The 133,073-nt window shown below is 41.5% G+C and overlaps 1 protein-coding gene across 1 annotated transcript; it reads right to left on the reverse strand.

Annotated features, from left to right (window-relative positions):
- Positions 1-43,283: 43,283 nt before the first annotated feature.
- Positions 43,284-118,085, reverse strand: hunk (hormonally up-regulated Neu-associated kinase). The gene is made up of 10 exons (XM_060833184.1): positions 117,316-118,085; positions 106,258-106,550; positions 98,494-98,549; positions 97,492-97,627; positions 96,059-96,186; positions 80,700-80,835; positions 64,264-64,432; positions 61,910-61,990; positions 50,334-50,472; positions 43,284-45,900 (listed from the first exon to the last, which is right to left on the reverse strand). Exons 1-10 carry the CDS (start codon positions 117,538-117,540, stop codon positions 45,233-45,235), a joined length of 2,031 nt encoding a protein of 676 aa, XP_060689167.1. The 5' UTR covers positions 117,541-118,085; the 3' UTR covers positions 43,284-45,232.
- Between the last annotated feature and the right edge of the window lie 14,988 nt (positions 118,086-133,073).

A 133,073-nucleotide genomic window follows, 5' to 3' on the forward strand; every position in this document is an offset into this window, starting at 1 on the left:
AGTGCGGATTAGAGTGGTGCTAGAAAAACACAAGTGGTCAGACAGCAACCGGGGAGCAAGAAAATTCCTGATGAGGGGCTTTTGTGCTTTGTGCTTTTCCAGCACCACCCTAATCTTGTCTCTGATCTCCAGCATCTGCAGTTTTCACTTTCACCTAGGGACAGGAAGTGACATAGTACATAAACATAGAAAAAATAGCAGTAAATATATTCAAAAGGGGAAAAGATGGTTAAAATGGTGAAATTAATAGCTCGTTCCTTGAATGCACATATTTGGAAAAATGAAGATGAATTAGCAGCACAAATTCAGGTCAGTGGATATGAACTTATAGCCGATACAGCAGGATGGTTACAATGCGATCAAAGCTGTGAACTAAGTATTCAGAGGTGTGTGACTTTTCAAAGGACAAACAGGAAGGAAAGAATGGTCAGGTATCTTTGTTGTTAGAGGATGGAATACGTACAATAACAAGAAATTAACTTGAACTGGGAAATGTAGAATCCATTTGGGTGGAGGTAAGAAAGAAAAAAGGAAAGGAGACACTAGTAGGAACAGTCTGTCGGCCTCCTAACAGTAGCAAAATGTGGGATGGGAAATAAATCAGTAGATAATGTGAGCATGTGACAAATGTGGTACCTTAATCACAGGTGATTTTAATCTTCATGTAGATTGGAATCATCAGATTGGCAGAGGAAGGCATGGAGACAAATTTGGAGTGTATTCTGGATAGCTTCCTGGAAGAATCCATTGTGGATCCAACCAAGGGTCAAGTTTTTTAGATTAGACTTACAGTGTGGAAACAGGCCCTTCGGCCCAACAAGTCCACACCGACCCGCCGAAGCGCAACCCACCCATACCCCTACATTTACCCCTTACCTAACACTACGGGCAATTTAGCTTGGCCAATTCACCTGACCTGCACATCTTTGGACTGTGGGAGGAAACCGGAGCACCCGGAGGAAACCCACGCAGACACGGGGAGAACGTGCAAACTCCACACAGTCAGTCACCTGAGTCGGGAATTGAACCCGGGTCTACAGGTGCTGTGAGGCAGCAGTGCTAACCACTGTGCCACCGTGCCGCCCACTGTGCCACCGTGCCGCCCACATGGATCTGGTGATGGTGATGGTGATGAGGAAGATTTAATAAATGATGTCGAAGTGAAAGATCCATTGGTGACATATCATAGAAGGTTTGAGCATTCAATTTGAGAGGGTGGAATTTGGATCAGAAACCACTGTGCTAAATTTCGATAAGAATAATTACAAATGAAAGAGAGCAGAGCTGGGTGGAGTAGACTGAGAAAGGAATTTAGTAGCAAAGGTGGTTAAGGAACAATAGTAGATGCTTAAGAAAATAGTTGATGGCTCACAGCAAAGATATATTCCAGTGGGGAAGAAGGATTCTAGGGAGGGGATAAATCAACAATGCTTATCCAGTAAAGTTAATAACAGCATCTAATTCAAATAAAAACCTACAGTTTGGCAAAATGTTGTGTTAAGCCAGAGGATTGGTACAGTTTCAATAACAAACAAATGATGACCAATAAAAATGAGGAAAATAACATTGGTGTGTAAATTTGGAAGTAGTATTAAGGTGAACAGTAAGAGATTCTTTAAATATGTAAAAATAATGAGAGGCGCCAAAGTGAGACCCCTTAGCGAATGAAGCTGGGGAAAAATAATGGAGAACCAGGAAATAGCAGAAGAGTTGAAATAAATACTTTGTATCACATTATTAATAAACATTCATGCAGCAAAAGAAGGAGAGAAAATTTGTCAGGGAAACTAATGGGGCTAACGGCCAATAAATCCCTGAGACCTGATATGATCCATTTTATGATATCGAAACAAGTAACTACAGAGATAGTGGAAGTACTGGTAGTAACCTTCCAGGATTCTGGAATGTTCCAGAGGACTGAAAAACTTTTACTTAAAATTGGGAGCCAAAAAACTAGTTAACAATAGGCCAGTTCATTTAACATCTGTTACTGAGAAAATGTGAGACGCACTATAAAAGATGTAATAGCAGATTATTTAGAAATACATCATTTGATCAGCAAAGCAAGTGTTAAGAAAGGGCACAAATGCAAACATATTAATGATGTTCAGAGTCAACCATGCAAAGAAAACCTTTGAAAGATAACCAAGATTTCCATGTAAGACCATAAGAAATAGGAACAGAATAGACCATTTGGTCCCTTGAGCTTGTTCCATCATTTGATAGGATCTTGGCTGATCCAACAGTCCTCACATCCACTTTCCTCATAATCCTTGATTTCCCTATTGATCAAGAATCTATCTAAACCTTAAATATGAACAAGGACTCTGCCCCACAAATCTCTGTGGCAAAGAATTCCAAAGACTCACAACCTCCTGACAGTAGGAATTCTCTTCATTTCAATCTTAAATTGGTCTCCCTTTAATCGGATACTATGTCCTCTCGTCCTACACTCTCTAGCAAGGGGAAATATCCTCTGCGCATTTACTTTGTCAAGTCCCTTAAGAATCCCATATGTTTCAATGAGATTACTTCTCATTCTTCTAAATTCCAATGAGTAGAGTCCAACTTGTTTAACTTTTGCTCATAAAACAATCTCTCCATTAAAGCGATTATCCTAGTGAACCTTCTCTGAACTGCCTCCAATAAAATAACATCTTTTCTTAAATAAGGAGACTAAAACTACTTACAGAACTCGAGATGTAGTCTCACCAGCAACTTGTACAGTTGGAAAAAGATTCTTATACTCCAACCCACTTGAAATAAGGGCCAACATTCTGTTGATCTTCTTGATTACCTGCTGCATCTGTCTGCTAGCTTTCTGTGCTTCATGCACATGTACCCCAAGTCCCTTTGCATTGCAAGTATCTGCAGGTTTTTTCCATTTAAATTCTATTCATTCTGTTCTTCTGTTTGCCCATTCAAAATCAACAACTTCACATTTTCCAACATTACTGTATACTCCATTTGCCAACTCTTTGCCCACTTAGTTAACTTCTCAATATCTCTCTGTAAACTGTTTGTACCCTTTTTGCAAACTGCCTTTCCATTTATTTTTGTGTTATCTGTAAATTTGGCTGCAATACATTTGCTTTCTTCTTCCAAGTAATGATGTGGAGGTGTTGGTGCTGGATTGGGGTGTACAAAGTTAAAAATCATACAACACCAGGCTATAGTCCAACAGGTTTAATTGGAAGCACTAGCTTTCATAGTGCTGCTCCTTCATCAGGTAACTAGTCGGACAGGATCATAAGACACAGAATTTGTAGTAAAAGATCAGTATCATGCAATTAAATATATTGAACAAACATAGATTGCTGTTAAGTCTTTCATCTTTTAGAATGGGTTGCAGGTTTCAGTTCATTAATATATGAATTTAGATGTTTTAATTGCATGACACTGTGATCTTTTAATGTAAATTCTGCATCTTATGATCCTGCCCCACTAGTTACCTGATGGAGCAGCACATCGAAAGCTTGTACTTCCAAATAAACCTGTTGGACTATAGCCTGGTGCTGTGTGATTTTTAACTTCTTCCAAGTCATTAGCATATGTTGTATACAGTTGCAGTTTCAGCAGTGTTGTCTATGGAACCCCACTAGTGTCAGGTCACCACCTTGATAACTCCTTATCCCTACTTGATGTTTCTTTCCTATTGGCTAATTCTCTGTCCCTGCCACAATACTGCTTCCAGCTTTTTAGGGACAAATCTTTTGACTTAAGCTTTGGTACCTTTATTAACCCCATACACTATGTGAACAATATAAGATGATCAGAATCTTTTACATCCATTAATGTAGTGATTGTAATGAGGTCAGCCAGCTGGACATCATAGAATACAAGTTCCCTGACTGGATTCCCTAGTCTAATCATGGAGCCCTGGCTGACAGATAAAAACAGAATGTCAGAGATTCAGGGACTCAGAGAACTGATTCTTTAGAGGCAGTACTAGAGTCATGGATTGTTCATGTGTAAATAAAGGGTGACTTGGTGATGGGATACTGGATATATCAGTGATCAGATAACCAGTTTTTAACAAAATTCACTCTGGACTCTAGCCCAAGTAAACCTTGGCTAGGCTGAGAGCCTATACTGGAGAACTTTTAGAGATTAAGGGTACAACATCAGTTCTGGTCTCTTATAGAAAGCAGTTAGTTCAGTTACCAGTGAGTGTAATAAAAGGCTCAGGCCCAAGCTTGATAGGGCAAAAGTGGTTATGAGAGGTTCAGCTTGATTGGCTCGATATTTTTCGATTAGCAAATGGCTGCCTGTGTGAAGTCCTAACTAAATACCCAGAAGTCTACCAGGAAGGTCTTGGAACTATCAAAAGAGCCAAGGCCACCCTGAATTTTGACCAGGAAGTAAGGCAAATGGCACTAGGTGGGCCTAGTTCTTCAAGGCCCACCTAGTGCCATTTCCCCCACGGGCAAAAGTAGAGGCAGAAATCAGAAGGCTGGAAAGTGAAAGAATCATTAATCCTGTCCAATTTACAGAATGGGCAGCACTAATCATACTGATTTTAAATCCCGATCGGTCGGTTTGCCTTTGTAGAGATTATAAACTAACAGTAAACTGCTTTTTGCAGCTGGATAAAATCCAATCCCTTGCATAGTGGATTTAAAAGCAAAGTTGGCAGTGGGGGCTATCCTTTGTGAAGCTGGATACTAGCCATGTTGACTTGCAATTTAGTTTAGATGAGGATTCACCGACGTATACAACAATTGTTAGCATAAGATCTTGTACCAATATATGAGACTACCATTTTGGGTAACATCAGCCTGTTCCATATTTCAGTGAACAATGGAGAACATTTTGCAAGATCTACCTCAGATCGGCATTTATTTAGATGACATCTAATAACAGGGAAAACTGATAAGGAACACTTGGAGAACTTGGACATTGTCGTGGGTGTTTTTTCAAGGCCAGTGTACACCTTAAAAGGGAAAAATATGTGTTCCAGGCCACTCAAGTGACCTACTTGGGCTACAGAGTCATCCATTGGAAGATAAAGTGAGGCCTATCAACGATGACTTGGCTCCCACGTCTGTCCAGGAGTTTAGGTAATTTCTTGGGCTGGTTAATTATTACAGAAAGTTCATACGTAACCTAGCCTCCAAACTGGCATTTTTCCATCAACTCCTAAAAAAGTGTCAGCCTTGGAAATAGTTGTATAGATAAGCGGTAGCTTTCAGTGAAGTAAAGAAACAGCTATCATCTTCTCAGGTGCTGGTACACATGACTCCAAGGAAGATCTAGTATTGACATGCAATGCCTTCCCATCTGGCACCGAGTGGTATTAGCTCATAGGTGCCCAAACGGTGAGAAATGCCAAATAGATTTGCATTTACCACTTGGCTAAAGGGGAGCAATGCAGATGGCAAGGCAATACCATCCATATCTTCGGATCGCATTCAGCGTTGGGCTTTAATACTAAGTGCTTATAATTACAAGTTACAACACTATCCAGGGCGCCGAGAATTGAATGTGGATGCATCGAGTTGACTCCCATTGCCAGATATACTGTCAGTAGTAGAACCAATGGAAAAGTTTGTAATGGTATTAAATTTTCTGGACACACTCCCAATCACAGCTGACAATATCAGACTTTGGATGCAGAAAGATCCAGTCATGTTAAAACTGAAACAACTGGTGACGATGGGGTAATGGGACAACTAGAATTGAAACCTCTTTGGACCTGGAGAGATCACATCACAGTCGAGGATGGCAGATTGTTATGGGGAACAAAGGTTGTTTCCAGATACTGGATGAACTCTACAAGGGCCATCCAGTGGTCTCCATTATGAAGATGTTGACACCAAGTTATGACGGGTGGCCAGGTGTGGCTGCAGTCATAGCCATGTTGGGGCAGTGCCCAAAGTGCCAACAAGGACAAGTATTACCACATGTGCGTCAACTATGCAAGCCCTTTCATGGACTCAAGTCATTGTGGATACCCACTCAAAGTGGGTGGACATGCATTTGTCAAACATGGGGATGACAATAGAAAAACTGTGCGCATCTTTTTCAATATGGAAAATTCTTGAAGAGTTGGTCACAAATAATTGACCATCATTTATTGTCGGGGAATTTGGGTATTTCCTAAAGTTGAATGGGATTTGACAATATGGACATGCTCCATACCAAACTTTGAAGGCTGGCATGAAGAAACAGCCTACATCCTTGCTAGACACCTAGCTGTCATTATTCTTATTTATTACAGGACTACAGGGATAGCATCAGCAGAGTTGCTAATAGGTAGAATTGCTACCAGGTTAAGTCTGATCTTCCCAGGCCTGGGGAGAGGGTGAAACAGCATCAGGAGTATCAATGTCCGACATAAGACTCCACCAAGCGACAGAGACAGTTTGATTAAGGGGACAAAGTTTGATGTAAGAATCACAGAAGTGGCCCTGCATGTAAGAGGCATGGTCGATGCAAGGTCAGGACCAATGACACATAAAGTGTATGTAGGTGCAACAGTCCGGAACAAGTATGTGGACCATGTAAAAGCCACGAATTCGCAAATAGTGCAGGAGCATAATGTACCCTGCAACCTTGGAACTTTCGGAAAGACTGCCAGAACCCATGGCTGCACCCTCTCCATCAAGCATTGATGATCACATTGCAGTGCCAACTCATCTTAACTTCCTGAAATCTTCCACTTGGGAGATAGCAACAGCCCAGCAGTGCAAGGCAACCAGTGAACATGGATCTTAGTAAAATCCCAATTCATGAGATTCAAACCACATCCACTGTGGTGGAAGAGACTGACTAAATCATTCAACATTCTCAAATATCTGAATCTACGTGGATTTGTTACCTATGGAAATTTTTAAGGTGTTGCAGAGTTCATCTTGTGATAATGCAACCCCATTTATTGATCCTTCAATGAAGTTTAGCATTCATATTCAAGACAAGCTTCAAACTGTCCAGATTGAGATGGAGTTAAATGGTAAAATCTGAAAATTGATCACTGCACAGATTGGTGCCGCTCCACCACGTGAATGTTCGTGGATGATGGCATCTTTAGACTATGTCTAGATCGAAGGAGCCTCAGGCTTCACTTAATAAGTATCCACAAAATGTATCATGCTGGAAAATTAAATCCTAAATTTTCCAGAGCCCAATTCTTTGCCATGCTAGATGCATGGATCTATCGATTTGGCAGAGGGATACTAAGAGCTCACAACATTTAGGATACCATCTGGATGGTACTGTTTCTCATTGCTACCATTTGGGTTCTCAGTCAAATAAGAAAGATTTCAGCACCATATGGATAGGATTATTGAGATTGTAACTGGTTGTGTTTGCATAGCTGATTATATAGCAGTCCTAAGTAAGACAAAGGTAGGCATGACCTTTACTGACTGAGGACAACCATGCATTAAAAAGGATTTATATGACACAGCACAAAGTAGCAAGTCAACATCAGATACATAAACCTATTTGGGTTCATTTAGTCTGTGCATAGAGTCTTGATTGGATTGGATTTTTAAATTTCCTTTTGCTGTAAATACCTAAGTTTACAGACAATGTATCTTTGCTGAAAGATTTACTCAAGCTGGATGGCCTCTATCTGTGGCAAGACAAGTATTAATGTCATCAATTCTCTCAAGGAGGTCTGTTGGCAAAATATTACCTCCTGCAATTCTACAAACCTAGGAAAGTCATGATTCTTAGAGTGAATGCATTACAAAAAGGCCTAGGTGTGTATCTTTGAAAAGTGGAAAGCCTATTGCATTTGATTTGAAAGTCCTGTTATCCGCACATTCCTGATGAAGGGCTTACACTGGAAAGTCAACTCTCCTGCTCCTTGGATGCTGCCTGACTTGCTTTGCTTTTCCAACACCACACTTCCAACTCTATCATTTGCACAAGCCAATGTAGTATGCAAAATGTTAGCTCTGGTGTTCAGCATTATGCGATTTCAGATATGCTTATTTAGCAAAATGTTAATCATTAGAACAGATCATAAACTACTCTAATTAATGTGGTGCAAATCACTGAATAGTTTACTATCACATTTGCAACGTCTACTTGTCAAACTCCAAGGCTATGACTTTGGAATGAGACATAAACCAAGATAGCAAAATAATTTGAAACATAAAATGAAGAAATAGGCTGGATTAGGCCATTCAATCCATTGGGCCAACTCCACTATTCAACTTGATCATGGCTGATCCTTTATCTCAACATCATACTCCTGCTCTCTCCCTATAACTCTTGACACATTTAATTTTGGTGAATCTATCTACAGTGTATTTATTTCTTAAATATATTTAGTGACTCAGACCTCACGGGTTTCTGTGATTGAAAATTCCACAGTTCACCACCGTCTGAGTGAAAACATTTCTCTTCATCTCAGTCCAAATAGCCTAAGCAGTATCATGAGATTATGACCTCCTATTCTGACTGCCAAGCCAAGGTAAAGATCATCCCTGCATCCAGTCTATCAAGGCCCATCAAAATTTAATGTTTCATTCTTCTAAACATTAGAGAAACCGACTTGGTCATCTCGGTCTCACTCAACAAACTTGTGAACCTGGGAATAAGTCTCGTGAGCATTTGTTGTTCTCCATCTATGGCAAATTTATATTTTCTTAATTAGGAGACCGAAACTGCTCGTAGTGTGGTCTCAACATGGTGCTATACAGCAGACGTGAAATACCATTGCTCTCATACTTTAACCTCTTGCAATGAAGTATAAGAACAATTTGGCTTTCTAACTGATAGTTGCACCTGCATGTTGCTTTCAATGACCAGAGTACAATGTCACCTAGATCACTTTATGCATTAACATTTCCCTATGACTGATGTTAGGCCAACTGATCTATAATTATCTGCTTTCTCCCTCCATCTATTTTAAAATAGTGGCCCTACATTTGCCAGAAGTAAGCTGGTTGTTTAATTTCTCTGCCATTTCCATGTTCTCCATTATCAATTCTCTTGTTTTGAACTGTAAGGAACCTTACATTTATCTTTGCGAGACATGTTCAAGATATCATCACAGTACCACAGCATGTGACTTGAGGTTATAAAGATCCTGTACTCCAGTTTATCCTGGGTCAATTGCAGCACGACTGCCTACAGGGTACACACTAGTGTTATGGGGGATAACATAAGCTTTACTGTATTGAGCAAGATACCCTATTATAGGCAAAATTCACACCAAAATATGCTAAGCAAAATTAACTAAATAGGTTAAAGTCATTAAGTGGAATATTATAGGGACTTAAACAATGGGAGTTATGTGTGATAGAATCACACGAAGTGCAATGAGGCCTTTCTCAACATCAGAAACAACTCACTGCATTTTTAAATTAAGTTTTAGGTGTTGAGGCGAGATTCTCATTAGGCAGAAGTGAGCTGTTGATTATGAGGGATTATTGTTTGTTAATGATCTTATCAACTGCAGGTGTCATATTATTAACATAAATATTTCTGTCGTACCACCGACTTTGAACAAACTGAATGCTGAGAATTCTGAACTTGGAAGTCAAAGTAGGTACCTGGCAACTTCATAGCATTGTATTCTTCAAAGAGACTCCATTTTGGAGACCTGGCACCCACATCTCAGGCTATGCACTATGTGTGCCGTCTACACATACCCCAGACATTGGATATTGGCATCCAATATATGTCAGCCTTTATGAATTCTCATGAAAATCCCAGTCCACATTCCGTACATTACTTTGATTTGATTTGATTTATTTGTTGTCATGTGTCTGCACTTCTATGCTCGGTTGTATTGGCAGCCATCATTATGATGCTGCAGCAAGGGTACTAGACATGCAGAGACACAAACACTCAGTTCATAAACTGGACCAGGCTGTATCACTGGCCTATTTGCTTGCTTTCTTAGCAATTGCTCACATTGAATCTACCTTGATGATGATAGTATCCTGGCATTGCATGACTTGTCTTTTTGGATCTTGTCCTCCAGTCAGAGTTACCATGCTCACAGTACTGTTGTACAGCCATATTGTTAGCACAAACACAAAGCCAGGAAACTTGTCATGGTTGTCAGTAGTTCTTCATCAACTCAAGGGAGGTAGCCTTCAGTCACAGTAAATCAAGAGTAACTTGAGATAGCAATCTAGGGTCTTGAATCAGAGTTAGCCACTTGGGGAGGTCAGAGACAGGATTGTCTCTTTATATGGGAAGAGGAATTGAATGTCAGGTGCTGACCACCCACCTTTTCTCCTCCTGCCCTGTTGGGGCAGAAAGGATGTCTCCTTCCATGAAACCATATGACACCTACAGTGTGGAAACAGGTCATTTGACCCAACAAGTCCATACTCACCCTCTGAATAGTATTCCATCTGGACACATACTCTTACTCTATATTTCCCATGACTAATGCACCTAACCAACACATCCCTGAAAACAATGGGCAATTTATCATGGCAAATTCACCTAATCTGTACATCATTGAACTGTGAGAGGAAACCATAGCACCCAGACACAGGGAGAACATGCAAATTCCACATAGTCATCTGAGGTTGGAATTGAACCTGGGACATTGGTGCTGTGAGGCAGCAGTGAGCCACAGTGCCACCGAAAAAAAGGAACTCAGCTTTAATTCATATCACTTTTGTGTTTCCATGCTTGTGGATGTTGCTTACAATTTCCACTATCTACTGTTGTTAGCAAATTTGATTATACTGCTTTTATCCTGTCAACCAAGTCACCAATGAACATACTGAATAGTTGACACCCCCAAACAGCCTACATCTTGCCAATTACAGCTGCTGCCTGTTTGTGTACTATCTGTCCTACCTTTCATCCATTTTCTTAACCAACTCAACTTTTGCCACAACTCTACAAGGTTGTACACAGGGTCTTATGACACAATAGTAGCGTTTTTTATTCATTTATGGGATGTGGGCACCATTGACTTGGGCAACATTCATTGTCATCCCTATTTGCCAGAGGGCAGTTAAAAGTCAACCACATTGCTGTGGGTATGGAGTCACAACTATGCCAGAGCAGGTAAGGATAGCAGGCTCCTCCTTCAGGGCATTGGTGAACCCAGTGGGTTTTTTCTGACAATTGACAATGATTTCATGGTTTTTATTAATTGCAGACTTCACTGTGTGCCAGGGTGTCCCTACATCGGAACCAGTACGTCTGGGTTCAAGTCTCACTTGCCCTGGAATCATATCACAGGATGTCCAAATAGGCTGATTAAAAACAAATACAAAATCGTATTGATAACTCAGCATCAATCTGTACAGAGGGCTGTACAAGTTAGAAACTAAAAGCATCTACCACACCCAAATGAATCTGTCACAGGAATCTTTTAAAGACCATATGTACTCAATTATTTATTCATTCAAGAAATCTGAGCAGCAAATGTGTTGCTGGTCAAAGCACAGCAGGTTAGGCAGCATCTCAGGAATAGAGAATTCGACGTTTCGAGCATAAGCCCTTCATCAGGATGAAACGTCGAATTCTCTATTCCTGAGATGCTGCCTAACCTGCTGTGCTTTGACCAGCAACACATTTGCAGCTGTGATCTCCAGCATCTGCAGACCTCATTTTTTACTCGAAGAAATCTGAGCATCACTGGCAAGGCCAGCACTTATTAATGGCCCTCGGGAAGATGAATTATCATTGACAGATTTGGAAAGTGATTAGAAAGATTGTGTGCCATCTTCAGTGCTGACCATTTTTTTGGGAGAGATTTTGACTGAGTAGTAACAGCAGGGTCTAGTTTAGTTGCACGGAGTCAAGAGTCATTAAGATTTATGTTCAGTATACCTATCAATATCAGCCTTCAAGATTTCAATTGACTCACCATCCAAGATCTCTTAGAGGGGAACAAGTTCCAGACTTCCACTAGCCTTTATCATCAGAAATTGCTTCCTGATTTTATTCCTAAATGTTGGTTTAAATTTTAAAATTGCATTCTCTCAATTAGGAAAATCTTCATCAGTGGGTGTAACTTATATGCATCTTCCGTATTCCAAGAATTAGAAGATAGTGAGGACGACAGATGCTGGAGAACTCAGAGTCGATAAAGTGTGGTGTTGGAAAAAGCACAGCAGGCCAGGTAGCATCCAAGGAGCAAGAGAGTCAATGCCTCGGGCCCAACACATCACCCTGATGAAGGGTCCAACCTGAAACATCAACTTTCCCACTCCCCAAATGAGCGGGACCTATCTACCTACCTGACCAACCTTCCATGCTCCCAGCCAGCACCACACTTCATCGACTCCTATTTCAAGAACTACCATTCCTTGCACCTCAACTAGATCACCCCTCAACCTTCTCAAGGTTTGGGAAGACAAGCCAAACCTATGAGACTTGTTGTCATAATTTAACCCATTAAATCCAAATAATATTTCAATGAATCTTGGTGAAGGTGTTGAGATATTCCAAGTGAGTGACTAGACAAAGCACTACCCATTCCATCAAGTGCCCACCTGCAAAGCGAGATAGAATTTTTACCTTGTCTATTATGTCCAGGCAAATGTCAGGAACCATAACTGGCATCTCCACATTGACAGCATTTGTCAGAATGCACAATGGAATTTTAAAGACAGGGCTGGCACCAGGGATGCCAGTTCATTCCAGGATATCCCCGCAGTGGTGAGTTGTACTGAATATAGTGAATGGTAGAATGAAGCTAGAATCAGACAAGGGGCACCATAGTTAATGAAGCATGTTTGGTGAGGTGTCGCAAGAAAACTCACAGTGCCAAAGCCTCTGTGAAACCTGATCAAAACGACTTAGCCAAAAAGTAAACAATCAATCATTGTTGTTGTTTTGAGTGTAGTGTGTGAGATTGTCTGGTGGTGATAGTCTCCCTACTTGTGAATTCATGTCATGTCACGCTCCAGGACTTATTGGTCCAGAAGCATTGTCTCTGTTATAAGTGAATGGGCTGGTAATCAGTCAGGGATCTTTCCACCACTTCCCCACTATTCTAAAAATAAAACAAAGTGTGTGCAAAATATTGAATGCAATAAATATAAATGTTTTTGGTTTTTATTATTTACTGTATTGCTAGAAGGTTTATTTTCTCAATTCATGCTAGAGGGACCCACACCCTTTGGCTGTATGTAACAGGATTGTGTGAGTAACACACCCACAATTTCATGAATAGTGCAGCAAACAGTCAGTTTTCCCACCAGGAACGTGAACTTGGAAACTGGACCTCAAATTGTGTATTTTAGTAAGTTTCCTGTAGAATAGTTCTTATCTTTCATATACACATTGAACATGATTTTATCCTGAGCTCTTGCCATGATATTTATTGCATTCCTCATGCCTGGCATAGCAAAGGGAGAGGCCCAAAGACAGGTTCAGTGCTGGAGTAAAAACTCACATCTTTTTTAAAAATTCCAGACTTTAAATGAATTAATTAACATGTGTTCCCTATAGTTAATTATATTTACTTATTTTTGGTAAGTGTTTTACAGTACAGTATTGCTCTAGCTTCTGAGGTAAATATTTATAAGTCATAAAATTTAAATACATACAATTGGCATGAGAGCAGTATACTTATGATTGCACTGATCTCATTTTATTGGGGCTCAATATACTAGGTTTTAGGGTCCATAGTGCATTTATTTACAAAGTATTTATTTGCTAAATTCATCTTACCTTTAACTGTTTTTGTTCATCATTAGTATATATTTCTCTCCTCTTAATGTTCTTTAGTTATCCCATCCTTCCAAATACACAGAATTCCTGATCCTCTGTTGCTGGCAGTATTGGAAAGCTCTGACAGTGGATGATTGGAGATAACCTCTCAACCCTGACATCTGTTTCCCTGTGGAATAGCTCTGCACTTTCTCATTTAGGGACATATCTCTCTGAGCTGTGAAAATAAGCACAGCTGCTCAGAACGAAAGGCACACTTTAGCATAGATTCCACACTTTTTAAATAGAATCTTGCTTTTGTCTTCAAATGTCAGATTTGTGTTTGTCAAGAAATGTGATTTTGTATTGTATGCAACTACACTTGCTATATAATTACCTTGTTTTTGTTTAGTAAGGAAACTTACCCAGCATAATTTGTGCTCATCCAAACTGCACATTCATATTCATCCACAATCCAACTGGAAAAATGGGCAGTGTATCTTGCAGGCACAATCCAATCCTGCCACTTTAACAGCATACAAAAATGTCAAATTTTAAAGTTCTGCTTTTTGATATGTTTTTCAAAAGGTCAAGTCCATAGATATAACCTTCATCTCTTTGTTGGGCTGCTCAGTGGCTCCCTCTATGCCCAAAAATGAAATCCATTATTGCTTGATTTCAGTCTTTTTAGTCCAAAGCAGAGGCCACGTTCTCGATAAAGACATGAATGGAAACAGGATGAGGATAATAGTCTAATCACGGAATGAGCTAATCTCCAACTGGTTATTTTAACATTCACAAAGGTAATTAATAGGACCTCAAAAAGAAAAACACAGAACATTTTACGCTCTGGTCTTTTCTCAATAGTAACATTAACATCCACTTCAATCTCTTTACAAAATCAGAATGCATCCAACGTGGAAAATGCGAGAAACATGGATCTGATTTGTTCTAGGAAGGAGCGCTACATTAATCTTGTAGTGCATTTTAGGAAAGCAGGAGAGGAAATGGTGATGTTGAAATGAAATTTTCCAAGAGCTTTCTGAAATTGCAGGGGTCATCTATCATCAGGAAATTGTTATCTGCAAACAAATCATGCCTCGTGGCACCAGACTTTGCATGTGTGTGTTTATTTTCAATTAATGAATTATGAAGACCTTATTTTCAGTAAATGTCATCAAGATGCATTACAGACTTTGTACACATGACATGAAAATGCCAAATCTAACCTGTCTTTTCTCTCTACAGATGCCAATTTTCTGTTTATTTCTGACCTTTTCTGTATTCACAACCATTTTCTTTCTTAGTTGATGTAAATGAATGGTACCTGTCTGTAATGATCCTACCAGAAGACACTTGGATCCGTCTGCTTTAAGCTTTTTTGTGTTTACAGGGTTCTACAAATTGTCTTTGATTTAGTTGTTTTTACTCAAATAATCAGAAACACTCAAAGTGGGAAAGTCCACTCAGGTTTGCAAAATGGACAGATGGTCACAGGGAAGTTAATGGCAAATGTGGAAAGTAAACATTTTACTGAAATGTCAGCATCACAGATAAGCATGTCTTTTCATTAGCTGCCATTTAGCTCAAATGTGAAGCAGGAGGCTAGACTTCAGACCAGATGGCTGTTTCATGTCTTAGCACTGCACAAGAGCATACTCAAGTAGCAATCTGGAGACTAATGATAGACAAATTCTGCAGCAGAACCACCATCTTTCAGATATTCAAAATAACTTGAAGTTTGAGATGAAGCCAAGACAAACATTAGAACATATTATTTTCATTGGATTTTTTTTTTCCTCGGTGTATGTAATTTTAATGATTCAAAAGAGGGAAAAAGAAAAGACTTGAAAGTTATGCAGCGGTTTAGCTGAGTTCATGAAACCATTATTCTTTCACATCTCTCTCTCCCTGTTTTTAAACAGGGACACATATATTCGAGTTTCCTATCTGTACTTTGTAATTCTACATTTAGGCTACAGAGAAAAGTGTTTTGTTTTTACATCCCTCATTTTACATCCTATCCCAACACTTGCACAATAGAGCCTTGGAAATAAAACAGCACAGAAGGGACCATTCAGCCCATCTTGTCCATGTCAACCCAAAGACCCCCAGATGCCATTTTTACTCCTATTGTTCTACACATGGCCTATAGCCCTAAAGCTTATGGCACTTATGGTGCCAATCCAGGTACTTTTTAAAAGAATTTGTGGTTTCTACCTCCGTACCCAGTCAGGCAGTGAATTTCAAAGACTTGCCACCCTCTGTGTAAAAACATTTTTCCTGACCTTCCCTCTAACCCTTCTGCCACTGACCTTGAATCTATGATCCCTGGTTTTTGAACTCTTTGCCTAGGGAACAGGTTCCTCTTGTCTACTCTATCTCTACCCCTCACAATTTTATATACCTCAATCATGTCACTCCTCAGCTTTCTCTGTTCCAAGGAAAACAGCCCCAACCTCTGCAAACTCGCCTCATAGCTACAATTCTCTAGCCCTGGCTCACAGGCCTATAATTTTTTGGCCTTTCCTTTTTAACTTTTTGAAACAATGGAACCACATTTGCATTCTTCCAGTCCTTTGGAATCTCGCCTGTATCTACTACGGATTGAAAAATAATCCTCAGATCATCTATTATTTCTTCCTTGACCTCCATCAACATCTTAGGAAACAATCTATCCAGCCCTGTGACCTTAATCACTTGCAATGATTCCAACTTCCTTAACACTTCCTCTCTCATGATGGTTACTTCACCCAATACTTTACACAGTTCCTCTTGTGATACTTCATCCACATCATCCATTTCCTTTGTGAATATGGGGATAAACATTCATTTAAAATTCTTCCAATATCCTCTGCATCGTCACACAAGTTCCCTTTTTTGCCTCTGATATGTCCCACTTTTTCCTTAAGTATCCTTTTGTTCTTTATATACTGGTAAAATATCTTTGAATTTTCCTTTATATTGCTTGCTAAACTTTTTCATGCCCTCGCTTTGGATTTTATTATTTCTTTACTTACTTGTTCCCTCTTCTTGCTTCACTCCTGTCTGTATTTTTCTAGACAACAACAGGGATCTAGGTTTGGCAGTACTGTACTTACTTTTGGAGGGGACATGTCTGCTTTGTGCCGTAAGGATCTCACATTTTAGTGCCTCCCATTAGTTTATATCCTTTAGCGTCCTGTCCAGTCCACCTCCGCCAAATCACTTCTCAGTTTTGTAAAATTTGCTTGCCCCTTGTTAAAAAAAATTTCTGATTTATCTTTGTGCTCACCCCACTGTCACTTGATGATCTTCATTCCCCAAAACTAAATCCAGAGTTGTGTCTCTTCTTGTTGGGCTGGTCGTGTATTGTTTAAAAAAAAAATCCTGGACACAATACATGAATTTTTCACCCTAAATGCTCCTTATATTGTTTGAAACCCCATTGATGTTGGGTAGTTAAAGTCTCCTCATATTATAAACCTTTGACCCTTACAAGCAGAGATTTGTCTACATATATATTCTTCTATCTCCCTCCCACTATTTGAGGGTCTGTAGTATACAGAAGTGTGACTGCCCTTTTTTATTCCTAAACTCAATCCATAAAATCTCATTTGTTAACCCATTTAGTACAGCGTCCTTTTTCACAACTGGAATTGATTCTCTAACCCATACTACTAGCCTCCCTTCTTTTTTGTCACCCACTCTATCCCTGCCTGAAAACTCTATACCCAGGGATATTGAGCTACCAATTCTGCTCCTCCTTTTAGCAGGTTTCCATTATAGCAATGACATTGTGCTGCCACGTAACCATCTGTGCCCTTTGTTCATCGACCAACTAATATTATACCTCCCATTTCCCGATCTGAGTTTACCCCATGTAAACCTTTTCTTTGTTTCCCATTGCCCTGTCATACTAATATAGAATCTCACCAATAGAAATAGCAAAAGCCTCCATGAGGATACTTGTCCCAGCTCTGCCCTGGTACAACCCAACAACTTGCACAGTGCCACCTTCCCCAGTAATGGTCCCAATGCCTCAAGAATCTAAACCCTGGTATACCACTTCTTCAGCCATGCATTCAGCTGGTCTATCCTCTTATTTCTGCTCTCGTTAGCACGAGGCACTGGGAGTAATCCTGAAGTTACTGCATTTAAGGTTCTGCATTTTAATTTATCTTTTCACTTCCTACATTCAGCTTTCAGATCCTCCTCCACTTGTTAACTTATGTTGTTGGTACCTATGTGTATCATGACTACTGGCTGTTCACCCACCCACTCCAGAATAGATTTAGATTTCCTATAGTGTGGAACTGCCCAACCAGTCCACACCAACCCTCTGAAGAGTAACCCATTCCAACCCATCTCCCTCTGACTAATCACCTAACACTATGGGCATTTTAGCACAGCCAATTCACCTAACCTGCACATCTTTAGATTGTGGGAGGAAATCGGAGCACCTGGAGGAAACCCATGCAGACATGGAGAATGTGCAAACTCCACACAGACAGTCACCCGAGGCTGGAATTGAAACTGGACCCTGGTGCTGTGAGGCAGCAGTGCTAACCACTGAGCCACCATGCCGCTCCTATCCTGCAGCCATTCCATGACAGGCTAGCACCAAGGAAGTAACATACCATCCTGGATTCATGTCTGCAGACACAAAAGTGCCTGCTGTACCCTTTAATATTGAATCGCCTATCACCATAGGCCCTGCCACTTGTTTAGTTACCCTTCTGTGCAGGAGGGTCACCTATGCTGCCCTGCCATGAACTTGGTTGATGTTGCTTTCCCCTGAGAGGTCAAGTCAGTACATCACTACCCCACCCCTCCAACAGTATCCAAAGTGGTATATCTGTTTGTGAGAGGGGATTGACCACAGGGAACTCCTGCATTTTCTTCTTGAACTTTCAACTCTGTCTGATGGTCACCCATTCCCTTTCTGCCTGTGTAATCCTCCCCTGTGGTGTGACCACCTTGCGAAACACGCTGTCTACGACATGCTCAACATTGTGGATTCTCCACAGTGAGTCCACCCACAGCTCGATCTCTGAAAAGCAGTTAGCCAGTGACCATGGATGGACACAATTCTTGCATTAATATTCGTCAGGGTCACTGGAAGCATCCCTTATTTCCCACTTTGCAGAAGAGGAGCACACCACAAGTCTGAAGTCTCCTGACATAATTTCTTTCTAACCTAAGCTAATTACTGCCTATAACAAAATTTAATTAAACTTGCTTGATTTCAAACACTTCTATTATAATCAAACGTTCCTACCTTTATTTCTGCAATATATTATGTTTTAAAACTGTACAAAAGTACTCTGCAGATGCCACTTACCAATTGCTATTTCCGTTGGACTGTCTAGACTGATGCTGAGCGTTACACTCCGTTTTCCAGCTTCAGCCACTCTCTGTCTCACCTAACTCCTTGTTTACATCCAATTCCAGAGCACTCGTGTGTAGCCGAGCTGCACTCACACACCAAATGGGCTTTTCCTGTGCTATGTGAGTTTATGGTTTGCATAAATATTTAGCTGGACATCATACTGCACAGAGGGAGAGTTGCATTGCCAGAGGAATTGTCCTTTGTACAAGATAAATGGAAGGCCTTCTCCTTGTTTGAGCGTACATTAAAGATTCCATGGGACTACCTATCATGGAGCAGGGAGTTATGGTATCATTACTAACATTCACTTGGGCCAGCAACCACCATTACCAGAAATTAGTAACCTCTTGCTATTTTTACAAGTTTTCTGTCTGAAAGTATTTGCTGCATTTGCTGTCTGAACATCAATTATCCACTTCAAAGCAAATTACAGTTCATGAAGTGCTCTGAGATTTTTTTGAAGGATATAATTAGGTATCATATAAATGTATCTTTCATTTTCCTTTTTAAATAAATCTTACACGCCCAATTGTTCAGTAGTTGGTTCAAGATTCCTGCCATTTGAACCCACTTTTGTAGCTTTCCAAAACCAGGAAGTAATTTACCCCTTTTGAATTTCCGAATCACTTTCAAAAAAATATATTGGCCTGAGCAAAAACTGCACACCACTCACATCACATCAGCAAATGGAACCAATGGTACTCTGCTATAGAACTCAGCATTATAAAAATATTTCTTTTTTAAGAAACAACTCCAGAGTCTGCTATAACTTTATGGGTGTGTACAAGCATTAGGCCCAGACTTTGAAGCAAGCCCCACACATAAACAGTTCTGAATATTGGGTAAACTCTATAAACAAGTAGCATATCAGTTTCTGCCTTGTAACTTTTATTCTGCAAGATGATCAGGCTGCTTCAAAATTCTTTAGGATAAAATATCATTGCAGACAAAAAAAACCACACATTAATTCTATGTTAATTAATGAAGCATCTACAGTATTTGCCATATTTATTCTCAGTTTGTTCTATGTATAACACATCAGTTAAACTGAAAAGTGCCTGTAGGTTACAGACTACTTTATTTTTCATTGTATCATTGATTGGTACAATGCTCATTCCTCAAATGATAAATTTCCAGTTGTTGCTGTGCTGGGGAAGAGGAGGAAAAGGCTGACTGATGATAAAATAATTTTTCTCTAAGGATGGAACAATGTGCTTGTCATTTGCAACCAGTAGCACATGAAATGGAATTTAATGAAGATATGATGTTGTCTGCATGTCCTTTTGAGCAGAAAGCAGTCTATTAGTGCAAGCAGATAACAAGGAAATAAATATCTCCAAAGAGGAAGAAGAAAATGACTTGAATAATGGAATACATTGTGATTTATCTTGCATCTTCCTGAACTTTCTTCCCATTTTCTCACATTATCTCCGAAGTCTAGCAATGATTATGCTTGGTCCCCTTCTACCTCACATTAACCTATATTAGTCAATAAACGTTTTAGTTTAAAGATTCTCATCCATATGTTCAACCCTCCCTTTCTCTGTAACTTCCTCCTTACTAATGAGCTTTCAAAAACCTTGTTTCCGCAAGTGATAACCTCTTGCACAAAACTTTCTTTGTCAGGGAATGCCTCCATCTGGAATTTAAATCTCTGCAATTCTGCCTCAGCAAACCTACCACCTGTTGTAAAGGTATAAACTTGCTTCTTCAAACCTTTGACAGAGTTTTTAATCGCTTATCCTAATACTTCTTTTTGTGACCTGGTGTCAAATTTTGTTTGATTAAAACCCTGCGAAGCTTTTGAAAAGACTTGTCATGTTAAAGTTGCAATATACAGATAAGTTGTTATTTTTGTAAGCACTAATCAATTGTCCGCAACTACTTTTATGTGGTTTGTTCATTATGTATCATTTTAGCTCCTTGTTCTTCACCCCATTTGCTTTCATTTGTTATGGTGCGATACTGATTTCACCAATGCTAATGACTGGGTAGAATCAGTGTGGATGAATTGATGCTGAAATGTGGGACAACTTGATGTGACAAATGGACAGTATTTACGATGAGGCATAAAATTACTGCATCGCCACCATTTTCTTAATATAGCTTAGTTATGAATTTTTAGTTCTCTATTAATTTTTCTGCACTGGGTGGAGGAATTTGCTTCAAAATTGAGTGAGGTGAAAGTGCATGGCGCAGTTGTTGGTGTTGGTGCAGATGGGGAAAGGGTGGTGAAGTTTTCCGAATGCGTGGTTAAATGACACAGAGGGTATACAGGGTTGTTTGAGGTGACAGTTACAAATACCAGAAGATGACGGATTAAGTCACAGCTAGAGCATTATGCACAACTCTGGAATCCACATTACAGCAAGGATGTGATTGCACTGGAGAAAGTGCAGAGGAGATTTACCTCGATGTTGCCAGGACTGGAGAGGGGGTGGAGGGGGGTGGGGGTGGGGCAAGGAAGGGAAGGTGAAGGAAGATTTGATAGTCTGTGTTATCTGCCTTGGAGCAGAATAGACTGAAGGAGAATAGAATTGAACAAAAACCATGTCAAAGACATGACAATCAGGTATAAGCTGTTTCCCCTGTTGGAGGGATCAATGAACATGGGGCATAGGTTTGAGGTAAATAGCAGGAGGTTTATAAAAGATGCAGGGTGTGCTCGTAGGTGTGTTTCAGTTTCAGTGTCTGTGTAATGTTGTTGTCCTTTGAAGGGCTTCACATTGCTCTTGAAATTAATGTTCTCTCTCTCTCACAAAATAAAGAACTTACCCTGCCCACTCTGGCTGTAGTCACAGCCATTTGCAGCTCCATTGTTGTTTTTGTTATTTACAGAATGAAGGAAAGCTGCAGCAGTCACTCCCCCACCCCTCATCAGCAAGTGTCAGGCTCAGCCTCTCTATCTCAGTGAAGCCCCCAAACATTACCATCCCCTTCCTGGTAGCCCTCCCTCTCATACGTATTGGTTTTGCACTTTCTAAGGTCCCCACCAAACCAGTATATTTGAGTGTTCATCTGCCCACTCAACCCCTCCACTCCCAACTTGCCCTGGTCAGATCAAATAAGCATGCCTGGTCTGGTAGTTCACATTCCTCTCAATGCTCGATAGTCTCCCCCACATATGTATGGAGGATCCCCCTCCTCAGCATTCTCACCCCCTCTGCATCTCAGCATTGTAACTCAAATACCCACATTTAAGTCACCAAACCTCCCTCACACAGTAGCTGATAAGTCCCCATACTTTTAGTGGATAGATCCCCAGGACTGACCATGGCCCAATTCTTTGAGTGACTTAACCCATATGATGCATGACCAAATCCTTTTCTGATACCTATTCAGTTCCCCAAACTTTGAGTCCTGGAGATCCACAGCACAGAAAAAGGTCCTTCAGCCTACCTTAGTCTGCATCAGTCAAAAACAGCTATCTAACTATTCTGATCCTTTTTTCCAACGGGGCGTCACCTTGTATGTCTTGGCCTTTATAATCTCTTACATATAACCTTGTTCCCATGACTCCCATGATTGGTTACACGTGACCTATAGGATTCATGTGGCCCAGTCCCCAGATTGTGGAGGTACAGACCCCTGACCATGATGACAGTGACAAAGCTCCTGGACGGATCCTAGCAGCTACCTCTGACTTTCTGTGCTGTGATTCCCTGCCTAAAGGCTTGCAACATGTGAAGTATGTTTGGCATGGCTGTCAAATAATGCGAGTCTCTGATTCATGTAGCACAGTGCCATTCAGTAACATGTCCACCCCTTTTCTGTTGACGAGTGCTACCCATCATGACAAGCTGCCTTCTTTTGAGTCTGACTAAAGACAGAAACACCGTGTGCATCTAAAGTGTGAATAAGAGAGCGAAGCAAAGCAGGGATGCTGTGAGTTAAGCATTAAGTGCATTAAAACTAAGACACAACCTCATCCATTCCCTGAGCTGGGTGCCCCTTCTCTCCCACAAAGTGTCCTTGCACAGCTTTCCAAAGAAAGGGTCACTGGACCTGAAATGTTAACTCTGAATTCTCTCCATAGATGCTGTCAGACCTGCTGAGGGCTTCCAGCAATTTCTGTTTTTGTTTCAAAAGTAAGGAACTGAGGGTCGGTGGTGGATTAACATAAAGTATAGCATAGCAGTTCCAGAATGCATTTTAAGTGGATCGGGGAAGTGACATGATAATGCAGAGGGACTGACACATCCCTTATAGCAACATCGGTGGACATGGGCTGCCTGCAGCCACTGCCCATAGAGGGTGTTTTGTTGGTGCCCAGTATCCAAGATGGAGGTTTAGAGGAGCACATGGCAAACTGAAGTCACCAGGTTCCCGCTCTGACTTTCTTGTCAGGAATGTTTGGTATCTGATTTCTGATTTCTATGGCAGAGTGGGAACGTGCACATTACTGAGATGAGATTAGGTAACAGTGAGGGAAAGCACAAACAATAATCCCAAATCAGAGGTCTCTCGTCGCTCACAAGCAATAATCTCATCTAGAGGTCCAGAACTTTGTTGGAAAATGCGACTTGCTCCTGATGTCAAGAAAGGCCTCGCTCAATTTCTCACATGATTCTCCCAGGTGTTCTGCCATAGTCCACAACATTCATGGCCTGGGAGGATTCTGCTTGGTATCTTTAAGAGGGTCAGGCTTTCCTTGATATTCCAATCAAATTGTAGCTCAAAGCACATTCGTAACCTTTTATCTTAATAATTTTTTCTCTAATTTCTTGCCAAGAAAACTCCTTGGCCACCTTCATATGTTATTCCACCACTGAACCTCAGTAGCAGTAGCATGTACTATCCATAAGATGCACTGCAGAAATTCACCAAAGGTCCTCAGACAGCACCTTCCAAACACATGACCACTTTCATCTAGGAGGACAAGGGCAGCAGATACATGGAAACACCACCACCTGTAGGTTTTCCTCTGAGCCGTTCACCATCCTAACTTGGAAATATATCTCCATTCCTTCACTGCCACTGGGTCAAACTCCTGGCCTTTCTTGCCAAATGGCATTGTGGGTCTACCTACAACATGTGGACTGCAGCAGTTCAAGAAGGCAGCTCACCTTCACCTTTTCAAAGCAACTAGAGATGGGCAATAAATGCTGGCCAGCCAGTAACACTCACATCCCACAAATGAATAAAGAAAAAAAAATCCAGGCAATTCTGTCATCAGGGTATTTGATTGTGGAACATCAAAACCAACTTGGGCCCATTCCACGAATATATTTAGCAGTGACCTTCTTACCCCTCAAAACAGACACAGTGTCTGACCATCCCATGATGATCTACACCCAGTATCTCCTGTTCCCCGGCTCCCAGTGATCCCTCTTTATCTTGCTCCAGACTTAGGACACCCCTTCACCCATTCCACATCCATAGATCCCCTTCCTCAGTTCTGGATTGGTCACTCCTTTTCCTCTGCTGTAGAGCCATCATGCCCTCCCTCTATCCATTACAGATCTGCCCTGATCCTCCCTATAAGACCCCTCTTTCCCACTCTGGCAGCAATCTGCTTCTGTCGCATCTCAAACTCGTAACTGACACCCCGGGGAGCCAAAACCCACCCTCCCCCAATCCTTGCTGCAACCAATAACTTCAACTTCAACACTAAACACTGCCTCACTCTATACCCCTATCCTTCTGTCCACTTACATTCAGACTACCTGGCACCAACCTCCTGACAGCCTATCCCCTAACCTGACATGCTGTCTCTTGGGACCTTACCCCCAATTACTTGGCATCCTACCCACCTGACACCATATCCCCTACTCACTTGGTAAACTAACCCACATGAAATACCAGAAAAAATGTTGATTACAAGTTGAGATCCAGAGTATTTTTTAATCTCATCTAAAACCACACTTAACATGGTTTGATAAAAATGAAAAAGTAAGCAATGTTTGTTGTTGTACTGTTTTTAAGTATCCTCAGTATAGATCAAAAATATACTTTGGTTTTGCACCAGAAGCTACACAGAACTGTGCTATCAAGGAGTGTGCTTTCCCCCCACACCCACCCCAAGTCCTGAAGAAGGGTTACACCCGAAATGTTGACTTCTGCACCTCCTGATGTTGCCGGGCTTGCTGTGTTCTTCCAGCCTCCTGCCTGTCTACTTTGGATTCCAGCATCTGCAGTTTTTTTTATCTCTAACATAGATGCTAAGCAGAGGTTTGACTCTGAGATGTAACACTGAAAGAGACCAACTCTGGTTTTATAACATCTCTTGATTGACTTACTGCCTTGCATCTCATTGCTCCCTTGTGTGTACCTTTGTGTGTACTTCCTTGTGTTTACCTTTGAAATGACATAACAGAGATTAGAGAGAAAATGGGAAAAACAAACAAATAAAACTTACAATTTGGCTACTTAACCCTCTCTTTTCACTTAGAAATGCCAGGAGGTCAACTCCACATAGTAAAAAATGTCGTCAGAAAGCCCACCAAGCCCTTTATCTTGTGTAAACCTACACTGAAACCGCCCCCACCCCAACCCACAACACCCACCATATTTCAGTGTGATTAGATCCTCAGAAAGCACTTCTAAAGACTCAAGTTAAAACAGAAGGTGTTAGAAATATTTCAGTTTTCCACCGTCTGTCAAAGTTTACTTTTATTGTAAAGACTTTGAAACTTGATTTATAAAAGATAATTTGACTCCAAGGGATCAAAGTCTTTATACCTTTCTGTTCATAAAGATACATTTTCTTTCTACTCAATATATTACACTCTTACATTCTTAAAATTGATGGATTAGGTTTCTAGTGGATAAAAAAATCCCAAGAACCTTACAGAATTAAAATGGAAGATTAATTCTAAACTTGAGGGAAAAAATCATAAACATTAAAAGTAATTGTTTCAAAATCAATATGTATATTGAACACTTTCTTCAGTATGTAACATCTGAATTCAACTCCAAGGTTGGATAAACTTATTAAGGACAACCCACCCTTTATGGTTAACATGAACTCGTAGCCCCCGATCCATGTTTTAAATCTGGGTGATAACAGTCTGGCTGCAGAATAAATATGGACCTAATCTGACATGTGAATGGCTTTCTGATTGTCTCCATATGTTTCCAGCAACTGAACTGAACAGTAAAGAATGCCAGATGGTGATTTGTCAGTATTATTCTGACTTCCTCACGGTATATCTACATTATTCAATATTACATAGGCGACAGCAGATTTAGAGTCCTGGATGAGGCAAGCTACAGAACAATTGTGTAGTCACAAGCGTAAATGTGATGTATTTGGACTATTCATGTATTCTTTCATATGAATGTATAAACTGCTTTAAATGTGAAAATGCCGAATATCTAACTATTTAGATTACATTTTCATCAAATATCGAAATTTTCACAAAGTACTTTGAAAGCAGCTGTTAACATAATGCATACAGCTTATATAATAAAATATAAGGACACTTGGTATTAGTCATGTGATTTAATTACATTATTATATCCCACTTTTAAATTTACTAAGTTATAACAATGACCACATTTTAAATGTCCCATTAGCTGTAAAGCACTTTAGAACATCCTGAGGCCATGAACAAATGCCATATCAAAGCAAGTTTCTCTTTCTTCCTTCTGTGTACCTTTGTTATGAGAAATCAGATAAGAGAAAACATAAGGGGCAAAAAAAACCGAAACTCGACACTTTAGTCAGTTAATCTACTAGTTCCACCGGGAGGTTGGCTCCACTAAACCAAGAGATAATGTCAGTAACCCCACCAAGACCTGTTCCTGACAGTAATTCTGCCTCCAAGAATACAAACATCCCACTAATCTTTCCCCCTAACATTATTGCATTTTGAGCGCTCAAGCAATCCTGACATTTTTGGGTTACTTAGGAGAAAATGAGGATGGCAGATGCTGGAGGTCAGAATTGAAGAGTGTAGCATGGGAAAAGCACAGCTGGTCAGGCAGCATCCGAGGAGCAAGAGAGTTGACGTTTCGGGCATAAATCCTCCATCAGGAATAAGGCGTGTGGGCCAAGGGGACTGGGAGATAAATGAGAGTGGGCTGGGGAGGAGGGTAGCTGGGAATGCATAGGTAAATCAAGGTGGGGTTGAAAGTGATAAGTCAGTGAGGAGGGTGGAGCAGATAGGTGGGAAGGAAGATGGACAGGTAGGACAGGTCAAGAGGGTGGTGCTGAGTTTGGAGGTTGGGACTGGAATAAAGTGAGGGAGGAGAAATGGGGAAACTGGTGAAATCCACATTGATCCCATGTAGATGAAATGTCCCAAGACAGAAGATGAGGTGGTTACGATTTGGTGATGGAGGAGGCCCATGACCTGCATGTCCTTGGTGGAGTGGGAGCAGGAGTTCAGCTAAAGGGCGGTGGGGTTGGTTGGTGCGGGTGTCCCAGAGATGCTCTCTGAATTGATCCACAAGTTGGCGTCCTGTCTTCCCAATTAGAGGAGATCACATCGGTTGCAACAGATGTAGTAGATGATGTGTGTGGATGTACAGGTAAATTTCAGTTGGATGTGGAAGGATCCTCTGGGGCCTTGGACAGAGATGAGTGGGGAGGTGTGTGTGTAGGTTTTATACATCCTGCAATGGCAGGGAAAGGTGCTGGGCGATAGAAAAACATCAGTCATAACAACAGAGCAAATTCTTCCTTGAAATAATACCATTGAAAGCTTTTACATTTAGTTGAAAGCACAGTTAGGGCTGCAGTTTGATATCTCACCACAACTACAGGTTGGCAATAAACGTTGGCCAGCAGTGACACCCACATCCCACAAGTGAATAAACCTCTCTAAGGAATTTTCTCAATATGGCACTGGCATAACTGCCTTGATATTTGCTCAGTTCCTGGGTTGGACTTAAAAGCAGAATCTTGAGTCAGAATTGAGAAGGTTACTAACTTGGCCACAGTTAATATGGGAGAATGACAGGAGAGACACAGAGGGATGGATAGATTTAGGGGAAAAATCCAGAGCTTAGGGTTTTGACAATTAAAGGCTCGGCCAAAGTAACAGACCGATTAAAATCAGAGATAAACAAGATGCCAGTGTTGCAGATCCACAGGGAATCTGAGAGGGTTTGTTACATCTCAGGGCCTTTGCTTGCTTTCCTAGCACTTGCTCACTTTCTACCTGCTTGGATGCTCACAGTGTCTCTGCCTTATCTTGCCTCATTCAGAACTTAATGCTGAGATCGCAGTTATAGCGATTGGACGCAGCTTGCAAAGGGAAAAATAATTGTGAAATGAGACAAGTCAACATTTATGGTTGGGAGTTGGTCATGCATTGAAAGAAATGGGTTAGTGCAGGAGTGGGAAGGAGAGTCAGTGGGTGTCACTGATGGTCACCAACAACTTGGTTTCAACAGGGTTACAGTACATTACGATGGTTAGCACAGTTAAGGCTTGAGGCCTGGAGTCAGCTCAAGGGTTGAGTTGACAAATGAGGATTTGGGTGAGAAAGTGTGGTCTTTCCTCACTGTTCCTTGACAGCAGCTGCCCTGTGTTTTCATGCATCCCACAGCATGTAGTCCTGGATGTTGGAATGTGCCAGTCTGCAACACTTGGTCGAGGTCAACTCCTTGTTCTGCAAGACCAACAAGTTTTGGGCAGACCAAAGACTGTCTTCCACTGCATTGATGGTCCTCCAGGTAAAGTCAGTGTTTGCGTTGGCATGCATTCCATGGTATTGATCGTAGAGCACAGAGACCTGTGTTACAGAGCTACTCGGGATGAAACTCAACAAAAACCGCTGCATCTCTCTCCAGACTTCTATTGGAAAGGAACATTTCAGAAAGAAATGTGTGACAGTCTCTACCACACCCCCCTTCGGCACAGAGAGTCCAGGCATACATAAACAATCTCACAGATAGGTCTCTTATTGCTCACTTCCACGAACCTCGTTTCAACGTTCAACACTTGGGTGAAAAACAGGAATTCTTGCTTTCACTGAATATCTGACCCAATTTTCCCATCTTTCCTGAGGTTCTACCCAGTATCTTTACCATCGTGTTTGGGTTTAAGACTCATCCTACAATAATTGTATGGTATCCTGTGATTTCTAGCTGTTGCCATTTCAATACCCTTACTATTACAAAGATATTTCTGTTCTATCATGACAAGTTGAATCCTACATCTGGGAGGATTCTCATGTGGCCATCTGTTCACCCAACTTTTCCAAATAAACTGTATCACCTTCAGGAATCTTTCAGATGGAGCAACATCTGGCTTTAGCCATTTTTCTGTCCCTACCTTCATCATGTAGCTTCACTTTCAAATCAGATGTTTCGTTCTGCATACTTAGAAATCTTACCTCTCTTTCTCTATTTCCTCCCTTATGCCCCCTCTCTCTCATCCCCTTCTCCACGCTCTCTTCCACTTCCACACCACCAGCTGGACTTCACATGCAGCTGGGAGCTTTTGGAAATTTCTGGCTGCACAATCACAATTTTCCATCCATCTGATCCATAATTTCCAGCCTACAGTAGCTGTGCAAACTACAACTGGGTGACTGTTTAAGGGACCCACTTGCTGCAAGGGTGTGAGGTCAAAATGGTTGAAGCCTCATTGTCAACTGGGTGGTTGGGCGACAGGTAAATACAATCCCTACAGCAAGCAAACAGGCCATTCAGCATACCGGGTCCAAAACAATCCTCTGGAGAGCATCCCACCAGACCCTCCCCATCCTGTAACCCTGCATTTCCCACAGGTAATCCATCTAGCCTCCATACACCTGGACACTATGGGCAATTTAGCATGGCCAATCCACTCTAACCCGCATATCTTTGGAATGTGGGACAAATCTAGAGCCTCGGAGGAAATTCACGCAGGCACAGGGAGAATGTGCAAACTTCACACAGATAGTTGCCAAAGGCGGGAATCAAATCCAAGTCCTTGACATTGTGAGGCAGCAGTGCTAACCATTTAGCCACCATGCCACCCCACTCTGTCTCTTGGCCAGAAAAATTTGAACATTTGCCTTATGTTTGTAGTACATCAAATTAACCAAAAATCATAATGAAATGAGTCTAAATATGTGATCAAATCTTAGTTCTGACTTACTCTTATACCATTATCTGAAGCTATATTATATCCCTTAAATTTATCCTTAAATTGTCCATGACTAAAAATGTTTTCTTGTATTTTAGTTAACAGATGGACATGAACCTTGCTGCAGAGAAGTTTATGTAAATCTTCACTTTTACCTGGAGGAGAGTAAATCAAGCTGCAACCCCCTCCCCCAACCCCCACCATTGATAACACTGAAAGATTTTCTCATAAATCTTGCTCCCTTCTTCTGCAAATGAAGGGAAATGAAGTTTGAAGTTTAAACAAAAAGTGATACATTGGATAATGAAAAAAGTTTAGATTACAAAAGGGATCCTGATCATTTCAGTCAATGGGCCAAGGAGTGGCAGATAGAGTTTAGTTTGGATAAACGTGAGGTGTTGCATTTTGGTAATTCGAACAAGGACAGGACACACATGATTAACAATAAGACCCGGGATAGCTTTGCCGAACAGAGAGTTCCAGGAAATAGTTCTTTGAAAGTTGCTTCACATGCAGACAGGGTGGTAAACAAAATATTTGGCAAGCTTGCCTGCATTGCTCAGACCAGTGAATACAGGAGTTGGGCCGTCATGTTAAGATTGTACAGGACATTGATGAGGCCATGCTTGGTGTACTGTGTACATTTCTGGTCACCCCAATATTGGAAGGATATTATTAAATTAGAGAGGGTGCAGAAAAGATTTACAAGCATGTTACCAGGACTGGAGAATTTGAAGTCTAAGGAAAGGCTGGATAGATTGGAAGCTGTTTTTTCGCTGGAGCATAGGAGGTTGAGGGGTGATGTTTTAAGGGTTTATAAAATCATGAGGGCACAGATAAGGTGAATAGCAAAGCTTTTTTTTCTTCAGGATAGGGGAGTTCAAAACTAGAGGGTATATTTTTAAGGTGAGAGAAAATTTAAAGGGGACCTGACGGTAACTTTTTCACACAGAGGGTGTTGTGTACATGGAATGAACTGCCAGAGGAAGTCATCAATGCAGGTACAGTTACAACATTTAAAAAAAATTTGGACAGGTACATGAATAGGAAAGGTTTAGAGGAACATGAGTCAAACACAAGCAAATGGGACTAGTTTAGTTTGGGAAACTTGGTCAGTGTGGACAAATTGGACCGAAAGGTCGGTTTCTGTGCTGTATGACTCTAAGAATGCAAAAGGATTCAAATCCTACTTTTACCCTTATTAGCTGCTAAAGGATTTTTTAAGATGCTGTATTCCATTTTTCCAAGTTGAAAAAAAATGGTAATTGTGCGACTTCAGAAATCATTGGCAGCTGCAGTATTCATCATAGCCTTGTTAACTTCAGCTGGAACTTTTCTTGGTTTCTGCATTCAAGGTAATGCATATACAGCATAGCGTTTGAAGGTTCAAGTGGGGGCTCCAAAAATGAACTGACATTTCCTAGCTAGCTGGCAAGCAGTTTCCTGATCTTTCTTTGAAGATTACTATCTGTGCCCCATAGAAAATAAACAGATTTCTTGAATTTACAGGTCTCAGGGCCTCAGCTCCTGACCTTATTACAGCCTTGGTTCAAATTTAGACAAACAAGCTGAATTCCAGAGGTAACATGAGAGTGACTGCCCTTGACATCAAGACCACATTTGACATAAAGTGCGGCATGAAGGAATTCTTGCAAAATTAGAGTCAGCAGGAATTGTAGGGGAACTCTCTGCTGATTAGAGTCATACCTAGAACAAAGGAAGATAGTTATGGTTGTTAAACAGCCAACTCAGCCCCAGGACATCATTGCAGGGCCTTCTCAGTATAGAATCCTGGGCCCCAGCTATCTTACGCCTTTTCAACAATGACTGTCCTTCCAAACCAGATGTGGCAGATGTTCACTGTTGATTGCACATTGTTCAGCAGCATTCATCCATTACTCTGTAGATGCTGAAGCAGTCCATGCCTGACAGCAGCTAAACCTGGATAATTTCCAGGCTTTGGCTGCCAAGTGGCAAGGCACATTATGCTACACAAGTACTAAGCAATGACCATTTTCAACAAAGGAGAATTTAACCATTACCCATTGACATTCAACAGCATACGTATTGCTATATTCCCTACAGTTAACATGCTGAGGCTAACACAAACAATAATGGACCAGTTATATAAAATTTGCTGCTACGATAGCAGGTCAGCTATAACAGTAAGTCAGACAGGAGGAATATTGCAGTTAGTAACTCACCCCTGATTCCCCAAAGCCTGTCCACCATTTACAAGGAACAAGTCAGGAGTGTCAATGCCCTAAGGAAGGGAGCTCTGGGATTTTGAGTCAATGCCAATAGTCAATCCAGTTTCATTATTGTTCCCTTTCTAGCAGTTGATAAAACTTAATGGTGTGCTAGGCTCTGTGGTGCCATGGAGTGTGTATTAGGCTTCTAGATCATTGTTAAAGTTGCTATTTATAGGGTAGCACAGTGGCTCAGTGGCTAGCACTGCTGAGTCACAGCACGAGGGAACCGGATTCGATTCCAGTCTCAGGTGGCTGTCTATGTTGAGTTTGCATGTTCTCCCCGTGTCTGCATGGGTTTCCTTTGGCTGTTCCAGTTTCCTTCCACAATCCAAACATAGAGCAGTACAGATCCTTCGGCCCTTGATGTTGCGCCAATCTGAAGCCCATCTAACCTCTGCTATTCCGTTCTCATCCATATGTCTATCTAATGACCACTTAAATGCCCTTAAAGTAGGCAAGTCTACTACTGCTGCAGGCAGTGCATTTCATGCTCCTACTACTCTCTGAATAAAGAAACTACCTCTCACATCTGTCCTATATCTATCACCCCTCAATTAAAGCTATGCCCTCTCGTGCTTGTCATTGCCATATGAGGAAAAAAGCTTTCTGTGTCCACCCTATCTAACTCTCTGATTATCTTGTATGTCTCAATTAAGTCACCTCTGAACCTTCTTCTCTCTAATAAAAACAGTCTCAAGTCTCTGAGCCTTTCCTCATAAGCCCTTCCCTCCATACCAGGCAACATCCTAGTAAATCTCCTCTGAACCCTTTCCAAAGCTTCCACATGCTTCCTATATTGCAGTGACCAGAACTGTACACAATACTCCAAATGTGGCTGCACCAGAGTTTTGTACAGCTACAGCATGATCTTGTTGTTCTAAAACTCAGTCTCTCTACCAATAAAAGCTAACACATCATATGCCTTCTTAACAACCCTGTCAACCAATAGCAACTTTCAAAGATCTATGTACCTGGACACTGAGATCTCTCTGCTCATCTACACTACCCAGAATCTTACCATTAGTCCAGTCTCTGCATTCCTGTTACTCCTTCCAAAGTGAACCGCCTCACACTTTTCCGCATAAAACTCCATTTGTTACCTCTCAGCCCAACTCTGCAGCTTATTGCTTCTCTCTGTAACCTACAACATCCTTCGTCACTATCCACAACTCTACCGACTTTAGTATTATCCACAAATTTGCTAACCCATCCTTCTATGGCCACATCCAGGTCATTTATAAAAATGACAAAGAACAATGGACCTAAAACAGATCCTTGCAGTACCCCATTAGTAACAGAACTCCAGGATGAATATTTTCCATCAACCACCACCCTCTGACTTCTTTCAGCTAGCCAATTTCAATTTCACAGCGTCAGAGACCCGGGTTCAATTCCCACCTCAGGTGACTCTCTGTGTGGAGTTTGCACATTCTCCCTGTGTCTGCATGGGTTTCCTCTAGGTGCTCCGGTTTCCTCCCACAGTCCAAAATGTGCAGGTTATGTGAATTGGCCATGCTAAATTGCCCGTAGTATTAGGGGCAGGGGTATATGTAGGGGAATGGGTCTGGATGGGTTGAGCTTTGGCAGGTCGGTGTGAACTTGTTGGGCCGAAGGGCCTGTTTCCACACGGTAAGCAATCTAATTAATGCAGTAGTCTACAATGGGGAATCTTATCAAATGCCTTACTGAAATCCATATACACTACACCAACTGCTTTACCCTTATCCACCTGATTGGTCACCTCAAAGAACTCAATAAGGTTTGTGAGGTACGACCTACCCTTCACAAAACCATGTTGACTATCCCTAATCAACTTATTCCTTTCTAGATGATTATAAATCCTAACGCTTAAAACCCTTTCACAATCAAAGTATGGCACGCAGGTCTATAATTTTCAAGGTTGTCTGTACTCCCCTTCTTGAACAAGGGAACAACATTTGCTATCCTCCAGTCTTCTGGCACTATTCCTGTAGACAATGACGACATAAAGATCCAAGCCAAAGGCTAGTCAGTCTCCTCCCTGGCTTCCCAGAGAATCCTAGGATAAATCCCATCCGGCCCAAGGGACTTTGTATTTTTACACTTTCCAGAGTTGCTAACACCTTCTCCTTATGCACCTCAACCCCATCTAGTGAAGTAGCCTGTATCTCAGTATTCTCTTTGACCACATTGTCTTTTCCTAGTGTGAATATTGACGATAAGTATTCATTTAGCACTTCCCCTAACTCCTTTAATTCCATGCAAAATTTCCCACTACGATGCTTGATTGGCCCTACTCTTACTCTAGTCATTCTTTTGTTCTGGATATACCTATGGCAAGTCTTAAGGTTTTCCTTGATCCTATCTACGAATGTCCCCTGCTGGCTCTTCTTAGCTCTCTCTTTAGGTCTTTCCTGATTAACTTGTAACTCTCAACCCAATCTAGTCCCACCTGCCAGCATCCAACCCATATCCATCCAAACCCTTCCTATTCATATACCTATCCAAATGCCTTTTAAATGTTGCAATTGTACCAGCCTCCACCACTTCCTCTGGCAGCTCATTCCATACACGTGCCACACTCTGTGTGAAAACATTGCCCCTTAGGTCTCTTTTGATAAAGTCCCACATAGGAGGTTAGTGAGCAAAATTAGGGCACATGGTATTAAGGGCAAAATACTGACATGGATTGAAAATTGGTTGGCTGACAGGAAACAAAGAGTAGTGATAAACGGCTCCCTTTTGGAATGGCAGGCAGTGACCAGTCGTGTGCCGCAGGGATCAATGCTGGGACCGCAGCTTTTTACAATGTACATTAATGATATAGATGAAGGTATTAAAAGTAGTATTAGCAAATTTGCTGATGACACAAAGCTGGGTGGCAGGATGAAATGTGAGGAGGATGTTAGGAGAATACAGTGACCTGGACAAGCTAGGTGAGTGGACGGATGCATGGCAAATGCAGTTTAATGTGGATAAATGTGTGGTTATCCACTTTGGTGGCAAGAACAGGAAGGCAGATTACTACCTAAATGGAGTCAAGTTAGGTAAAGGGGCAGTACAACGAGATCTAGGTGTTCATGTACATCAGTCAATGAAAGCAAGCATGCAGGTACAGCAGGCAATGAAGAAAGCTAACGGGGCATGTTGGCCTTCAGAACAAGAGGAATTGAGTATAGAAGCAAAGAGGTCCTTCTGCACATGTATAGGTCCCTGGTGAGACCGCACCTGGAATATTGTGCGCAGTTTTGGTCTCCAAATTGAGGAAAGACATTCTGGTATTGAGGGAGAGCAGCATAGGTTCACGAGGTCAATTCCCAGAATGGCAGGACTATCTTACACTGAAAGATTGGAGCGACTGGGCTTGTATACGCTTGAGTTTAGAAGGCTGATTGAGACGTATAAGATCATTAAAGGATTGGACACTCTGGAGGCAGGAAGCATGTTTCTGCTGATGGGTGAGTCCCGAACCAGAGGACACAGTTTAAAAATAAGGGGTAGGCCACTTAGAACAGAGTTGAGGAGAAACTTCTTCACCCAGAGAGTGGTGGGTGTATGGAATGCTTTGCCCCAGAAGGTTGTGGAGGCCAAGTCTCTGGATACTTTCAAGAAAGAGTTGGATAGAGGTCTTAAATATAGTGGAATCAAGGGTTATGGGGATAAGGCAGGAACAGGATACTGATTGAGGATGATCAGCCATGATCTTAATGAATGATGGTGCTGGCTCGAAGGGCAGAATGTCCTACTCCTGCACCTATTGTCTATTGTCTATATTTTTCCCCTCTCACCCTAAACCTATGCCCTCCTCGACTCTCCAACCCCAGGGAAAAAACTTGTCTATTCATCCTATCCACGCCCCTCATAATTTTGTAAACTTCTATAAGGTTGCCCCTCAGCCTCCGACACTCCATGAAAACAGCCTCAGCCTGTTCAGCCTCTCCCTGTAGCTCAAATCCTCCATCCCGGCAACATCCTTGTAAATCTTTTCTGAACTCTTTCAAGTTTCACAACATCTTTTCGATAGGAAGGAGACCAGAATTGCACGCAATATTCCAATAGTGACCCAAACAATGTCCTGTACAGCCACAACATGACCTCCCAACTCCTGTACTCAATACTCTGACCAATAAAGGAAAGCATACCAAAAGCCTTCTTTACTATCCTATCTACCTGTGACTCTTCTTTCAAGGAATTATGAATCTGCACTCCAAGGTCTCTTTGTTCAGCAACACTCCCCAGGACCTTACCATTAAGTGTATAAGTCCTGCTAAGATTTGCTTTCCCAAAATGCAGCACCTTGCATTTATCTGAATTAAACTCCGTCTGCCACTTCTCAGCCCATTGGCCCATCTGGTCAAGATCCTGTTGTAATCTGCGGTAACCTTCTTCGCTGTCCACTACACCTCCAATTTTGGTGTCATCTGCAAACTTACAAACTGTACCTCTTATGCTCGCATCCAAATTATTTATGTAAATGACAAAATGTAGTGGACCCAGTACCGATTCTAGTGGCACTCCACTGGTCACAGGCCTCCAGTCTGAAAAACAACCCTCCACCACCACCCTCTGTCTTCTACCTTTGAGCCAGTTCTGTATCCAAATAGCTAGTTCTCCCTGTATTCCATGAGATCTAACCATGCTAATCAGTCTCCCATGGGGAACCTTGTCGAATGCTTTACTGAAGTCCATATAGATCACATCTACTGCTCTGCCCTCATCAATCTTCTTTGTTACTTCATCAAAAAACTCAATCAAGTTTGTGAGACATGACTTCCCATGCACAAAGCCATGTTGACTATCCCTAATTAGTCATTGCCTTTGCAAATACATGTACATCCTGTCCCTCGGGATTCCCTCCAACAACTTGCCCACCACTGACGTCAGGCTCACTGGTCTATAGTTCCTTGACTTGTCCTTACTACCCTTCTTAAACAGTGGCACCACGTTAGCCACTGTTCCTCTGGCACCTCACCTGTGACTATCGATGGTACAAATATCTCAGCAAGACGCCCATCAATCACTTCCCTAGCTTCCCTCAGAGTTCTAGGGTACACCTCATCAGGTCCCTGTTTCCACACAGTATGGATTCTCTTCTTAGCAACTAGGGATGAGCAATAATTGCTGGTCCAACCCAGTAACGCCCACATCCCATGAATTAATGTTAATAAAAATCCTTTTTGGAAGTACTAGAAACACAAATATATGATAAAGATATAAGATAAAGTTTATGATTGTTCATGTGTGTCTTCGCCATTTAAAAAAATTATTTTAAAAAAAATCAATGTTTAATTTACAGTATCTATTTTTCAGAAGTAATTAATGAGTGATCCACCATTGAGAATCAGATAAAATCAAACACCAACATTTGTGGAATGCAGAAATGCACTTGGAGAGCTTCAGAAAAAATGTCTTGGACAGTATTGAGGTTGGTTCTGTTTGTTTTTCTTTGTTATCCTACTATTATATAGTAGTTTTACTACTACTACAGGGCATTTATTAGGCTGTAATATGGAGCTTTGGTCTCTTTACTTATGGAGGAATCATGAAGGAATGCTGTTGTACAAGGTTCTGAAAGATAAAAGATTGGTGATTGCATTATACTCCACTCGATATGATGACATCATACAGTCCTGGGTGCAGAATTGAGGAGTCCAGCTCGATATTCTGACGTGGCCAAACATGTCATATATATGGCACCTGATAATCTTAATTCTCATTAGTCAATGTACCTATTGCAACTGTACCTATCATGCTATAAACTACAGATTGCTGGGAAAACAAGTTGCCATTCCATTCAACATGCACCAGTGCTTCATGCTCTACCACTGTTAACCAAACCCAGTCGAGAAAAGACTCTACCCCAACCATTAGCTGTTCGAGATTGGTTCTGTTACACATATAAGTTCATTCCTGATGAAGGGCTCCGGCCCGAAACGTCGAATTTCCTGTTCCTTGGATGCTGCCTGACCTGCTGTGCTTTAACCAGCAACACATTTTCAGCTCTGATCTCCAGCATCTGCAGACCTCACTTTTTACACATATAAGTTCAACCAAGGTTCACTAAATTGATTCCCATGACAAGGACTCAGGACAGAATTCTTACAGGAGTCTGAACAACATGGGCTATGGCGAGATTTGTGGTTAAAACAGGCACCAAGTCTGGCAAGGCTGATCTCAACATCAGGAGGATCTCATCCATGATTTATACTTGCCGTGGTTTCTTGCTAGGCAGCAGCGAATTGCTAATTAAAGGGGATTATTTCTTGTCAAATGCCTTCTTGATGGCCCAACTTGCCTCACTAACATGCAACTTTCTATCTTACCAAACAAGCTGGATGTCGAGTAAACTTGACATGGAAAGAAGAGTAGGTACCTGGCGAATTCAGCTCGCCAACTGTTCTGAAGAACCTCTATGTTGTACACTGGGCACCAACATCAAAAGCACACTCGATGAACAGCAGCCACACACACTTAACAACCATAGACATGAGCATCTGATATGAAAGTGAGTGTTATAGGGTGCAGGTGGAGAGATATCTGCAATGATTGAATGGATACCATAGAGAACACGAAGGGTTAGGGTGAGTGACAGCAAGTGTGAGAACATATTGCAGGAATGAGTGAGCGTGGTATTGCATTGGCCTTGGTGAAAGGTGGGTACAGTGCTAGAAATACAGTGTGAGTTATCAGAGAGAAGATGGCTGCACATATAGCGATCGAGTAGTGAAGGTCATTGTCCTACATTGCATTCCTCCAGATGGCTGAGTCTGCACTGACCTGGATGGCAACCTCAGACAAGGCTAGCATGTTCGGGTGGTGTGGTCTCCACTCCAAGCTCTGGGAGCAAGATGTCCCACTCCTTTCCCTCCAGCAGAATCTCCAGGTCACTTCCCTCAAAGTCCGGCTCCCATTTCCCACCGGCAATTTGGGACAAACTTCATGCCCTGTACAGTGCAGCTCCATATGGCTGGTGCTTATCTGGGTGCATAATGGGCTTTTAAAGATGATGTGAACACAAGGGATGCCACTTAAGTCTGGGATGCCCAGTTGTTCTGGGAATAGTGGCTGGTAAGATGTGACTAGAAATGTATGTGAGGGATACCATTGAAGTTTGGTAGATAGTTAATGAGGGGAGCTAAATAAGATACAGCAAGAAATTCAGTATGTCGCATTGCAAAAATTCCTTAAAAAAACTCAACGCAGCTTGGACTTAGCTAAAAACCTGTTAAAATTCAGCCCACAGGAACAGGAATAGACTGTTTAGCTTGTCAAGCCTGCACTGCCATTAATATAATCTTTGCTGATCAATGCCTTCATGCCTTTTATCCACACTATCCCCATAATGCCTTGGTAATCAGAATTCTATCAATCGTGATTTTAAGTTCACTCAGGGTAGCGAATTCCAAAGATTCATAACTCACTTACTAAAATAAGGTTTCCTCTTTACAGTCCTAAATGGTTCCCCCTCACTATTACATTTTAGACCTCCACAACAAGGAAAAACACCTTACCTGCATCTACCTTGTCCATCCGCGATTCCAGGACTGGGCGACTGTCTGTGTGGAGTTTACACATTCTCCCTGTGTCTACACGTGTTGCCTCCAGATGTTCCTGTTTCCTTCCACAGTCCAAAGATATGCACATTAGGTGGATTGGCCATGCTAAATTGTCCATAGTGTCCAGGGATGTGCAGGCTAGGTGGATTAGCCATGGGAAATGCAGGGTTCCAAGGATAGGGTGGGGGACCTGGTTCTGGGTGGGATGCTCTTTGGAAGGTAAATGTGGACTTGATGAGCTGAATGGCCTGCCTCCACACTGTAGGGATTCTAGGATTCCTCTAGATATGGAATAGAGTTCATGATGATCATCTCTCATTCTTTGAAACTCTAGAGAATAAAGGCCAAGTTTTCCCAATCTCTCTTCTCAGGACGTCCCTGCCATGCTGGGAATAATCTGGTGAACCTTTGTTACACTCCCTCTCTGACAACAATATCTTTGTTGAGATAAGGAGACCAAAACTGTACACAACACCGCAGGTGCCATCTAATCAAGCTGCTGTGCAACTGAAGCAAGCCTGCAATATTCGTATGCTCAAACCCTCTTGTGATAAAGACGAACATTCCACTGGCTTTCCTAATTATCCTATTATGTGCAAAGGTACCCTTTGCACATCTACACTTTCCAACCTCTTAATATTTAAAAAAATACTCTGTACTCTTGACTCTCTGACCAAAATCAATAAACCCACATTTTTCCACATTATATTCTAGCTGCCAAGTTTTTGCCAACTCACTAAGCTGTTCAAATCCTCCTAAAACCACTTTACATCTTCTTTACAATGTACATTCTTGCTTAGCATCGCATTATCTGCACAAGTGGAAATATTTATTACATGTGGTCACTATGTCCAAATCATTGAAAAATACTGTGAACAGCCAGAGCCCCAAGTCCATCCACACACCTAACCCCGCCCCCACACCGAACCCCACCCCCACCCCGATCGCCGTCCCCGCCCCGATTCCCGCCCCCATGCCTAACCCCGCCTCCACTCCCAGCTCCAGCCCAAAACCAGGTTCTAGCTCCCAGCCCTGCCGTGTTTTCACCATCCCTCCAGACCTCCCCCTCTCTGAGGATGAAAGATCAGTCTTCAGCAGAGGCCTCACCTTCATCCCCCTACACTCTCAGATTAACGAGTTCGACACGTGGCGAGACATTGAACAATTCTTCCGCCGCCTTCGCCTCCACGCCTACTTCTTCAACCAGGATTCTCGCCCACCCTCTGACGACCCCTTCTCCCGCCTCCAACACACCCTATCCACCTGGACACCCCGTGCTGGCCTCTTACCCGCCCTCAAACACTTCATAGCCGCGACATTAACCGCCTCAACCTGTCCACCCCTCTCACCCACTCCAACCTCTCACCCTCGGAACGTGCAGCCCTCCACTCCCTCCGTTCCAACGCCAACCTTACGATCAAACCAGCAGGCAAGGGAGGCGCGGTAGTAGTTTGGCGCACCGACCTTTACACCGCTGAGGCTAAACGTCAGCTCATGGACACCTCCTCCTACTGTCCCCTTGACCATGACCCCACCTCCCACCACCAAACCATCATCTCCCGGACCATCCATAACCTCATCACCTCAGGGGATCTCCCATCCATCGCCTCCAAACTCATAGTCCCACAACCCCGCACCGCCCCTTTCTACCTCCTGCCCAAAATCCACAAACCTGACTGCCCCGGCCGACCCATTGTCTCAGCCTGCTCCTGCCCCACTGAACTCATCTCTGCATACCTCGACACGGTCCTGTCCCCCTTAGTCCAAGACCCCCCACCTACGTTGGTGACACCACACACGCCCTCCACCTCCTCCATGATTTTCGCTTCCCCGGTCTCCAACGCCTTATCTTCACCATGGACATCCAGTCCCTGTACACCTCCATCCCCCATCACGAAGGACTCAAAGTCCTCCGCTTCTTCCTTTTCCACTGTACCAACCAGTACCCTTCCACTGACACCCTCCTTCGACTGACTGAATTGGTCCTCACTCTGAACAACTTCTCTTTCCAATCCTCCCACTTCCTCCAAACCAAAGGAGTAGCCATGGGCCCCAGCTATGCCTGCCTCTTCGTAGGATATGTGGAACAGTCCATCTTCCGCAGCTACACTGGCACCACTCCCCACCTTTTCCTCCACTACATTGATGACTGTATCGGTGCTGCCTCGTGCTCCCACGAGGAGGTTGAACAGTTCATCCACTTTACCAACACCTTCCACCTCGACCTCAAATTTACCTGGACCGTCTCAGACTCCTCCCTCCCCTTCCTAGACCTCTCCATTTCTATCTCGGGCGATCGAATCAACCTCCTACCATCCTGCCCCCTGTAAAAACGCCATCCCATATTCACAATTCCTTTGTCTCTGCTGCATCTGCTCCCAGGAGGACCAGTTCCAATACCGAACAACGCAGATGGCCTCCTTCTTCAAAGACCGCAATTTCCCCCCAGACATGAACGACGATGCCCTCCACCGCATCTTCTCCACTTCCCACTACTCCACCCTTGAGCCCTGCCCCTCCAATCGCCACCAGGACAGAACCCCACTGGTCCTCACCTACCACCCAACCTCCGGATACATCACATCATCCATCGTCATTTCCGCCACCTCCAAACAGACCCCACCACCAGGGATATATTTCCCTCCCCTCCCCTATCAGCGTTCCAAAAAGACCACTCCCTCCGTGACTCCCTTGTCAAGTCCACACCCCCCACCAAACCAACCTCCACTCCCGGCACCTTCCCCTACAACCGCAAGAAATGCAAAACTTGCGCTCACACATCCCCCCTTACTTCCCTTGTCTGTTAGTGTAAATAAGATGCAACAGCAAGTTGCCAAATTTTACATCTCTCCCAATTTTTATTTCCATAGAGTTTAAAGTTGATGTTGACTTGCAGTCACCTAATTCTGTATCACATTATGTATCCCAGCCTCTTGTGTGGATCAGAGACTTGCAGCTAATGACTGTTGAAGCCAATATAAGCAGTTCACTTTGGCTGAACCAATAAAACAAAAAACGGATTCTGGTAAATGTCACCCAAGAGAAGAATTCTTGATATCAGTCAGGATCCTCTCAAAACTAGAAATGGGATGCACTGGGAAAAACAAGTATTTTCTGATTCACATTTTAGTCTTCATTGCCCCTGACACTCCAATTTTAGTGATTACTGTAGCTGTGCAGTCTTGTTTAAAAAGTTCTTAGACCAGTAAATATCAACTGGCTCCTCAGAGAAATATTACTGAGAGTGTGATTGCCAAACTATGCATAGATAGTTCTATACTAGCCAATAAAATCAACTAAACATTTGAATATATCTTTGGAACATTCCATTCTACAAACTCTAAATGTAAATTTATACACAATTCTGGCATAAAGGGGGTTAATTTGTTTTTTAATAAAATGCCTTGTATGATGTTAAAAGAAAACATTTTTAAAACAATGCAAAGAATTTTAAATCAAGGATATTGCTTTTATATATTACATATGTATATAAAATTGCAAACAATAGTCAGCATTAAATAGTATATGCCAGTTTCTCATGGTATTTGCTAGATTTCATGATCTCTTCAGTTTTTTTGTTAAACGTCTCACCTTCTAACAAAAGAATGCCTAGAATACATAATTACTTCAGAAGAATGTTGACAATTTATATTCAGTAAAAGAATAGAAGGGTGGTAAGGACAAGCCAGGGAACTACAGACCAGTGAGCCTGACCTCAGTGATGGGCAGGTTGTTGGAGGGAATCCTGAGGGACAGGATGTACATGTATTTGCAAAGGCAAGGACTGATTAGGGATTGTCAACATGGCTTTGTGCGTGGGAAATCATGTCTCAGCAAACTTAATTGAGTTTTTGATGAAGTAACAAAGAAGATTGATGAGGGCAGAGCAGTAGATGTGATCCATATGGACTTCAGTAAGGCATTAAACAAGGTTCCCCATGGGAGACTGATTAGCAAGGTTAGATCTTATGGTATACAGGGAGAACTAGCCATTTGGATACAGAACTGGCTCAAAGGTAGAAGACAGAGGGTGGTGGTGGAGGGTTGTTTTTCAGACAGGAGGCCTGTGACCAATGGGGTGCCACAAGGATCGGTGCTGGGCCCTCTACTTTTTGTCATTTACATAAATGATTTGGATGCGAGCGTAAGAGGTACAGTTCGTAAGTTTGCAGATGACACCAAAATTGGAGGTGTAGTGGGCAACGAAGAATGTTGCCTCAGACTACAACAGGATCTTGACCAGATGGGCCAATGGGCTGAGAATTGGCAGATGGAGTTTAATCCAGATAAATGCGAGGTGCTGCATTTTGGGAAAGCAAATCTTAGCAGGACTTATACACTTAATGGTAAGGTCCTAGGGGGTGTTGCTGAACAAAGAGACCTTGGAGTGTAGGTTCATAGCTCCTTGAAAGTGGAGTCGCAGGTAGATAGGATAGTGAAGAAGGCGTTTGGTATGCTTTCCTTTATTGGTCAGATTATTGAGTACAGGAGTTGGGAGATCATGTTGCGGCTGTACAGGACATTGGTTAGGCCACTTTTGGAATATTGCGTGCAATTCTGATCTCCTTCCTATCAGAAAGATGTTGTGAAACTTGAAAACATTCAGAAAAGATTTACAAGGATGTTGCCAGGGTTGGAGGATCTGAGCTACAGGGAGAGGCTGAACAGGCTGGGGCTGTTTTCCCTGGAGCGTCGGAGGCTGAGGGGTGGCCTTATAGAGATTTACAAAATTATGAGGGGCATGGATAGGATAAATCAGCAAAGTCTTTTCCCTGGGGGCGGGGAGTCCAGAACGAGAGGGCATAGGTTTAGGGTGAGAGGGGAAAGATATAAAAGAGACCTAAGGGGCAACGTTTTCACACAGAGGGTGGTACGTGTATGGAATGAGCTGCCAGAGGATGTGGTGGAGGCTGGTACAATTGCAACATTTAAGAGGCATTTGGATGGGTATATGAATAGGAAGGGTTTGGAGGGATATGGACCGGGTGCTAGCAGGTGGGACTAGATTGGGTTGGGATAATACTCTATGACTCTAATAGCACATATATGGAATAAAAACACAATCTAAATGTTTCTCAAGTATAATACCTTCAGCCCTTTGATGAGTGGCTGCCTACAATGTCAAAAAATTCAGCATCAGTTGAAAAGTTCACAATTCTTAAATGAAAATGATCCAATGAACAATGTTTTTTTTACAAAGGTTTTCATGCTGTTATTACACACAGAATCAATTAACTTTGTGCTGTTTCAAATTATACAGATACGTGAACAAACATTTGGCCTTGCACCATTCAAACTAGCTTTGCATTCTAAATTTAGATTAAATATTTTCAAGATATGTTCCTGAGAAACTTTACGAAGAAATATTCATGGAAAAAATATAGTGAACAATTCTGCAAACTCGATGTGTGTCCCTTTGAGATAAGTTACATCAACATTTAATTCTGGTTGACAACTGAAATCAGCACTGGGGTTCCAGACTACCAGAAGTACACAGCATCTTCTGTATAATATCTGATGTGGGAAACTCAGGACAACACGTTTCTTTGGGTCTGTCTGTTTTTAATTGTATCGTTTGATTCCGTTTTCTCAGCATCTGACCAATGCCCATCATTGGAAACTTGCCCCTGCTTTTAACCAGATAAGGATTGCCCATTTCAATGGATCTTGCATCATTGGAAACAGATGGAATATGGGACACCATCTGGGATCCCATAAGGTCTTTCTTTTCTTCATGCGTTGGAATGGTGTGACTAGGATGACTCAGTGTTTTCATGGACCTTAAACACCCATGCTGCTGAATTGAAACTGCAGTCTGTTCAGTGGATGAGTAAGACAAAATCCCAGATGGTCCCATGGCTTTCTGCTGAGAAATTAGTTCAATTTGATCTTGCCCCTTGCAGGTAGGATATTTACTGTTCACAATGGGATAGATGCCCTTTGCCCCTTGTTTTGTGCTCACAGTTTCTAGTGGCTGACAGCCATGTTGTCTGATAGGCATAGGGGTTCTGGGGAGAGGACAATTCATTTCCAAATACTCTAAGGATTGTGAGCTGACACATCCATTCTTGCTGGCTCTAGCTTCACCTGCTGGCGTAGCTATAGGAAGGTAAGGTTCCAGAATCAGCCCTGTAGACAGAAGATTAACATAAAGTTTGAGACTTCCTCACAGCAATGATAGTTGAAACAGCTTCTTCTCTCAATAATTTTACGACCAAAATACAACATACAGCGAAAGAATTCAGATATTTTGCAGTGACGTTACTCCCTCATTTTAAGATACTCTCATTATTGTTTGAATGCTTAGTACTTTTATAATAAATTCATCCTCTGTTATAATTGAGACACTACTTATTTTTAAAAACCATTGCTGCAATGGAAATCAATTATTTATATAAACCACAAAAAAGCATTCCTTTGGGACCCTGAAAACAATCAATTGCTGAAAATCACAGCGCATCAGGCAGAATCCATGGAGAGACAGCAAGCTAATGTTTCAAGTCTAGATGACTCTTTACAGAGGTGGAACCCTATGGGACCCAATTGAACACAGAATTCCAATCAGAAAAATACCCCTCAAACATTCTCTGCTTCCTGCCACTCAGTCAATTGTGGATCCAACTTGCTAAATTTCCTTGGATTCCATATGCTCTTGCCTTTGGTCCCATGCGAAACCTTATCAAAAGCCTTGCTGAAGTCTAATTAGAATATACCAATAACATCTACACACCTGATCATCTCTTTGAAACATTCCAGCAAGTTGGTCAGACATGACCGCCCCTTAAAAAAAACAATGCCTCTCCGAATACAGATTAATTATGTCCATCAGAATTGCTTCCAACACAATCCTCACCACTGAGGTTACACTGACTGACCTATAGTTTCATGGTTTATCTCTTGCTCCCTTCTTGAATAACGGTACCACATTGGCTGTCCTCAGTCCTCTGGCTCCTTTCCTGTGGCCAGTGGGAAATTGAAAATTACTGCCAGTGCCCCTATTTCCTCACATGCCTCACTTAAAAACCTGAACATTATTTCACTCGGCTTGTGGATTTACCTACTTTTAAGCCTGCCAGACCACTCAGAATCTCCTCTGTCTATGCCAATTTCTCTAATTGTATCACAGACATTCTGTGCGTATATTGTCCCTCTCACTAGTGAACAATGACCCAAAGTATTCATTGAGCACCCTACTTTATATCCTTTGGCTCCACGCACAAATTACTGCTGTGGTCGTTCATGGACCCTCCTTGTTACCTTTTTGCCCTTAACTTACCTGCAACTTAGGACTTTTCTTTAGTTTTCCTGCCAGTATCCTTTCATCTCCCCTTTCCCTTCTCTTAATTTATTTTTTCAGTTCACTCTTGCACATTCTATACTCCTCTATGGCCACTTCTTGAGTCCTCATAAGCCTCTCTTTTTCTCTTAATCCAAAGTTGTACATCCCTTGATATCTAGCATTCACAGGATTGATGGTCCCACCCTTTTTCTTTAGTTTGAGTTTGATTTATCATTGTCACAGGATAAAGTGAAAAGTGTTGTTTTGCCTGCTATACAGGAAGCTCGTACCATACAAAGTGCATCAAGATAGCAGAGTGCAGAATACAGTGCTGCAGAGAAGATGTAGAGTGAGAGTTCAATATTAATATTTGAGAAGTCCATTCAAAAGTCTGATAATAGCAGGGAAGAAGCCGTTCTTGAATCTGTTGGTACATGCATTCAAACTTTCAAATTTTCTCCTGATGGAAGAGGGTGGAAGAGAGTATAACTGGGTTGAGACGGGTCTCTTATTAAAAAATGAGGTCTGCAGATGCTGGAGATCACAGCTGCAAATGTGTTGCTGGTCAAAGCACAGCAGGTTAGGCAGAGATGCTGCCTAACCTGCTGTGCTTTGACCAGCAACACATTTGCAGCACGGGTCTCTTATTAGGTTGGTTGCTCTCCCAGGACAGTGGGAATTACACATGGAGTGAATAGATGGAAGGCTAGTTTGCGTGATGAACCGGGCTGTGTTCGTGATTGTCTGTAGTTTCTTGCATTCTTGGGAAAAGTAGATGCCCATACCATGCCATGCATCCAGATAGAATGCTTGGGCTGTTTCTCTTGGAATGCTTGGACTGTTGAGGAGCCTAATTTTTTAGAAATAAAATTTAAGAAGACCTCTTTTGTCTGTGAGTAGAAAAGAATATATAAAACGTAGAACATTACAGTGCAGTACAGGCCCTTTGGCCCTCGATATTGCGCCGACTGGTGGAATCAATCTGAAGACAATCTAACCTACACTACTCCATTCTCATCCATATGGCACAAACAAAAATAGAATTTGCTAGGAAAGCTCAGCAGGTCTGGCAGCACCTGTAAAGAAAAATCAGATTTAACGTTCCAGATCCAGTAACCTTCCCTTGAACTGAGGAAGGGTTACTGGTCTCAAGACATTAATTCTGATTCCTCTTCACGGATGCTGCTGGACTCGTTGAGCTTTTCCGGCAATTACTGTTTTTGTTTCTGACTAACAGCAGCCGCAGTTTTTTTGATTTTTATTAATGAATATGCGGCTGCAATTTCAATTGCTAGCGGGTGTTGAGAAGATTTGTAGCTCAGGTTGAGGTTCTGGATGTAGGTTTGTTTTCAGACGTTTCATCACCATACTAGGTAACATCATTATTGACCTTCTGGTGAAGCACTGGTTGTATGGCCTGCTTTTTATGTATATATTTAGGGTTTGTTGGGTCAGTGATGTCATTTCCTGTGGTGATGTCATTTTCTGTTCTTTTTCTCAGGGGGTGGTAAATGGGATCCAGTCAATGTGTTTGTTGACAGAGTTCTAGTTGGAGGGCCATGCTTCTAGGAATTCTTGTGAATGTCTCTGTTTGGCTTGTCCGAGGATGGATGATTTGTCCCAGTCGAAGTGGTGTTCTTCCTCATCTAGTAAAGATACTAGTAAGGGTGAGTCATGTCTTTTGGTGGCTAGTTGATGTTCACGTATCCTGGTGGCTAGTTTTCTGCCTGTTTGTCCAATGTGGTGTTTATACAGTTCTTGCACGGTAGCTTTGCATAAGAAAAACCTTGCAAGACACAGTGGCACAGTGGTTAGCACTGCTACCTCCCAGCAGCAGAGACCTGGGTTCAATTCCTGCCTCAGGCGACTCTCTGTGTGGAGTTTGCACGTTCTCCCTGTGTCTGCGTGGGTTTGCTCCGATTTCCTCCCACAATCCAAAAATGTGCAGGTTAGGTGAATTGGCCATGCTAAATTGCCTGTAGTTTTAGGTGAAAGAGGGAATGGGTCTGGGTGGGTTGCGCTTCGGCGGGTCAGTGTGGACATGTTGGGCCGAAGGGCCTGTTTCCACACAGTAAGTAATCTAGTTTAATCTAATCTAAACTGTAACAGAGGCTCACTGATGATGTTACCTAATATGGTGACGAAACGTCTGAAAACGAACCCTCCAGCTCAGCGAGCAAACTTACATCCATTTCAATTGCTGTTTGTTGGCATCACTCTACCTGCTATCATTATACCATTATTACTGCTTGACAAATGTTGACAATTTAGCATAATCACAGGTAGGCGGTGGGGAAAGGAAGGTAGCCACTTGTAAACTCAATTGTGATTAACAGATTGAAGAGTTTGTTGAAGGATTGGATGTGGAGTTACTAATAAAATGATTATTTTTATGAGGGAGGAAGTAGTTGAGGGGATTTACATGGTGGTGAATGGGCTTTCCCAAAACAGAAGGTTTTTATATGACGAAGTCACCACCACAACCCCAGCACCCCTCTCCAGAACAAAGTTCCTGTCACTCAGGGAAGTTTTCCCAAGGTGAGTAATGCAAGCCAAGACATTTCCTGATTTTCCAAACTCACTTTGAGTGTGAAAATCCAGGCCATGCTTTTATTTAAAAAGTCCGTGAACTCATATCCCCACCTTCAATGAGTCACGCACATTTGAGTATTCCTAAGACATATTGTGCCTCTTCAGTCTTCCTCCCAAAATGTATTATCTCTTATATTTCTATGTTGAACTTCATTTGTTGTGCTTTCTCTTTCCACCAACCTACATGTTCTTCGAGTCTCTTAATAACTTACTCACCATTTGTTACATTCTTAAGTTTTGTTTCAGATTCAATTTTCAAAACTATGTTCTGTACCTACAAGTTTAGGTAATCAGTATATACCAAGGACCACCAGTGCTCTTAAAACTCAAACTCTGAAGTTTGAAATACACCACCATTCTCTGATTGCTATCCCATAGGCAATTTTGTATCCAATCTGTATTCCCCTTATTTGGATTTCCGTTATGTTGACAACCTCGTACATGGTATTTTATCAAACACCTTTTGAAAGTTTATGTACAGATGCAGTGCATTCATTCACATTCTTTGTTACCTCATCAAAAAATGAGATCGTTAGTCAGTATGATAAAGTCTCCTTTATTAGTCCATGCTTGTCCAACGAGCTTTTAAATTTCTGCTGGATTATTGACCCAGACCTTCCTGTCTGCATATCATCAGAGACTGGATTTATAACTTAACATGAACATCATGATCTCACTGAAGTAGGCTTACCTCTCTCAGATTCGGGAACTTTTTTCTCCTTCAGCACAGTTTTACTGGGACTTAAAGGTTTAGAGCCTCTCTCTGCTTTTCTCACAGATGTTTTTTGGAAAAACTCCACTCCTCTTTCTGGATTCTTGGGCTTCTTTTCCTGTGGAGGTGAAAGTTATATAAAACATCCCTTAAATAAAAATGAAATTTGTAGGACATTGTACATTTGTGGAAGGCATGTCCCCATATTTCTCATCCCCAAGTAAGAGTTTTAGATTTTTAAGATCTTGGAATAGTGCAACTAGCATGAATTTCTGAAGATCACAGCAGATTTTCCTTTGTTCAGGATTATGCAGCAGTTTAATGGTTGCTGTTACCAAAGCAACATTATTCTGGGAACCAGGACTGTAGCTTTAGGGTACAGGACCTTGAGTGTAGGGAGGTTAAGAATAATGCAGCGATCTCTAAGGAGGGTGCCTGTAACCAGAAAGGAGGATTGAAGTGTGTATACTTCAATGCCAGAAGTATAAGGAATAAGGTAGGTGAACTTGCAGCGTGGGTTGGTACCTGGGACTTCGATGTTGTGGCCATTACAGAGACGTGGGTAGAACAGGGACAAGAATGGCTGTTGCACGTTCCAGGGTTCAAATGTTTTAGTAGGATCAGACATGGGGGTAAAAAAGGGGGAGGCGTGGCATTACTTGTCAAAGACAGTATCACAGCAGTGGAATGGACGATGGAAGAGGACTTGCCATCTGAGGTAGTTTGGGCTGAGGTTAGAAATAGGAAAGGTGAGGTCACCCTGTTAGGTGTTTTCTACAGGCCTCCTAATAGTCCTAGAGAAGTAGAGGATAATATTGCGAGGATGATTCAGGAAAAGAGTGAAGGTAGCAGGGTGGTTGTTATGGGGGACTTTAACTTCCCAGATATTGACTGGGAGAGCTATAGCTCGAGTTCATTAGATGGGTCGGTGTTTGTACAATGTGTGCAGGAGGGTTTCCTGACACAATATGTCGACAGGCCAACAAGAGGGGAGGCTATATTGGATTTGGTTCTAGGTAATGAACCAGGCCAGGTGTTAGACTTGGAGGTAGGTGAGCACTTCGGGGACAGTGACCACAACTCGGTGACTTTTACTTTAGTGATGGAGAGGGATAATCGTGCGCCGCAGGGCAAGAGCTATAGCTGGGGGCAGGGAAATTATGATGCAGTGAGGCATGACTTAGGTTGTGTGGATTGGAAAAACAGGCTTCAAGAGAAGAACACTAATGAGATGTGGGGATTGTTCAAGGAGCAGCTACTGCGTGTCCTCGATAGGTATGTACCAGTCAGGCATGGTGTAAAGGGCCTTGTGAGGCAGCCGTGGTTTAGTAAGGAATTGGAGTCCCTTGTGAAAGGGAAGAAGGCGGCATATGTAAAGATGAGGCGTGAAGGTTCAGTAGGGGCGATTGAGAGTTATAAGGTAGCCAGGAAGGAGCTAAAGAGGGAGCTAAGAAAAGCGAGAAGGGGACATGAAAAGTCTTTAGCTGGTAGGATTAGGGAAAACCCAAAGGCTTTCTATAGGTATGTCAAGAATAAAAGGATGACTAGGGTAGGTATCGGTCCAGTCAAGGATAGTAGTGGGAAGTTGTGTATGGAGGCGGAGGAGATTGGAGAGACATTAAATCAGTACTTTTCATCAGTATTCACTCAGGAACAGGACACTGTTGCTGATGTGAATATGGAATCACAAATAATTAGAATGGATGCCCTGGAAATATGCAGGGAAGAGGTTTTGGGAATATTGGAAAGGATGAATATAGATAAGTCTCCTGGGCCTGATGGCATTTACCCCAGGATCCTATGGGAAGCTAGGGAGGAGATAGCAGAGCCATTGGCCTGGATTTTTATGTCGTCATTGTCAACGGGAATAGTACCAGAGGACTGGAGGATAGCGAATGTGGTCCCATTGTTCAAGAAAGGGAGTAGGGATAGCCCTAGTAACTATAGGCCAGTGAGTCTGACTTCAGTGGTAGGCAAAGTCTTAGAGAGAATGGTAAGGGATAAGACTTATGAACATCTGGGTAGGAATAACGTGATCAGGGATAGCCAGCATGGTTTTGTGAAGGGCAGGTCGTGCCTCACAAACCTTATTGAGTTCTTTGAGAAGGTGACTAAGGAAGTGGATGAGGGTAAAGCAGTAGATGTTGTGTATATGGATTTTAGTAAGGCGTTCGATAAGGTTCCCCATGGTAGGCTAATGCTAAAACTTCAGAGGTATGGCATTGAGGATACATTAGAGGTTTGGATTAGGAATTGGCTGGCTGGAAGGAGACAGAGGGTAGTAGTTGATGGATTATGTTCATCTTGGAGCGCAGTTACTAGCGGTGTACCACAAGGATCTGTTTTGGGACCATTGCTTTTTGTTATCTTTATAAATGATCTAGAGGAAGGACTTGAAAGCTGGGTAAGCAAGTTTGCGGATGACACGAAAGTCGGTGGAGTTGTGGATAGTGAGGAAGGAAGTGGTAGGTTACAGCGGGATATAGATAAGTTGCAGAGCTGGGCGGAAATGTGGCAAATGGAATTCAATGTAGCTAAGTGCAAAGTCGTTCACTTTGGTAGGAATAACAAGATGATGGATTACTGGGCTAATGGTAGGCTACTTGGTAGTGTGGATGAGCAGAGGGATCTTGGTGTCTATGTACACAGATCTCTGAAAGTTGCCACCCAGGTAAATAGTGCTGTGAGGAAGGCATATGGTGTACTGGGCTTTATTGGCAGAGGAATTGAGTTCCGGAGTCCTGAGGTCATGTTGCAGTTGTATAAGACTCTGGTGAGGCCTCATCTGGAGTATTGTGTGCAGTTTTGGTCGCCATACTATAGGAAGGATGTGGAAGCTTTAGAACGAGTGCAGAGGAGGTTTACCAGGATGTTGCCTGGAATGGTAGGAAGATCGTATGAGGAAAGGCTGAGGCACTTGGGGCTGTTCTCATTGGAGAAGAGAAGGTTTAGGGGAGATCTGATAGAAGTGTATAAGATGATTAGGGGTTTAGATAGGGTAGATACTAAGAACCTTTTACCGCTAATGGAGTCAGGTGTTACTAAGGGACATAGCTTTAAATTAAGGGGTGGTAGGTATAGGACAGATGTTAGGGGTAGATTCTTCACACAGCGGGTTGTGAGTTCATGGAATGCCCTGCCCGTATCAGTGGTGAACTCTCCTTCTTTATGTTCATTTAAGCGGGCATTGGATAGGCATTTGGAAGTTATTGGGCTAGTATAGGTTAGGTAGGACTCGGTCGGCGCAACATCGAGGGCCGAAGGGCCTGTACTGCGCTGTATCCTTCTATGTTCTATGTTCTATGTTCTATGTGACAGCATGGCAGCAATGCTTAAACTTGAGAGGCATTGTTTTTACCCATTGAGCTTTTCCTGAATCTTACAATTGAAGGCATCCTGAAGATTGCCCATGGGATTTATAAAAGAAGTAGCAAAGAAACAGAAAATCGAAGAGACACAAATGTGAGATTATTTTAACATTTATCTTAAAAACGTCATCAATGCAAGTAAAATTACATGAAGTATTAGAGGCTCTGTTTAATAATTGATGGCTGTGCAGAGCAAAACATACACAGAAAGGAGAACATAAAAGAACGTAATATACAGGAGAGGTCTGGTAATGGAGCACAGATGATGGAGTGAAAGCTACACTGTCTGTGTCACATGAAGATCAGAGAGGCAACACAGTGGGGAAGAGCTGGCCAAGGATAAAATGTCCAGATATTTGGCAGCTGTCATGAGATAACAGTATGGCTGTATCATGAAAGTATGATGGCAGTCCTTTGGGAACTTAGTGTACTTCTCAAAAGACAGCAATTTTTAATGCTAGCATTGTCACAAAGTTGTTGATTTGTCATTTAAAAAGGGCATATTAGCTTTCAAATTATTGCATGAAAAAAGCGTAACTGGAATAAAGAGATACACACACACTGTCCAATTAGGTTAATTTAGCATGTATGGGTAAATTAGGAGAAATATTTACAAAACAACTTATCCAGGTAATGCTTGACAGAATGAGTTTCAAGACAAGTCTAAATCAAAAGCACTGTGGAGATTTTTCCAATGTTTTCATGTAAAAAGCCTCAATTGCTACTTAGTAGCCACCACCTTAGTCCAACAATGGCAATCCAAGTTCAAGCACTGAGACCTGTCTTAACTTCCTCTCAGGAATGCTGCATTGTGGGCAAGTTGTGCCAGAATGTCAAGAACAGCAGCATCGCCCTGACTACAGCAGCCATCAAACAAGAAGTTGCGTATTTTCCTACGTTATTATATCAGGTGGTGGGAGTGATATAGGAAGAGATCCACGTGAACTGCTGGTGACTAACTCCAGCATCAAGCAAAGAAGCTCAACTTTAACCTGGATTATAAGTAAGAGTGGAATGAGAAGCCCAATTTTTCTTCCACAGGCCCTGCAGCCAGCAATGAGATTGTTCTTAAATGTTATACTTACGTTGCTTCTTAAACTATCAGTATATTTTCTCATTGTCTTCCTCTTGCTCTGCTCAAGTTCACCATTCACTACCAATTTACATAAGTATGAGCTAAAGGATTTTAGTTGTCTCTTCACAGTATATGTTAATGATTTAGATAAGGGAACTAAATAAATTTGTAGACGACGCATAGCTGGGTGGGAGGGTGAACTGTGGGGAGGATGCAGTGATGTTATAGTGGATAGGCTGAGTAACTTAAAAAAATGCAATGCAGATGCAGTATAATGTGGACAAACACAAAGTTATTCACTTTGGTCGCAAAAATAGGGAGAGAGATTATTATTTGAATAGCTGTAAATTGAAAAGGGGGAATCTTCATCGATTCTTGGGTGTCCTAGTGCACCAGTTGATGAATGTAAATGTGCAGGTGCAGAGGCAGTACAGAAAGCAAACTGTATATTGACTTTGAAAAGAAAATTCAAGTTCAGGAACATGGATGTCTTGCTGTAATTATGCAGGGCATTGGTGATGCTACACCTGGAATATTGTGTGCAGTCTTATTCTCCTTATCTAAGTTCTTGCTGTAGGCGGAATGCAGGCAAATTCCTGGGATAAAGTGAGGACTGCAGATGCTGGAGATCAGAGCTGAAAATGTGTTGCTGGAAAAGCGCAGCAGGTCAGGCAGCATCCAAGGAACAGGAGAGTCGACATTTCGGGCATGAGCCCTTCTTCAGGAATGAGAAAGTGTGTCCAGCAGGCTAAGATAAAAGGTAGGGAGGAGGGACTTGGGGGAGAAGTGTTGGAAATGCGATAGGTGGAAGGAGGTCAAGGTGAGGGTGATTGGCCGGAGTGGGGTGGGGGCGGAGAGGTCAGGAAGAAGATTGCAGGTTAGGAAGGCGGTGCTGAGTTCGAGCTGAACATAGTCTGGAGTCCGTGCGGGATTACTGAACGTAGTCCGGAGCCCTAGACTACACCTCCTCCCACCCCGCCCCCTGTAAAAACGGCATTCCATATTCCCAATTCCTTCGTCTCCGCCGCATCTGCTCCCAGGAGGACCAGTTCCAATACCGTACAACCCAAATGGCCTCCTTCTTCAAAGACCACAACTTTCCCCCAGACGTGATCGACGATGCCCTCCACCGCATCTCCTCCACTTCCCGCTCCTCCGCCCTTGAGCCCCGCCCCTCCAATCGCCACCAGGACAGAACCCCACTGGTCCTCACCTACCACCCCACCAACCTCCATATACATCGTATCATCCGTCGTCATTTCCGCCACCTCCAGAGATATATTTCCCTCCCCTCCCCTATCAGCGTTCCGAAAAGACCCCTCCCTCCGTGACTCCCTCGTCAGGTCCACACTCCCGCCAACCCAACCTCCACTCCCGGCACCTTCCCCTGCAACCGCAAGAAATGCAAAACTTGCACCCACACCTTCCCCCTTACTTTCCTCCAAGGCCCCAAGGGACCCTTCCATATCTGTCAGAAATTCACCTGCACCTCCACAAGCATCATTTACTGCATCTGCTGCACCCAATGTGGCCTCCTCTATATTGGGGAGACAGGCTGCCTACTTGCGGAACGTTTCAGAGAACACCTCTGGGACACCCGGACCAACCAACGCAACCACCCCTTGGCTCAGCACTTCAACTCCCCCTCCCACTCCACCAAGGACATGCAGGTCCTTGGACTCCTCCATTGCCAGACCATAGCAACACGACGGCTGGAGGAAGAGCGCCTCATCTTCCACCTAGGAACCCTCCAACCACAAGGGATGAACTCAGATTTCTCCAGTTTCCTCATTTCCCCTCTCCCCACCTTGTCTCAGTCTAATCCCTCAAACTCAGCACCGCCCTCCTAACCTGCAATCTTCTTCCTGACCTCTCCGCCCCCACCCCCACTCCAGCCTATCACCCTCACTTTGACCTCCTTCCACCTATTGCATTTCCAACACCCCTCCCCCAAGTCCCTCCTCCCTACCTTTTATCTTAGCCCGCTGGACACACTTTCCTCATTCCTGAAGAAGGGCTCATGCCCGAAACGTCGACTCTCCTGCTCCTTGGATGCTGCCTGACCTGCTGCGCTTTTCCAGCAACACATTTTCAAATTCCTGGGATGACAGGACTGATGCATGAGGAGAGATTCAATTGCTCTGGATTATATCAATTGACTACAGTTCAGCCTTCAACACTACTATCCCCTCGAGACAGATTACTAAACTTAGTGATCTCGGACTAAGCCCCACTCTCTGCCACTAGATCCTCAGTTTCCTGACCCACAGGCCCCAATCAATGAAGATTGGGAACAATATTTCATCCTCACTAACATTCGACACCAGAGCCCCTCAGAGGTGAGTACTCAGCCCTCTACTCTATTCACTGTATACCCATGATTATGTCACCAAATACCAGACTCATGCCATTTACAAGTTCGCTGATGACGCCACCATAGTCGGTCAAATTTCAGATGGTGACGAAACAGACTACAGATGGGAGGTGGAAGACCTGGAAAAATGACGCACTGAGAACAACCTCACTCTCAATGCCGACAAAACCACAGAACTCATTATTGACTTTCAGCAGGATGCTGCTCATGCTCCCCTACACATTAACAGCACAGAGGTGGAATGAGTGGAGAGTGTCAAGCTCCTGGGAGTGGTCATTCACAACAAACTTTTTTGGACTCTTCATGTGGACACACTGGTTACAAAGGCCCAACAATGTCTCTTCTTCCTCAGGCAGCTGAGGATATTTGGCATGACAGCAAATACCCTTGCCAACTTTTATAGGTGCACCATTGAGAGCATTCTGTCTGGATGTATCACTACCCGGTATGGCAACTGTACCATTCAAGATCGGAGGCGGTTACAGAGAGTGGTGAACTCAGCCCAGACAATCACAAAGGCCAACCTCCCTTCTTAGGAATCCATCTACCAGGTTCGCTGTCAAGGAAAGGCCGCCAGCATTCTTAAAGATCCATCCCACCCTGGCAATGCTTTTCGACAACCTCTACCATCGGGGTGAAGGTACAGAAGACTGAAAACACGTACCAGCAGGTTACGTAACAGTTTCTACCCTACTGTTGTTAGAATACTGAATGGACTCACAAACTCTTAACATTCACCTATACCTGTGTTTTTGTTTTTATCACTGCTTACCTATTATTTATTTATCTATGCTATTTAACTCTGTGATCTGCCTGTATTGCTCGCAAGATAAAGGTTTTCACTGTGCCTCGGTACACGCGAAAATAAATTCAATTCAAATTCAAATTCAAATATATTCACTGGAGTTTACAAGAAGGGAGAATCTCATAGAAACCTGAAAGATTCCAGCAGGACTAGACAGGTTATATGCAGACAGGATGATCCCAATGGTGGGGGAGTTTGGACCAGAGGTCATATTTTCAGGATAAGGGGTAAATAGTTTAGGACTGAGATGAGGAGAAGTTTCTTCGCCAAAAGAGTGGTGAGTCTGTGGAGTTCACCAGCATAGAAAGTGGTTGAGGTCATAACATTGTGTTTTCAAAAAGGAGGTAAATATAGCTCTTGTAGCTAAAGGGATAAAGCAATATTGGAGGAGGACAAGATTGGGGTATTGAATGCATTGATCATATTGAGAGGTGGAGCAGGCTCAAGGGGTTAAATGGCCTGCTCCTGGTCCTACATTCTATGTTTCTATGTGAACATCTGCTCAAACTAATCTCATGGATTTACTGCCCTCAAAACGTCATTAGTTACGGATGTTATCTGACGAATGTCCATCATATGTCTCAGAAAGCATGCCTCTGCAGTATTTAGTTTAGTTTTCAATGTCTTGCTGATAGTCCAACTTTCACATTGATATAGTAATGTTGAGCAGATGTAGCATTTTAGCAATTTTAGGGAGATAAGCATTGTGATGAATTAATGGGAGGTTTGAGAGAGAAGATGACATTTATAAACAGGAAGTGCTAGAGAAAATTCAGACCAGAAGATTACAATACTTCTCTGAAAGAGACATTAATTTTGACAAATGGCTGTTTAATTTTGGTGAAATGCTAGTTTAGTTCTTGATTAAAAGTTTGAATGTCATTATGTTATTTCTTTCTTTTAAGACCATCAATTAATCAATTGCAAAGTATAAAATGAATTCAAATGCATCATTTTCAATGCAAAATTCAATATTTTCCACAGGAACATGTCCCTGGATCAATTTCAATATCTGTGATTCCCTTTCAAGTCTTAATTTAATTTGTTTTATTCTTCTCCCATACAACTGAAAGAATGCTGGACACACCCAGTGTTAAGTTACAATCCTGCATAACTACTAGTTTTCAAATGTCACAGGCTTGTTATCAGGGCCATACTCAAATTGCCAGTTTTCTGCGGCCTCTGTCAGCTTTTCTTTGAAAGCTATTGGTCTGCTTGTACTAGTTATCTAGATTAGCATGTGTGTTAGTAATTACACTACATCAGTCTCAACACACTCCCACTTGTGCCTGACTTTAGTGTGGATTTAGCTATTAGGAAAAGCCGAGTTTGCTTTCAGAGGCTCCAGACAATCCAGTCGAAGAGACGAAACAGTTCCTTTTAGGATATTTATCTAAAGCACTGGAGATGGGATTTAAAGCACAGGAACATGAAACTACAGTACAGCTGCTCTTTATAGAAATCCCATAAATATTTGAGGAGACTGCAGAGCAAACGAAAGAGTTGACTCTTCAGGCCAAATGCTTAAAAACAGAAATACCCCGACTACAGAGCAGCTGCAAACTGTTTGCTGGAGTGCTTCAGGCAAACTCGATGGTGACTGGACAAAAGGCTCAGTCTACTCAGCGAAGCAAGTAATAGACAGCTTTTTCTAAGCACCCATAATTCTACCTAAAGCTGATAGAGGACACAGTTTTCATCTCAACAGATGGAGCAAATAGCATAGCAAAACAATAAGGGTTGAATTGTTTCCAAAAACAACACTGAACCATTAATTATGAGCTATGCAGGAGTCTTCAAAAAGTCTCTTTATGACACTCAGTCCTTTCCACTACACCCTCTTGGCATTAAAATCCTGGAAAGTGCAGCTATACATGCCTGTCATAATTTTGGTTGTTGCCTCAAAATTGAGAGATTAAACTGCCAACTCTTGCAGAGAGCAATCAGCTTTCCTGACCAATCTGGGTTATGCTAGAATATCTAAGAATGGAATAGAATACAAGAATGGAATTCTCTCCTGGGCACATTACTGTAAACAACCCTCAGGGAACAAAAAAACAAGGGAGCAGAAAAAAAATCTGCTTTGGTTTAATTTGTTGGTTACAGTACTCTTGTAGCATGAGAAAGGCAGTTTGACTTACAGTCATGGATCATCTGATTAGGAAAAGAAGAATTTGTTCAAGTCCCTGTTGCTGTGGGAAGGGGGTCAACTACAAGAATGGACATGCTGGGTGACCAGTGGTGAGAACATAGGAGTGACATGGCTGGTGATCATGTGGTGTAACCTTGCAACAGATTTGCCAAAGCTTGTAAATATTAATCAGATATACTTAAGACCCAACTCATCCTTGTAATCACAATGGTCAGAGCGTAACGTGCTACCAGGTACTAATGAGTCCAATTCACGATTTCTAAAATATGACTGACAAGTAAAATGCAAATAATCAATCTTTTTTAGATTACTTACAGTATGGAAACAGGCCCTTCGGCCCAATAAGTCCACACCGATCCTCTGAAGAGTAACCCACCCAGCCCCATTCCCCTACCCTATATTTACCCTTGGCTAACACAACAGGCAATTTAGCATGGCTAATTCACCTGACCAGCACATCTTTGGATTGTTGGAGGAAATTGGAGCACCCAGAGGAAAGCCACACAGACACGGGGAGAACGTGCAAACTCCACACAGACAGTCAACCAATACAGGAATTGAACCCGGTCCCTGGTGCTGTGAGGCAGCAGTGCTAACCACTGAGCCATTGTGCCACCCCTTGACAGAGTGTTTGGGAGACCAAATGCAAGGGCTCTGGCAATTGAAACACTTGTATTCTGAGAAAAGCAAGGGTTTTAGTAAGTACAGTCTTAGACCTGCAAAAGTTTTTAATAAAATCACACTTACAAGTCAGAGTGGAAAGTTATACAGTACTGCTTATCATACAGTTTGACTGTAAAGGCCTTTCACCAAGGCAGCTATGCCATCAGTCATACACAATGGGAAGGGGTATTACAACTTACAACAAAATCGCTGAATCTCCACCTATTTCAGGCATGGTAGATTTGACTCAAATTCAGCGCATTTGCAGCCTTTTGTACCTATTGCACATTTTTAACAATTGCCAGTATGTTTATTAGATATAACACTATATTCATCTGTATGTACACTAAGTATCATGCTTTGTGGGTACAGTTATTTGACTGATCCATTCTATTCTAATTTTATTTCCTACCAGCCCCTTACTACTCATTTTCTTACTTTATCTCTATTTATTTTTATGATACAATGTTATTCATTATAAAAGGAATCTTAAAAAACATGTGAACTAATACTCTGTTTCCTCATCACACTTGTCAGACCTCTGAAGTGGACTTTTTGTCCAAATGGACAACATAATGCAAGTTCTCCAAAAATTACATTAAATGATTTATGTTTTGCTAATTTGATTACAAAAGTGGTTGAACATTAAATTGTCTCTGGGAAAAAAACTTATGTCACATTTGATGGAACTGCAGTTGTTGTCTACGCTGCATTTGTAGCATTAACAGGCACTTCAGGAGGCTTCCAAATTTGTCAGTGATTGACAATAAGGGGCACTCATTCCTCTGACTCCACACAGCTTGAGTGCTTTCTATTCCCTGCAGTGATTCACAGCACTGGCAGCCTCAGCAATACTGAGTAGAGGTTTTCCAATATAACTAAAACATTACATTTCCTAAAACAGAAAACAACTGTTTAAGGAATTCCAAATGCAATAACTTGCAGATAGTAGATTACTGAAATCAAAACAAAATTAGGTATTTTCTGTTCGAGGTAGATCAGTCCAGACTAACACCTTTAGTCAAAAGTAGTAATGTAGACATAAATGGAAATAGTGAATGCCTATAGAAATAAACACAGGCAAAGAAAATGAACAGATAAACCTGTAGACGTTTTACCTCCTGTATTCCCTTGAGCCTGTATTTATCAGACTGATGCAGCAGATTCTTGTAGCAAATACCATTTGCAAAGTCTCGTTTCTATAATGAAAGAAAAATCGGGTTAATATAAGAATATTGGGAGAAGATTTCCTCCATTTGTTTGACAAAGTAAAGCAATGAGCGTGTCTGTGAAAAAGGCATTAAGTTCTTCAACACAATCCATCTTCCTCTAATACCTATTTACTTTAAAATGTGCTTTGCAGAAGCAATCTCCTTGGATCAAGACCCAGGAAAACATCCCTTTCCTTTCTTATGAGTGGTTGAGGATATTTTGTTGTATTGAATTAATATTGTTTTTAAAACGTGCATTCAAACATTTTCTACTGAAGATCAACAAAGTAATTGTGTGTCATTAACTATGAATCACTCTCAGGGTCTTGTTTATAAAACAGTTGCGAAGAACTTGGAATGATTTCAATGGTTTCTTTTACTCAGTCTTTTAGTTGTTTCTTGGCTCTAGCAGTAACTGCTGAGGAAAGAGTCACTGAGAACAAAAGTAGGGATGGGATTAGTGATACAGAGCACCTCTCTAGTTTTAGAACCTCATCAGAGTATGAGTTAAGTTAACATTTGTACTGTCTGACTATGAATCTGACTATACTTCCAACCATGCCTCTTAAAGCTATGGCCAATACTTGCTGTTTGAACAAGAGATTATGCAGATGTTTATCAGTCTCATATTAACTAACATTTTATATTTTCTGAAGGTGTATTGAAAATAACACTAGAGTATAATGTATTGCAAGAGTCTGTTATGAGGAAAGGCATGCTTATAAAAAAAGCACTCACAACCAATCTGAAAACAGACAGTAAATATTGACATTAATAATTGCAAGTGCAAAAGCACAAACAAAATACTACAGATGTTTTCACTGATGTGTGTCTGCATGACTCAACAAACACACATAGGAGGAGCTGTCAAATTGTCATTATTTTAATACAAACATAACTGGAGGGGAAGAGGGAAAAGTTTACATGGTCAGTGTTTTGTTGGTCATGTTTACAATCTTGAACCCTGGAGTCTCCTCTTTTGATGAATGAATTTAAGGAATAATCAAATTAAAATGTCATACTCTAGAATGATAATTTGAGAATATGATATAAAGAATTCACTATCCCTCAACACAACATCAATAAAACAGAATATCTGGCAAAATAAAAACCGAAAGAACTGTCAATGCTGGAAATCAGAAACAAAAACAGAAATTGCTGGGACCACTCAGCAGGTCTGGCAGCATCCATGGAGAGAAACCAGAGTTAATGTTTTGGGCCCAGTGCCCCTTCCTCAGAACTCCCTCAGAATATCTGGCAATATCATTATGTTAATTATGGGGTGTTTCAGTGCACAATTTGGCTGCTCCATCTTCTATATTATGATTGTGTTTACATTTCGAAACAACTTCACCAGTGTAAGGCTCTTTAAGACATACTGAGGTCATGCTAGGTGCTAAATATAATGCAAATTTTTCTTTCTACCTACTTCACATATATTCAGACAAAAGTATTGCTGAGGTATCATGACTCAACCTTATTTAACCAGTATCCAAACACACAGAGAAGGTGAGGATTGTAGATGCTGGAGATCAGAGTTGAAAAGTGTGGTGCTGTAAAAGTACAGCAGGTCAGGCAGCATTCGAGGAGAGGAGAGTTGACATTTCGGGCAGAAGCCCTTCATCAGGAACCTTGAGTCTCCTGCTACTCGGATGCTGCCTGACCTGCTGTGCTTTTCCAGTGTCACACTTTTAGACTCCAAACACACAGAGGTAACTAAAATAACTGACAATAGCAGGAACCTTGACTAATTTTCCTTTACCCCTGAAGTGGTTGGAGTGGGTTACAGCTCCACTCAGGGAATCTGAATCTGGGCTTCATATTCTTTTACATGTGTTGTAGTTTGGAACTCTGTACAGTGCTGACAGATGATCTTCCCATCCACCATTGGTATATTTTGAAGGAATTTACGAGTGGATACTCAGCTGTTTGAATTAGGAATGCACCTTCATTGGTTATCAAGTTCTAGACTGGGACTGGAACCAGGATGTGTTTGAGGCAGTGCTACCTATTCTATTGTAAGCCTTGCCTTCCCACCTTTCAGTGCTGATGTTAAATGCAAAAGACTATCTGAGATTGCGCAGCACAGAATGTGGTTCAAGAGTGAGACTGTGTAGTCTGTGATTCAATTATCTACTGTATTAACTAGCTATGCTATGTCTTACGCTAAAATAATTTGCAAGATATATCTGGCCAGTTAATACTTCTTACCTTAAATATTCTTTCTGAAATGACAACTCACTGCTCAGATCATTACTTACTTGGATGCTTTTAAAATAGTAATCCAACTTCTTGTTTAGCAGAAAATAAATGGAAAGGATGTGTGAAGCTCGGTTTGCCAGCACAGTGTTTACCACCTCAGTATGTTTATATCCCAGCTTCTCAGTCATGTGAAGCAGCACATTCTGATTCAAGTCTCCAGGGTGAAGCCTAAGTAAGTAGAAATAATCAGGTAATTACTAACTATTGTTATGACACAGCAGAATGGCAGAGTAAACATATTATTGAACTAACTGCCAAATGTTTTTGACTAACAATGTATGAGTCCCAGCAATAGTAAACAGTCATTAATGGTCAATAGTTTAGATAGATATCTATAACTAAGAATGGATTGTTACCACAACATATTATTCCTACGTTGAATTGAAGCATCAAGCTGTGCCAGAAATGTGTTCCTGGTTATCTTATTGTTATGAAATTGAATAGTTTCTCAGTACAGTGTTATTTCATTGTCTTAAAAGGGTGCGATGGATAGGCGATATAATTTTAGGCTGCTCAGTATGACTTCAATGGTGCAAATGATTAAAATCTATTCTGAGGGATAGGATAAACTATCACTCTGAATGGCATGGAATAATCTGGGATTGTCAGCATGGTTTTGTTAAGGGAAGGTCATGTCTTAGTAACTCAGTTGAATTTTTTGAGAAAGTGACAAGAAGGATTGATGAGACAAGTGCAGTGGATGATGTCTACCTGGATCTTAGCATGGCATTTACCAAGGTTCCACACAGCAAACTGGTCAAAGAAGTTAAAAGTACTTGGGATGCAAAGGGATTGTGGCAAATTGGATCCAAAATTGGCTCAGTAATAGGAAACAGAGGATAGTGATTGATGAATGGTTTAAATGAACGGAAAGAGATTTCCAGTAGTGTCAGTGTTGGCTCCTTGCTTGTTTGTCATTGTTATAATAATGACTTGGACTTGAATACAGTTTTAAGAATTTGCAGATGACACAAAAATTAGCTGTATGGTTGATAGTGAAAAGCATAGCTATCAACTCCAGAATGAGATGAATGGGTGGAAAAGTGACAAATGGAATTCAATCTGGACTAGTGTGATTAATGCGTTTCAGGAAGGCAAATAAAGCTACAGAAAACACAGTAAATAGGAGAATATTGACAGCAGTTGAGAGACCTTAGACAGCATATCCATCAGTCCTTGAAGAAGTTCAGACCGGTAGACAAGCTGTTAAAGAAAACTTATGGAATGCTTTCCTTGATTGGAGAAGCTATAGAATAGATCGGATGTAATGTAGGAATGGGATAAAATGAAGATTAGGCCATTGGTGGAAATTTGCGTATAGTTCTGGTCATTGCATTACAGCAAGGTCATAACTGCTTTGGAGAGAGTAAACAGGAGATTTATAAGAATGTTGCCAGGAATTAAAATTGAAGCTGTGAGGAAAGATTGAATAGGTTGGGATTGCTTTCCCTAAAAGAGGAGGTTGAGAATGATTTAATTGACACGTAAAAAATTAAGATGGGCTTGGATAAAGTAGACAGCAAAGATCTGTCTCCCCCAGAGGACAGCTCCATTACCAGGGTGCATGGATTTAAGGTGAATGCTGGAAGGATTAGAGGGGACATAGAGTGGTGGGTGCCTGGGATTCACTGCCTGGTGCTAGAGGCAGAAAAGCACAACTCATTTAAAAGGAAGTTGGATCTGCACCTGAACGGCTGTAACCTGTCCGGCTACAGGGAAGGTGCTGGAAGGTGGGATTCAAAAAGGCAGCTCGTTTCCCTTCAGCCGACGCAAACACAATGTTCTAAATGGTCTCTTTCTGTGCCATAAATTTTCCATGGTTCTATGGATTCAGAATTCTAAGTTTTAGATTCTGTTTCTGAATTCCAGTTTCTGAACCAAATTCAAGTTTTAAAGAATTTTACTTTTCTAATTTAGTAATTTTAGATTTCAATTTTAAATGTTTCATTGATGGATCTCCCGTGGAATTGTTCACAGACCACAGATGTGATATATAATCATTCACTTGGCTTTTTCCTTTAAGACTCTTGCTGTACATTGAGGAACTGTAGTGAATTAGAAATCGCTGAGATCAGAATTGTTTTGATGTGCTAATGGCTAAACTACATCCTTTATCACGTACATTCTACACAACAGCATTAGCAATGGAGAGTTCACTTTGCGGAAAGACATAACAGACAGCAAGGAACAAAGATATGAGCTATAAACTGAGCATTCTGGCTTCCACCTTCATTTAATTTCTCTCCCCTAATCAGCAAGGTTGGGTGCTGGGAGTGCTAACTATTAAATGTACTACATATGGATTGCTCTTACAATAGCACTTTGCACAAGGATGCAAGTCCTAATGCAGTCTTCTATTGGAATATAGTCTCATCTTAGCATCCAGAACCCTGTTTAATATCTTACATTTTAGGCCTGGGTTTATATTACACTTTCATTTTGGTTTATTAAGTAGTGCTAAGTACTGCAGGCTAGTGCAATTTAGAAATCAGAGACAGTTTGGAGAGGGTAGGATTTAACATGTTCTGGATCAGTGGTGCTGGAAGAGCACAGCAGTTCAGGCAGCATCCAACGAGCAGCAAAATCAACGTTTCGGGCAAAAGCTCTTCATCAGGAATAAAAAAAAAGCATGGTTACAGTTATGTGGAGAAACTGCAGAAGCTGGAAATAGGTACATGGGGGAATATGAGAGTGCACAAGGGAATAGGCGACATGGATGTAGCATTTGAGTGGGTGGAGGAGTGAGGATTGATGATTTTCAAGAGTAAAACAGGGTCATTAAAACCCTGTGGTGTTCCAACCTGACAACTTACAACTGCAACCTTCCCATCCTCAACTATTAACATCCCTGAGGTTACCATTTACCAGCAACTCAATTGGACTCACAAGATAATACAGTGGTTACAACAGCAGGTCAGAGGCTCGGAATACTGCAGCATGTACTTCATCTCCTGACACCTCAATGTCTATTCACCATCTACAAGGCACAAGTCAGGAGTGTGACGGAATACTTCCCACTTGCTTGGATGAGTGCAGCTCCAACAACACTCAAGAAACTTGACACCATCCAGACAAAGCAGCCCACTTGATTGGCACCACACCGACATCACTCTCTCCACCTCGAAGGACAAGGGCAGGAGATACATGGGAACACCACCACCTTCACATTCCCCTCTAAGCCACTCACCACCCTGACTTGGAAATATATCGCTGTTCTTTCACAGTCACTCGGTCAAAATCCTGGAATTCCCTCCCTAATGGCATTGTAGGTCGACCTAAAGCAAAGGGACTAACACCTTCTCAAGGGCAACTAGGGATGTGCAATAATTGCTAGGCCAAGAAGCAACGCCTACATCCTGTGAGTGAATAAAACAAACCTGATGACCTGCCGTCTTTGTTATCACCTCAGGCTTATATTTAGAGGCTCACGCCTCCAGGAAACAATATATGGAGGGAAAGGACCCATTTTAAAGGAGAGAGGTCTGTCAGATTGGAGTATTTCTCAACTCGACTGCCCTGTCCCCTCCATGGCAGTTTTCTCTGCCGTAACGGTACAGTATGCCACCTTCCCCTATATCGATGACAGAGAAGGCAAACATGAACAGGCTGCTAAGGATAAGAGGGTCCCTGTTGGTGGGCCATATTTTTCCCTTTGAAGGCAGCCATCTAACAGCTTCCCCCAAACATACGTTTGCCCTCTCTAACCACCACCCTGTCAATCCTGAACTCTCATTCCATCACATGGATCTGCCAACCTAAGACCCCAACCCTAATGTAAGCCCAAGTTAATGGTGTCTCCCTTTAGGCGTTGCCTGTGGACCCAGCTGTGTCATTACACCCAATCTTACTGCTGGGTCAATTGAGCACCCAACCATCTGATTCCAGGTAAAATTCATCCCTATATTATCAGAACTCAGCGCACTTGAAAATTATAACTACAAAGCAACAATTACATTTTTTATGTTAACTTCAGTTTTTAAATGAGTTTATGTTAGAAAACCGTAAATGTCAGTTTTAGTTCCAGTGAAATTCTTAGTGGGAAGTAAAAGCAGCCAGGCAGAGAATTTGGTTGATAAGTATTCAGCTACAAGTTTCCTTTATCCCAGTCTCATATAGACATAATACAGCTGTCTTCCTGTGGGTTAACCCCTCCAAGTACACCAGGATAGAGTGCAGGCTCTGAGCTCTGCTGGAACTCATGTTTCAGCAATTGATTGTATGAGGTCTGACTTTCAAACATGGACTGTCACTTAGCTGAGGTAAAAAAACAGTAATAAAGAGGGGTGTGAGGATTCTGAAAGGCTTTGCTTTGCAAATACCGTTGAACCAACAATCTGGGCCACAGTTACCTTCTATCCTGTGTCTAATCCTGAGCACACATCGAATTATTATTATCATTATATCTGTGTAATTGTTGTTAAAAATGTTTCCTATCCAAGACAATAAACGCCTTTCATCCTCTATGTCTTGTGGAATAGCAGACAAATGTGTAATTAAACATACCCATTCCCTTACTGTAATTATCAGGATTACACTGTCAGCTTTCTTTATAAAGATGGATAGAGGAGTTCACAATAGACATATTCACACAAACATAAACTTCAGCTGGGATTTGTCATTCTGGAGTTAAAGTTTAGCTGCAGGCATCACATCTGCCACAGTCTGTGATTCTCAGGCAATCTCTTGCTCTTCAGCTAATTTCATATGGTCAGCAGATTCCAGCAAGAGCTCAAGGGTAAATCTTTTGTGCTATTGCCCCTGCTGTCTCCTTGCTGCAAGCCAAGAGCTCCAGAAAAGACAGTGAATAAGGTTCCTACCACTTCCTGGAGATGTCTATCAAGTGTGTTTAGATAGCTGCATGCTTACATATTGCCTAAATGAGGCTCTAGCCTATCTGCGTCAGAAAAGGAGTCCCTTTTCCCTCTCAGGGGTGAAACGAGCCCTTCAGATAAGGCTGCTGAGCTGAGGGTGTGCAGGAGGTCGGCACCTCTAGAAGGTACCAGCACGATGGGATCCAGCATAGGAAGCAGAGGAATGGTCTCCTTCACCCCACAAGGGGATTGCCACCATCTTTTCAAAGCAACCGCACCCTCAAAGAGCCATCATTGACTCTAACTCTGCTACAGTACAGCCATGTCGACCTCACAATCACATATATGATGGGCATTAAAGGGATGTTAATATTATGCTGATAATTTTCTAATGCTTTTTGGGTACTGAGCTCCCTACTTTCTCCCTGGGAGGGCACACCAGCTGGCAGGGCTATGAATGCTTCTCAAGTGTTCATGGACACATTCCCATTACACTCAGCTGTCTCTTTTTCCCTCCAAACCAAAGTGACATATGAGAGGACTGAGACTGCCAGTGGCCTTCCAGACCTTCACATCCCATGGACACATTAATAGCTGGTAAAAAAAAATTGAGCTTTTTGGGAGTGAAAAGGAGATTTATACATGGAAGCAGAAAATATAGCTAAGGCACTAAATCAATATCTTGCATCTGTCCATACCAAGGAAGCAGATGGCACTCAGGCCATGGAGAAATCCTGTCCCTGGAAGGATTCAGAATTAATAAAGCAGAGAAATCAGATAGACTGTCTGCCCCAAGACCGGATGAGATGCATCCAAATATACTTAAGGGAGTGAGAATGGGAACTGCAGAGGCACTGATCACAACCTTTCAATCTTCCTTGATTTTGAGGTGGTGCTATAGGACTGGACAATTATAAACATTACACCCTAGTTCCGAAAAGGATCTAAGAATAAGCCCAGCAATGATGGATCAGTATGTTTAAGTTTGGTGGTGGGAAAACGTCTAGAAATAATATCCTAGGATAAAATTGACAGTGATCTGGACAAACTGGGTTAATTAAACACAGCCAACCTAAATTTCTTAATTGAAAATTGTGTTAACTAAGTTTTGTGAAGAGCTAACAGAGAGGGTTAATGATGATAATGCTGTTGATGTGATGTACATAGACTTCTAAGAGGTCATGATGTGGAGGTGTTTGATGCAGTGCTGCACAACAGACCTGTGGTGAAACTTCCAACTCACTGAATAAAAGGGACTTAACAACATGAATACAAATTGTGTGTGTGATTGGAAAGACAGGGGAATTGTCAAATGGATATTTTTCAGGGTGGAGGATGTTTTATGGTGGAGATCCCAAGGGGCTCAGTATTGGGACCCGTGCTCCTCCTGATAGATAGAAATGTAGAAAATAGGAGGTGGAGGTATTCAGTCCTTTGATCCTGACCTGACATTCAGTATGATCATGGCTGATCTTTCAACTCAGTAACCTGTTCCCACTTTTTCCCACTACCCTTTGATACTTTAAGCCCGAAGAACTGTACCTAACTCCTTCTTGAAAACACTTAATGTTTTGGCCTCAGCCACTTTCTGTGGCAGAGAGTTCCACATGCTCACCACTCTCTGGGGAAGAAACTTTTTCATATCTCAGTTCTAAATGGCCTACCCAACATTCTTAAACTGTTAGCCTTGATTCTGGATTCCCTGGTCATCAGAATAGTCCTTCTTGTGTTTACCCAGTCCAGTCCTGTGAGAATATTATAAGTTTCACTGAGATCCCGCCTCATTCTTCTGAACTCCAGTAAATGTCATCCAGTCTTTCTTCATACGTTAGTCCTGTCATCCCAGGAATCAGTCTGGCAAATCTTTGTTGCACTCCTTCCAAAGCCAGTACACATTCCTCAGATACAGAGTTCAAAACTACGCACAATACTCTAGGTGTGGTCTCACTAAGGCCCTGTACTGTTGTATGGTCCTGTACTTGAATCTTCTTGCTATGAAGGACAACGTACAGTTTATATATAATAATGATTTACAGCTTGGTGTGTAAAATCATAGAGATGTACAGGATGGAAACAGACCCTTTGGTACAATTCATCCATGTTGACCAGATATTCTAAATAAATCTAGTCCCATTTATCAGCATTTAACCCAAATCCCTCCAAACCCTTCCTATTCATATGCCCATCCAGATGCCTTTTAAATGTGGCAATTGCATCAGCCTGCACCACTTCCTCTAGCAGCTCATTCCATACATACACCACCCTCTGCATGAATAGGTTACTCCTTAGGTCCCTTTTAAATATTTCCCTCGCACCTTAAACCTATGCTCTCTAGATCTGGACTCCCCCAGCCCAAGGTAAAAGACCTTGTCTACTTACCCTATCCATGCTCTTCCTGATTTTGTAAACCTATATAAGGTCACCTCTCAGCCCCCGATGCTCCAGGGAAAATAACCCAAACCTATACAGCCTCTGTCTATAGCACAAATCCACCAATCCTGGCAATGTTCTTGTAAATCTTTTCTGAACCCTTTCAAATGTCACAATATCCTTCCTATTGCGAGGAGACCAGAATTGCATACAAAATTCCAAAAGTGGCCTAATCAATGTCCTGTACAGCCACAACATGACCTCCCAATTCCTTTACTCGATGCACTAACCAATAAAAGCAAGAATACCAGATGCCGCCTTCACTATCCTATCTACCTGTGACTCCAACTTCAAGGAACTATGAACCTGCACTCCAAGGTCTCTTTCTCAGCAACATTCCTGAGGACTTTACCATTTAGTGTATAAGTTCTGCCCTGATTTGCTTTTTCAAAAAGGAAGCATTATAAATTGTGAGGAATACAGTATTGAACTTCAAAAAGACATGAGGTAGAAACAGAACTCTGCTTTTATACCAAACAATGAAACACAGTGGAATGGTTCTCAGAGCTGCTCCTCAGTCAGTGAGGTTGCATTGAATAGAGCACACAGTGGTCTCCCAGGCAGCTGTGAAACTCAGCATACCTGGTAACACGTGTGGAGACTCCAATGACTCCTCTTCACAAGTCAAAAAAAGTGCCTGTATCTATGTAGCTCAGGCCCTCTAAAAATAGGTGGCTATGAGATTTTCATGTATGCCTTTCTCGCTCATATGCCATAACTCAATCTTTATGGTATCTGTGAAGAACCTCCTGGGCCATTCCACTTCCTCAGCTTCCTCCTCAGTGCAGACCTCCTGCTTTTCCATCAGAACCTGCCCCAGGCCAGTCTCCTCTCATTGAGTTACATTGTAGAGCAAACAATTTAAATTGCGAGACACTGTCTGAAGTGCCCATTGACCAGATGCCTGACCAAGCATCTGAATCTCATTTTCAGGGGCTGTATGGTCTGCTCCACAATGGCCCTTGTGGGAGTCTTTACAACTCTTTGGCACCAGTTTGTGGATTCTCTCTTTTTCTCTTTCTCTTGCTGCACCATCTCCATGTAACTCTATTCACTAATGTCATCCCACACCCCAAAATCAGTATAAATTTCCCAGTTATTTTCATTCTCACAAAGGGACACAAAATGTTAACTCTGCTTTTCTCTCTACTGTTGAGTTTCTCTAGCAATCTGTTTTTATTTCAGATTTCCCATCTGCAGTTCTTTGTTTTATGTCATGTGCTTGAGTTTGAGGGGTCGCCCACTGACTATCACTGGAAGGGCACAGGGAGAGGGGTGGGTTCTGAAAGATGTAGGCGCCTGTGAGTGTTCCAGGATGTGAGCATCGAAGTGAGATGCCCTCTGGGTAACATGCACAGACCTCCAAGATCCAGCTGCCGTGGTCACACATTAGATTAGATTCCCTTGTCGACACCGACCCTCTGAAGAGTAACTCACCCAGACCCATTACCCTACCCTATATTTACCCCTGATTAATGCACGTAACATTATGGGCAATCTAGCGTGGCCAATTACCTGACCTTCACATCTTTGGATTGTAGGAGTAAACCAGAGCACCCAGAGGAAACCTATGCAGACATGGAGAATGTGCAAACTCCACAAAGACAGCCACCCAAGGTGGGAATCAAACCCAGGTCCCTGGTGCTGTGAGGCAGCAGTGCTAACAACTGAGCCACCGTGCCAGCCCAATGACCTGCACATTCACAAAGTGGAAGCTTTTCCCATTTATGAAACCCATGGAATCATAGAACCCTTACAATACAGACAGAAGCCATTTGGCCCATCGAGTCTGCACCACCCTCCAAAGTGCATCCCACCCAGTCCCATTCCCACCCCCATGCTGTCCCCATAACCTCACATTAACCATGGTCAATCCACCTAACCTAAACATCCTTGGACTTCATGGGCATTTAGCACAATCAATCCACCTAACCTTCATATCCCTTTGACAGGGGGAGGAAACTGGGCACACAGAGGAAACCCACGCAGACATGGGGAGAACATGCAAACTCCACACACTCACTCAAGTGCTGGAATCGAACCCATGTCCCTGGTGCTGTGGGACAGGAGTTTTAACCACTGAGCCACAGTGCTTGCCCCTGCTGACTGCTGATGGGATGCCCTCATATCTGCATGGGTACATTCGAATTGCCCCATTGCTCTGCGGAAATTCTGCCCTGGCAGCAAAGCTGACTACCCCGAGTGCCTGACCCGCAGCAGGAAATGAATAAATAGGTCAGCCTTGACAAACACAGCCTCAGAGACCATATGGTTACAGCTGGGAGTGGATCCTCTTGAAATTTTGCAGAGGTCCCAGTGACTCCCTGACATGATGAGCTGACAGAGAAACTGACAGCTACCATCGCCTTCAAGACAACTGAGAAAGGATTCCTTCTTCATCCCTGAAAGTAGAGGTGCTCATCCAATAATTGGCAAATGTAGGGGCCAATGTTTCAGGACATCTTGAGGCCTCATCGCCAATGACAGTCCATTATACACATAGCTCTCTTGTTGGCCATAGATTCAATCCTGGGCCAATGCTCACCGTCTATGTGGGCCCTTTCAGGCAGACTGAGCCTCTGAGGCTACTCCACAGCCAGTGCCAGCTCCTACTGCTGCTGGAACACTTGCTCTTACTGCTGTCACTCGATTGGGTGATGCTGCAATCGGGTTTATTCTGAGGGGGAAGATGGCCAGGGAGACCATCTGTGCTATGCTGCCGTCGCTTTCTGCAGAGTTGCAGAGACAGAAGCATCTTGCTCCCCTTGGATATTTGCGCTGCCAGCCTGTCCCATCTGTCTCAGAGAAATCGGACGCCTCACGATGTTCCCCAATGCCCTCAACCCTCAGACTGACTGATTTGGAGAATGATTTGGAGATGCCGGTGTTGGACTGGGGTGTACAAAGTTAAAAATCACACAACACCAGGTTATAGTCCAACAGGCTTAATTGGAAGCACACTAGCTTTTGGAGCGACGCTCCTTCATCAGGTGATTGTGGAGGGCTCGATCGTAACACAGAATTTATAGCAAAAATTTGCAGTGTGATGTAACTAAAATTATACATTCAAAAATTGATTGTCTGTTAAGCCTTTCATCTGTTAGATTACAGTGATAGTTTCACTTCTTTCATGTGTAAATCACAAAACCCTTTTTAAAGTTACATTCTTGGCTTAGCTGTTAACAATGGTGATAACTAGACAATATTTTGATACATTCATGTAGAACTCTGAGGTCAAAAACTGCATGAATTTATGTAAAACTCTGTTATCTCACTTTTTAGATTAGAATCAATCTAAACATCAGGTCATAGACAGAGAACACAGGAGGCTAACACCTTCAACATGTTGTCTAGCTATCACCATTGTTAACAGCTAACCCGAGAATGCAACTTCTAAAAAAAGGGTTTTGTGATTTACACATGAAAGAAGTGAAACTATCACTGTATTCTAACAGATGAAAGGCTTAACAGACAATCAATTTTTCAATGTATAATTTCAATTCCATCACACTGCAAATTTTTGCTATAAATTCTGTGTTACGATCGAGCCCTCCACAGCCACCTGATGAAGGAGCGTCGCTCCGAAAGCTAGTGTGCTTCCAATTAAACCTGTTGGACTATAACCTGGTCTTGTGTGATTTTTAACTTTAGATTTGGAGAAGCCAGTGTTGGACTGGGGTTTACAAAATTAAAAATCACACAACACCTGGTTACAGTCCAACAGGTTTATTTGGAAGCACTAGCTTTCAAAGCGTGGCTCCTTCATTGTGTAGTTGTCAACCTGATGAAGGAGCAGTGTTCTGAAAGCTAGTGCTTCCAAATACCTGTAAACCTGTTGGGACTATAACCTGGTGTTGTGTGATTTTTAACTTCAGACTGACTGCAGTACACACACTCCTCTCGCCTCCGCACCAGTTCAAACTGATTGGAGCAAAGCCTGGCCTGAAATCTCCTCCCTCCCTTTCACGGTTCTCTGTGATTCAGACACTGCCACTCCCCATTTCTCACTTTTGTCTGTCGATGCAGCTCAACACCTGCAGCTGTTTGAAATGTGCACTAAAGTCTCCTGGTCTGCCATAATTGGCCCTTTGTTTGCTGTGGGCTAGTTTATTGAATCAAATCCCTCCAGCGTGGAAGCAGGCCATTTGGCCCATCGAGTCGACACTGACCCTCTGAAGAGCATCTCACCTAGACCCACTCACCAACCCTGTGCCTGTAACCCTGCATCTCCCATGGCCAATTCACCTAACCTGCACATCTTTGGACATGGAAGAAAACTGGAGTACCCAGAGGAAACTCATACAGACACAGGGAGAATTTACAAGTTTTACACAGGGTGGAATTGATTCCTGGGTCCCTGGCACTGTGAGGCAGCAGTGATAATCATTCAGCCACTGTACTGCCCTAAACTAAAGGCACCTAGGATGGGGCTCAAACACACCACCTCAAAATTAAATCTCCTGTTCTACTGACCGAGATGGGTAGGCCTGATTTGTGTTCAGAAAACGACCCAGGAGAGACTACTGGCCTTGCTTCATTTGGACTGGTCGCCTGTATTTGGAGAAGTGACAGTGAGTATCATTTAAAGCTGGATCATTAGAAGGACGAAGCTGTAGTGAGTTTTCTAGAGGATGACAAGGTGAAACTCATCAGACACATGCCTGATTTTTGCTGTCAGTTTCTGAAGCATCAAGCCTGTCAGTTGGGTACAGGTTAGTTGGGAAGGTGAAGAGGTGTGGTATTAATGAGATGTAGGTTAAATACATGCAAAGAGGCTCCATGCCTTTTGCTGGTGACATACCTGACCCATTACCTGAAGCAGGAGAACTTTATCACTAAAGGTTTTCTGAGGATCTTTGACCTTCAGCCAATTAGATTCACCGACCACCATTCTTTTCTCCATGTGGGAGAGTGGGAAATCTAACCCATAATGATGTGATGAATATTTTTGAACCAGGAAGGACACATAGATAAGTAGAATGCTCACAGTTCAAAAATATCAATATGTAACACCCAAATAATATTGAAAGGAATGAATCATGAATAATGGAAATAATTTTCAATTAGATTTAGATTTTAGATTTCATTGTCACGTGTACTCAAGTACAGAAGTAAGAAGGTCTTCGGCATATTTCACACCTTCTTGAAAAGAGCTTTTCCTAATTCCCCCAGTATAACTGTTGCTCCTTTCAACCTGAATCCCCAACTGAGAGGGGGTGTATGAGTGATTGAGATTTCTGCCCTTACTGCTCATGAGCTGTGCAAAATTTGATTTACCCATCTCTGTACTTTTAGCTCCCCACTGAAACCTCAGTGGAAACCAGAAACTGACAATGTAAACAACTAGCGTGAAAACCTACACCTTACCATTCCACAACGTCAGTGGGTTCAGGTGTTAAAACTAGAGCTAAACTGTGAATTAATTACGGGACTGGGGTTGTGGGCAGACGCTGCTCACTATTAAAGCAAATGTTACATCGCAATACCTTTTGACACGTTTAACACTATTTGTTGCCTGGGTATGAAAATGGTGTTTCAAAATCCCCAGAGATTGCAAAACCTCAACCCAGTTATCTGGCAAGAGAAGCTACTTGCCCCACCTGTTTTCAACAAACTGGACATTAATGCACAGGGAAACGGGTCACATTTAGAATATAACATGTGCATCAATTATTTTCTTTATTTGGTCAGAATTTACTGTTGGCTTTTCATTGTTTTGTCATGTTATAGTATTAACCCATTGCTTTACAGTGGCTAATATCACTGACGGGCAACATCAAATTAATACATTAAGCATTCATTCACTGCCATTGACTATTATTTAATCTTTGAGCAGTGAAGAATATATTGTTGTACACCACAGAGAGATGTAATCTAAACACTCGCTGATTTTTGAAATGAACTGATAATACCAGATTTGTGTGACAACTTTTTATTGTCTGCTAAATAGCCACAACATTCTTGAAATGACATCTTTGCTGATTGTGAGGTTTGAGGCTCTTAAATCTGGTAAATACATTTTATCATTGTCCACTTTTAAGGACAGAAAATAATGCAGCTGTGTCCAAAACGATACAAAGTAATCTGCCGCAGGTTGCTTTTATAAGTCAGTGCCTTCTTGAGTCACAAAGAAGTGAGTTTATTCTGTCTCCGTTGCCAATGGAAAGCTAATGTCGCTCTATGTCTTCCTCACAATCTGCTGGGCCTAAACCTGAGTTAGTTTAAATGATCACCTCCAAACTGTCAATATGTGTTGTTCAGTTTTTATAAATGTTATGCTTCCCCTTCCCTTCTGGAATTTTTTTTGCACTATGCATCATTCTCTGACTGAGAGGATCATGTGGTAATAATGACCACTTCCAGACTTCTTCCAAAATCCATTCCTGAGTCCACATATATGACTCAGAATCCAATTTCCCTGTGGCTCTGTATCCTGCCACAGTGTATTGGATGTCTAGCTCATTGATCCATCACACAGTCTCCCATTAATCCTCTCTGATCTTAATTTAAAGTGAATACTCCCACCTCTAGAGCGGCTTGATTTGAATTCTCTGATCTAACACCCACACACCTTCTGTGCTGCAATTCTTAAGAGCACCAGAGCTGAGCTTGTAATTCAGTTACATATAGGTGTCCTTCTTGAATTCATCTATTTGTCTTTAATTAAAATATGTTAAGCACACACTCAGATACTCTACTTGGATTGTAACCACTGAAGGCAGTGCTGCAGATGAGAGAGAACCAGCACTGTCGGATGGCCTGGTTGTTGGTTAGGATCTTTGAAGATTTTTCACAGATCATCTACTGACCATGGGGAAGGATGATGGACACAAATTATGGACAGTTACCTGACCTAGATAGCCCTGAATACTATTTTCCAGTCTGTCCCTCTCAACAGGGAGTCAACCATGGCTCAGCTGTCACATAGCCAGATGAAATTTAGAAGCTGGGGGGTTTATGACTCACTCCTGAACCTTGAGGGTAATATCTGAGATATTATACATACAGCAGGAGAGCCACACTGTTAGAATCGTCTTATTTACAATCGGACATGTAAGTAAAGCCCCTGTCTCCCCTCTGAGGTGGTTGTAACTTATGAAGAAAGGTATTTTGAAGAGAAAGAGTTTTCTCAATAGTGCTCTGCGTACTAATCAACAAAAGCAGCACCCATACCAACAAACTTTCTGAGGTACTGAAAGGAAATTATAAAGCAAAACAGATATCCAGGTACATGAGCAGATACTACGGTACACAATAAAAAGCTTAATCCTGAGTTACGTTTTATAGACAGCTGTAAAAAAGAAAAACAAGGTAGAGAGAAGCTTAGGAACAGAATTCCAGAGCTTCCAGGCAGCTGAAGAATCTACCACAATGGTGGCACAAATGGAATTCACAAGAAGCCTGAATTCAAGAATTGTCAATATCTCAAAGCATATGAGACACAAGGAGATTGTAGCGATGTGGAGTAGCAAGGTCATGCATTGAGGTGGGGTTTGAAAACAGGAATGAGAGTTTTAAGATCAACCTGCATATGCAGGAACTGATGCATGGCACCAAATAAGGTGAATGAAACTCTGTGAGTTAGGGCACGGGCAGCAGAATTGTGAAATTGTTTTGAATTTACAGACCAGGTGCGCACTAGTCAAACTTGAGATAAGAAAACTATGCATTAGGGTTTCAACAATAGTCAAGCAGGGGCAGGGGACAGGGTCAAGGGACAGTATGTAAATGGAAACAAGTGGCCTTAGTAATGGTGTAGTCTTGTTCAAAAATAATAATGGCAGATCACTTAGATCACATTGTTTACCTTCAATGGTAGCTGAAGGCCATTTTAGGAATCCATATCTGACATTGCCCTCTCCCTTGTTCCCCATTGTCCTCCTGTCAAGAAAGAGCTGGGATTTTTCAGGACTAGCCTCTATTACTTCATCATTATCACCTGGCAGAATGCCTGCTGCTATGAGACACAAGCTGAAAATGTGTTGCTGGTTAAAGCACAGCAGGTTAGGCAGCATCCAAGGAACAGGAAATTCGACGTTTCAGGCCACAGCCCTTCATCAGGAATGAGGAGAGTGTGCCAGGCAGGCTAAGATAAAAGGTAGGGAGGAGGGACTTGGGGGAGGGGCGATGGAGATGTGATAGGTGGAAGGAGGTCACGGTGAGGGTGATAGGCCGGGGTGGGGTGGGGTGGGGGCGGAGAGGTCAGGAAGAAGATTGCAGGTTAGGAGGGTGGTGCTGAGTTCGAGGGAATCAACTGAGACAAGGTGGGGAGAGGGGAAATGAGGAAACTGGAGAAATCTGAGTTCATCCCTTGTGGTTGGAGGGTTCCCAGGCGGAAGATGAGGCGCTCTTCCTCCAACCGTCGTGTTGTTATGTTCTGGCAATGGAGGAGTCCAAGGACCTGCATGTCCTCGGTGGAGTGGGAGGGAGAGTTAAAGTGTTGAGCCACGGGGTGGTTGGGTTGGTTGGTCCGGGCGTCCCAGAGGTGTTCCCTGAAGCGTTCCGCAAGTAGGCGGCCCGTCTCCCCAATATAGAGGAGGCCACATCGGGTGCAGTGCATGCAATAGATGATGTGTGTGGAGGTGCAGGTGAATTTGTGGCGGATATGGAAGGATCCCTTGGGGATCACCAACCCAACCTCCACTCCCGGCACCTTCCCCTGCAACCGCAGGAAATGCAAAACTTGCGCCCACACCTCCTCCCTTACTTCTCTCCAAGGAAACCACCAACCCAACCTCCACTCCCGGCACCTTCCCCTGCAACCGCAGGAAATGCAAAACTTGCGCCCACACCTCCTCCCTTACTTCTCTCCAAGGAAAACTCAGCACCACCCTCATAACCTGCAATCTTCTTCCTGACCTCTCTGCCCCCACCCCACCCCAGCCTATCACCCTCACCTTGACCTCCTTCCACCTATCACATCTCCATCACCCCTCCCCCAAGTCCCTCCTCCCTACCTTTTATCTTAGCCTGCCTGGCACACTCGCCTCATCCCTGATGAAGGGCTCTGGCCCGAAACGTCAAATTTCCTGTTCCTTGGATGCTGCCTGACCTGCTGTGCATTAACCAGCAACACATTTTCAGCTCTGATCTCCAGCATCTGCAAACCTCACTTTTTACGCTATGAGACACAAGACCTACTATGACCAACTGAAACATAAAGAGCTACTCAGCAGCAGCTCATTACACCTTACCGGTCTGGGTAAACACTGCTGCACATTGGTGTCCCGGGATGGTCATCATTCAGCCAGAGATCAGACAGTACCTGCTGGACATTGGGCCGTTTAATAGGGTCAGGTTCAAGTAAGGATCGTAGAAAGTTAACGGCAGCTGGAAAAAGGATATTGAACATTATCACGCAGTAATTACTGATCATTGTGCAGATGAAAATACTGAAGGGTTAGATATTGTACAGTCTACACAAAAAAGCACACCAAAACCTGCATTTTCATATTTTAAGTTAGTGATTTCAAATTGTGCCAACTTATGCCTCACTTCGTTTTTCAAAAGTTTTAAAGCAACCACCGATTCACTTTAATACAACATTAAGAAGCAGTGGTTTAAACTCCTGACTATTATTAAACAGTTTTGCAGCCTAAAATACGCAAACGAAGCTTCAATTAAGACGATGCTTTTACTCTTGCAATGCACTAATTGTACAACGTTATCAATTTCCATCTGAATATCTGCAGAAGAAACAAAAAATGTTAACAGTTAACAAAGGAACCATCCTACAGCCCAAATATTAAATTTGAACATTATTAGTCTTAATTTTAAAAACAGTGTATGTTTACCTTTTCCAACTTACAACATTGCCTTCAGGAGACAAAAATTACAAAGAACTGCAGATGCTGAGAATCAGAAACAAAACAATAAATTGCTGGAAAAGCTGAGCAGATCTGAAAGCAGAGTTCATGTTTCTTCAGTTCTGAAGACATGTCACAGGACTTGAAACGTTAATTCTGCTTTCTCTCCACAGGTGCTGACAGACCTGCTGAGTTTTTTCCAGCAAATTTTGTCTTTGTGATTGTCTTCTGTCAGTTTTATGCACCTCCTGTGCAGTCTTAATCTTGGATGCCTCACTCTGTCTAAACACTATGATCTGTATATCTTCATTTGTTATGAATTGCCTGTACTGCTCAGAAAACAAAGCTTTTCATTGTACTTAGGTACATGTGACAACAATAAGTCAAATCAATCAAATGAGTATTACAGTAGGGGTTTATGTTTGCAATATGAATTTCTTCCCTTTCCCATGTTTTCCTCTCCCATCTTTAGCAGCCATTCACTAAATTCAGCAGTAAGACAGGTTAATAGCTTCCACTAATACAGCCCTGACTCAGACATTGGGAAATGCATGCCTATGATCACATCTGTTTTTCTGCAAGAAACAAGTGGTCTTCAGGCAGCCTCGAACACTATTGCAGCCCGGGTCAGGTTGCTACATTACATAATTTGTAGCAATTGTGCTTTAATATACACCAATCCATCGTCTATTACTGTGAAAACTTAGGGAATGATAAAACAGGAGCATTTTCATTATTTTAACAAATGGTGATTCTCAAGTCAACAGGAAACAAAGGAATTTGGCCTTCTGACACAATGGAAATTGAAACAATATAGATAACCAGTGCTGAAAGTGTTCTAAATATTACTATAATAAACAAATAGCCTTTAATTAGTTTATCCTTATCTTAAATTCTTCTGCTGTTAATATGAGCCGATTTTCACCATATTGGTAACAATGCAGGCATATCTTTCCAAATGCTGGTGCTATTTCAACCTTCCTATGTTACTCCAAGATATGTCACCATTTTTAATTGCGGTTGACCATTGTTTCTGCAGCACTAAATAGAAAGGATTTTGTTTTCATTCAAACTTGAAATAACTCCACAGACAGCTGTATCCCATCACTCAGTTGTCCTTTATTGCAAGTACACAGTACTGATGCAGCTCCCTCAGAGGCAGCTCTCAGAGTGAACAGAAACTCTTGACATTCCTGTTTATATTTGTCAGCCACGGCTCCCTGATTGGAGCAGATTAACAGCCCCAATCAGAGAACTCATATTCTATGATGTCCATTTGACTGACCTTGTTGCAGTCACTACGTCCCTCCTCCTCTATGTCCAGGGGCATAGGCCTACTCTTCTCCTTGTAGCCTTTCATAGAACATAGAAAAATACAGCACAGTACAGGCCCTTTGGCCCTCGATGTTGCGCCGATCCAAGCTCACCTAACCTACACTAGCCCACTATCCTCCATATGACTGTCCAATGCCTGTGTAAATGCCCATAAAGAGGGAGAGTCCACCACTGCTACTGGCAGGGCATTCCATGAACTCACGACTCGCTGAGTAAAGAATCTACCCCTAATATCTGTCCTATACCTACCACCCCTTAATTTAAAGCTATGCCTCCTCGTAATAGCTGACTCCATACGTGGAAAAAGGTTCTCATGGTCAACCCTATCTAAACCCCTAATCATCTTGTACACCTCTATCAAGTCACCCCTAAACCAATGAAGGCATTTTCGCACTGGATCCAGTTCCTCTGACTTGGCCTCAGGTAACGGCAGTGTGTGCTTGACCGTAGCCTGCCTCTTGCGCCTGGAGCATCTTGGAATAAATTCATGCTTCTCTTCAGGTGGTAAAGGGGTCAAGGCTGTGACATCTGCCATGCCCATCTCAGAGTCTGAGGTTTCTTCAATGCTAGACAGAGGGGGAGTACCCACGGTTTCTGACATTCTTTCTGGCTGTTCTGAGGGGCTGGGTATGTTTTGCTCCTGCCCCGTTTGTGGATTTGCAGTTTTCATGTGATCCACATGCTTGTTCAGGGATGCTTCATCTGTCCAAAGTTTGTGTGTCATGGGACATGAACCTCACACCAACCAGGCCTCTAATCCATGGAAGGTTTCAGCTCCAAACCCAGAAGTAAACTGTCTCTCTCACTCTGAGGAGACTTGGGTCTGGCAGTGGCATTCCTGAAGCCGTTGTACCATCCCTACCCCTGGTCTGGAAAGATCAGGTTTAATCTGGTGGGGAGTCTTCTCCCCATTAGCAGCTCACCTGGTGCTATACCTGTAGTTGCAAAAGGGACTGGGACAGTTTGGTATCGTATGACATTGTAAGCTGTCTCTTTAAGCCTGCTTTCAAAGTTCAGACTGTTCCTTCCACAAGACTATTGAATGATGAATGGTATGGAGCTGTCTTTATATGCTGACTTTAGGAAATATTCAAATTCTCTGCTGGCAAATGATAGCCCATTGTCTGTGACCAACATGCCCAGGAGCCTGTGTATTGCAAAAGGTGCTCACAGCTTTTCTGTCATTGTCCCCGTGTTTGACGAATGGACTCTATGCATGTCCAGCCACTGTGAGTGCGTATCCACAATGACTAAGAGCTTTCATCATTGTTAACGTGTAATTGAGTCCAGGATTTATCTGGCTAGTCCCACAAAGGTGGGGGAGCTGCTGGCAGTAATTTATGACCTTGTTGGCACCCAGGACACTGCCCCACCAATGCAGCTATGTCTGCATCCAATCCTGGCAACAAGACAAAATTTCTTGCCAACATCTTGATTTTTTGACATCCCTGGATGACCCAGGTGGAGTTCAACCAATAACTGGTGGTGACTTTTATTCAGGACAATCAGCCTTGCACCCCAAAATGCCATCCTCCATAATGACCTGATCTCAATGGGTGATGGCCTTTTTGCTTCCCCATCACTACCAGCCATGTTTTAGGTTTGCCAGATTCAGATCATCTTGTGTCCACAGGCTGATATTGCCAGTAGTGACCAGAAGGGTGTCTAGGAAGTTTAAAACCAGAACGGACTCTTCCAGTGGCAGCACTAGTGGTATCTGCCAGTGGGTGGTGGCTAAAGGCAGCACTGATGGTATTCTAACTCATAATTTTATGCACTTAAAATGAGAGCCCACCACTGAATTCGACCTGAGACTTTGGGTGGCATGGCCTTGTCCTCTATGAGTAGCCATAGCAGGGGTTTGTGGTCCATTACTATTACAAATTTACATTCATAAAGGCATTAGTGGAACTTTCTCACTGTAAAGATGACTGCCAAACCTTCCTTTTCTATCTGGGCGTATTTGCACTCTGCATCAGTCAAAGTCCAAGAAGCATATGTTGGGCGTTCCTCTCCATTGGGCCAGCTGTACGCCAACACCATCCTGATACTGTACAGGGGGGTTTCACATGTCAGCACCAGATCTCGCTTGGGATTGTATTGTGCCAGCACCTTAAATGCTAATAGTTGCTTCTTCACTTCCCTAAGGCTACGTCTTGGCTACAAGACTGCAACTTTTTCAATAGCAGATTTAAAGATGCCAAGATGGAGGCCAGGTTATGTATGAACTTTCTGTAATAATTCACCAATCCAAGGGAACACCTAAGCTCCAGTACAGACTTGGAAGCTGTGCACCTTTTATTGACCTCACTTTATCTTCTAAGAGTATGATCTGGTCCTTTTGACTCTGTAGCCCCGATGTGTCGCTTGAGGTGCCTGGAACACATATGTTTCCCTCTTAGGTGTAAGCCTGCCTGGGAGAAAATCTAAGGACTATGTTCAAGTGCTCTAAGTGCTCTTTATTGCTCGTCCCTGTTATTAATATGTAATCCAGGAAAATGGCAACTTGGGGTAGACCTTGTAAGATGTTTTCCATCATCCGTTGAAAAATGGCACAGGTTGACGATACCCCAAATGGTTGTCTTGTATATTGTTACATGTACCAAGATTTAGTGAAAAGTACTGTATTGCGTGTTAATCAAACCAATCATACCTTATGTAAGTACATCAGGGTAATGGAACAGAATACAGAATATTGATGAAGCTACAGAGAACATGCAGGAAAAGATCAACTCTAATATATGAGAGATCCATTCATAATTCTGATAACAGCAGGGAAGAAGATATTCTTAAATCTGTTGCCATGTATTTTCAAACTTTTTTATCTTCTGCCTGATGGAAGTGGGTGGAAGAAAGTACAGAGGAACCTTGATTACCTGGCATTCAATTGTCTGATTTTCAGATTATCTGAACAAGATCGCAATGTAATGATGCTTGGTTAATCTGTGTTATCCAGCATTCAATTATCCGAATAAAATACTCTCCACTCTATTATCTTTGAATTTGTTGGCTGTTTTCTATGGCAGCAGAATGTATAGACGAGATCAATGGAAGGACATTTATTTAGAATGCTGATGACTGTTTTACAATGTGACTGACTGTCTCAGGTACATTGGTGGAATTTGTCACAGCTATCAAAATGTAAGCAGTGTTCTGACAGCAGATTGCTGGATAAGGATTGGCCTGAAGGTTCCTTTGTGAGATGTAAGCTCCTAATAAAATGACCTTTCTTCCAACTTTGTAGACACAGTGCAACAACCAGGCAAGAAAAAGCCTCGAGAGAGATGTCTTTCCCGACTCAGGCGACTGACTGTGTGGAATTTGCACATTCTCCCCGTGTCTGCGTGGGTTTCCTCCGAGTGCTTCGGTTTCCTCCCACAGTCCAAAGATGTGCGGGTCAGGTGAATTGGCCATGCTAAATTGCCTGTAGTGTTAGGTAAGAGTTAAATGTAGGGGTATGGGTGGGTTGCGCTTCGGCGGGTCGGTGTGGACTTGTTGGGCCGAAGGGCCTGTTTCCACACTGTAAGTAATCTAATCTAATCTAATGTGTAGTTGGAACAACATTGAATTAGCAGTGTCTGTGCTCTAATTAATGTCCACTTCAGTTATTTATTCCACGAAATAGCCTTATATCCCAACACTTTTATGCTGGATTTCATAAGCCATTTGCAACATTGTAGCTAGATTTCCTGAACACTGACAGCACTAAAACGGTGAATATATTCTCTATAAATGTATTTTCAATTCTGCTACTGGGAATGCACAGGAAATGTCTTTCCAATCTTACTAAATATTGCAAGATGTTCTTCAGTGGAATTTCACCATATTGCAAATCTTAAAGACTTTCTCTTTGGTCACATAACCAGATTCAGTAGAATATCCAAAGAACTGCTTCAAGGAGACATGCAAATATGATATGAAGGTCCAAAACATCAATTCTCACACTTGCGAGGCACTCAATGGAAACAGAGGAAACCTGTAACATTTTAGAGCCAACATAAGCTGCTTTGAAAATAGGTGGCTACAGCAACTTGGCATCAGATGTCAACACTAAAGCAAACCACAATGACATCTAATAACCACGACATACATGTGGCAGCACCTACCTCTCAGACTGATTTCTTTAAACAAAAATGCACCTTGTGAATCTATCCCACACCCAATGGATTTGCTCTGTTCCATGTAATCTGTCCCACACCCAGTGGATTTGCTCTGTTCCATGTGATTCTGGATTAGTGGTGCTGGAAGAGCACAGCAGTTCAGGCAGCATCCAAGAAGCAGTAAAATCATGGCTTTTGCCCGAAACATCGATTTTACTGCTCCTCAAATGCTGCCTGAACTGCTGTGCTCTTCCAGTACCACTAATTCAGAATCTGGTTTCCAGCATCTGCAGTAATTGTTTTTACCTCTGTCCCATGTGAATCCATCCCACACCCAATGAATTTGCTCTGTTCCATGTAAATCTATCCCACACCCAATGGATTTACTCTGTTCCATATGAATCTATCCCACACCCAGTGGATTTGCTCTGTTCCATGTGATTACTGTCCCACACCCAATGGATTTACTCTGTTCCATGCCATTGCCTTATAGAGATGGAAGGATATCAACAACCATACAGCAAAGACCATAAGCTAAATGATTGTTTTTTTGTAACATCTTTAAACCTCTTGTTTATGCTCCTAATGACTTCTCATATTGACTACGGCATTTGTGAGTATAGGCCTGAGGGGATTGTGATACAACCTGATTAGTGTTATAATAGAATTGGGGTTATTAGGCCCAGTGTACTTTGTAAGAGAGGGGTTTATGCAGTGACCCTTGCTGAAAAATACTTTGTTGGCACTGGATAGAGGCACCATTCAACATTCCTTCTTCACAAAACAACATAATCACCTTCAACGTGATTGATGATAGAGTACAACTAGGAGGTCCATCTGTACCCCAGTGAACTTATCTGAAGTCAGTCTGATGGCATTTCCATTGACTGTGTCTCAGCACTATTATCTCTGAGTCAGAGGTTTGTCCCATTCCAGAGACATGAATGGGAAATCTGGGCGGACATTACAGTATTGTGAGAATGCTGCACTGTCAGATGTGTTGGCATTTGGATCAGATGTTGAATATATTAATCTTATCTACTGCCTAAGATGAATCTAAACGATCACATGCACAATTTTGAAGAAAATTAAGTTTTTCCTGAATACCCCAGCCAATATTTATTCCTCAATGAACATCATTGAAATAAATGATCTGGTCATCACCACGCTGCACTTTTTTTAGGAATCTTGCTGTGCAATTAAGGAAAAGACTGCTACGTTTCCTACACTATGATAGTAATTTCATGTTGCATCTATTCACACATATTGTAAAGCACTTCAATCCATCCTGAGGTAATGAATGGTGCTATATAAATGCAAGTTCTTTCTTTCTTACACTTATCATTCAGGGTAGAAATGACAATAACAAACCTTGCTCAACTCACTCTTGAAGCTGCTCTGAGAAGATGAAAAGGAGCATGATAGTAGCCCAGAGACAATGCCACACTCTGAAACCTCCTCCTGCTTGATGTTTAGGGAAATGTCTAACTTGTTCAGTAATGCCCACCCCCACAACAGCATTGATGCTTTGGTGACTCAATCTGCACCTCACCATCAAACACATGCTGTTACTCCAATGCATGACATAGACTCATAAAGCTGTACAGCAAGGAGACAGACCCTTTGGTCTAACTCATCCATGCCAACCAGATACCTTAACTTAATCTAGTCCCATTTGCCAGTATTTGGCTCATATCCCTTTAAACCCTTCCTGTTCATATACCAAACCAGATGCCTTTAAATTGCCTTTTAATTGTACCAGCCTCCATCACTTCCTCTGGCAGCTCATTCCATTTGCCTCGCAGGGCCCTGTTAAATCATACCCTTTTAACTTAAACCTATGCCCTCTAGTTTTGGATTCCCCTATCCTGGGGAAAGACTTTTTCTATTTACCCTATCCATGCCCCTCATGATTTTATAAACCTCTATAAGGTCACTCCCTCAGCCTCCGAAACTCCAGGGAAAATAGCTTCTCCCTATAGCTTCTCCCTACAGCCTCTCCCTCTAGCCTCTCCCTATAGCTCTCCCTATAGCCTCTCCCTGTAGCTTCTCTCTATAGCCTCTCCCTACAGCCTCACCCTATAACCCCTCCCTATAGCCCCTCCTTATAGCCTCTCCCTATAGCTTCTCCCTATAGCTCAAACCCTTCAACCTTGGCAACGTCCTTGTAAATCTTTTTTCAGCCTTTTCAACTTTGACAATGTCCTTCTGAGAGCAAAGCCACCAAATCTTAAGAGAACTATTTTGTAAAAGGGAAAGTTTATATTTTTTTCTATTCATTCTTGGGTGATGCTGGCTGGACCACCATTTATAGCCTATCCTTAGTTACACTTGAGAAATGATGATAAGCTGCCTTCTTGAACTGCTGCAGTGAATGTGCTGTAAGTAGACCCATAATTCCATTAGGGAGGGAGTTTCAATGACACTGAAGGAACAATGACACATTTCAAGGTCAGGATGTTGAGTGGCTCAGAGGTGTTGGTGTTCCCATGTATCTGCTACCAACGTCTTTCTAGATGCAAGCAGTTGTGAGGTTGAGAAGGTGCTGTCTCAGGAATATTGGTGAAATTCTGCAGTATAACTTATAGATGGTACACAATGCTGCCGCTAGTCATCATTGGGCGAGAGATTGTATGTTTATGGATGTGCTGTCAATTAAGTGAGCTGCTTTGTCCTGGGATGCTGTCAAGCTTCTTGAGTGTTGTTGCAACTGCACCCATCCAGACAGGTGAGAGAATATTCCAACAGATTCCAGACTTGGGCCTTGTAGATATTGGATAGGCTCTGGGGAGCAAGGAGGTGAGTTATTCATCACAGTATTCCTAGTCTCTGACCTGCGCTTGGACCCACGGTATTTACACAGCCAGTCCATTTTTGTTTCTGGTCAATGCTAATCCCCAGAATGTTAATGGTGGGGGATTCAGTGACATTAATGTCATTGACTGTCACAGGGGATGGTTAGATTCTCTCTTGTTGGATTTGGTTATTGCCTTGCCCTGGTGTGGCACAAATGTTATTTGTCACTTGTCAGGCTACACCTGAATACTGACCAGGTCTTGTTGCATTTGGACATTGGTTTGGTATCTGTGCAGTTGTGAATGGTGCTGAACATTATGCAGTCATTGTGGAACTGTATAGGAGAAACCTTCCACATATTTCTCTCCTCTTAATTCTAATTCTGTTGACTTTCTGTCTTCACTCCATTTCCTTTAACTTGAAGATTAAGGGAGACAAAAAGAAACCTGCTTTATGAAAACAGAAAGCCATTTTACACTTAGGTCTGTGTCTGCCAATGTTTCTGCTCCAGTGGGAGACGTATGCAATGCCTTATGTGTATGTGTCCCCCTCACAAACAAGTGAAGTCAATGGGACTGAAGTTAATCCAGGTGCTGAGGTCCATCTGGAATGCTATTGAGTGGCCCAATCACCTCCCTTGAGAATCAGGAACCTAGCTCTCTAATGGTGAACCTTTCCCAGGATTTGAGAAGTCAGAAATTCATGAAGGGCAAATATTTTACACAATGGGTGATTTGCGTGTGGAATGAATTTCCTGAGGAAGTGGTGAATATGGATATAATTACAATATTCAAAAGACATTTAGATAAGTACATGAATAGGAAAGGGTTGGAGGGATATGAACTAGGAGAGGGCAGGTGGGACTGGTTTAGGTTGGGATTATGTTCGGCATGGACTGGTTGTATTGAAGGACCTGTTTCTGTGCTGTATGACTCTACAACTTCTCTTTACCCCAACCAGCACTATTTGAGGAATGGTGATGGTTGCCACCACCAGTCAGGATCAGTGAAGGATCAGGCCATAACTAAGTAAAGGCAGAATGGTGGCTGCAGGTTGGGGATGGCACCAACAGCATGATGATGGTTCTGGAGAGTTTGTACCCCCATTGTTCTCCCCTCCCAGTGCTTGGCCCTGACAATCACAGACTCAGCCTTGGGACCTACAAGCACACATGAAAAACGCGTTTTTAGGTTTCCACATGATGACAGTCCCAGCCTTTCTTGGTTTAACATCAGTGTCAGCAGGATGAAGCCTCCAAGTATGCATTGGTTGTTCAATTAAATGCCTCAGTTAAAAGTGTAGTGATAAATCCATCCATTAGTCTTCCCACTCAGACTTACACAGGCTAAAGGGTGGAAAGTGGTGGGACCAATATCTAGCACCATCCAACTGATTAAATGCAACCCATCCTCCTAAACCTCCTGAAAGAGTGGAAAGAAACGAGGTATACTAAATCTATTGTCACTTCAGTTAAAATTACAGCTGCAGCTGAAGTAAATCATTAAAAATATCAGCTTTCAAAATTTTCTCTGACAACTGCACACTGTTCCTTGTTTGCAGTCACATTTCTAAAATAAAACAACATTCCTCAAAGATAAAATGGAAAAATCCATAACATATGTCACACATTATGGCCTCTTTTTGTTCAAAAAGGGGCTTTGACAAAGACTATTACTCCATGTCTGGATCCAATCTGCTCTGTTTAACACAATGAGAAACTAAAGTGACATAAATTTAAAACAGACCTCAGACACAGTGGGATCATATTATTTGCAGTCAGCCTTGACGTGACTCATTATGACAGAGCTCCAGTAGGTTCCCCACTGTATCATATTGTTGAAACTGACAGAATCTGACATACCTCACTTAACATAAAATAAAGCCGATTAGTTGGAGTGAATTTCATAGTTTTGAATATAATTCTGTAGTGCTCTTTCAATATTTAAATTTGGAATTGTTCTGGCATCCTTGTGCGATGGAGCACAAAAGTTTTAATGATTAATGTTTTTAACTGTTGGTTAATAAACCAACATAGGTTGGACCTAAGTTTTCTCACATTAGGGAATTATCTCACCTGATATCCAAGTTTTGGTGAAATAATGAACACGACGAAAATATGTCCTTTGTTTACCATAATCAATAGAACTGTGAAAAGGCAAACAGATTTACAATTTGTACAGAAATACTAAATATTGGGAATTAGAGTCATAGAGATGTACAGCACAGAAACAGACCCTTCGGTCCAACCCGTCCATGCCGACTAGATATCCCAACCCAATCTCGTCCCATCTGCCAGCACCCAGCCCACATCCCTCCAAACCCTTCCTATTCATATACGCATCCAGATGCTTTTTAAATGTTGCAATTATACTAGCCTCCACCACTTGCTCTGGCAGCTCATTCCATGCATGTACCACCTTCTGCATGAAAAAGTTGCCCCCTTAGGGGTCTTTTATATCTTTCCCCTCTCACCCTAAACCTATGCCCTCTAGTTCTGGACTCCCCCCACCACAGGGAAGAGACCATGTCTATTTAACCTATCCATGCCCCTCATGATTTTATAAATCTCTTTCATGTCACACCTCAGCCTCCAATACTCGAGGGAAAACAGCCCCAGCCTGTTCAGCCTCTCCCTATAGCTCAAATCCTCCAATCCTGGCAACATCCTTGTAAATCTTTTCTGAACCCTTTCAAGTTTCATAACATCCTTCTGATAGAAAGGAGACCAGAATTGCATGCAATATTCCAACAGTGGCCTAACCAATGCAGTAACTCACATTTATCTAAATTAAACCCCATCTGACACTCCTCAGCCCATTGGCCAAACTGATCAAGATCCTAACCTTCTTCGCTGTCCACTACACCTTCAACTTTTTTTCTTTGCAAATTGGAAAAGTATCTCCCTATGGTGGCTTCATAACTTCGTTGAGATTGTCTCAGAGCTGGCAGCAATTCTACACTTGAGTATGCTGTATTTTGATGCTAAGAAAGGAAAGGCTTATCTCAAAATCAGACATCTTATTATGGACAATTCAATGGCAGCATCTGATTATCATGAGCTGGACATAATACTCCCATGGAGGTCAGCTCAGTTATTACGAGTGAGCTGCACAATCCATTGGATAAAACCTATTTTGAAACGGATATTGAAAAGGAGGGGAAGTATGAGGAGCTGAGATCTAACCAGTGACCTATATAAGTTCACCAAAGCCTTCCTGGTCTTGTACCAAACCTCACACTTCTCTATATTAACCTTCATCCACCAGCTATCTTCCAACTCCACCTACATTTCAATGTCCCATTGAAGTTCTACATTATGCTCCTCACAATTTACATTTCTCTCAACTTATGTGCTATCCACAAACTTAGGGACTGTTCCCTTCACACTAAGATTTAGCTCACTTAGGTAAATCAAGAAAAGGAAGAGACCCAGTACAAACCCCTCAACTACACAACTACTCCGACCCAAAAAAATACCCATCCATTGGTTGGCATGAATGAGTTGGACCAAAGTTCATGCTGTACAGTTCTATGACTCTAATACTCTGTTTCGTATCCCTCAGCCATTTTTTCATTCAAGTTGCTACTGTCCTTTTTATTCCATGAGCTAGAATTTGTCCAACATGTCTAATGTGTGGCATTGTGTCAAACACCTTCTGGAAATAATTTTGCACATCACCAACCTTATCCTCATCAATTCTCTTTGTAATTTATTCAAAGAGCTCCAGAAGACTGTTGGCATGACTTCCCCTTATCAAGTGCAAAAATCAATAAATATTTTTCCATGTGGCTATTAACCCTATCCTAAACAACTACTTCAAGATGATTTACACCATCCAAGTTAAACTGACTGGTCAGTAATAACTCTTTAAGGTACTTGGCGTAGTGTTTGTAATTCTCCACTCCTATGACATCACCCTTGAATCTAAGAAAGATTGAAAGACCATTGCCCATTCCTCTTCAACTTCCACTTCCTCTTTCTTCAATATCTTTGAACGCAACTCACTCAGCCCTGGTGCCTTCTCAACTTTTAAATATGAACAGCTCATCCAATACCTCTTCCCTATCAATTTTAAATTCTGACTGACTTTCCTCATTTGTCATCAGGGCCTGGGCAGCATTTGCCTCATAGATAAAAACAGATGCAGATTATTCATTAAACACCTCTGCTATTGCCTCATGTCTTGATGTCATATCCTCCTTCTGATTCTAATGGCCCTATCGTCTTTTAACACCCTTTTACTATTGGTGTTCTTTGAGAAGGGGAGAAAGTGAGGTCTGCAGATGCTGGAGATCAGAGCTGAAAATGTGTTGCTGAAAAAGCGCAGCAGGTCAGGCACCATCCAGGGAACAGGAGATTCGACGTTTCGGGCATAAGCCCTTCTTCAGGAAGGGCTTATGCCCGAAACATTGAATCTCCTGTTCCCTGGATGCTGCCTGACCTGCTGCGCTTTTTCAGCAACACATTTTCAGTTCTTTGAGAAGAATTGGGATTTTCCTTTATGTTATCTGGACTTATTTCTTTCGTTAACCCTTTTTGCTTTTCATAGTCACGTTTTCATGTCCTTTCTGAGCCTCTGCATTTAGCTTATTTTTCAACTGTATTCACTACCTGACACCTGACATAAGCTCAGTTCTTCTTCTTTGACTTCATTTCTATCTCCTTCGTCATCCAGTCCTGGATGGGACCTGAATCCAGAATGTTTAGCTTAAAGGTTTGGGACACTGTGCAGATCTCCAGAAACAGCGATGTTTTCCAGCCATGATTATAGGAAAGGTCAGGAGATGGAAACTGATGGTGATTTTAATCCGATCGAAAGCTATCCAGCTACACAGAGTTGAAATCAGGCTCCTAAATGTGCTGGAAAACAAACTGGAGTAAAATATGTTCACAGAACTAATTTATAATCAGCCTGCTTAGATGGTGGGCCTCAGTGAAATGTTCGTGACTATTCTTGACCAAAACATTCAAAAAGTGGAAGTGAGTGGGATCCCTGCACAGCTGAACCAAAGTACTCCTGGGATTTCTCTAGGTTCTGTTTCTTTTTTGTGTTTACTTGCGTCTGGATTCAATCTATCATGGAAAAGCTGCTCTTACATCACCCTCAGATGTTATTAAATTATTTTGAATTGTTAAGCACTTGGTATCGGAGTTCCATGTGCTGAAAGTCACTGAAATTCAAGTGAGTTTCAACTTCTGACCTGTGGTACTTATGTTCCTCAGACAATATGCTCAAAGCAGTCAACAAAAGAGAGTCAACATACCTATTCTTTATAAGCTGTTCAATTGATTCACGTCAGCCTGTTGCATAACTGCTATCATAATTGCTACTATGGTTAGCCCATAATTAATCTCAAATGTTGTGCTATTGACCACTTCCACAGAGGCAATTAAGATGTGCAATAAATGCTGGCCTTGCCAGCAATATCTGTATCCCATGAACAAATTAAAAAGATTGCACAGTTTAATCATGACTCAATCAGTGAGTTAGCCTATTTCCGATTAAAAATACCATTTCAGTTCCCCTAATGGTTCAACAAGCATATCTAGTGACTAGCTGAGTTACTCAGACTATTAAGGTGACTAATTCATTTCTAGTCTATGCTTAGTTACCTGACCTTTGGTCATACTGTAGGTGGGAGTCCTAAAATTAGCCTCAACCCCTTCCCGAGAAGAAAATCAATCAGGTGATCTGCTCATGGTCACTATCTGAAAGTAAGTGCGTGTGAAAATAAGGCAAAGATAAAACTGAGCTGAGCTACACTCCAACTATAAATGAAAGAAGTACGGATGCTGAAAATCAGAAACAAAAGCAGAAATTGCTAACAAAGCTCAGCAGGTCTGGCACCATCTGTGGAGAGAAATCAGAGTTAATATTTCAGTTCCAGTGACCCTTCCTCAGAACTGGACCACAATTAAACTAGCCAGCAACACACACATTCAAGGCTTAATGGTCACTGAAGCAGATACTGGTGCCTGTATATCATACCCCTGCAATGGATCATGGGTGAGGAAGGGAGAGGGCAGGGAAGAAAAGAGTGGTATTTTCTCATGTAATGTTTAAATAAAATAATGCATCGTCATTATTCCAGATTATTATTATTTAATTTGCCTTATGAAATCTTGATACAGTCTCCTTCCCTCCATGCAAGTTTAAGAGCCCCAGGAGAGGGGCCTGGTATTAAGTTGACTGCTCACCCTTACTACCTAAATAGATCGCTCCCAGAAATATCTCCAGTAAAACTCAACTTGAACGAATTACAATTAATCTGATAAATGCATACACTATTTTGATAAGATACGCATTAGCAAATGCAGGAAGTTTCAAATAATAAATTACATTTGCATTGGGATCAAGAATATACATTAAAACCAAAATAGTGGAAGTAAAAGAAATTGGATTTCTTGTTGAGATTTTGCTTAAACAGTTCTGCGACAACAGATCCCTTAGCATTGTGTATTTAATACCTGAACAGATCAACTCTTACATAGTAGAATCATTGAACTGTTATTACCTGATGAGAGATGAGGAGGTAGGGGATTGAGATCTTTATCCACCATTTTCTGATGCAAAGCTCTCAAGCTGAATGGCTCCACTGTGAAAGGCAAAGTGCCAGTCAGCATCGCATAAGCATTCACACCACTGAAAAGCAAAATTCAAGTTTTTAGCACACATATGATCATAAACTGGATAGAATTGTTATTTCCTTCACTTCCCTGACCACACCCACCACCCTAACATATCTCTGATATATCAAAAATCACTATCTCCCCTGATCCATATTGCAATTGTGAACTCATAGTCATTGCCAATCCGCAACTTCGCTACAACAGCTACCCACACAAACACAGCCCAGACGTATTAATTTTGGGAAATATAGGAGAGAATAGGGGCTCATAAGGTGCAGAGGTAATGCCTGTACTCTGAACCAGGAGCCCTGGGTTCAAGTCACACCTACTGCAGCGGTATGCAATAATATCATTGAACAGGTTGACTAGAAAAATATCTTTTCTGTGCATCAATAGACTCACAATCACTTTCCCTCTGGTATTGAGGGTTATACTGACCACTTGGTCACATTGTAAAAATGAAAAATACATGAAGAGAGAAGGGATCTTGTGGTGCAATAGTAGTGTCCCTATTTTTTGAACTTGGAGACCTGGGTTCAAACCCTACCTGTTCCAGAGGTGTGTGATAATATCTCTAAACTGACTGATTAGAAAGCATACAAAAAGAATAAGAGAGATTTCATTGAAGTGTAAATGATTCTGAAGGAGTTTGCTAAGGCAGGCACCAAGAGGTTGCTTCCATGGGCAGGAGAGTCCACAAAGTAGGATAAGAGGGTAATCATTTAGGATTGAGAAGAGGAGAACTTTTGTTCATTCAAAGGATTGCAAACCTTTGGAATTCTCAAAATTGTGAACACTCTATTGTCGATTACATTTAAGGCTGGGATGGACAGATTTTTAGTTTTTCATGGAATTAAGGGATAAGGGAAGTGGGCAGGAATGTGTAGTTAAAGCTCTAGGTCAGCCATATTAAATGGCAAAGCAGACTCAAGGGGTAGTGTGGTCTACTCATGCTCCACTATCTTCTGGCCTTGGAATTGTTTAAAAGAAAAACAAAACTCCAATTTGGCCATTGACATTGGTTTACGGTCTGTAACAGGAAGATTTCGAACATTAGGAAGAGCTGGGAGAGTTTTAACTGTAAAATATGATTTGGGAATTATCCATGCATCAGAAAACTAAGTGCAATCATAATATTCAAAAATGATTCACAAATGCACTGAACGCAAAACAAGAGTTCAAACCTTAATCAAAATAAAGATACAATATTTTAAAATATTATTCAACAAATATTTTTGAGGCAATAACATTGTAGATGTTTGCTTTCATTGAATGAGTACCATTTAAATCCAATTTTAAAAATGGTTAAACCACTTACATTGACCATATATCCACTTTGGGGCCATATTTCTTGCGTGCTAATAACTCTGGAGCTGCATATGCTGGACTCCCACACTGAGTGCTGAAGGGGTCAGAATAACCCAAGATACCAGCACAGTTACTCAGTCCAAAATCTGGTGAATCCAAGCGATGGAGTATCAAGATAAGAATGAATTTTTACAATCATAATCAGTCTCACAATATAAGTATTGATGGAAAAATTTTCATTTCCTAAATAATATTCAGACTTTTGCAAACGTGCAGATAAAATGCATATAAAATATTTCATTTTCTTAATCTTATCAACTTACAGTCTCTTATATTAGCATCAATTATTCGAATCTTACTGCTAAAATTAAAGAGTGGTTAAATTCCATATTCAACACAATTTCTGTTTTAACCTACAATCTATTTGTACTTATTCAAAGTCACTGCCCTCCCACAGTGAGTGGCATTTCAAGTGTAGTTGAATATGTTGATAGAAATTATATCTATAACCAATAGTTCACCTTTGATTATTTACACCCAATTCACTATTCATAAATCTCAGACTACTGATCAATCTTCCTGAGCAGAATATTTACTTCACAGTTTACTGTTTCACAACTCAATTTAAGAAAACAGAATTGATTGGTAATAAGTTGAAAGAGGGAAATGAGTAACAATTTATGTCTGATCCTCATCTCAAGACAATTTTCCCAGCCAAATGTACCTTTCCTTTGTCAAATACTGATTGACCTGCCCTCTGTTTGGTTTTAGTACTTTAGTCCATTCATCACTTTTCTCACACTTATGCTTTTTCTCCCAAATATTACAGTCTAGTTTCAACTTCTGCCTCCATCCTTTCTGAGAACAATGTTCTGATTTTTGTTTTCGATCTTTGTAATTTCAAAAGACATTATTACCATTAAATTTTTCCTTTTAGTAACACAATTACTACATAAAACAGAAAATAAGATCTACACCCTCCCGGCGCTGAATGTTTGCTGACAGACTGTACCTATTAATTTTATATTGTTCTTTTCATCCAGTAAAAGATTTTCAATCTTCAGATCCCTGCAGAAAACAAAAATGAAACTCAAAAATTAATTTAGAAAGCATTTTACTGCAGTACAAGGAAATAATTAGTACTGAGATTTTTAGAAGAAAGTTATCATAGTTCAGGAAGCAAAGGAAAGCTGTCATCAAAGTGTTGAAGTTTTTTGCTAAAAATATGTAATTATCCAAGGTCAGTGATTTTACAAAATGTGAGTAAAGCTGTTGAACACTGGGTGAGGTGTTTATTGCCTGTTAAATGTGTAGAGTTTCTCTGGGGAACTGTCAAGTTTGTTTTTGGTAAGTTAGTCATTACTGGTTACAAAGAAATGAAAGATATCTTTGTTCTCTACCTTTGAAATATTACTTCATGGCAACTCTTAATAAACCATAATTGATGCATTACTCAGTATATGCCCAGAGAAATTTCAGCAGATCTGTTAAAATTCCCACAAAATGCTGGTTTTACTATACAAGTTAATGTAATTGCTTCAAAGTTTGGGCAAATTAATTCACAAAGTTTATCAATTATTTACAAAATGTACAAGGAACCAATCAAAATGCATCAACTAATTAGTGCAAAGAGGAAACTTCTCTTGTAGGTGCACTGAAATTTTCTATTCTTACTGTGGCAGCATCACAACTTCAGACCAACATAAGTATCTAAAATTTATGACTGCAAAAATAGCTCTGTTTTGTTGTGCATTGGGGGTCTAAATCCATTTAGTCATCCAAAGTATTGCCACTGGAGTACATGAAATTTTCTGCAACAGTTCTTGATTTACAGCTTGATCTACAAACAGACATTCTCTTCACATAGCAAAGTTACAGCTTCTCTTAACCATGTGACTCTGACAGCCCCATTAGATCATCATCACGCATGCTTCTGATATTAATTTCATTAATAAGTTCTGCCAGTGTCACCACCAAACTCTGATTGCAATCTAGAAATAGATTAAACTGAGGTCATTTCAGGTTTTAAAATGATTAGTTTCTAGCAAATGGGCGGCACGGTGGCACAGTGGTTAGCACTGCTGCCTCACAGCGCCTGAGATCCAGGTTCAATTCCCGACTCAGGTGACTGACTGTGTGGAGTTTGCATGTTCTCCCTGTGTCTGTGTGGGTTTCCTCCCACAGTCTAAAGATGTGCAGGTCAGGTGAATTGGCCATGCTAAATTGCCCGTAGTGTTTGGTAAGGGGTATGGGTGGGTTGCGCTTCGGTGGGTCGGTGTGGACTTGTTGGGCCGAAGGGCCTATTTCCACACTGTAAGTAATCTAATCAAATAATTTGACATTGTTTTGGCTTGCGAGGTAACTTCTCAGAACTGTATGTACAGTGGTACAGAATCTGACTGAATGCGATCTATTGCAATACAATAATAATAGCTACTTGATATGATCCATTTATCATTCAGTTCAACAGCCAGTGTAATGATGGTTAGGTCAATAAGCACATGCACATTTTCTGCACTTTAGTTGTGGATGATGGGTTCCAATCCTCCTACTTCTTGATTTTATAATCTGGAGTATGTAGATCATGAAAACATTAATCTAAGAGAGTACAGGCACCATAGACTGTCTCCAAATGAATCACAGAATCCCTACAATGTGGAAGCAGGCCATTTGGCCCATTCAGTTCACACCAACCCTCTGAACAGCATCCCACCCAGATATCACCCCCCTTCACCCCATCCCTATAATCCTGCATTTCCCAGGCCTCATCGACCTTGCCTGCACATCCCTAGACAATTTCCCATGGCCAATTCACCTAACATGCACATTTCTGGACTGTGGGAGGAAACCGAAGCACCTGGAGGAATCCACACAGAACTGGAAGAACATGCAAACTCCACATGGACTGTCACCCGATTCTGCAAACGAACCCAGGCCCCTGGCACTGGGAGGCAGAAGTGTAAACTGCTGAGCCAACATGCTGCCCAACAAAGAATCACCAGTGGTACCCACTACTGGTTGCAAGCCAGTGACTCCCACTGAAAAGTGCATTATATGGATTAGACAAAGACACAGACAGTAATGTCTCTAAGTTTGCTGACAACGCTAGATGGAAACGAAACTTGAAGGACAGAAACAAAGAATCTGTAAAGGGATACAAATAAGCTATTTGGACAGCAAGATCCCAGATGGAGTACAATGTGGGTAAGTATGAAGTTATTTACTTCGGTTGTAAGAACAGAAGAACAAGATTTTTTTTTAGAAAGACTTGAAATTTGGAAACGTTTATATTCTAAGAGACTGTTTGTGTCCTTCCCAGAAATTACATTTCCACCTAGCTTTGCCAGCAAACGTAGAAACATTGCTCTCTGCCTCTTTGTCTCATCTGTGCAATGCACTTTTCAATAGGAATCGCTGGGATGCAGCCAGCCGTGGGTATTATTAGTGATTCTTTTCTTCACTCTTCATTTTGGGACAAGTTATGATGCCTACACTACCAATACAAATAACTCTGAAGGTTAGCATGTTGGTATCACCAGTAACTAACGAGGCAACGGCTTGTTTGGCTTTATTGTAAGGGATTTAGAGTACTAGTTTGAAGAAATCTTTGCTACACGTACACAGGTCTTCTGTGACAACACACCTAGACTATTGAGTGCAGTTTTGATCTCTGTATTTAAGGATGAATACACTTGCATTGAAAGTAATTCAGTAAATGTGCACTAGATTGGTCTCAGGGATGAAAGTACTGTTCTACAAGGAGAAGCTGATTTTGGATTTATGTTCTCTGGACTGAAGAATGAGAGACGATCTCATTGAAACCTACAAGAATTTGAAGGGGTTAGACAGACACCAAAAGGTTGTTTCCCTGGATGGTGCATGTAGAATACAGGGAGCACAGTCTTGTAGGTAAAAACAATGACTGCAGATGTTGGAAACTAGATTCTGGATTAGTGGTGCTGGAAGAGCACAACAGTTCAGGCAGCATCCGAGGAGCAGTAAAATCGACATTTCGGGCAAAAGCCATTCATCAGGAATGCAGGCAGAGAGCCTGAGGGGTGGAGAGATAAGTGAGAGGAGGGTGGGGATGGGGAGAAAGTAGCATAGAGTACAATAGGTGAGTGGGGAAGGGGATGAAGGTAATAGTTCGGGGTGGGGGGGGAGGGTGGAGTGGATAGGTTGATTTTACTGCTCCTTGGATGCTGCCTGAACTACTGTGCTCTTCCAGTACCACTAATCCAGAAGCGCAGTCTTGTGGCTAACTGGTGTTACAACCTCAGCAATAAACACTACTGAGGTGATGTCCCCTTGATTTGTCTTTCAATTCTGGAGGAGGCAATGGTTACCCTGGCAGCAGACCCTTACTTGATCCTGAGGGACATTAACAAAAATAGACAAACACCTGGTAGATGAATTTCGATGGAGAGAAATGTGAGGTAATGCATTTTGGTAGAAGAAACATAGGGGAGACAATACAGGGTCAAAGGCACAACCCTGAGGGAAGTACAGGAGCACAGGGACCTTGGCGTTCACATGCATAATTCTCTGAACATGGACAGGCAAGAATCCTTGAGTTTATAAATAAAGGCATGAAGTGAAAAAGCAAGGAAGACATGCTACATCTGTACTAAACATTGATTATGCCACATTTGGAGTGTTGTGTTCAGTCCTGGGCATCTTATTTAAGAATGATGTTAAAGTCCTGAAGAGAATGAAAATGAGATTTTCTCAAATGATAGCAGGAATGAGATATTTTAGATTCAAGGAAAGCTTGGAGAAATTGGATTTATTCTGCGTGGAGCAGAGAAGATTAAAAGATGACCTTATTGGGAAGTTCAAATTCAAGAACAATTTTGACAGGGTAAAGAAAGATATTCTGTTTTTACTCGGTATGTCAGTAACTAGGGGTCACAATTTCAAATAAAAACTGAAAGTGCTGTGGATAGTGTAAACCAAAAACAAAAACAGAAAATGCTGGAAATGTTCAGCAGGTCTTGCAGCCTCTGTGGAGGGAAATCAAAGTTAAACTTTTGGGTCCAGTAACCTTTCCGCAGAACTGAGGTTCTGAGGAAAGGTCACCAGACCTGAAACGTTAACTCTGATTTCTCTTCACAGATGTTGCCAGACCTGCTGAGTTTTTCCAGCAATTTCTATTTTTGTCACAATTTCAAGATTGTCAGTGAGAGAGCTAGGCGTGAGATGCAGAGAAACATTGAGCGTTATTGGGAAAGTAATTAACTTAGAGCCCTGCGAAGATAGTGTTGGAGAGTGGGAGTAGCTGGGTTGGTCTTTTGGGAGCTAGTATAGATGTGATGGGTCGAATGGCTTCCTTCTGAACTTAGAATTCTACGATCCTATGATTCCTCATGTCCCAAAGCCGGCCAAACTGGGGTTGCCTGCATTCACAACATCTAGGGTGGGACTTCTGCCATCTCCAGAAAGTTCATCTTTTGGCTTTTGGAACCAGGAAGATGGACTAAAATATCAGATCATCGGATCATAACAAATTAGAACAGGAATAGCTATTAAGTAATTTGATTCTCTTTTTCACTCAATCAGGTGATGGCTGATCGTCCACTCTCCATCTGCTCTCCATTTCTCCATATTATCTTTATATCCCATGATTCTGATAGTATTCAGAATTTATTCATCATTACCTTCATTATTTCTCCTGGTTCTGAAGCCATTACCCCTTAGTTCTAGACTACCCAACCAGGGAAACATCATCCTAGCATCTGCCGTGTAAAATTCACTTAAAAACTTTATGTTTCAATATGGTGTCAGTTTATTCTTCTAAATTCGAGAAAATATAGGCCCAGTCTACTCAATCCCTCGTCAGAAGAGAATCCCTTTACCCAGGAATCAGTCTAGCGGACATTCATTACATCTCCTCTAATACTATTATATCCTTCCCTCATTAAGAAGATGAATATGCTATTTCTTGGTTCTATACCTTGTATGTGCTTCATGATTTGAAAGCAAAAATCATATATTTCTTCAGGCTATGAACAGATTTCTGAAATAGATGCAATACTAAGTTTCACAGAAATTGATTGAAGAAAATTTATATCTTTGTAGCATTGATGCCTGATTAAATGGCATAAATTCCTGAAGTAGTTAACAGGCAATAAATACTGTGGCACTTAATTTTTATAGAGTCAGGCTGACTTTAGAGGATTGTAAAAATGACAGCGGGGCCCAATTTCAGGCCTTGATTCCTGGCATCAGCAATTTTCACTGCACAGAATGAGGGCACAGGTAGTGAGTCAACAGTCCACATTTCTGCCCTGGACATCTCAATTGTGAGGGTAGACATCTCAATTGTGAGGGTAGACATCTCATAACACCACATGCCATCTCCCCACCCCCTCAATTTTCATGGGATCCAGCCAACTTCTTAAGGACTCATGGTTCACAACTCCACTGGAGTCGCTAATAGGACCATAAGACACAGGAGCAGAATTAGGCCATTGGGCCCATTGAATCTGCTCCACCAGTTGATCATGGCTAATATGTTTCTCAATCCCATTTTCTTACCGTCTCCCTTTAACCCTTGATCTACTGACCAATCAAGAAATTATCTATCTCTGACTTAAGTACACTCAATGACTTGGCTTCCACAGCCTTCTGAGGCAATGAGTCCCACAGACTCACCACTCTCTAGTTGAAAAAATTCCTCCTCATCTCAGTTCTAAAGGACCATCCCTTCATTCTGAGAATGTGCCTTTGGAACCTAGTCTCTTCTACTATTAGAAATATTTTCTCCATGTCACTCTGTCCAAGCCTCTCAGTATTCTGTAAGTTTCAATCAGATCCTCACTCATCTTTCTAAACTCCACTGAGTACAGACAGAGTCCTCAACCATTCTTCATATGACAAGCCCTTCAGCCCCAGCATCATTCTAGTACACCTCCTCTAGTCCCCTCCAATACCAGCACATCCTTTCTTAGATACAGGGCCCAAAACCACTCATAATATTCCAAATGTGGTCTGACCAGAGCTTATGCAGCCTCAGCAGTACATCTCTGTTCTTGTATTCCAACCCTCTTGAATTAATGTTCATGTTACATTTGTCTTCCCAACTGCCAAATGTTAACCTTAAGAGAATCTTGAACTAGCACTCCCAAGTCCCTTTGTGCTTCGGACGTCTGAAGTCCTTCTCCCTTGAGAAAATAGAATATCTCTCTATTCTTGCTACCAAAGTACACAATCTCACGCTTTCCCACATTATCACTTCTTTACCCACTCTCCTAAACTGTCCAAATCCTTCTGCAGCCTCCACACTTCAATACTAGATGGCCCACAATCTATTGCTGTGTCATCTGCAAACTTATTCATATTATGGATTTGAAAACATACTGTAAGTTTAAAAATTCTTACTCAGGTATCCTTACATGCCCTACGCCCCATGTGCCCTCTATGTACCTTCATATCCCTATATATTTTCCTTGTCACCTATGTCCTTCAAGCTTATTCATATATATATATATACTGATTGCAGAAACAATGAGGTAATAATAACGGCAAGTCCTGAAACACTCAGGAAAAAAATACCCTACCAGTTTGCAACTTTATAAACACATCATTCAGGTACTTCATAATGTCAATAACTGAAGCTTTACCCAACTTGATTACTCATAATGTTCAAGATAAACATATATTGGAGAAACAGACAAAAGAAAAATGTTCTATAACCTCATAAAGGTGTCCATCAAACAAAACTAACATATCACTTCAGGCTGTGTAGACAGACCCCTGCTGAGTTGTTCCCAGTAGGAAGCCTTGGAAGACAGCCAAGTATTCATTAATAGGCCACCTGGAGAAACAGATATCTAGCCATATGTTTCTGTTGATTTCTTGCCACTCAGGGAAGCTGTCTGCCAGAAACTAAAATAATGAGTGCAGGAGGTATTTATGTGGAGACCCGTCTGCTGAATTAACTTTCATTTCATGAAAGCAAAAGTCAATATCCATATTTCAAAACACATTAAACAACTTCTCTATATCTCTTGGAATTGGTAATTGCATTGAATGAGTACATAGAACAATGTGAGTTACTATTATCAGAAAATAATGTACAGTTGGAATTTCAATGTTATAAAATCAAGAATTCTGAAATGCAAGTTATTCATTCAAAATACCAAACTATTTAAGATACTTTAAGTAAATATACATCTTTCAACATCTGACAAGTTATTTTTGTACCATATTGCTGTTGTAGGTAAAGCAAATAATAATCATTTACTAAATCAATAACGAATATATGTCAGAAGACAAGGCCCATTGAAACTCAAGTCTCTCAGATTGATTTTCCTAACACATCAACATCACACCACCAACATTAATTGTGAACAGCATGAATGTTTTTGCTTCCATTACCTTATTGGTGTATAATTCCAAATCCAATTACCACTTGAGTAAAGGTGTTCATTATGCTGCTCATTTAACATTTCCTTTGTCTCATTTGCACTTGTACACCACTTTCTTGAAACAGTTTTAATTGGGTTGACAGATGAATACACATAAAACTCTTCCATTATCCCACCTGCCTTTTTGAGGTATGTCTACTGACATATTTGCATGTACTGGCATGTCTTTTTGATGTTAAATACAGAACCACTCAGCCAATTACATTCAAGGTAGGCATTGTAAAGGTTGCTAGGCTCTATAATAACTTCTCAATGGGCTGTTTCACAACATTGTATATAATCGTTGACAGCAACAGAAGATTATGAACAATTATAATTGTTCAACACACGCACACACACTCACATACCTGTGGACCACTCCTGCCCGGTGTAGATGTTCCACTGCTAGAGTAAGCTGCTTGATGTATCGACATACCTCCGCTTCTTCCAATATTTTTCTGTCATATATTTTGTGCATCAAGTTGCCTCCCGTGCATAGCTCCATCACCAAATAGTAGCTGTTCTCTGTTTCTAATATGTCCAAAAGCTGTGTAATATTTGGATGCCTAATCATTTGGTGAATCTGACCTTCTCGCCGTAGATTCTTTGTTACGTAGGAGTCTTTCTTGGCTTTCTTCTTATCAATGACTTTTACAGCCACCTAACAATTTACAGAAGCTATGATTAATGTTCAACATGAATAGCACTGCAGTCTATCTATGTAGATAACTGACTAGTTAAGTTATTTTAGAAAGATGATGGCTCAGAATTCCTGATCAAAATTGGAAATCCAATTTCTGACCCTGGGCAGATAAAAAAAATACACATTTACCAATGGAGAAGGTTAGCCAGGAGTTAGAGATGGTTATAATTCCTGTAACTTTCCCCGATTAACCATGTTGGGGGAGGCCATGGCACAGTAGTATTGTCACTGGGCTACCACTCCTGCGAGGAGAAAGTGAGGTCTGCAGATGCTGGAGATCAGAGCTCAAAATGTGTTGCTGGAAAAGCGCAGCAGGTCAGGCAGCATCCAAGGAACAGGAGATTCGACGTTTCGGGCATAAGCCCTTCTTCAGATTCCTGAAGAAGGGCTCATGCCTGAAACGTCGAATCTCCTGTTCCTTGGATGTTGCCTGACCTGCTGCGCTTTTCCAGCAACACATTTTCAGCTACCACTCCAGCGACCCACATAAAACACTTGAGCATCTAGATTTGAATCCTAATACGGCAGATTGTGCAATTTGAATTTTAACAAAATATGAAATTAAAAGTCTAATGATGATGTCAAATAATTGTCTTAAAAATGTATCAGGTTCACTAATACCCACTAAGAAGGAAATTGGCTGGCCTACACATGACCTCAGACCCACAGCAATGTTGTTGACTATTAACAGCTCTCTGAAATAGTGACATCTACCTGGCAACGTGGAAAAATGCCCAGGTGTATGCTATACACAAAAAGCAGGATAAACCCAACCCAGCTAATTACTGCCCCTAATCTACACTCGATTATCAGTAAAATGCTGGAAGGGGGTCATTACCAGTGCTATGAAGCAGCACTTACTCAGCAATAACCTTCTCGCTGACTCTCAATTGGAAACACAGTAACAGAAGTAGGCTATTCAGCTCCTTAAGTCTGTTTCACCATTCAATGAGATCTTGACTCATGACTAACTTGATATACCTGCCTTTTACCCATACCTCTTACCTATTTTTCTTAATCAACCTGTTTAAATATGTTATTGCACACCTCCGAAGCAGATGGGACTGGTTCACTTGGGCCTACCAGTCCAGGGACAGGGGCACTACCATTGTTCCACAAGATGGCTCTACCAATATCCTTTAATATCTTTGCTTAACAAAAATTTAGCAGATTTAAAATTAACAACTGATCTAGCATCAACTACTATTTGTGGAAGAGTACCAAATTCCCCACTCAGAGAGACTGACTGCCAGGAACTAAAATAATGTGTGCAAGGGGTACTTGTATGGAGACACGTCTGCTGAGTTAACTTCTCCCATCCTTTGTATGTCAAAGAGCTTCCTAAAATCTCTTCTGAACAGTCTGGCCCTAATTCTCAGATTATGCCTCCTAGTTCCAGAATCACCAGTGTAAATGATTTACCTTTATCTACCCTATTAATATCTTGAAGACTTCAATCAGATCACTCCTTGGCCATCTACATTCTAGACAATACAGGCCTAATTTGTATAATCTCCCTCTATAACTTAATCCCTGAAGTCCAGGTATCATTCTTAAATCTATGTTTTGCTCCTTCCCAAGCCAATATATCTTATTTAAAGCGTTGTGTCCAGACCTGCTTACATTACTCCAAGCAGGTCTAACTGGGATTTTGTATAACTGCAGCATAACTTCTACATCCTTAAACTCCAGTTCTCTAGTTATAAAGGCCAGCATCCACTAACTTTCTTGATTATTTTCTGCACCAGTTTGTGACATTTCCAAAAACCATGCACCTGAACTCCAAGTCTCTTTGGACGTCCACTGTATTTAACACCATACCATCTAAACAGTACCGTGATCCATCCTTTCTCAGTCCAAGATGGATAACCTCACACTTGCTTTCATTGAAGTCCATATGCCACAGTTTTGCCTATTCACTATACCTTTGTAATTTTATGCTATCATCTATACCATCGACAATGCTGCTTTAACTTGGTGTCATGAGAAATTTGTATATATGATGGCAAGGCTTCTCATTACAGCCTTGGTTCAAGCATTGACTGAAGAGATGACTTGCACATGTGAGAAGAGAGTGACTGCCCTTAACATCACGACCACATCAAACTGATTGTGGTTTTAAGGAGCACTGACACAATGGGAATCAATGGGAGTCAGGGAAACATTCTCTCCTAGTCGCACAAAGAAAAGTAGTTGTGTTTGTTGGAGGTCAGTCAGCTCAGCTCTATGATATCACTGCAGAGCTGTTTTGATCACAGTATTCCAAATTGTGCATTGACTGAGGCTCAATGTAGCTCAAGTATGATTTCTATCATCATGTATTCTACTATTCCATATGAAGACTTACATTCCGTAAGCTTTTTAATGCTTTTCTGTGTCAGTTCATAATATTTTAATCTATGGGTCTTCAACTAACATTGAACGGCCACTTTCTAACTTTGCACCACTTAAAAAGTTCAGTCTTTTTAGGTCTAAAGTGGATGACCTTGTAAATGCCTGCATTAATGTCATAGCTTTGCCCATTCCTTTTCCATTTATTGAAAATGCTTTGTAGATTTATGCTTCCATCTACACTGCTTACAATGTCATCTATCTTTGAGGCATTGACAAATTTGCATAGAAAGCATTCTATCTGTTATCTAAGTCATAAATGATTACAATAAATTATAATGGCTTCAACTCAAATCCTTGCTCGATATCACTCATCACATCCAACCAATGAGAGCACACGCCTATTGTCCCTACTCTCTGCCTCCTGTCACTCAGCCAATTTCCCAACCAAGCCATTTATTTGCCTTCATTTCCATGAATTTCAACTTTAGCCAATAGTCTCATATGAAGGACCTTGTCAATTGCCTTCTGGAAATCCATGTATTTGCATAATTCTATGCTCACTGAGAAGGTACATGTGTGTGTTGCTATCGATGACTTTGGTTTATCTCATTGTGTCTTAATTTGAAAATAAGTTAGAATCAATTCCAAGAGGGTCCCACATTTAACATAAATTGCTGGAAAAACTCAGCAGGTCTGGTAGCATCTGTGGAGAGAAATCAGAGTTAATCTTTCGGATCCAGTTCTGAATTGAATTTTCATGGCTTTATTATTTTTCAATGAATTATTTATGCGGCCATGATTATACCTGCATGAATCCATTCTAACTCTAATTTAAATTCACATTTGATGGATTCTGAAGATGGGAGGATAAAAGAAGAAACTGTCAGAATGCTGTTCCAACATTCCAAGGTTGTACACTTGTGGAAGGGCTGACAGCAATTTACTAAAGCTCATGATCATGGATTCAGTCACTAACAATCGTTTTGCATTACTTTGCATCTACGTTCAGAATAGAGAAGGATGACATTGAGACGGAAATCTGGGCAAGGTGCGGTGCTATACTTGAACAAGTTAGCATCAAGAGGGATGAGGTATTAAAGGTTTTAGCAGGCTTAAAAATGGATAAATCTCCAAGCCCAGATGAGGTGTATCCCCAGGCTGTTGTAAGAATACAAGGGAGGAGATAACACAGACTCTTACATTCATTTTCAAGTCCTCACTGGTCACAGGAAAGGTGGTACTATTGTTCAGAAAAGTAGGGATAGACCAGGAAACAATGGGACAATGAGTCTAACATCAGTGGTAGAGAAACGATCAGAAAGAATTAACCTCCACTTACAGAATGATAAGTTAGCATGCCTCTGGCAGGGGCAGATCGTATCGAACATATCTGGTTAATTTTTTGTGGAGTGTGGTTGATGTACTTGACATGGACGTCAGTAAGGCATTTGATAATGTCTCACATGGGAGACTGGTCAAGAGGAAAGAGCCCAAGGGATCGAGGTTAACTTGCAAATTGATCCAAAATTGGCTTAGTGCCAGATGGTGATGTTGAATGTTGCTTTTATGAACGAGTGCCTGTGTCAAGTGGCGTTCCACAGGATTCAGTGCTGGATCTCTTGCTGATTGGAGTATACAGTAATGATTGAGACATGAACAGAGGAGGTATGATCAGTACCATTATAAATAACTTGGAAAATGGTGGTGTGTTAAAAATCAAAAAGAATGCCTTAGGCTAAAGAATGATATAGATGGCTGGTCAGGTGGGCATAACCATGACAAATGGAATTTAATCTGGAGAAGTGTAAGGTGTTGCATCTTGGGAAGATTAACAGTGTAAGTAAATATCTAATATGTTGCAAGATTCTAGGAAGTGCAGTGATCGGACGAACCTTGGTGTACATGTCCTTCAATCCTTTAAGGCAGCAGGACAGATTGATAAGGTGGCTAAAAAGGAATATGGGAGATTTGCCTTTATTAGTCAAGGCACTGAATTCAAGAGGAGGAAGGTTTGGATGGAGTCGTATAAAACTTTAGTTAGGCCATACTGAAGCACTTCATACAGTTCTGGTCACCTTGCTATGAGAAGGATGTGATTGCACTAGACATGGCACAGAGGAAATTCACTGAATGATATCTGGGATGCAGTGTTTCAGCTACGAAGACAGATTAGAAAGTTGGACAAGGCTGAGGGGGAAACTGTTTGAGGTGTGCAAAATTATGAGGGCCATAGATAGGGTATACAGTGTAGGACAATTTCCCCCTAGTAAGGAGTCAATAACCAGGGCACATAGGTTTAAGGTAAGGGGCATTAAGGAAATCTGAGGAATTTTATTTTCACCCATAGGGTGGGGCTATCTGGAACTCACTGACTGAAAGGGGAAGAAACAGGAACCATCACAACATTTAGCAATTTATATAAAACCTTGAAATGCTGTAGCAAACAAGACCGTGGGCCAAGACCTGGAAAATAACATTGGAGTAGAGAGGTGTTTTATGACCAGTGTGATATGATAGGCAGAAATTCTCTCTTCAAGCTGTAAAACTCTGTGTCCAAATATACTTCAACACACAATTGGGAACATAGCTGCTAATGTTATAGCTTTCCAAGGAGTAAAAGTAGCATAAGATACTACGAAGAGTTGCTGAACGTCTTTGACAATTAAACCTCAGACTAATAAAAGTCTTGAAAGAGGAAGATTTACTAGATAGGTTCAGTATCTGGGTAAACCATGGATAGTTCAATTATGACTTATGTGGATTCATAGAGAAAAGTGACTTCAAATCAGAATTCATAAGAGACAATTGATGTGGGAATTGCTGATGAATCTTTGTCAGATTTATTGCAGCCAAAGGAAGACCTGACTCCAGAGAAAGCTATTCAGATGATAAGTGAAGCAGAACTCCAGAAGCAACACTGATCAATCCTATGAGAAGATTATCAATTTTAATACAGGAGATGAGTTGAGTCCATTTAATTTTTAAGGTACAAAAGCACACATAATATACATGACAAATCAGCACAGCAAGTAAGACAGACACCAGATACTAAAACATGGAGCAAAGAAAATTCAAAAGCGCAGATAGTGCCTGATTATTAAAAGTGAATGCTTTATCTGCCATATGATAGATTACTTTTAGAAAACATGCATAAGTGGACCATTGTTTCAGAAAAGCAAGAAAAAAGTAGTGACTAATACAGAGAGGTTAATGATGTAGAGTAGTCTGTGATAGAAGAAAGAACAAAAGTGTTCCTGGAGGAAACAGGTGATCCAGATCTTAAATTTTGGCAAGCTGATATATATATATATCAATTGTAAATTAAAAATGAGGTTGGGAGGGAGGGATTATGCCACTATATTATAAGATAGTTAAACACTACCTACAATTGCAAACAGTGCAACTATTGGGTTCAAGGTATGCTACAAGCAGCCCTCCAATATAGAGGATGCCAAATGATACAAAAATGTATGCCTACTTCATGATCAGGAACTCTCAATCATGTGAGAAGTCATGTCTTGACCTCAGTCTTCTTCAAATATGTGTTAAGGAACTACTGGTCAAGAAACAACTGGCCAGAAGACAGCTGACAGAGGATTTCAGATGGGTCCCTAAATTCATGATTGTACTGAATCAAAAAACTGATTGGTTATGTTGACATAAGAAACTTATTTCATTTTGTAACAAGATGGGAACCTGTAACTAAACTGGGTTGGCTTAAAAAGCTGGAAATCACAGACGTTTGATGAAAATCAAAAACAACAGTCCTTCACGTAGCAAAACTACTAGTTTTCTGGGAGAACAGCCAAATCTCCAGATCACTTGAATTTGTACAGTCAAAAGCTTATGAGAAACGGGGCAGTAGTAAATGTAAATATATACACTATCTTACAATATCAATAATGGATGAACCAACACGAATGATGTGTATGTCTGAAAGAGTTAATACTGCAGATTGCCATAAGCACAACCCACTACAATGGTATCATACAGACCTATGAGCAGAACAGCTTAGGATCGCAAAAGAGTAATGTCATGCCCTCAAAGTCTTGGTAACAATATTCATGCTATAAAAGTAACCTGTACCTAGTTACCAACATGCAACAAATTATATCTTCAATACACGCACTAGAAACCCGACACAATGATACTGTTCAAAGGAGAATATGCTGACTTTGAAAATGCAGTAATCTGAATGACTCAAGTACCCTTAGAAGTGCAGTATTGTGGTAATTTCAAAGTGTAACGTTCTGCACAGCATCGTGGGTTGAAGGGCCCATTCCTGTGCTATACAGTTCTATCTTTTAAGTAACTTGCATGTTTGAACACTCTACTTTGGTCAAATGAGCTGGTCGTCTTATGGAAATGCTTATGATTGATCAGTGATTGATGGTTGTGAGTGAAACCAAGTGTTGGCTGAAGGTTGGTTAACAGCAGAACAATGTTGCTACACTATTGGATTCAGTGCCAAGAGTCGTCTAATGATTAATCAGAGCAGAAAATGTGACAACTGTGGCCCATTCAGCTATTTCTTGATATGTGTATCATGCCAACCCTTTCACCTCCGGTTTTTCATGCCAACTCCAGAACCCTTGATCCCCAGATTCAACCACTCTTCTCTAATCATCTCCACACATCCTCCCTATCCAACCATCACTAAATTTCAGCCTCATCTTTAACCAATGTTATGTTTCCCCCTCATTACCACTTTCAACAAATGCTTTCCCGTCTTTCAAATAACACATGTCATTACTTTAATAAGGAAATAAGAACAAGAGAAATAGGAATAGCAGTAGGCCACTTGGCCTCTTTGCTCTACCATTCAGGAAGATCATTGCTGATCTGATTGTGCCTTTAACTCCACTTTCCTGCCTGCCCCTTGACTCCCTTGTAGATCAAAAATCTGTCTAACTCAGGCATGAATATATTCCATATCAGTTCCTTGTAAAAGAGAATTGCAAAGATTAATGACTTACTAAGAGGAGAAATTCTTCCTCATCTCAGTCTTAAATGAAAATTCGATTATTCTGATACTCGACTCCCTAGTTCTAGTTTCCCCCATAAAAGGAAATGTCTTCTCAGTATCTACCCTGTCAAGCTCTTTCAATATCTAATACATTAATAAGATCACCTCTCATTCTTCTGAACAAATTAAAACTAGACATCCTCGGAATCAATGTGGTGAACATTCTCTGATTTGCCTCACACGCAAGAATCTCCCTGCTTAAATAAGAAGTACAACCTCATCAACTCCCTGCACAGTATAGGAAGATGTCCTTATTGTTATACTCCATTCTCTTGCAAGAAAGGTCATTGTTTCATTTGTCTTCTGATTTATTTGATGGTGATTTTGTTTCAATTCATGTGTGGAGCACTCAAATCCTTTGAAACCCAGCATTCTACAGTTTCTCTCCATTTAAACAATATTCTACTTAACTATTATTCCTGCCTAAGTGAACAAGCTACATCTACTGGACAATACATCCACTGGTACCCCATGCTGCTTATTACATTCTCAAAAGATTTTTTTTGCAAACATTTCGTCCCCTTTCTAGGTGACATCTTCAGTGCTTCAGAAAGGGGATGAAACGTTTGCAAGAAAAACTCCCAGCTCGGCGAACAGAACCACAACAACGAGCACCCGAGCTACAAATCTTCTCACAAACTTTGAATTCTCAAAAGAAGATAGTAAAACATGAACTCCCTTTCATAATACAATGTTGACTCTGCTTGATTATATTATTATTTTTTGAAATTTCCAACTACTACTTCCTTAATAATTGATCCCAGTATTTTCCAATGACAAAGATAAACAAACTTACCTATAGTTTCCTGATCTCTTCCTTCTGTCCTTATTGTGGTGTAGAGAACACCAGGAAGGTGGCGGCACGGTGGCACAGTGGTTAGCACTGCTGCCTCACAGCGCCTGTAGACCCGGGTTCAATTCCCGACTCAGGCGACTGACTGTGTGGAGTTTGCACGTTCTCCCCGTGTCTGCGTGGGTTTCCTCCGGGTGCTCCGGTTTCCTCCCACAGTCACAAAGATGTGTGGGTCAGGTGAATTGGCCAAGCTAAATTGCCCGTAGTGTTAGGTAAGGGGTAAATGTAGGGGTATGGGTGGGTTGCGCTTCGGCGGGTCGGTGTGGACTTGTTGGGCCGAAGGGCCTGTTTCCACACTGTAAGTCTAATCTAAAGGTGCAGAGATGATCCTACTGATAACTACAGAGAAGGTTCTGGACATAGGCAGGTGGTGATGTGCCTAGTCATTGGAGCTGGGAACATGAAGTCTCTCAGCTACATGTATATAGAATTAAATATCACACAATCACATGGCATACAGCTCTCACTCATGTTGACCTGATGTCAGCAAAGAGGGAAATATTATTAAAACAAGCTTCTTCTTACTTTGACAAATCTAATTCCTGTCTTTACTCTCTCACAGGCCCTTCAAGAGTGTGACAGGGGATGATGCTAGAGGGCAATATCTACTCCTCCTCAAGGGTGCACTGTATCGGAGCTCATTAGGACCATACACTAACTTAGATACTCACATGTCAGTGCCAGATAGTTTGGGATTCACCTGCTGCTTCATCCTTCACAAATGAATTAGGACAGAAGGTTAGGGAGGTGGAGGAGAGGAATAGCAAGGGAGAGTCTTCAACAGATTCCATTCATTGACCAGAAACTGAACTGACTAACTATATAAATATTCTGGATACAAAAGCAAGTCAGGGACTAGGAAACCCGCCATGAGTAACTCACCTCCTAATTCCCCAAAGCCTGGTCATCACCTATAAAGCTCAGGTCAGGAGTGTGATGGAATATTCCCCACTTGTGTGGATGAGTGCAGCTTTTTCCAACATTCAAGAAACTTGACATCATCCAGGAAACTGCAGCCTGGTCATTTGGCACCACATTCTGAAATATACACTCCCCCATCACCAATATTTAGTGGCAGCACTGTGAGTCATCTACCAGATGCACTGCAGAAATTCACCAAAACACCTGTAACAGCACTTTCCACCTGCAAGCTCTCTTCCAAGATACTTAGCAACCTGGCTTGGAAATCTACTGCTGTTCGTTCACTGTTACTACATTAAAGTCCTTGACCTCCCTCCCTAACAGCACTGTGTGAGCACATACACCAAATGACTGCAGCAGTTCCAGAAGGCAGTTCACTACCACCCTCTCAGGGGTAATTAGAGAAGGGCAATAAATGTTTGCCCATCCAGCAATGCCCATATCCCCGAATGAATTCAAAAAATAACTGTAACAAAAGCTGCTGCATGTTTTCTATTTTAATAGAAAAGTGTCCCTGTTTTCTTTCCTCTATAATCAATTGTATACTTTGCCATCCTTGTTCATCAGAAGAGTAGATTAGGCCATTGTGCAGTTGCGCAATTGTGCATTCTAGTGAATACCCATTGTCTGATACGTCAGGGACATGTACTTAGACCGCAGGGATCATTTCCCACATTGGTTTGACTCTCCATTTACAGCGCCAAGCTGACTAAAAAAATCTGGTGAAGTTCACCAGGATAATCAGGATGATGTTAGCTGAGTTGAAGTTTTTAGTTAAGTTAGAATAATTCTTTGGATTTTGCACAAAATGCATATTTTGAATTGAACACTTATTATAACTTTAGCTCATCTAGACTTCAGCTAAAAATATACAGAACTATATATATCCCAAATGAAAGAAGGAGATTGAATGGCGTTGAATTAAGTGGATTCGTGAAGAGGTTATCTGCAAACCCATATAATCATTGGCATTCTTTGTTTTAAGTTAAACAAACAGAATTCATAGAAAGATATGTGCAATGACAATCGCCACAAACTCACTTACAAACATTGTTTTGAGTTTCATTCAGTGCAGATTCTGCTAAAAAAAAACCCAGAAAATGTATTGAAAGTGTCAACTGCCCTTTCACTGTAGTTCCGTTTGTCTAATCTATTTCCAGGTCGCTGACCAAGGCTCCTCATCACTGCTTAATACACTGCTGACCAAAGGTGTAACTCAAAGGGGAAGACCCCACTGAGAATAGTTCTTCCTGACATGGTAACACGTCTCTGATCACGTATCCATCACATAACTTTGGGCCAAGGGTATCCATCAAGGATTAGGAAGCATTTGAGCAGTGGTGCACACCAGAGGTTGAATTTACCGCCTTCTTCCCAGATGCCTGGTGTGCATCCCCAACGCAATGTGGACCGGGGGAATTATTGAAATGCACTATCATTGTGATGCATCTGAAAACACCGGCGATCCTGCTTATTATGTGTAAAAGTATTCACAATTTTGGGGGGGTATATAAACGTTACAGTATTCCAGCCAACTGACACGCGTGAAGGTAAAATTCAAAAGCAGAAGCGAGCCGGAGGGAACTTACCTTCTCCCCGGTCAGGACATGTAACCCTTCCCGAACTTTGGCGAAAGATCCCTCGCCTAACTTCCTCCCAATCAGGTAACTTCCAACCCGCTTGGTGTGGTGGAAATTCCGGATCGCCTCTCGGGAGACGCGGGCGACGGCAAGTGGAAGGTGAAGGGCCGAGGTGGACGTGTGCAGGTCTCCCAGGGAGGGATTGTCCAAGCTCTCCCCCGCAGGGGCTGGCATTGCCTCGGGCTGCTGCTGCTCACAGGGATACCTCTCCCGGGAGCTCGGTCCGCACTGACAGACCCCAAGTCAATCAGCTCCCCTCCGGCCACTCACTAATACAGCATTGCAGTGAACAATGCAACCTTCGAGGCAACTTTCACTGACAAAAATCCAGGGGGAAAAAAAATGCAATTCCGTCAGCCGAATTCCTTTCTTTCTTTGTTTTATTTTCCCACATTGTTTGTTTCTCAGCTCATGTCAAACGCAAATCTCCAATCCGTCAGTATTTCCTGTGAGCCGGGGCTGTGTGAACTTTCCATTCAATCAACCCAACTGCAACTTTTTACATTATTTTCTTTTCCAACGACAGATAGCCCTCTCCCTCCTCTTCAGCTTCTTCGGGCCTCCGTTCGATGTCAGCAATGGGTCCTGTCCACTCGGCTCCGGGGGGGGCTTAATACAAAAAGGACACTTTTCCCACCCCCTTCCACCTCCCCGCCAGCTCGGTTCAGCTGCGGCGCTGTAATGTTCTGCTGGGATTTTGTGGTGTTTCAGCCCGTGGAGCGCTGTGCGCGCACACAGACACTCACTGAGCCGCAGGAAGAAAAACCCACTGCTGATTTCATCTTTCAAACTTCTCAGATTTCCAGAAGGCGGGAGCGGTGTTGGCCTCTTCCTTTTGTAAACCAGGAGGAATGATTCGTCTCTGGAGTTTATGCTGGTGGCAAATCCCCCTCCCGCCCCCCATCCTGCCTTATTCTTTCCTCGACCTTTTTAGTTTCAGGGTCTCATCTGCTTCTTTTAAAATCGTTTGATTTTTCATCCAGTAAACTGTTTTCCTCCTGTTTTCTCCTTCATTGCCCCCCTGACCTGATTGATCCGTTTGGTGGCTGCGTCCCCAAGTTTGTGGAGCAGGAATAAGTTTTACTTTTTTTCCAGCATCTGTCCCCTTCGCGGGCTTTAACTCAAGGAGAGCCCACATTGGACACGGAAAGTTGACTCTGTTTCTCTCTCCACTGATGCTGCAGGACGTGCTGAGCTTCTCCAGCACCTTCTGTTTTATTTCAGATTTCCAGCCCCTGCAGAATTTCACATTGGCCTCTCTTCATGTTTGCTTTGTCTCCGTCCCCATGTCCTCCTCAGACAAAAAGTGTGTGCTGGAAAAACACAGTCGGTCGCGTAGCATCTGAGGAGCAGGAGAGTGGACGTTTCCAGCATAAGCTCTTCAATCTTTCTCCCTGTCCTCTTGATGTGTTGCAGTTTCTGGCTGTCATCTCTGATACTCTTTCTTGGTTCTTTCTCACTGTCCATGCTCTCTAATTTTCAGCCTTAATTTCTCTCTTCCCTCCCGCTCCCTTATTTATTCTCCTAACCTTCCCTTGTTAACTCTTTTTCTTCTGCATTACTCCCTTCGATGTATTACTTCACTCCCATTTTGTTTTAAGCTGCTTATTCCAAATTGTTCCATTTTACTTCAGCCTCCTTCGATTTATGCAGATCTCATCTTCGCCTTCTTTTAAATACTTCATCCTAATGCCACTTGCTCCAAACTCTTATAAGTAGGGCACACTGACCAAAAGCTAATTCTAGATCCCATTGGATTAAACGTTTGACTCTATATAAATGGGTAGTGTCCAGAAGTTCTAGATTCAAGACTCATTCCAGGACTTGATGGTCAAGGAAGATGCATTCATAACACAGCAAAACAGATTACATACCAACAAATCCTTCCAATAAACACGAATGACAAGTAGTGAGATTGGAAGAAATCTCTGGAAAGAGATGGAAAGATATTTTCAGTTTCTTCAAACACTGTCCATAGAATACAAACACATAGGAAAGTACAGATTGCCACAGCAAATGGGACTCCCTGAGTGAATTGTAACACTATCCAAATGACACTTCATTGTCAGCATCGGCAAAAGTGGCACCACCTAATTATTCTTTCTTATGTTCTGAAGATGCTAAATGCTATTATCTGTGAACAAATAAAATTACATTTCTGTGATGACAATATTACTGTATCACTTAGTACCTGTATTGGCAAAAGTAAAAAGTGCAATATATTTCATCATAATGGGAGCTTTTTCTGAACCCATCTTCCTAGTTAAGTTGGTTTTAGCAGTGCTGGATCCTTTTGCAAAACTCCCGACCATCTAAGGCCATATAATCATATAATTCTTTATCATTTTCTGTTTCTGCTTTACTGATTTAGTGGGGGAGGTGTGCATTGGTCTGCAGAATTGCAGTCAAGATGTTTACATATTCAAAGCACATCCACCCGCATGGTGTTAAAATCCAGCCTGACCCTTTTTGAAAGAGAAGACAATACTTATGAAGAGTCAGCTTCATTCAGCTGTTAACACCTCTGAATCAGCATTTTGCAGGTTCAGTGCTCTCCAGCACCATAATGAAAGGACTGCTGCACCTTCGAAGGTGCTATCCTTCATACCAAGCTCACTATACAGTATTCATGTGAATGTTTAAAATTTCATGGTGGCATTTGAAAAAAACAACAAGGAATTTTCTTAGTGTCTGAGACAACATTCCTTCCTCAGCTGAGACCACTAAGTGCTAATGAAATGTTTATTCATTCATTTATTGTAATTTGGGAGATCATATTGTGTGCAGAAGAGATGCATTTGCCTATGCAACATATAATTGATTATAATTGCACGTTGAAAAGTTTCTGTCTCTTGCAAGTGGGTATAACTGCGTATTGGTTACTAGACTAGTCCAGAAGAGGACCAGACTAATGAACTGGAGGCAGTTTAAATCTGCCATGGCATTTTGGGAATTTGAGTCCAATTAATTAAATATATATGGATTGAATATCTACTATTAGTAACAGGGAATGTGAAACTAACAGACTGTTGTTAAAACCTCATTTGCTTCACTTACCTGCTCTGGTCTATTTATAACTCCAGACCCACAGCTATGTGGTTGACTCTTAACTACTCTCTGCAATGGCACTCAATTATATTAAAGAAGGCAGATCATCACTATCTTCTCAAGGGTAATTGGAAGTGAGCAATATACGCTGGCATTACCAACAACATCAACATCCTGTGGATGAATTAAAAGCATTTGAAGACAGTTGTGTTTTGTGCAAAATGTTTTAACCAGAAAGCAGTTTGGGAAATACTGATTGACAAAATGTATTAAGACTTTCTGTTTCAGCAATGGCAATGAACATAGACCACTTTTTGATATTGAGGATATGTTTTATTTGGACATTCAATATGCTGGAGGGCTGATGTTTAGTGATGCCTCTTGTCAGACGCGATACAACAGCTGGAATTAATCAGCTGTAGTTTCAGTCAGGCAACTTCTTTTGTGAACTCCACTCATTTTAGGTCTGTATTGGGGAGTGTCTTCCTGCTGAACATTTACACTTCCAACTTCTAGAGTGTTTTTAGATGCATATATATAACAAAAAACGAAATTCTCAACATATAAGCTTTTCCATATTGCATAAGCATAAAGCTATGTTTATTCTCTAATGTTAAATGATTGTGTGTTGAACACATTAAGCTATTCAAGTTGCACTAACTTTCATATAAAAGGAAGAATGTTCAGTTTCAGTGTTTAAAATTTATGTATCTGAGTGGCAACAAATGTATTACCCACTTTATCTTCAAGTTATGTCCTTTAGGTTCTGAAAGGAAAATAACCTTGAGCAAGTTCGGCTCTTGCAGTTGCACTCTTGCCATTATTCTGTTCTGTATTGTCTATTGCCAAACTATGTAGGTTGATGATGAAATTCTATGTATGAAAACAGGGTGGTTTCATTGCAAACGCCTTTAAAAAAAGCTGTTTCAAAAACACAGATTGTTGAGCATGCTGCTTACAATGACACTGCTGTGCTAAAGTCCATGAAACTGTCCTCTACACAGCAGCATGATTAAATTCAGCAAAATATCTTTAGGCTCTTTACATTCAAGGAAAGCCGGTAGATTTTCTGACACAAAGGCACTAAATGCATATTTACTGCATTGATATTTTGTGTTAAAGTAGCCCCTTTATTCTGGTTGTTCTGAGCAGAATTATGATTAATCATATGAAACATATCCTTAAACTAAATTTTAATGAGTATTACAAGTTTAATATTTTCAGCCTCTAAACATTAGCTTCTGTGTGTAAATATGTCCCCTTGATCTGCAGTAATAAAATGTAGACCCCCAATACTTTTCTTAGATACTACATTATCCATTAACTTGGTGTGTGTGCCTAATGGTTTCTTGGCTGAGGTTGACAATTTGCTAATTAATTCATGCTTAATAATGAAACAAATTGGATAGGTTGTTAAAGTCTCAAGTTTAAAAATTCCAGTTGATTAAAATGAATTTACTCAAGTAAAATAGATGAGCAAGATGGTGAATTTGGGATACGAATGAAGTCACCAGGTCCTTGCTCCAGCAGTGTACCCATTGTATAATAGTACCTGTTGTCCATTAAATATTCTTGCTGTTACTGTGAAATCATAAGATTCGTTAGATTGTTAACCAATGTGCAAGATTGCAGTATTTGTGATCTTAACCATTGAGGTGATCACAGCATTTCTAATTAAACAACAGCTATATGGCAGCTTTGGGGGAAGCACAGTGGTTCAGTGATTAGCACTGCTGCCTCACAGCACCAGGTCCCAGGTTCAGTTCCAGATTTGGGCGACTGACTGTGTGGAGTTTGCACGTTCTCCCCGTGTCTGTGTGGGTTCCCTCTGGGTGCTCTGGTTTCCGCCAACAGTTCAAAGATGTGCAAGTCAGGTGAATTGGTCATCCTAAATTGTCCACAGTGTTAGGTGCATTAATCAGAGAGGAAATGGGTCTAGGTGGGTTACTCTTCAGAGGGTCGGTGTGGACTGGTTGGGCCAAAGGGCCTGTTTCCACACTGTAGGGAATCTAATCTAATCTTCAATTCATATGTGCATGGCAAAAGATTTCTTAATCCTGGATTCTTACAAATTGTTAATTTGCAATTGTTTGCATTTTTTAAAAGAATTGCATTTGTGTATAATCCATTTCTTGATTTGCTAGATGAAACAGATAGGAAAGTCACAATGGAACATAAATGCATGCTTACATCTTTCACGACCTCATGCTCATCTTAGCAGAAATGGCAGAGCTACCTGGAATGTTTGAGAAGAACTGTACTTGGAGACTAAGGTTTAGTTGAGAGGTAGCTATGTAGAGGTGTGCCATTTAATACAAACAGACCTACATTTATTCTCAATTACAGTGAAAGCACGATTAGTAACATGTTAGGTCAATATTGCCTGGTGTTTTCTGGTCTCCACAGGAGCCATCTGCAGTCTAAGCCAAATTTTATTGCACAGATAGATCAAACAAATCACTGAAGCATTGTTCAACAGGACAAACTTGTTTAACATTTTCCCACCTGAATTGATTAATAGCATGCAGAATAGTGAATATATTTTAATTTGTTACATTGTTGGATTCAATGAAAATTATTGATGAGATCCAAACAGCTATCTTGGGCCCTCCATGTAAATCTTCTAACTAGAAAAAAAAGTGTTGATTTCCATTGACTCTATTAGTCTGCGATTATCTAGATCAATACTTGCAGTTAACGCTTCTCATCTGTCACCATTATGTGAAGACAAATGACAAGAGAGCTCCTCAGAGACCACAGATTACCCTCTTCAGGCATGATAACTTGCATCAAGCACAGAAACAAGATGGCCATAGGAGAGAAGGGAGGCAATCTCAAATCAAGGATTCAGTCAAAGTTCCTATAGAACCTCTGATGTTGCCAGAAGTAATAAACTTCAAACTCTTAATCAGTGACTGTGCTGAGATCATTCCTTAGCAAAAATTGTAAACATGTTATGTGGGGATTCAGGTGTCCATGACATTTGCTATACCATAAGATGGACATGTGCCACATTCATGAAATATTTGAATGGTCTTAACCAATTTCTGACACATCTACTGTCATTTATTTAGTATTAAATGTGATAGTTTGATGTATTTTATTCCAATTGTCTCAGAACAGCCTCTTCTGGCTAGGGTGTCATAGCTGTGGATTTTTCAGTGTATATAATGGTGTGGTGTGAGAGAAAATCTGGTCACCAATGTTGTTAGTGAAAATAAAGTTCTTTCAAATTCATTCTTTGTTCTTGATGTTGGATGTTGTAGATTGGAGCCTAAAGCAATATAGCAGCAGTTAAAGCATTGATTTTCCAACTGGCCCTGGTACTTGGCTCACTGGAGGTTGTGAGTAGATACCCCTGGACCTGTTTTGTGAACCACAGTGAAGAGCAGGACTAAGAACTCTTGTTGTCCCTCTATATACATCCACCTAATACATTGCTGATCATTTGCAATCAGATTTTGTAGGGACTTGTATGTTGCCTCAAATTATTTGTGATAAGTCGTCCTGCCTTTTATAAGCAGTTTCTGTGTAGTCCACATCTTGAGGGGTGCAGAGCTGCAAAAAGCCACAAGCTGAACCTCTCGATAGAAAGTTTCTGCATCCTTACTTGCTTCTTCTCAGACTATTCCATATTTTACCTGATGCATCCTTCCCAAGTGGACAATCTAAATCACCAAACTAGGCTTCAGAAACAATGACTGATTAATGTAGGGTTTTGTCACAGACATTCCTGAAACTGATAACATCCCCACAGTAATAATGAAAGGGAAGTTGCGTGCTCGCAAGATCCCCTTTCAGATAACCTACTCAGGAGTCAATACCATGTGGCATACTATTATGCTTCAGTGCTAGCAAATAGGTAAGTGAGCAAATAGGAAGTGAAGGACAGAATGAAGAGAAGCTTAGTTACATTACTGAAGATTTACCTTCACCCATTTTACCTTTGCATTTGATTATTCCAATATACTCATGAAAGGCCTTCAGTCCTCAGGCTTACATAAATTTGAGGTCATTCAAACTTTTCAGTTTGTATAATGGTCTGGTATGCTCTTATCCCTACCGAGAGCCATTCTCCCAACACTTGTGTGCTCACTGATTCCCGGTTAGACAATTTTAAAAAAAGTACTTCTTTTGAAAAAAATAGATTTTTAAATATTACAACAAATACAAAACAATATGATTCAAAACAGTACAAAAAAGGAAAAAAAAGGTTTTTTAAAAACCAACCCGCAGTCAGATAATTTTAACATTTTCAGCATTGCCTTCCAATCTATTCGTGGGTTTGCCCACTCTTCTCTCTGTAATCTGCTCTGATCCCAGAACCTCCCAAAATAACTGTGGTCATCTAATCTATATTTTTCAGCATGTTTGATTGGAGTTGTTTCACTATTGATAGTTACTCCATCAACTGTCTAGATCCAAATCCTAGAGCTCTTGACTTAAACCTCTTCATCTTTCTAGCTCTCTTTCCTCCTTTAAAATGCTCTTAAAGAACATTTGTTAAAATTGTTGCATTAATTTCTCTTTATGTAGACTGGAGTCAGATTTTGTTTTAAATTATTGCTAGTAGTATTTTACATTGAGGTGTTTCATTACATTTAAAGGCATTATGTAAAGAGAAACCTATTGTTGGTCCCTTTTCTGATTACATCTATGACTCTATGACTCTATTTGAGGCTGAGCTGCAAAGTAATGACCTCCCAAAATATTAGGCCTTCCTCCAGTGCAAATTTGTTCCCATCCATTGTGAGCCCACTGAGAGGTAATGATGAAATGTTGTAAATGTATATTGTACACTGTACCATAAAATATATAACAGATCACAACCACCTACTGCAGGCAATCCGTCACATTCACCCGAGCATGAAATTTGTCTCCCTATAGCATGTTCCTACAAACCAGTTTTTTGGGTTCTTTTCCTTAATGACCTCTGTAATGACCTCTATTTTCAGAACATGGAAACGACCCTTTTGACAGGCCCTGAAGAGCAACATTGACTAAAAGTTAATGTTGATGTTAATGATAGTTGAATAATTAATATGTTCACATAGCCTTCCTGTCTGCAGTTTTATGCAGATAATAATTGGTTTGTTTTAAATGGTTAACACCATTCAACAGTGTTATTCAAATACATTAACAGTTCATTCACTATTATTACTAGCTCTAATTTGTAGTTGCATGCAATTTAAGACTTTAAGAAAAACTGTTTGAAGAACACAACAGTCTGACCAACACCTAAAAGGATAAATTACAGGTTAGTGGTGTGGGTGTGAGCCTACATCAAAGATCTTGATCAAGCGATCGAGGAGTCTCATTTGGCTAGAAGCTCAACAAACACAACCAAAGCAGTGCAGCAATTAAAAAGCTAGTAGCATGTGGAACTGTATAGCCAAAACAACAAGCAATGGTGAAGGATTACGCCGAATGTTAAGTGCTGCCGTAGTCTCAGGAGGGTTTCAGACAAAGGAAAGTGGAATAACAGGCAAGAGACATGTGTTAGGATGCAGAACTCCAGGCCTCAGGGCTGGAGATGGAAGGGAGGAGAAACGTCAAGTTTCCACTGGGATCCCGGAGGCTGTCAAGACACAGCCTGAGATTGAAATGGGAGCAGGTAGCTAAGTGATTCCATTCCAAGTCTGATCTTGCAGACTTCACTGTATTCCATGAAAAAGCTCAATGACTTCATAGAGGTGGTCAGGGTCAGGAGATGCATCACTAAACAATATCTCATACCAGCTGGTCAAAGGATCACATCTCAATCACTTGTCCATTAGCAATCAGAATGCATGCCTGATATGCAGACACTTAAACTCTTCATAGATTGCGGCTCTCTGCCTTTATTCCTGATGAAGGGCTTTTGCCCGAAATGTCGATTTTACTGCTCCTCGGATGCTGCCTGAAATGCTGTGCTCTTCCAGCACCACTAATCCAAAATCTGGTTTCCAGCATTTGCAATCATTGTTTTTAACCACATACCTACCCATTGATGCTTCTACTATTAAATTATTTTAGGTTACTTACAGTGTGGAAACAGGCCCTTCGGCCCAATAAGTCAACACCGACCCACCAAAGCGCAACCCACCCAGACCAATTCCCCTACATTTACCCCTTCACCTAACACAATGGGCAATTTAGCATGGCCAATTCACCTAACTTGCACATTTTTGGACTGTGGGAGGAAACCGGAGCACCAGGAGGAAACCCACGCAGACATGGGGAGAATGTGCCTGAGGCAGGAATTGAACCTGTGTCTCTAGCTCTGTGAGGCAGCAATGCTTGCCACCGGTCAGCCCATGTATTTTACATTGAGGTGTTTCATTACATTTAAAGGCACTATATAAAGAGAAACCTATTCTTGGTCCCGTTCCTGATTACATCTATGACTCTATGACTCTATTTGAGGCTGAGCTGCAAAGTAATGATCTCCCAAAATATTAGATTAGCTATTCAGCCAAAGCAGATACATCAACCAAACACATTGCAACATAATTTTTCTTCTCTCTTGCATGATAGATTGGCCCATAACATTAAGGGGCAGTAGAGAACCAGCATTACCTGAGCTTTCTGGAGGAGATGGTTTGCTATGTTGTGGAGCAGTTGTGACTGAGGTTATTGCATCCGGTGACACTAAAAACGTTCAGGATCACCTCTGGCTTCTTAAGTTCCTCTTCAGCCTCATCCTCCATTGGAAACAATATACTGAGTTATTTCCCACCCCACCCTATTCCCTCATGCCAACCTTTCACTTTTGTACGTCTGTTTTCAAATACGTATGATTTTCTGCCTAGTCAGTCAATCTGTCGCTCAATCTGATGGCCGCAGTTACCAAATTAGCTATTGCCAATGAAAGAACCTTAGAGGTTAATAGAATCAAGCTGCAATGACAAGTCAGAGGCTAGGAATCCTGAAGCAAGTAGCTCACTCCCTGGCTGTTCTTTGCCGGTATACCATTTTCAAAGCACATTTCAGGAGTGTGTTGCAATATTCTTATCTGGATGAATGCAGCCCCAGCAACATTCAGGAAGCTCACCATCAACAATACTTGCAGTATCAAGTTACTTGCTTTTAACAAGTGCAGCAAGCCTTGCCTTTTAAGGCAGTCATTTATCAATTTCAGTCCACAATCAAAAATGTTAAAAACTGTCTTTAAAGGAGTCTGAGGAGGTCAAGTTATGGGAGGGTATTTTCCCTAAGGGGTATTAAGAAACCAGATGAGGTTTTACAACAATTGATGGAAGTTTTATGGTCATCATTGCTAAGACAAACTCTATACTCTGGATTTATTAATTGAATTTAAATTTCACCAGCAGCTCTGGTGAGATTTGGACACATGCTCCTACAAATTTAGTCAGGGTCTTTGGATTATTAGTCAAGTGACATTACTACTACACCATCATCTTCTGCTTTGTATCTTTCATGACGGGCAAATTGTGTGGCTGGGCAGCAGACAGGAATCATGACCCATGTTTGGAGTAAGTCTTCTCACCTAGAATCCAATCTATGAATCTTTGTGGAGATCTTTAGCAGGTATGACTATCTGAGACAGAACAAAATTTAGAGAGGTTATTGTCAGCGCAAATTTCCAATCATAATCTTCTAATCATGGCTGCACATTAACGGAGCACAATGCAATGCCCGTTCTTGCAGCGTAAAACATCTCCCTATTAATATGGAGATCCATGTGGTTAGTCTTCCAGCCAGTGAGATGATTATGAAGACCGTTCTCATGCACAAAACCACTCTCACCACCCTGAAATAGAGATGGAAGGCAAGATGTTGGATGTTGTCAATGCTGCCACTTGGTGGGATTATTGAAATTTAGGGCCTGGACATGGTGACAACCACTGGTCACACTGTATTCATATTCTGTGCTGTAGCAGATGGTGGCACAGTTTAATCAACACCTCCTTGATAAAACCCATGCATTGAGCACACTGGCTGAGTAAGTGAGGAGCAGGGGGAAAGTGGTTCTAGATTTTATTGAAAGTCTTTCTCCTTTTCTTCCCTCTATGTCCAGCTTTCCCTCTCTGTTGCCTTTAGTCAATATCAAAGCCAAATTCCCACAAAACACTGACAACTATTGTTCTTTCATTCAATTGTGTACTTTTGCCATCCTTGTCAAATATTAACTTCCAAAATGTTTGCACAGCTCTTTACGGACAATCAGTACTATGGAATGAATCCAATATGTTTTTGGCTAAGTCCGAGTACCATCAAAGTTCTTAGAAGATTATTTTTATGTGGGCTAGCGAGCTTACTTACCTTATCTTATTAAACTTCCACTTCAACTGTATACACCCCCCCGCTATCTCTTACATCCAATTTCAATACCATCTCAGCACATGCCATCCCAAAACAATTCACCACTCAGCAAACATGTGCCAAAATTCCAGCATCCCCTTTGGCTACACCATATTTAAAAGGCCGCAGTGTACCTGGATGAGCACTGTTTTTCTGAAGCTACCTGCTAGGTCAAGGGCAGAGTCTGAAGATGTCAGGGAAGCAGAGGATGGTACCATGATCCTTTGGCAGGGACCTAGAGATCCCGATGGATGAGGTGGTCCAGAAGACAGGTGTCCATTTCCCGGAGGATCGGCAGAAGAGGCCACACCATGAGAGTTTACCATAAAAGCATTGTCTGAGGTCAGTGTCAAGCCAAGAGTCTAAAGGAATGACCATCAGTGAAGAAGCAAAGAAACAGCCCAAGCTGCTGGCACATGGAGGACTGAAGGAGATCAGGCACCAGCTCAGCTCCAGACAGGACATGACCCTGTAATATTGACAATCAGGAACATCATCCAAATACATGGGAGGACCAGCAGCAATAGACAGGTATCAGGGACACAGTGGTCCTCATCATTCAGGAACTGCAACATTACAGCAAACCATGCGAGTACCTGTCTGCCTCCATGTCAGTTCCAAAGAAGATCCATATCAGACTTGAAATGTTACCTCTGATTCTCTCTCTCTCCACAAATGCTGCAAGACCTGCTGATTTTCTCCAACATTCTCTGTGTTTGCTTCAGATTTCCAGCATCTACAGTATTTTGCTTTTATTTAAAGAGTGAATAGAATGTTTTTCTAGAGCAAGTCGGATTGGAGAAATAATAATGGAAAATAAGGAAATTGGAAATGGATTAAACAAGTATTTTGCATTCAGTCTCCCCTATAGAAAAGGGAAGTAATATCCTAGATTACAGTGATAAGACAAGAAATGGAAGGGTGGGAAGGAACTCAGAAAATTGAAGCTTTGGGCTGACAAACATCCATGTCCTGATGATCTTTATCCTAGCGTCTTAATAAAAATGGCTACTGAGATACTTAATGCACTCAATTGATAATTGATGATTAATTTTCTAAATATCTCTTGATTCCTGATCAGTATCATTAAACTGAAAGAGTGTGAATGTTGTCCTTTATTCAAAAAGGGAGGGAGACATAAAGTAGAAAACTGTAGGCCAGCTAGTTTACCATTTGACATACTGAAAATGTTAGAAGAAATGTTAGGCCAACTAATACATTCAAGGTAAGCAGACAGAATTAACATGGTTTTATCATAGAGTCATAGAGTTATAGAGATGTACAGCACGGAAATGGACCCTCTGGTCCAACTCGTCCATGCCGACCAGATATCCCAACTCAATCTAGACCCACCTGCCAGCACATGGCCCATATCCGTCCAAAGCCTTTCTATTCATATACCCATCCAGATACCTTTTAAATGTTGCAATTATACTAGCCTCCACCACTTTCTCAGGCAGCTCATTCCATACACGTACCACCTTTTGAGTGAAAAAGTTGCCTCTTAGGTATCTTTTATATCTTTCCCTTCTCACCCTGAACCTATGCCTCTAGTTCTGGACTTCCCCACCACAGGGAAAAGATTTTGTTTATTTATCCTATCCATGCCCCTCATGATTTTATAAACCTCTATAAGGTCACCCCTCAACCTCCAACACTCCAGGGAAAATGGCTCTATCCTATTCAATTCTCCAATCTTGGCAACATCCTTGTAAATCTTTTCTGAACCATTTCAAGTTTCACAACATCTTTCCGATAGAAAGGAGACCAGAATTGCACACAATATTCCAACAGTGGCCTAACCAATGCCCTGTACAGCCACAATATGACCTCCCAACTCCTGTACTCAGTACTCTGACTAATAAAGGAAAGCATACCAAACGCCTTCTTCACTATCCTATCTACCTGCGACTCCATTTTCAAGGAGCTATGAACCTGCACTCTAAGGTTTGTTTGTTCATCAACACTCCCTAGGACCTTACCATTAAATGTATAAGTCCTGCTAAGATTTGTTTTCCCAAAATGCAGCACCTCATATTTATCTAAATTAAACTCTATCTGCCACTTCTCAGCCCATTGCCCATCTGATCAAGATCCCGTTGTAATCTGAGGTAACCTTCTTCGCTGTCCACTAAATCATATTTGACCAAGTATTGCAGGGTCTGATGGTGTGGCTTCTTCTGTTGAACCTCTGAAAAGCAGACAGCTCTTTTCTGGACCATCCCATCCACCAGCATTTCCAGATCCCATCAAAGAATCACAGTGCCATCCTCCCTTTCTCTAATATCGTCATACTCTGTCCTTGACCAAGGAGGGCACATTCAAAATGACATTGCTCATCCAGCTACACAGAGGATTTTTAAAGAATTTGTAGTCTTTGGGGATGCTGAGCATTTTGTGTGTTGGAATTCTTTGAAGATGTAACATGTGCTGCGGACAAAGGGGAATTGGTGAATGTACGGTACTTAGATTTCCAGAAGGCCACATAAAAGATTATTGGGGGAAGTAAAAGTTCATGGTGTAGGAGGTTGCATTTGGGCATGAATAGAAGATTGGCTGGCTAACAGGAAGCAGGATCTGCGAATAAACCAATCATTTTCAGGTTGGCCAAAATGTAATGGGTGGTGTACCATAGGAATCATTGCTGGAACCTCAATTGATTACAATATATATAAATGACTTGCAAGAAGGAGTGGAAAGTGCAGTTGTTGATGATGCTGGGAAAGTGAGTTGAGAAGAGGCCAAAAGGAAACTACAAAAAGTTATCAAGAGGGTAAACATGGAAACAAAGGAAATAGGAGCAGGAGTACACCATGTGATTCTTAGCATCCAAGTTAAAATCCAGCCTCTGGAATCTGCTGCACCATTCAATCTGATCATGGTTGATCCTCTATCTCAATGCCACATCCCCACTTTCTCCCGAAACACCTGATGCCTTTAACATCGAAAACAAATCTCTTTCCTAAATATATTCAGTGTTTTGGCCTCGACAGTCTTCTGTGCTATTGAATTACTGTACTTTGAGTGAAGAACCTTTCTTCATCTCAGTCCTAAATGGTATGCTGAGATTATGTCCCTAGTTCTAAACTCCCCAGCCAGGGAAAACATCCTCCCAGCATCCAGTCTGTTGGCCCTGTTGGAATTGTATATGTTTCAATCAGATTCCCCTCCCATCCTCCTAAAAGATAATGACTAACATCCGAGTCGAACCAATCTTGCTGCATAAGAGAGTTCTGCGATTCCTGCTATTAGCCAAGTGAAGCTCTGCTGCACTTCCTTTATGGCAAGTATATCCTTTCTTAGGTAGGAAGACCAAAACTGCATGCAATAATCCAGATGTGGCCTTACTAAAGTTCTGAATAATGATGGTAATATGTTCCTACCACTGAATTCCAATCCTCTCGCAATGAAGGCCCATATATCAATTGCCTTCCAAACTGCACACTGAACCTGCCTGTCTACTTTCTTTGACTAGTCACAAAGACACCCAGATACTTTCATGCATCCAAACTTCCCAAATATCACCATTTAAATAATACTCAGCATTTCTGTTTCTCACACTAAAGTATTTAACTTCACATTTAACCACTGTATCTGCAAAATGCTTGCCCACTCACTCATCTTGTCGAAATCACTTGAAGCCTCTTTATATATCCTGGCAACTCACAATTTGACCCAGTTTTGTGTTGCTAATAAGCTTAGAAATTTGTATCTGGTTCCCTCTTCCAGGTCATTTATTTGGATCACGAATAGCCCAAATATTAATTCTTGTGGCACCCTACTAATCACTGCCTGTCACTCTGAAAAAGACATTTATTCCCACTTTCTGCTTTCAGTCTATTTACCAATTCTTGACACATGCCAATATATTACCCCCATCCCACATGCTTTAACTTTGCCTACGGACATCTTATGAAGGATATTATCAAAAGTATTCTGAAAATCCAAATATATCCACTAGTTCTCCTTTATCTACTGCCCCAGTTATATCCTGAAAAAGCTCTAGTATCTGCATAATCCAAGCATCCCTTCATTCCCTCAGTATGAATGGTGACTTCTATCTTCAATATCCTCAGTGACTGTGCATCTGAGGTTAAGGACTGGAATGATTGACATCTCTTTTCAGTTCTAAATGGCTGACCCTTTAGACTGTGATCCTGTGCCCTAGCCGATGCAGCATTCTCTCAGTATCTAACCTGGCAAATGTATTTGAAATTTTATATGTTTGGATTAAGATGATCTCTCATTCTTCTAAATGTTAGAAATTTAGGCTAGTCTTCTCAGCCTTTTTTCATCCAGGGAGCCAGTCTAGCAAATTTGCAAAGCACTGCAGATCAGATTTCAGCTATGAGTGG

The sequence above is a fragment of the Hemiscyllium ocellatum genome, chromosome 12, assembly GCF_020745735.1.
Source record: "Hemiscyllium ocellatum isolate sHemOce1 chromosome 12, sHemOce1.pat.X.cur, whole genome shotgun sequence".
NCBI lineage: Eukaryota > Metazoa > Chordata > Chondrichthyes > Orectolobiformes > Hemiscylliidae > Hemiscyllium > Hemiscyllium ocellatum.

Bases quoted from the DNA above. Each gene is read 5' to 3' on its own strand.
- hunk (XM_060833184.1), bottom strand. From the start codon at position 117,540: ATGCCAGCCCCTGCGGGGGAGAGCTTGGACAATCCCTCCCTGGGAGAC. The intron at 97,628-98,493 runs GTACAGTCTGTC...TGGATTCACCAG, and splicing joins GAACAATATAAAATTAATAG to ATTTTGGACTGAGTAACTGT. The intron at 80,836-96,058 runs GTAATAACAGTT...TCCTTTTTCCAG, and splicing joins ACCTCCTCATCTCTCATCAG to CTGCCGTTAACTTTCTACGA.